General features: G+C 44.0%; 10 protein-coding genes and 1 long non-coding RNA gene across 28 annotated transcripts; 9 read left to right on the top strand and 2 right to left on the bottom strand.

Moving 5' to 3' along the window:
• Window positions 1-10,309: 10,309 nt before the first annotated feature.
• Window positions 10,310-40,166, top strand: LOC120786631 (homeobox protein Hox-A13a). 12 transcript variants are annotated; one of them, XM_040122179.1, is made up of 7 exons: window positions 10,310-10,408; window positions 14,067-14,185; window positions 14,296-14,518; window positions 17,232-17,300; window positions 26,270-26,329; window positions 26,411-27,227; window positions 27,784-28,841. In XM_040122179.1, exons 6-7 carry the CDS (start codon window positions 26,567-26,569, stop codon window positions 28,029-28,031), a joined length of 909 nt encoding a protein of 302 aa, XP_039978113.1. In that variant the 5' UTR covers window positions 10,310-10,408; window positions 14,067-14,185; window positions 14,296-14,518; window positions 17,232-17,300; window positions 26,270-26,329; window positions 26,411-26,566; the 3' UTR covers window positions 28,032-28,841. The 12 variants fall into 12 exon arrangements, with proteins under 12 accessions (XP_039978113.1, XP_039978112.1, XP_039978111.1 ...); XM_040122178.1 differs by lacking the exon at window positions 17,232-17,300 and adding an exon at window positions 25,890-26,104; XM_040122177.1 differs by lacking the exon at window positions 17,232-17,300.
• On the bottom strand, window positions 14,189-16,965 carry evx1 (even-skipped homeobox 1). 3 transcript variants are annotated; one of them, XM_040122174.1, is made up of 4 exons: window positions 16,911-16,965; window positions 16,587-16,874; window positions 15,335-15,570; window positions 14,189-14,779 (listed from the first exon to the last, which is right to left on the bottom strand). In XM_040122174.1, exons 1-4 carry the CDS (start codon window positions 16,948-16,950, stop codon window positions 14,252-14,254), a joined length of 1,092 nt encoding a protein of 363 aa, XP_039978108.1. In that variant the 5' UTR covers window positions 16,951-16,965; the 3' UTR covers window positions 14,189-14,251. The 3 variants fall into 3 exon arrangements, with proteins under 3 accessions (XP_039978108.1, XP_039978110.1, XP_039978109.1); XM_040122176.1 differs by having other exon boundaries at window positions 15,335-15,480; window positions 16,587-16,950; XM_040122175.1 differs by having other exon boundaries at window positions 16,587-16,950.
• A 5,897-nt stretch (window positions 40,167-46,063) lies between the features above and the next one.
• On the top strand, window positions 46,064-48,116 carry LOC120786348 (homeobox protein Hox-A10). Its single transcript, XM_040121775.1, has 2 exons — window positions 46,064-46,942; window positions 47,814-48,116. The coding sequence occupies exons 1-2, from the start codon at window positions 46,081-46,083 to the stop codon at window positions 48,086-48,088; spliced, it is 1,137 nt and encodes a 378-aa protein (XP_039977709.1). The 5' UTR covers window positions 46,064-46,080; the 3' UTR covers window positions 48,089-48,116.
• Window positions 48,117-51,054: 2,938 nt separating this feature from the next.
• On the top strand, window positions 51,055-54,718 carry hoxa9a (homeobox A9a). The gene is made up of 2 exons (XM_040121443.1): window positions 51,055-53,210; window positions 53,697-54,718. Exons 1-2 carry the CDS (start codon window positions 52,658-52,660, stop codon window positions 53,936-53,938), a joined length of 795 nt encoding a protein of 264 aa, XP_039977377.1. The 5' UTR covers window positions 51,055-52,657; the 3' UTR covers window positions 53,939-54,718.
• A 3,147-nt stretch (window positions 54,719-57,865) lies between these two features.
• On the top strand, window positions 57,866-59,813 carry LOC120786196 (homeobox protein Hox-A7-like). Its single transcript, XM_040121444.1, has 2 exons — window positions 57,866-58,322; window positions 59,253-59,813. Exons 1-2 carry the CDS (start codon window positions 57,938-57,940, stop codon window positions 59,564-59,566), a joined length of 699 nt encoding a protein of 232 aa, XP_039977378.1. The 5' UTR covers window positions 57,866-57,937; the 3' UTR covers window positions 59,567-59,813.
• A 5,084-nt stretch (window positions 59,814-64,897) lies between these two features.
• hoxa5a (homeobox A5a) lies at window positions 64,898-66,738 on the top strand. Its single transcript, XM_040121442.1, has 2 exons — window positions 64,898-65,622; window positions 66,244-66,738. Exons 1-2 carry the CDS (start codon window positions 64,950-64,952, stop codon window positions 66,492-66,494), a joined length of 924 nt encoding a protein of 307 aa, XP_039977376.1. The 5' UTR covers window positions 64,898-64,949; the 3' UTR covers window positions 66,495-66,738.
• Window positions 66,739-73,878: 7,140 nt separating this feature from the next.
• Window positions 73,879-93,425, top strand: hoxa3a (homeobox A3a). Of its 4 annotated transcripts, none has more exons than XM_040121210.1 (4): window positions 73,879-73,969; window positions 84,114-84,174; window positions 88,096-88,675; window positions 91,428-93,425. In XM_040121210.1, exons 3-4 carry the CDS (start codon window positions 88,213-88,215, stop codon window positions 92,225-92,227), a joined length of 1,263 nt encoding a protein of 420 aa, XP_039977144.1. In that variant the 5' UTR covers window positions 73,879-73,969; window positions 84,114-84,174; window positions 88,096-88,212; the 3' UTR covers window positions 92,228-93,425. The 4 variants fall into 4 exon arrangements, with proteins under 4 accessions (XP_039977144.1, XP_039977145.1, XP_039977141.1 ...); XM_040121211.1 differs by lacking the exon at window positions 73,879-73,969 and adding an exon at window positions 77,845-79,460; XM_040121207.1 differs by lacking the exon at window positions 73,879-73,969 and adding an exon at window positions 82,489-82,753.
• On the top strand, window positions 75,021-76,926 carry LOC120786096 (homeobox protein Hox-A4). The gene is made up of 2 exons (XM_040121212.1): window positions 75,021-75,939; window positions 76,485-76,926. The coding sequence occupies exons 1-2, from the start codon at window positions 75,522-75,524 to the stop codon at window positions 76,811-76,813; spliced, it is 747 nt and encodes a 248-aa protein (XP_039977146.1). The 5' UTR covers window positions 75,021-75,521; the 3' UTR covers window positions 76,814-76,926.
• On the bottom strand, window positions 80,483-81,713 carry LOC120786097. Its single transcript, XR_005706658.1, has 3 exons — window positions 81,294-81,713; window positions 80,897-81,080; window positions 80,483-80,745 (listed from the first exon to the last, which is right to left on the bottom strand). It is a non-coding gene; the product is annotated as an uncharacterized LOC120786097 (long non-coding RNA).
• A 3,089-nt stretch (window positions 93,426-96,514) lies between the features above and the next one.
• Window positions 96,515-99,049, top strand: LOC120786839 (homeobox protein Hox-A2a). 2 transcript variants are annotated; one of them, XM_040122551.1, is made up of 3 exons: window positions 96,515-96,627; window positions 97,136-97,337; window positions 97,987-99,049. In XM_040122551.1, the coding sequence occupies exons 2-3, from the start codon at window positions 97,247-97,249 to the stop codon at window positions 98,706-98,708; spliced, it is 813 nt and encodes a 270-aa protein (XP_039978485.1). In that variant the 5' UTR covers window positions 96,515-96,627; window positions 97,136-97,246; the 3' UTR covers window positions 98,709-99,049. The 2 variants fall into 2 exon arrangements, with proteins under 2 accessions (XP_039978485.1, XP_039978484.1); XM_040122550.1 differs by lacking the exon at window positions 96,515-96,627 and having other exon boundaries at window positions 96,759-97,337.
• Window positions 99,050-102,456: 3,407 nt separating this feature from the next.
• On the top strand, window positions 102,457-104,702 carry hoxa1a (homeobox A1a). The gene is made up of 2 exons (XM_040121762.1): window positions 102,457-103,232; window positions 103,618-104,702. Exons 1-2 carry the CDS (start codon window positions 102,626-102,628, stop codon window positions 103,995-103,997), a joined length of 987 nt encoding a protein of 328 aa, XP_039977696.1. The 5' UTR covers window positions 102,457-102,625; the 3' UTR covers window positions 103,998-104,702.
• Window positions 104,703-141,653: the final 36,951 nt, after the last annotated feature.

The following is a 141,653-nucleotide window of genomic DNA, read 5'->3' on the forward strand; positions in this document are numbered from 1 at the left end:
GAGAGAGAGAGAGAGAGCAAATGAAGGGGCCTGAGGAGGAAGGGGTGATGTGATAGAGGACAAGTGTGAGGAGAGAAGCGAGGGGTGGTGTAGCATGCAAGGCCTCATTGATTAGGTGGTGAGCAGTGCAATGTTTCTCTCCTGACGCTTACATGCATTAAAGCTACATAAACACCCATAATTGGTTCGTTAAGAGCAGAGTGGAGGAAAACAGCACACACACACACACACACACACACACACACACAGGCATCATTATCTGTGTGTGTGAGGAAAAGAGAGAGAGAAATAAGGAGCAAAATTTAATTCTCATAAAAAGACATCACAAGCCTGCAGAGTGGTTGGTGTGGGTGGAAAGATGCCTGCAAATGTGTGTGTGTATTATGTTTGTCTCATATGTGCCAGTGCTGTACTAAGCGGGAATGATAAAACCATCCTCAGAGGCTTGGGATGACAATGACGCTCACTTCTGGGATAGGAAAAAAATGGGAGGGACGCTGCTGACTGTGACAAATTAGCTCTCAAATATCGAGGTAGCTGATTGGCTGTTAGGGTCAGGAGGGAGAGATACGGTTGGCTGGCTGAGTTGATGGCTAGTTATCATGCCATTCTAATAAAAGAAGATGCAACTTTGGGGCTTTTCAGTTCAATGATAGTTGTGGAGAGCTGTCCGACGCTGTCATATGGGATCCAGTGTGCATGCCGTCCTGTTATGTACTGGAACATAGGGCACAATTGTAGCAAAACTAAAAGACACTGAAAACTAGACAGCTGTAAGACATGTGCGTTCTGCAGGACTAATGTCAGTGAGCCTATCTCTGAACTTGGATGACAGTGTGTGTGAGAGGCAATATTCAGGGTGTTCCCTGCATCCCGTAGCACCACATCCATCAGGTCATAAGACCCCCTGACAGGGTGTAACTGCCACCCCCACCTCTCTCTTGCCCCACCCCAGAGGGCAATGTCAGTGACTGAATGGAGCGCTCCCTGGACGTGGAATGATGGGATTCCTCGGTCTTGGCTGTCATCTCTAATGCAACACTCTCACCCACACAGCTGAATCTTCATCCCTCTCTCTCTCATGCTGTACCCCCCCCCCTCCCACACACACACACACACACCAGGTGAACTTCCTCCCCCAATCTACCCGCGATCTAGGCCACAAATAAATTTGCATTCACTGCCAAATCAGATGCTGTATCAACATCACTGAATCTACATATTGCTGACGTGTCCAGGTGCTAAGTCACCATTATTTCTCCCTCCAACACTCACGTGGACACACACTCGGACAGGCAGGTCACAATGGCCCCAGAGCAATGGACTGTGCTAAGCAGGTAAATATAGCGAGGACAGGCTTTATTGGAATAGAAAAAGCTCTGTTACTGTCACGGGTAAGCATGACCAATTGGGATTGGCCTCTACCTCCACGCCAGGTCCAACAGTCGTCCTCAGCTATTCTGAGAAACATTCACACCTCCTGGTTGTGTCTTTACTGTACTATTATCAAACTTCCAATTTATAAACAATTTATTTTATTGTAGTCATTTGATTTAGTTATACTATAGAAAAGAAGGTGTCTTGGGTGTTTGTGTGCACCTCTTTTAATTTACTTCTAATGTTCCTGGTCCATAAAATACAAGAAGGCTTGTGTATGTCATGACTTCCTAATGCAACTGCCCAGCAGATTACCGCCTTATTGCCTCCAAATCAATACGCTGGAGTGGGTGAAAAATAAGGCCGATGTTTCATCTCAAGTCACCAGCAAGAAAGGGTAGAAATAGAGAGATGATGAGCGAGATGTGGAGTCGGGGTTGTGTAATCTCTCTGGCCTTGTCACTGCTAACAGAGCCTACACGCATCCATTCTCGACCCTCTAAAGCTCATTGATCCGATCAACATTCCGACGGAGTAAGGACCCCTCCCCTCCCATCGCCCCACACTCACTCTATAACTGGGATCAATATTGATTATCATCTTTAAAACTGCCTGTCTTAGACCATGTGCTCCAGGAGCTCCTCTGATGGTATTGTGGAAGAGTGGAGGTTTTGAGGATACGAAGAAACAATAAAAGGGCTGCAAAGAGTTGTTTTGGGCTCATCGTTTGGGGGTTTTGTGACTCAGTGGGGACATGGACGTAGAAATGAAATAAAAAGGTGCTTGGGAAAGGGCCTGTTAAGGATATGGGGGGCAAATACAGTCTTGCAGATTGGTTTTCTAGTCTGTAAAATGAGCCCTGAATCACTCCGTTTTTGTGTTTTCTCTCCACATTGCTCTGAACTAGCTGTAATCTGACTGCTGCGCACCTCTGACACCAAAGGCGGGCACGTATCAGCATCAGCGTCCAGCTCCCTCCTGTCCTCTTTGATCCCACTCTCCCACCCCACAACGCTGACTCCGTCCCGTCAATCATGCCTCTCAGATAGCCCCATGATCGCAATCGACACTCATATGATGGAAGTGAATAAAACTCATTACTGACAGTCAGTGTGAGTCATGGTCGGGCATTAAAAGTTGCGTCTGGCCCACAGTCGCTCATCCTTCACCCGTGCTTTATGATGGGAGTCCTACTTAGGTTCTCAACGCCTTTCTGTGCCAATCTCCATCAATCCACCGTACCTACGGACACCCCCATCTCCCTCTGTAATGCACCTTGTGTTGTCAGACATCTAAGCACTTTTATCCAAGTGGTGGGAAAGTTTTTAGTTGTGGTATCTGGGCAAGTGGTGTCATAGAAGTCTTGGTGTCTGGGGTTGCAAATGTGGTTGTTGCAATAAAACAAATGAGCTACTGCTTTTATTCTCAATTAAGCATACTCTGGAAAGTGAGACAAATTATTCCCCACACTAGCACGGGCAGTGGTTGGACAAAAGACACCTCTGGACAGCTCCTCGCCTGCTTAACTGCACAGCCGTTAAGCTGTTACACTGCTGCTGTCCATGCTCTCTACCTGACTAACCTAACCACTGCCTAAACAAGTCACGACCTAATGTAAACTAAGCAAGACCAGTGACTCAAAATCGCCGTCTTACACCTCCTCCTAACTGGTCCTCTCCTCGTAAACCCAGTGCAGAGAGAGACAGCAGTGTTTACAATAACACAGGAGCGGCCCACCTCTGATCTGCCCTGCGATAGAGGGGGAAAAAAAGACAGCAAGAGAGTGCGAGAGAAGGACAGAGAGAGAGAGAAACAGGAAAGGAGACGCCAGGGGTTACATGATTGCAGGACAAACTCATAAAAGTTCCATTAACCCGCAAGGAGTTACAGAGGCCCTGTTTTCATCCAGCAGACAGCGCTCACAAACAGAGCATCACCATAAACCCTATCCTCCTTCCTTACCTCCATCTTTCTCTTGATCTCCACAGCCCTCGCTCCCACAATCTCTTTGTCTTGTTCTTCACTTACTTCTCTTCCTTTCTTCTTCTCTTTCCTGGTTTTTAATTTTGTACGCATGTGTTCCTTGCTAGGCACAGCGGACAAGCGCAGACATCACAAACAGGGATCTATAAAATAAGGATTCCCCATTGCCTCCTCTCCAAAAGCGTTTACACTCTTCCTCCCTCTCCTTCCCTCCCTCCTCCTCAGCTGACCAAAACAAGACTCCCTCGTTATGCCCTCTACCCCCTTAATCTGGGTTCCTGGTGAGTGAGTCACGACCTGAAGACGCCACAGGTCTGTCAGTCAGCGTCAGTCTGTCTGTTATATTAAACCGGCTTGCCATTCATCCACGTGTATTCATTAAACGGCTTTCGGGTGGATCTAACGAGAAACCTGAACAGAAATTTGGTTATAGTCTGTTTACAGAGTATAAGCAATTGTGCTCAGCCTGCACATAAACAGCATACAATTTAATTAGTTAGAAAAAAAAAGTCAGTGTATACATTGAAACACACAAGAGATTTGTAGATTTAATAGTGGTAATCTAAAATTGCATTGTTTTCATTTTGTCTCCATGTGTGTTAATGAGCTCATCTTTGCACTTCACAGGGTGCACTGTAAATTCACTGTTTTTTCGGCGCTTTCAGTCCTCTCTATCATTGCAATATGCTGACTAAGCAGCTTTTCTTAGATTGATTCCGAGCAAACCCCCGTGGCTTCTGCCAGAAAGAACACATCCCTTCCTGTTCGCCAGGGGAACACTAGCTTTTCACAGAGTGACGTAGGAAATGTAGAAGTTTTCCTGAACAGGGTAAGAGCTGAAACATACAGTAACTGGGTTATATCGAGTCAGTAATTGGCAAAAGTAATAAACAGAAACTGGTCATATAGTAGAAACCGGCGGAGTATGACTTCAAATTCAGTTTCTAAATTCTAACAGTTATTTTAAATAATAGTCTTCACTACATGATGAATTAAATGTTATGGTAGTTTTTAAATCGGGAGAGAGAATATTTCCCAATTTAGTAAAGCTTTACTCAGGAAATCTGATATCAAAATCTTTTTCTAAAGAGAAAATACATTCCCTGTTTTTACACCGCAGCTCGGCAATTAAACACCATCCAGATCAACACAAAGAGGGGATTTCATACTAAAATTATTTACTTTGGGAGATACTGATTTGATTTGAGTATTTGAGACTGATGAAGCTTCATATTAGCTCTAGCTGAACTTTACAGTGCATTTTGACAGAAGGTCCCTCATCTCATACATTGGAACTGCATTGGGAAGGGCTCTCTCTCCACAGCAAGTACAGACAGGAGGAATCGTGGCGACCAATAGCTCTTTCAGTGAATATGTGGGTATTGAATTAAGATATCAAGTTATTCATGCAACCTGATCTTTATACAAGATTCTGACATAAAACAGATGCAGTAAATTCTGATCATGGTACGTCGTATGGTCAAGATAAATATTCATGCACCTAGGGACAAATCGTGATCATCATTTTAACCTTGATCCTGCAACCATACAAATAATATTACACTATCTTCAGCCTAACTTCAATGGATGCTTTCCTCCTAGAGATTTTGTTTCTTTTTCCATGGAATTGTCCTCTGAAAAAAAAAAAAAAACATTCCTGGCAGCCGTGTTTGTGGAGATATTTTTAGTACCCCCCCACACACACACACGCACACAGGCTTTCAAGTTTTATAGTTTTGTGGAGGTCTACACCCGACAAAACAGTGTGTTATTTCAAATCATCCATTAAAGCGCTAAGCACAGGCTCTTAGCTCCTGCTCTGATCCCATCACTATCTGGTACCCCTATCTCCACTGCTCCGTTTCCCATGGTGTAACCTCACCTTCCAAACCTATCTTGCCTCATGACACGCATTCAGACACACTGTTACTCATGGGTTCCTGCAAGGTTGGCACTTGTTTCAAAATGCACATCTTTAGTATAAGCTGCTCCATTGGGAATTGACCATCTGCTAGGCCCTGATCCCTTAGTTGCCGTTGCTATGCCTGTGAAGCTTTACATTCTTCCACAATGTAGTTTACAGTAATAACAGGAGCAGTCCTACCACACAAAATTTGAGGTAATTTACTTAAACAATGGGTCCTTGATTGTGAAATGAAGGACCCATTGGCCGACTTTTTAATGTCTCCAGCTGTCCTGTTTTAGAACAAACATCTTGCAAAAGAGGTCTTAAAAATGCACTTGAGGGCTACATATATTATACAGCGGTAAAAGACTGAGGCCAAAGCTAACAGGTCCCAGGAAAAATGTCAGTATCCTCACCAGTTGGTGATCCATGTACATTGAAATAAAAAGCATTTTTCTTGCAGCTTATGTTACAGCAGATAAATACACTGTTTAATCCATTCCTTACACTTTTGCTTTTTGGAAAGGTTTGAAAAAAAAAAAAAAAATTACAGCACCCTCCAGACGCTTTAAATACAGAGTAATGCTCTTATAGAACCCCGTGTATACTGCTTCACTGTGAAGAAATCCAAAGTTTGACAAACTTACTGTGCCCCGTTTGCTAAGCTATGATTTTTGAAAATTGCTGTTCTGAGAGGGGTTTGGTGAACAGTCAGTTGGACCACTTGCCTCAGACTTTCTTCTTGTTCTTTAGTGTAAAGTCATTACAGCTGACCCTCAGTTCAGCTCACAGTACTTTGGAAGTTAGGCTTTTCATGTTCAGTTAAAATCACTGAACGACTTGCCATTAGTCAGCAGCAGTCAGAGGTCAGCAGAATGACTCAGCACGTCACACTGAGTGCAGGTTGGGGAATGGAGGGGGTTGGAGTCAGAAGGACAGGGGATTGGGAGATGGAGGAGTGGATAGAAGGGGAACCCCAGACACCCCGATACCCCAGGAGAGGACCAGCAGGCAGGGTGATCCGGTCATGGGATGGGGACATAATGAGGATACATCACTGCAGCAATGAGATGCTCTATCACAGACACACACATGCAGACCCACACCTAATGTGCAGCCACATCACCAGTGGCCCACACAGACATCACATTGCCGTCAAACTTCTGCTCTAATCATGGCAGAACACATCAAATGAGCTTCAGTTGGAGCGCATTACCCCTGTAAAAGACAACATGTGGCATTTTGAGTGATGCAAATCCAGTGAGACTGTGGTAGCGGGCTTTTTCTTATACTCTGCTCTGGAGTCTGTTGGATTCTCTGGGAAAGAAGGGGCGCAACTTTTCCTGTCGCCTTTAGCCACCGCTGTTGCAGAGCAGTAAAGCGGCCAGCGTGCAGTAAAATAAAATGAGGTGTGGAGAGAACTGGAGTGATCTGCAAAGCCATTGGCTGCCGAGAGGGTCGTAAAATAATAACACTCCGTCGTAAAACAAAGTGCTTATTAAATCATTTTAAACAATATCGCACGATGTGGTGTGCTCTCTGTGAGCGGTGCCGCAAAACAAAAAAGACCTCATGGGGAAAGCAGCTGAACAATCACATGAAATTTTATAAGTTGATCATCATCACATCGCTGAGTAAGACTTTTGGGAGACCTTGGTGGCTTAGCTCCTACCAACACTATCAAAGTGAAACTTGGCCATTATGTGGCCATTACTTGCACTTTAAGTGACAATTGCACATCAGAGGAGCGGAGGCATACAGTCTCTCGTGCCTTTCTGAACTAAGCCTATGGTACTTTTTTTTTCCTGTGTTGCTGGGAGCTCTATATACAAGTAAAAGCACTGACCGGTGCACATGTACACCAAATGTGTAAATTATATTATACAATATGTCATACTGAACCTAAAGTTCAACCTAAAGTACTGACACTTTTCTCCTGGTTAGCGGCGTAGCGGGCATGGACACGCAAACACGCGTCCTAATGCCTATACTATCTACAGTCATATTTTCACACTTGCAGGCTCGTGAACTAAAGCTCTTGCTGCACTGATCTGAAGTGAACAGATTTCTACCACTACCAATGCAATGGAGGGCTGATAAAGGCGTGGGACCTCATGAGTATTGTCACTCTGACCGTTGTTTCCACATGGATGTGAGCGTCGGCACCAGTAGAGTGAGAGTGGTAGAGTTCAGGAAGACAGATAATATGAGCTGCAGTATAGTTAGCAAAGCAGCATTGTCGACTACGGTACATGACGGAGTCTAGCATACAATAAGCTCGTGATGGATGAACATTGTCCTGGGACATTTTCTGCTTTCCCCTGCTCTCGCTTTGGTCACTGGACCCATTATTTTCTTGCACATCTCAATTTCCCATTAGTCCCTGTGCCCTCACATCTAAAAATTCAAATGGTTTAATACTTTATGAAAGCATCTCTTTGAATAAAGATGCATTACATTAGTTATGTGAATGACTTAGACTGCCCAGTTAGCAGTCAGCTCAGATATTTAAGACCGCCATAGCTTTGAACTGAATATTACTCTAAGCCACTCATCGTCAGTATACTTGAAAACTTATGAATTTCATTGGACTATTACAAAGGGAATCGGTATCAGAAGTGTGAGGCACACAGACTAGTGAGGAGGTAGGATGATTTTGTAATGTATGGTAGAGGTGAAAGTACTGGGCTCACTATTCCAAAAGTGTTCACTACTCCCTAATGATTTCTAGTGTAAGATTGTGTTGGGCGTCCATGTGGCTCCGCTTACTGCAGCACATGTCAGTGGATTGTGGTAGCCCAGGTTTGAATCTGCTGTGAAGCTTTTGCTGCATGCCCGTTGTTTCCCATCTGTAATCTTAATGTAGGAAAAATTACCTAAATCTTACATTTGAAATAATAGGACCTTTTTGCTCATTGCTCCCTGGGCGCAGTGACCTCTATTTCACAACCAAAACCGGTGTTTTCAGCAGGATTCATTTTTCACATCTGCAGATTTTAGTGTTTATTACCACAAGATCATGCAACATAGTTTATTAGTTGATTACTGATGGTAGCAAAATTCCTCTATGTAGCTTAGTGAGATTGGACTTGCAAAAAAAACATGGAGATGAACAATTTGTAGAAATAAATTGGGAAAAATCTAAAATTTTACCCCGCCAGTCCTAAACTTGCACTTGCAGCATCTTCTCTCGACACACATGAACATATTTACACCCATTTTCGTTGAAGAATGAGCCCATATACAAAGGAGAAGTGCTGAGCACAATTTCAATCCTTTGAAAGTACACCCTTGTGCTACAACAGAGGGAGTCCAACCTTGCCTAGTTTTTAAAAACGACAAAAACATCCCCTGGCCTGAAATGGCTCCAAGTCCTATAACTTAAATGATGGCAAAGAGGATAAAAATTAGGTGGTATCAAAACCCCAACAGCTGTTGGGGTTTTTGAAAATGACATTAACCAGCCCCATCCACAACTTAAACATTTAAATTCCGTATAATCAACAGATAATCAAACTATTTTCTATTATATATTCATGATCATCCTTACTTGTCTGCACAAAGCCTTATAACCATGTCTACCTGACACTTCTATGCCTACAAGATATTTTCCTCTACGTGCGTTTGAAATCTCATTGTACTCTGTGTTCTGTCTTTAGGTTTTCTTGGTGCAGCGGTTTAGTGCCCTTCCTGACACATATTTATGTCCAGTAAATACAAGATGGCAATCTGGAATAGCTCTATTTCTGCTCAGACACAGAGGGAAAATGAAAAGGAGTTGAAAAGCTCCAGTCATTTTCACAACACTTCATATCCGGAAATGTTAAACTAGCGCGTGAGGTCAAGGTACAGCAATTCAGAAAAATCAAAACCGTCCATTAAACCTGTTCTGAATTGGTTACACTTAGAAAAAAAAAAAAAAAAAGTATAATTTCAATAGACCACAACTCATCGTACAAATTTTAGTCAAACTGCAAGACTACTATGGTAAAGGAAAAGTTCAGTGTGGGCCTCTGGACAGGCTTCATTTGAGTGTAAAATAAATCGTGACCATGCAAGTGGTGCAAAAAGAAACAAAGAAAATCATCTCATTAGTGCAGACAGGTGATTGCATGTCAACAACAGCCATGTTGCTGTCCAACACGCTTTAATGTGGACAGTATGTTCTTGAAAGGTAGGACTCGCCATTTCCCCCAGCTTTCAGACTGTAATTAATGCTACACTATTACTTCAGACCCCTTCGTCAGCTACACATCCAGTACGTTCAGTGCACAATAGGAATCTGAGTACATTCAAGCTCCCACACGTTCGAAATGAGTAAAATTTGTGATCATCTGTCACAGCATTAGCTTAAGGTTGACGAAGAGCACAGTAGTTTTCAGGCAGCCGAGTGTTGCTGCACGACCTGGGCTTCTTGCCGTGGAAACGGCAGGTTCATAACTTCCGTTGTTTGTTCAGCGGAGTTTTCTCCATCCAAGAGAGAGAAACCATAACACTTCAATGTAGAATAAAGTGTGACTCCACGCAATATGTGTTGTGGAGCTATATAAGGAGTAACTGTACAAAGAGATGGATTATTTTACGGTTTGATGTTGCACGCGGTAACTAGCTCGTCGTTTTGAGAAATGAACAAAAGGCCTGCCACTCGTATTGCGAGCAAAGTGACCGTGTGGAGAAAAACACACAAACCGTTGTCGCATTACGCGCGCTCCTGTTCCGGGTAGCGCGACGCGGGGGCAAAAGGCTGGAGAACGGCCGCGCACCTGGTTAAAAGCTCCAGGAGCAGACCATATGAATGAGGAGGGGAGCACGGGGCAGGAACAGCATCGATTTGTGTTATTATTTTCGTTACGGTGTGTCACTGCATCACTTAAATGAATTTCTCTTTCCGTAACTATTTATTTTGACGTAAAACATGCGTATTTGGAGCTGGTTTCGCGGTAATATTTATTCTTTTAGTGCTTTCTGTTCCACCTGCGTGGTATTTCCCAATTTCTCACCTGCAGCAGGGAGCTATAAAAACCAGCCAGGCGCTTTGTTCCACGGAAGTCTCGTTCCGTGTCTCCTCGGAGAATTTCAAAAAAAAAGTTGCTATCATGTGAAGTTGCAGCCGCCAATGGGCAATCGACAGCCTCTGCCTGTGTAAGCACATATTTCTCTTTATTATGTTCTTTTTCCCCTCCTAACTCCCGATTTACATCAATGCATTGAAATGAGGTAAAGGTTCCTTCTTGTGGAGGAGCTAAGGCCTGGTCTGGCCTCCCAAGGAACGGTTTTAGGGTGTAGGCCTACCAAATAAACTAACGCGTTGCCACATAGTGTTGAACATAGATGGATGTCCACGGAGGATGTGGTTGGTCTTCGTTAGCGCACTACCTATGAAAATGAACCACTTTGTGCTAATGGGGGGACATTTCAAACCCGGTGTGTAGCTACCGTATCTGCTCTGCGTGAAGTCCGGTGCGGTCGGATAAATGATTGAATTCCCCGCAGTAAATGAACCATAACACAAACCAGATATGCTGGATTTTGTCGTTGGTAACAACACCAATATGCGTAGAGTCCTGAATGCCTTAAGTTTTTCTCACTGTTTGTTTGTTTTGCCTTTTTCCCCCCCTTCAAATCCTGCCCTTCCTTCAACGGGCGGCCATTTTATACAGAACCTCTGTTTCAAAAAACCCAACATTGTGAGTTTATCTGGATTAAACCTTCTATCCTCAGTCCACAGGGTATTTTTTTTTCTTTGGGTTTTCTTTGGGTTTTGTCTTTTTTAAAGCATGGCTGTGTACAGCGACCTCGAGAAGCATCTCCCCATCCCGAACCCATCCTGCTCCGTTTTTGTTGCTCTCGTATACAAGCACGTAGCAGCCGGTCCATTTCCCTGCCGCATATAGCCGCCTCCGGTGCACCGTAAATAATGTTGATAAAGACGCAGCCGAAAACGACTTTCACGCGCCCCCCAATTGATTTAACGTGACCTCCGTTACCAAATGATATTGGAAGGCCATTTAAACAGATGAAGGCTTAAATTGTCTTTCTTGTATGCGCATTAATCTCCCATTCATCATCATTACTGTGTGATTGGTCCGTGCACGCCTCCGCCAGCCCCTTGCGTTACGACAAGGGCCTGTAAATTAGGATGTAATCCAATTTAAGCAGCAGTAGCAGCAGCAGCCACAGATCCATTTGGTTTTTTTTTTTTTTTTTTTTGAATTTGCTGCCGGTGGACAGCTGCACAGCACCGCCCCTATGAAAATGCTTTGTGCTAGATGTGGGAGCTGGGGAGCCCTGAGCCAATTCGCACTAATAGGATCTTATAAGGCTGATGTAATTGCTGTTATGCGCGCAGTCTATGAGCCCATCATATCTTGAGGCTCAGTCATACCCAATCTTCCGGCGATTAAATGGCACGTTGATGCCGGATTAGGCCGCCGAGGATTCAGCCGTAGAGTTTATGCCGTGAGGGGAGATGGAGACCCATATGCGTGGCTGGGTAAACGTGGCTGTAATTTGCCTCACTTTAATGTGTCATTCTGGCACAGTTGTGACGCGGGGTTTAGAGGATGATCGTATAGCGCTGCTCCTCCCGTGTTGTAACCAAGTGAAAATCAAGCTCCGAGTTTTCCAGCCTGTTTCAAAAATAATCCGCGGTGAAAACCGACTTTTGGAGCGACTGCGCCTTCTGAATGCGCAGCTACCCTTTGATCAGTTCATCTTTGTTTTATGGCGCGATTTTATCATGCATAAACCAAAGCCATTTTCCTGCATGACCCGTGTCCCTATCAGGCTTAAAGACACTGGCTGATAGTTTACATAAATCTGCCTCGTGGTTTCGCCCCGACCCGGGCGGCTTAAACGGTGCATTATTCCAAACATATGCATTTTAATCAGCTCGGTCACACTTACAAGAACTCCAGTTAATAAGGCCATCAATCAAACGCCAGTACTGGAGGGGGGGGGGGCTCACCGGTACGGTGTATGAGCGCAGCCCTGTCTGATTATGAACGTTTTGCCTCGCACCAAAGGAGAATGAAAATCTACCGACTTTGTCGGACATTTTTGGTGTCTGGTTTTCCATGTTGTGTCCTCGTGGAAAGGGTAACTTGCGAAGATGAATGTGCTGTGGCAGTTATTCGTTAGTGTACAGGCTGGAGGACAGTATTCCATCTAAGATCTTATTTTATTTATTTATTTTTGCAGCCGTGCTTGTTACATTATAGCCACAATCACGCAACTCGCCTTCGGGCTAAATGCCAGGCATCAGAGCAATAACTTCTTATCTATCCCATCTAGGACATAAACCCCCTTTTTAAAACGTGATTTGTGTGTGTGTGTGTGTGTGTGTCTCTGCGGGCCACAGCAGCTCACCAATCCTATTACACTCACAAAACTCTTTTAATTTCCGCCAATTAAGATCCCGCTGGCGGGTGGCGGAGCCCCCTCTGAATCATCGATCTCTTCGCATTTCTAATATCTTCGGACAACTAACTCTGTCGTTTCTATTAAATGGTCGACGAGAAAATATGAGTGGCGTTAACGGAGCCCGGGGACCATTTAACTGTCACGGTCAATCTAGCGGTCCCATCAGGAGGGATGGGGGCGCACTCTGGTGTTTTGACAGCGGCCCAATTGAGAACAAAATTAGTGTATTGGCGGGGAATGGTGGGGGTGTTAGACCGATCGTGATTATAGAAAATCCTTAACAGGCTACTTGTGCTAAACCAAGTAACAACAACAACAAAAAAAAGATGACCTGAATGGAGGGGTTTGTTTGTGTCTGAATTTATTTCCTTGTCTCGGATTAAAGTCACATTTAGATTTTAGAAAAATCCACATTCGGACCCTTGGCCGTTTAAAACAAATCACAAAGGTGTTCAGAAGACAGACACTCCATGGGCTCCATTGATTCTTTGACAGTGTTTATTGCAAATCAGACGTTGATGACAACCCAGCCAAAAACCAAAACAAAACTAAAGAACCACCAAAAAAAAAAAAAAAAGAATAAACTAGATCATAATCAGTCACTTGTTAGTCCGCTCTCTCCACGAAATGCCACTAAACTGGTGCCACGGTAGCAGTGCAAAGCGAGGGAAAATATTTTAAGAGGCCTATTTAAGAGGCAGAAATTGATCACATTTTTCATCAGATCTAAAAACTGGCTCTTTATATGTCGTAAAGGGAAAAAACTGGAGGAGGAAGTGTTTAATGGCAGCAAATGTTCACTTTTATCATGATTTTTTTCCCCATTTTGATTGTCCTCTTTCTCTCTCTCTCTCCATCCTCTTCTGCCCCCCCTCTAGTCAGACCGTGCGGGCTGTAGTAATCCGTTCCCCTGGCGCCTTGTTACCTTTTGGCTGCACCGATCCCTCCCTGGTACTTTCATTAATTCGGAATTCACCGGGTCGTACATATACATCACTTACTCATTTTACTAGCATTTGCACATTTCGGCCCGGGCCGCCGTGGAGAGAGGGCCCCGGTGTGGAGAGCTGCCTTATAATGAGACGGCGGCAGCCTGTTAACAAAATCTCCTTGTCAAAAAGAGAGATGGAGAGCGTCATTCTCGCGTAACTAACAATACATGTAGGTCGATCCGGACGCGTAAAGGGACAAGTCGTGATAAAAACCTCAGCGCCGTCCACCACGGAGATTTAAACGTTTCACTGCTTCCCCTCCTCTCTCTCGCATCAACTTAATCTTCTAAGAACCAAATCTGGTTTGTGTCCATGCCGTCCTATTTCAGCCCACTTTCCTGGCTCTGCAATGGGATTATTATTATTGTTTGTTTATTTCTTTTCAGTTATTGAAGATCTGTTGTGCGTCACATAGCTGAAGATCTGACTAATTATCTCTGCCCAAGTTTAAGCTGGCGTTCACTGCTTACAGGCTACCTCCTCATGCTGTTTCAGTCCTGATCAGGTAATATGTTAGGTTAAAAAGCTTATGGTAAAGGTTTATCTAGAACAAGAGTTGCTCGTTTTGGTCTTATCTGGTCAGAGGCACTTCTTCCCTCTGGTCTAATGTTACAGATGAGGATTTGCTGAGCACCGAAGGCGTGAAAGTGACAAAAGCGTCAGTCCTGCTAGTTGGGGAGCAAGCGAAGTCCGAGCCGGAGGGCCTGGTTGAGATGCCGTTGGATTGACTGGAGTGACAGGCCAGGCAGGAGCAGGGGCTTCCACCGGGACCGAGGCCGTGGGTCGGGCCCGGGTACAGGGAGGGGTGTCTGAAGGCGCACAGGAGCTCCGGCCTCTGGTAAGGGTGAGACAGCATCCGGAAACTGTCGAGGGAGCGCAGGGGGTTGGAGAAAGCGGTGGCGGCCGGAGCCGTGCCGCCTCCGACGCCCAGGTGGGAGTAGTAAGGCAGCGGCAGGTGGGATGGGAAGGGGTAGGGCAGGTTCCCCGTGGCCGCCGCGTGGCTCATCATGTAGGTGTAGAAGGCCGGGTCGGCGGGGTGAGGCCAAGTCATGGCCAGACGCTGGCGCTTGTCTTTCATCCTGCGGTTTTGAAACCACACCTGGGACAGAGACACACCGGGTCAAATATCAACCACAACCCCGGTTTATAGAGAGACAAACCAGTTTTAAAAAAGAGCAGCTCGTGCTGTAGTTCCGCTTTTACGCACAAATTTGGATTTGGGTTGCAGTGAGGTTTTGTTTCGTTACAGTCAAATTTCCCTAAATTCCCTCGGCGAAATGAATTGCAGTTTGTATTTGTTCTTGGACCGTTTGAAAAAAATAAAATAAAATTAAGCTTCAGGCCTCTGCTACCAGTAGACGGTCAGTCTGGAGGGTTTAGTCTCTTTTCAGCATTTGATTTAGAATATTCTTCGCCTTTATCTTACTTTATGCTGTATGGTGTTTTTTTTTTTTTTTTGTATGTCTGTATTTTTGTTTTTTGGAATTAATTTTCCATAAAAAAATGACTTTTGGGAATCAGTTATTTAAACACAACAGTTTGCAGCTCTCCAGTTTTAGTAAATAAGTATAGATACCGAGGCACATAATGAGCATGTATTCACCCCACAGAGGCCTGATTCCAGCTCTGCTCCCTCGGGGTCAAGTTCTCTTACCTTGATGGTGGTTTCAGGTAGATTTAAGGCGGCCGCCAGTTCGCACCTCCGCGGCCTGGACACGTAGTTCTCCCGGTAAAACTCCTTCTCCAGCCGCGCGATCTGCTCCCGGGTGAACGCCGTCCGGTACCGGCGAATCTGGTCCGCTGCGTAGGACAGAGAGCCCGGACCTGGGATGGTCTTGCTCGGGTCAGCACCGGTATCGCTGGGGTGACCCGGAGAATCTCCATTTCTGCCTGCGTCAGTATGCAGAATAATTTAGATAGAATTAATATACAGAGCAAAACCCATTTTGCAGAGTGATTTTAAATGGAACAAAGACGCATCGAGACGTTTCATTTTTCATTCGTTTCATGTTTAATAAGCTGTTTTCCTAAGAGTTGGCATTTGAAGCCTGGCAGCCTATTTTCCGATATTTCACCGGCACCGGGTCTCTTTCAATATTAAGGGCCTTCCTGACATTTAACTCAGGAGGCTCAGGATCTCATCTTGTTAAGTTTTAACACCTACCTGCTGATGATTTTTATTTTTACCATCGTATTCCAGAGTGTATTTATACGTCGAACCATCATTTTAGTTCACTAAAATGGTGAATAATTAATTTACGTGGGTTTCCTTGGATAGTCTTCTTGCCATCCCTTTTGGTTTGTGGCAAACAGCAACTACAAATTACTCCAGATATTTACACGCGCATTAATAATATTTGTACATATAATTTCGTTATAGGCTGTAACACATTTGCTGCAAACGGTCTCAAGAGTTTGCACCTTAGACGTTGAAAGAAATTTCCCAGAAATTTTTGTTAGTGGCCTCCCTCCACGTTTTAGCTTGGGGTTTACGTAAAACCCCGCATTCTTCCTCACGCAGTATATACACATATAGGCGGATTCGCTGTACTACTGACACCTTGTCCGGCTCAGAGGGGGAAATGCCCGCTGAGACTGTGGGGGCCACCCTCCAGCGTGTTTCCAGCCACACTGATCATCTGACAGAACAGCTGTGCAGCAATCGGCTGCAGTTCTACTGTATTTTACTGCGTTATTGGGGCTAAACTGTGTTTCCTTGAGCACAGATTCACATTTTCGATTCCACTTCAAATTTCCGTGTAGGATAAACGTCATTTTTGAATACGTCCTGGCTACATGTGACATATTTGACTGGCGTAATTCAGCCGTTGGCGTTCAACCAGTTTCCTTTAACACCACCGTGCAATGACAGAAAACCTGCAGCGCCATGAAGCTCCCAGACCTACCTTTAGCGGTTGGGTAGTCCATGCTTTCAGGCGTGCAGCTGACATCGATTTCCTCGTAGAAGTCCGACTCCGTGTCCGAGCTGCTGCCGTCTTTGTGGGGATGATCAGTCCGGTGCCTCTCTCCGGAGGAGGACGTGCCAACGGGTCTCATGTCGGCGCACATACTCCTCCGTGCGCTCTCCTCCACCAGCAGCTCGGTCCTGTCCCGGGAGTAGGGCGCAGCGCCGGGGCTCAGACAGCTCCTGCGGCTCGGCTTCCCCTGCGGTTCTCGCGCGGGGTTCCCGACGGCTTCCGACAAATTGGAACCGCTCTTGCCGAGCTGGCCTCCCTCCGCCAGCATCACCATCTCCTCTCTGCTTTCCATCACAAGCGCGACTTGGAGAATCCTCGACTTCGCGGGAGAGTGCGAGCCGTCAAAGCCAAGGCGATGATTTTCAGGTTGGAGGGGGGGGGGTGCGTGTGTTGTTGTTGTGGCGGTGGGCGGGTGGGGAAGGGGGGGTTGGTGAGTCCCAAGGAGGAGAGTCTTCTGGAAAAGAGGGGATGCAATTCGGTCTGACCCCGAGAGAAGAGCGCCCCAGAGTGCGGAGAGGGAGCTCTGGGAGGGATCACCATTTACCCTCTCTCTCTCTTTCTTTCTTTCCCCAGAGCTGTCATTCTTAATAGGCCGGTCGTCATGATGGTCCCCCCCGATGACGACACGCATTGATTGCATATGTGGGTAAACAGAAGGAGCAATGGCAGCGTCGAGTTGGAGGTGGGGGGGTTGTCAGAGGGTACAACAAACACCATCTATCTGTAGCTGTCTGTCTATCGGGGTTTTTTTGAAGCTCTTCCATATATTTAATTATTCTTTGAGAATATAAAATTCACCAAAAATTAAGGCGGGGGGGGGTCGCTAATAATATTCCAATGCCGATTTTTCAGGTCAAATTTTTAAATACACTTTAAATGGGGCTCATATTACGTGATTACGAGTACTGTGGCACGGAATTGTTATATTTTTTGCAAAAAAAAAAATTACTCAAAAAGAATTATTTACTCGCATTTGGCGAGCCCCTCCTCCTTCCACCCCCCTCATCTGTCGCGCCTCTTTCTCACCTTAAGTGGAGTCAAGTTAAGTCCTCAAAGGTCAAGCCCAAGTGGTCAGTTTAGATAAAAAGCCATTTGACATGAAGTCTTAAAAGTCAGCAGAGCATGGAACAGAGACAGCCAGGCAGAAATCTTTGAAGTGTTTTATTTCTGCCTCTTAAACAGCTATAAAGCCTAATATTACCATGTATGTCCATATAATATATATGAATGTAAGTGTGGTATATTTTGAGTAAATATAGAATTTCGAAGAAATTCATAGATACCGGTTTCACTTATTCACATTTAGTCAGGAAATATAAAACAGGGACTGGTGTCGTGACAGTGCTTCAGCGAAGAGCAGTGTCGGGTGTTGCTCTACAGTCGTTCGGGGTGGTGTCCGTTTTTCGGCTCTCTGGTGCAGTTGTATGCAGTCTTTAAGTGAAAAGTCAATGGGCAATGATGAAGCAAGGCCTAATGCCAGAGAGGGCTGGTGTTTTCTCCCGGGGCCGTGGACGGGATGACTGACTTACTACTACCACATCTGAACTTCCTGTGCCTGCGGGGGGAGCACGGGCCTAATGCGGACTGAACACGGTTGCAGCAAAATCAGTTGCCTTCTACGCTGGACGTTTAACCGTGAAGGGCGCAGTTTACAGACTCTCCACTGGATGTTTTCTGATGTGGATGCCTCTTCGCGACGTGGGCAAGTTCACGTCGTCAGTATTCCCACTTGGCAAGCCATACAACAACGATGTGGGGGCCACTGACTATGACAGAGGTTCTCTTTTCGGTCTAAGTGACTCTAGATTACATCCCATATGCTTCAGCGATGTAAACGGAAGCGCACATTAGAACATAAACAATACAAAGTGTATTTTGGAGCTAGAATTCGAAACTAGTGAGATTACGACCACACTGTTCCCTTTTATTGGTAATATTTTGAAGATCTGCACCTGATGACACTAACTTATTTTACTAATTATGGGGACATTGCACCACTCTGTCCCCAGATATTTCTGTTTCAGCAAGGTTGCCAGTTCTGCTGTAAATGACATTACAGGGACCTGACCACACCTGACGCCCCGACAAAGACGTTTAAAAAAAAAAAAATCTGTTTTATTTATTCATTTATTTTAGCGTTTTTGATCTGACCTGAGATCTGCAGCTGCAGGGCATGTCGCCAGGGTAGTGTGCTTGGATTGCGATGATATTGTCTGAAGAGGTGGAGTCACATGTGGTCTCACCGGAGGGAAAGGGAGGTAGGCTGCAGAGCACGGAGCTTCAGTAGCCTCCGTTGTCCTTGTGCGCCCTCGCCTGTCCGAAAGAGGGAAAAGGCCCCGAGCGGCGGCCGCCCCCTCCCCCAGCCCGGCAGCAGAGGAGTGAGGGAAATTCCTTTGGCTTTCTCCCCCGACTCTTTCATCTGGCCTGGCAAGGGAAAAAAGTTAACCTCTCTCTCTCTCTCTCCTCCCCCACTCTGAATACTCTGCTTTTGACAGTTTGAAAAACTAACCAAACTATAACATCCGAGTATGTTAGTATAACAATCAAAAAAAAAAAAAAAATCGAATATCTATGTCGATCTCTATCTTTAACCCTCTGTCTGTCTATATCTATCTATCTATCTATCTATCTATCTATCTATCTATCTATCTATCTATCTATCTATCGCTATCTATAAGCCTCTATCTGTGCCAGACTGAAGGAACTTCTCAGTTGAACTATAAATATCTCCTTGAGTCAGAAAGAAAAGGCAATTTTGATTCGTTTCGTTTGAGTCTTGTGGCACAGAGACAAAACTTCTCACTTATGGACCTGGTGACTCATAATGCCTCCACTGGGTTTAGTTAAAATTATGTATACACAAACTGATGCATTAGTTAATCCTGCGCATTTTTCTGTTCTATCTGTTTTCTTTCTCTTGTATAGTCGGGGTTTGTTTGTGTATTGAAATGTAGGCTGCACAAGGCGGCTATTAGTTAATCTGGTCACATGCGAGGCTTCGTTCAGATGCAGACTCTTTGGTCGACTGAAAATTCTCCTTGGTTTTAGAGACGCGGTTGGTTTACGTCTACTTTCTTCTAAAACCGTAAGGATGGGATACCATGTAGTGTTTTAGTGGACCCGAAGGTGGCAAAGATCCCATTGTTGTGCTACTTTCCAGGAGTTATGCAATGGGTCTTGGCCAGGGCAGATGAGATCTTGTGATCATCCGGAGATAAGACTTAGAAAAGGGTTTTGCGCAACAGATGAATGACCTTGCGGGTTTACAGTAGTGCCACTTAAGACTGTGTGTTTTAGATAGCGGAAGACAGTGGATGGGTTTGGAGAGTTTGCTGATCGCGGAACCGTTTTCCCTCGTTCACGCGAAGAAAATGACCACGCAGTGCCTCCGCGGCTCATCTTTAGAGCATACCTGGGCCTTCCTGGTGGCAGAAGAATAGAGAACTGGCCTGCAGTCTCAGCTCCGCGTCAGTGTCTAGTTTTGCAAGGGGAGATCAAAGAGGGGGAGCGCCCCCCGCGGCAGACACTGCAGAATGCGCCCCTCAGTTTTACTAGCCAGCCCAACTTGAACTTGACCATGGAGCCTGCGCAGTACGCATGTAATCCAATCCATGGCCCTGGCAGAGCAGACCTGCCAGAATAGTTGCTTTTAACACGCGCACGCGCGCACACACACACACACACACACACACACACACACACACACACACACACACACACACACACACACACACACAAAAGAAGTGTTTCGGAGTGTGAGAGAATAGCGCACGAATGGGTTTGGTAGATGTTCAGTCTGCCGCTGGCTGAGGTGCACCGCGTTCTGCAGAAGGAGTCAGGACCTGGAGGAAATTAAATTCTAGCCTCTCCTTCATTATCGTGGCCCCTCCCGTCTCCCTTGCTTCGACTTGGCCTTGGAACAGAGTGACGCAGCTACCAGAGAGTTAACTCGCTGACCTTGGAGCGAAACATGCCCCGATGACTATCCAGCTGTAAGCGCTGTGAGACCCGCTTTTTAATCGCTCTTCCCCGCTTCATCCTGCAAACCCTGTGCAGTTACACCAAGGGATTAGCGGGCCACTGAGATGAGGCCTGTATTACCCCATTAAAGGGGGGGGGGGCATCATGGGGTCTGGCTTACCACCATACAGCAGTAGCAAGGCAACACACCAGGTGCAAAGCCCTGATGTTTCACAAGAGTGCATGTAGTTCTTCAGGCCAGTCTGTGCCTCTCTGGCATCTTTGAGAGAGGTGATATTTACAAGTCCGCCTGGTTGCAAATGGGCTTTTATTTTTAGTGTGTTGCTGTCATCAGTTCCAGTTGGAGGTAGATGCCTCCATTACCGTGCGCCTTATGTTGTCCAGCAGTGTTTAGCTGGTAATAATGGACACTCTGGCGTTTCTCTTCGGATTTCTGGGACTACCCTCTGCAGTTTCACGGGCGCCGCTGTTGTGTGGGCGCGGTGCAACGTTCAGATGGCACCCAGCTGATTTGCATGAGACTGAAGGTGTGTTGCAGATAGCCCCGACCGTCAACTGCGCTCCGGGTTTCTGAATCGTAGCTTTTCAATCTCTCCCACAGACCTGCGGGTTACAGCATTTGCCACACCACAGTTGACTATTGTAAACGGGATTTTACGGGAAATGGAGGTTACTGCCGTGAAAATGTAGATTTTTTTTTTTTTCACCGAGTTTGTCTAAATCAGTTCAGGGTGTTTTTTTTTGTTTGTTTGTTTGTTTTTTGTTTTTTGTTTTTTTTGCGTGTCCATTAATTCGGATGGACTCCGTTAGACTACAAGGGGTTGGCAAACACGTTTGAATCTTGAACACACCGTTGCCGGCTATGAGCCCGTTGCGTTATGAATAAATAAATCAGAGTACAGCAATAATTTAACGAAGAATATTTTTATGAAAATTATCAACCGCAAAACATAAATCATAAATGCGTTTTGTGAAGATAAAAAACACAACTTATGAGACCATAGACTGCATATTCATAAGTACATTAAGCCTTTTTTTTTTTTTAAATAAAAAGGTAATTAATTCAAATCACGCAAAAATCTTCATTTAGGCGATCTTTGTTTAATTGTGCCAACTTCGACAGGGAGTTTCAAAATAAACACAAATGTTTCCAAATGAGTTGCTTGGACTGATCAGAGCTGGCTTTTTTTTTTTTTTCTTCCTTACATATTTTGACTATTGGTTGATCTTTAAAGGTTGAGCAGCTAAACTGAGCTCATTACAATATGTAATGAGCTCATATAAATGCAAGCGGCGCCACGAGTTCGCAGTATTCGTATTCTTTTTCCAACAGGGAAACAAAAACAATATCTGAAACAGCACAGGTTTAAAGCGTTTAACCCCACCGCACTGGCTTATTTGACGCACGAAGTAATAAAGTTTAACGTAGTTTATTTGCAGCTTATATTTGTGGTGCAAACGGCTACTAAAGCTCAAATGTTTTTTTTTTTTCTTTTTCATTTCGGCTTTATATTAAAAATGCTGAATGCATAAAGTCAGAGGCCCAAAATAGTGGTTTGTATCTTGATGGCGACGAAGGTAATTACCAAAAACATTACAAACGGCAATAATACTTATACTAATAGTCAGTTATACTAATACTAATGAGGCGACGATTGCGCCAATAGTACCACTCTCTCGAGAGAATAAAGAAAAGTGCTTATCTTATGTTAATATGAATATAAAAGTCTCTTGACAGCCTGGTTATTCTCAGGCAGACTATTGCCTGAATGATGGCATTTAAAAAGTAGCTACAATTTTTTCCCCCACTTGTTGGAGGGGATGCTCCATTAAAGGCCATCGCCCTGCAGCTGCCAGCCAAAATACAACATATGTGGAACCGAGCACCGGCTAAACGTTCAGTGGAACAAACTGCAGACCTTTTATATTTACTGAGATTCCTGGATGCCAATAAAGGATTTCACGTGCGGCTCACAGGCCATAGCTTTAGCAGGCAGTTAACGCAACTTTTAAGACTTCTGCCGGAGAAACTGAAACAGACCGAAACTTGCGGCAAACATGTCAGTCAAAGGCGCACACACCAGGAACACCTTGGGAGTGAAGCCTCCCACTTTAAATGCAGACCCATAGGTGGCTTCCAGCGGGCGTCCGAAAACGGAGGGGGGAGCCGTTTTTCCTTGTTTTTCATGCAATCCCTCATAATCACACCGCGGGCGACCGTCCAGAAAAATAAGGAAAAGTCAAGTGTGTGACCGCCCTGCGGTTCACTGCTTTGGCCGCAAAAACATACTGGCTGTTATGTTTTGACAACGTTTTGACAGCCGTCTACTTCAAGCACGTGTCATCAACGAGACTGAAATCTGACTGTACGTCCTTCGTATTACCAGCTCCGTTTAGTAACATTCATTTATGCTATAAACGGTAGAAATTTATAGCTGAGCGTAAATGTTTTATTTAGACCCGTCCCTGCTTTACCCGGGCTTCAGGCGCCGAGGCCCTTGGAATAAAAGTGCTCTTTCTCTACCCGGGCTGCGTTTATTTGTATACCAGCACAAACAAAGGGGGTTGGACCTTGATCATGACCTCGGAGAAAAAGCCTCCAGGCAGTGCTGCTAAGTCCCACAGAGGAGTCCTGGTCCCTCCAAGGATCCCTCAGAGGGATCAGAGGGTTCCATACCCAAATCAGGATTTTTTTCTTCAAGGTAACCAAGGGATCTCCACCTGAACTTACTCGAAATAGTATTGAAATCGTGCTTCAGGCTGGTCACTGCCATTTTCTGTGTGCTTCCCACAGATGGTTTAACACGAATTTAATGCTAAATTAGCAACGAATCAGTGATTTCAACGGGAGTTCCTCGTCACACAATGTTGAAGTGGAAGTCCGTGGCGGAATGTGCGTCTATTTGGAGGGACAATGTGTGCGCCCCTCCTGTAGAGTGCGTGCTCATTGTACTTTTGGGATGTTTCATGTCCGGAATGACCACGTGTGCGCGCCGGCGGCCACCCTGGCGAGGACGCAGGGCTGCTGTGCCTGCTAAAACGTGCCACAAAGAATCAAAGGGCAAAGATAAACACAAATGATCCACAATTTAAAAAAACCAAAAAAAAACCCCCCAGAAAACACCAGCTCGCTGCAGCATATTCACAGACAAAAGTGCTGATATGATGGCTGCCAGATCCAGCCAGATGTGAAATGTAACTTGACATATAACGTGACCGCCGCAGCGTTTGGGACGGTTACAGATGAACGCCAACTATAGTTGGTGTTGAAGCTGGATTTGCCTACGCTGAAGAGACCGTCACAGGCCAGCGCGCAACAGACTAGGCCTTGTTGGCCAGTCACTCCATGACTCGTGGCTGTTGCGACATGTTGCGACTGAATGATTCAATTAACCTTTCTTATGACAACGTCAGGACGGATCCAGACTACCCTCCATGTTCCCCACGAGGCCCTTCCCACGTCCGCCACGTGAAACTGTGGAAACAGTGCAGCAACTCACTCATTTTATTGAGACTATTGCATATGATCTCTCTTGATTTGATTGCGCGTGAAGGAGGGAATTGTGCCTGTCAAATCCTCTAAAGCCTTTAAATAAGAAGACCATTTGAACGGGCGGAGGCCCTGTGATTCAAATGCAGAAAGGAATTTCTCATTTTAATTGACGAACTGTGGCCTATTTGTTTTCTATTCTTGCATTTTCGCTTGATTATCATTCACTAGTTACAAAAAACGAGCAATGCTAAAGCGTACAAGCCCATGTTGAATGGATTTTATTTGAAAAAGCATTCTTTTTTTAAATAACCACTTTAATCCGTCTTTCGATACGATTAAAACTCTTATTTTCTCTTATTGGAATCAGAGGCCGCACATTGTCAATCAAATAACAAAAAAAATCCAAACAATGAACTCCACGTAGTTCCATTTTAAGTGCACAGTATTGTTCCACAGTATTGTCTCCTTCTTTCAGTGCCGTCAGGCCTACAACAGCAAAGCCACAATGTTTCAGAATATTATAAAACTGAGTTGCCTATATCACTATCAGTTAGTTTGTGACATTGAAATCGTTTATTTTGTAATATTTGTATATTGTTTTACCAAGCGCGCTGTGTAAATTAAAAATATTTTATTCAACTTCCTGCTGACATTTACAGCGTGGAAGTTTAGCTGCTGATGTATCAGAGGAGGCGGATGAGGCCAAATAAGCTTTTTTAGACTTTGCACGAACCATTGCACGTGTAAAGGCTGGAAATCAAACGTCTGCGTCCGTGTTTTACGTCCCCTTGAGTGGCAGCTTCTGTTTACTTGATTTTTACCCTCTTATTGCAGATAACAGACCGGCACGAATGCGCCCAATTAGGTCAAGGCTCATGCTGGAGTTTGAAACTCTGGTAACCAATCTAGTGAAAGCTCCACCAGGTCCATTTCCTCCAACACAGAATAGAGAAGGAGCCATTGGTCGTAAACACAAAGCAGCAGACCAGACACACACACACACACACACACACACACGACACGTCTATCCCGTCCCTTTTCAGAGATCAACATCATTTTCACACTTATCTGCCAAAAACACCCCCAGGAGATCTGCAAAAAAAAAAACAAGAAAAAAAAACCCAAACAAACAGACCAACATTCCTCTTTATATTTCCAGCGCCGGGGACGTACCCACCCAAGTGAAGCGGGTACAGACTAGTTCGTGAGACTAAACGGTGGAGAACACAAAATGATAGTAAAAGTTAATGTCCTCCAATAGCTTTCAATGGGACAGGAATTCTCACCCTTCTTCCGCTCTTTTCAAGAGCTCAGACGGTTCCTTCAAAGCCCGAATAGCCCGACGGGCTGCGTGGCTAGACAGCAACTTTCAACTTGACCTTGGCCTCCAGCCGCGTCTGCCTCCTATGTAACAACAACGCTCGCACTGCCGAGTCGAGAGCTTTATTCTGTCTTTGCATATTGTTAACATGTCGGAAGTCGAGTGTCTGCAATATTCCCCTTTAAACGTGACGGTACGCTCGATTGTCCTTTTTTTTAATACCCAAAACTGCTTGAGAGCGATTTTAAGGAGGCCCCTTTTTCTATGAATGTGTTGCCCAGAACTATGTGCGTGCATAACTTGAAACACTTGGAAATATGCGGACTCCCTATACTTTTCTATAGTAATTCTGAATCCCGTAGGGAATGCTCTGTTTGTGCACACCACGGACAGACAAGTATATAACATACTACACGGTGTCTCTGTCTATCAACAGGGGTGTGTTTTTAATCCCTTGTGGGATCGTGTGCAACATCGGAATACAACACACTGCAGCATTCTGGTTTTATAAATGGGGGATCTCCCCTGGTCAGCGGCTGTGTAATGACACCCAGGTCCTCCTGCAACGCAGACAAAGGCTGCTCGGTGCGAGTCCGTGAAGGCCACAGGCTACGCAAATCGGTCACGTGTGTTGAATCATAGCCGTCCTCGGTAATTCCCGACCACTGTTAAATGATCAATTCCTTTAAAAGTTCATATAAAAAGCGGCCTTGTAAAGCAAATAGGATCACATTTATAAGCACCAGGGATTCCGAAATGTAACCTATCATTATGGATAAAAAACCTGCACTAACGTGGATCTTACTTTTTTAACAGTTATTGCACAATCGCCATCTGAAATGAAGCAGACAGGACAAAAGCGCAATCCCTTCATAGGTACGGTCACCTTACTTCGCCGCATTTTTCTCCATTTAATTATCCGTACCGACGGTGATGTTTACCGTCCTCTTTGCATAGCCCGCTCACGTGACAACATCTGGACCAATGGGGGCGCCGCCTCGGCGCTCTTGTGCGCGTCAGAGTGGCTTTACTCTCTGGGAACCAGTATCTCCTTTTTTCAGTCTCTGGGCTTTTTAAAAAAGAGCCAGAAGCTTCAATGTTGGATGCCGTGCTATGACAACGTCACTGCTTCTCCGTCCGCGCTGGGTCGACCCGTCGGTGATGTTCCTCTACGACAACGGCGGAGGTTCCGATGAAGTGAGCAAGAACATGGAGGGTTTCGCTGGTGGCAACTTTGCTGCGAACCAGTGCAGGAATCTGATGGCGCACCCCGCGTCCCTGGCACCCAGCACGGCGTACTCCTCCAGCGACGTGCCCACCTCCGGTATGGGCGAGCCGGTCAAACAGTGCAGCCCGTGCTCTGCAGCTCCGAATTCGTCCAGCGCCTCCCTGCCATATGGGTACTTCGGCAGCAGTTATTACCCGTGCAGAATGTCGCATCACAGCAGCATAAAATCGTGCGGAGCGCAGCCTCCCTCCGCGTATGGAGAGAAATACATGGACACATCCGCGTCGGGCGACGACTTCACCTCTCGGGCAAAGGAATTCGCTTTTTATCCGACCTACCCTTCAGGCCCATACCAACCTGTACCGAGTTACCTGGACGTCCCCGTGGTGCCAACTATCAGTGCGCCGTCAGAGGCCAGACATGAGTCCCTGCTACCTATGGAGAGCTACCAACCGTGGACTCTCGCCGCCAACGGCTGGAACGGCCAGGTTTACTGCGCCAAGGAGCAGCCCCAGCCCGGACACATGTGGAAGTCCTCCATACCAGGTAGGATACATCCCTGGGAGTCCAGCCTTTACATGGCAGAGCTCTTTGACAGGCTAGTGAGTTACTACACAGCCAACAGGGATACCCATTGTAGGGAATGGAGTGTGTGTAATGCCAGTTACTGTGTCTAGCTGCAAAACAAGCAGCACAACAGAATGAGAATGTGTTTACAATTAAAAAAAAAAGTGAAATCGTGTATGGAGTCAGCCTTAAAATATTTGGTTTACACAACAAAAGTGAAAAAACCACTACCCGCTGAGATGATTCCTTATGTTACAATAAAATATTCTAACACATTTCCTGGTAAATATTATCAGCTGTTGTCATCATACAATAGCCAACACCTTTCCAATTGTTTTAGGGATTTAACTCTTAATTCTACACAGCAAATCCTAAAGTATTTAATTTTATTTGAGGTCGAGCGGAAAGTTGGGGCCTCAGTTCAGAACAGAATTTTATTTCTTGGAGTTCCGATATCACGGTGAGAGGGACTGTGGGGCAGAACCACTTGTTGAGAGGCAGCTCATGACAGCTCCTTCTGTCTCTTTCCCCTCAGACGCAGTGTCCCACGCCGGGGGAGACTCTGGCTCTTATCGACGTGGAAGAAAGAAACGCGTGCCATACACCAAGGTGCAACTGAAGGAACTCGAGCGCGAGTACGCCGCCAATAAATTTATCACGAAGGACAAAAGGAGGAGGATATCAGCCCAGACCAACCTGTCTGAGAGACAGGTCACAATATGGTTTCAGAACAGACGCGTAAAGGAGAAGAAAATTGTCAACAAATTGAAAACCATCAGCTAGTTGGTTTTTTTTATATATATATATATTTTTTTTTATTACGGACAGTATCAGTGGGAGATCAACTACTACCACACACACACACACACACACACACACACACACACACACACACTTGGACTCATGGATTGGAATAACAAAACTCCTTCCTAACTGAACATGATTTTATTTTATTTGTATGTTGCCAAATGATTTCCCGGAGCCTCTGGAACCAAATTTCGGGTGGCCATGAATGCTGGACCCTCCATTCCCTGCCACTTGTTGTTTAATATTGTTTAAGGAGTCAAGTGGAAGGAAAAGAGAAAATATGTAGCTGCAGTATATGTGACTTTTTTTTTCCTTTTTTTGTTTTTGTTTTCTGGCATGCTCACTTTCAACGCAGGAAAACTGACCCCAGCTCAGAAAGGTGTGCGCCACCGAGCTACGCCTTTTATCTGCAAGTTTAACGAGAGCGATAAAAGGCAAAGATTCACAGGAAGTGACGGTGTAACGGATTTGGACCTTGGGGATGTTAAATATTAATCTCTCCTGCCTTCCTTTTAAAACCTACTCACATGCTTAGCTTGTATGAAGTTTAGTCTTATCATACGAATCCGTGCTCTCATTCATTATCCAATCCATGGTGCAATTCTTATTATAATGCTTAGATAATCGTTCGGGGTATGTGTTCATATCAATCATAACTTTTATAATGTGTGCGTATTCATGTGGTTGTATATAAAGTAAATTCCGGCATGATATCCAGGTTATTTGTGTGTGCGTCCATTATGTCGGTGTTTAAAGTCCGTTCCAATAAAATATGGACTTTGTTGATTTTTATGTGGAAGTTATGTTGAAAATTAGCTCAGTTTTAACGTTTGCATTCAGCCACTTCATCTTTTGGAAGAAACGACCCCTCCATTGTTGCTTCACATGAATTTAAAATCCTCTTTAAGGCCCGTACTCTCGCTCCATTTGACAAATTAGGTTAGGTTAAAACAGTCAAGGTGTCTAATAGTGGCTCTTTCCCGGATTTGTCGCGATTATCTTTAAGCAGAAATGCCTTTTACCATTTTTATTTTTGAAATTCAACTATTTTGACAATGTGTTGTAGACCCCTGTTTGCCTCTGGGAAAAGAGGGAATCAGTCGGTTGAGGCTGGTCTGTGCTGAAATATAGGCGGACATCGCCATCTAGCGACGACTTCGGGACTCACTCAAGTGGACATAGTGTAATAATACACTAATAATAGTCATCATAATAATAGTAATAACAATGTTACAATGCCATTGTATGATTATCTAAATATTTTGTCTTTGACTCTAGTCAGCCGTAATAAACACGACAGGTGCAAAGTGTGGAAAACCTCCTTTTATTTTATTAAACATGCAAAACTCTCAAATTCCACCTTTTACTCAAACAATCTTGCTGCGACCGTGCATCGAAAACAGGATCATAAATATTACAACGATCACAGGAACATTTAATTTTGGAGGACACCCGGATTAACTTTTTTTTTTCCCTCCTCCAAATGTATTTGGAGCTTTTGTTTCATCTTATCTTGTCTTATTTGATCTTTTATCCATAATTAGATGTGAAACGTGAAATCCATACGGTCCCGAGATGCGTTTTAATGCGACTCACCCTTTCAGTAAAGCGCTCTAATATTTACGTTGCCTGAATATGTTGCGGTTACGGAGATGCTGCTGTTGTACGCGTAAAACGTAAATATACGAAAGAGGAGAAGGGACAATCGGTTTGGTCAACGTGACTCCCTAAATGTTTATACTTGTCGGTTGGGGCTGGTTGGTTTTAACGGCGACGGTCGAGCATCGGTCTGTTTTGTGCTACTAATGTTTCTCTCAATTTTTTATTCTTTGAAAAAAAAAAGTTTGCATACATGACAAAATCTGGAATCCCAGTGGGAATCGCTGTATGTCTTTGATTACAGCTCTACCGTTTCTGAACGCTTTCCGCGAAAATGAAGAATTATCAAACTAATATATTAAAACAGTTATCGGGAAGTTAATACGTTATTACTTTAAGGTGCATTGTGGTTTTGACTTAAGAGATTTTAATATTAATTCTAACTTTCGCTGCAAGTTCTGTTCTGGTAAAAAAAAAAAAAAAAAAATGTAGTGCGTGCCCGAGAAAATGTCGCTCCGTCCCCGGTTTGTCACTTCGTTTAGTGTCGATGAATATGTGATAGCAGAGTGCGAATACTGTTGTTGTTTTTTTTTCTTTTTCAGAAGGTTTTCTTTTTGAGTGGCTAAGCCCCAAACCCCCATCACCCCAGCACGCTTGCTTTGGCTGCATTTATTAAATATGGTTCAGTCTTACTGGCTTTTTCTGTCATACGTGAGACCAAATCAGTCCTTATCCAGAGCTCCAGCTCCCGCAGCTGTAGCCGGCTTCCCCAGCTGAGTTAGCCGGTCATATGACTATTTCTATCCTGTTTTTGGTTCAGTGTGCCAGCTTGATGCATTGTGTCTTATCCCATTAATGCCAAGCAAATAGACTAATATACTGTAGGTTACTCTCGCACATAGGGATTTCACCTATACATATATATTTTCTCCTCCTAATTCAAAGCGCAGAGGCTTATAGGTTATACAGAATGTTGTTTGCCTGCGCCAACGAGAATAAACGTGAACGGTTTTGGTCACTCAGAGATGATGAAGACTGATTTTCCGCGTCGTTTCGACTCAAATAAGTTTTAATAATTCATTTCTAAAAATCCAGAGCCGGGGCTCTAAATTATTATTATCATTATTATTGTTGTCATTGTTATTATTTGTGGTTGTGGTAGGAGTGTGAATTAATATTGCTGTTGTAGTTGCCAGCCATATATAATTAATTTCCAACTGAACTATTGATTTAATTTATTGGACTTTTACTTTTACTTGTTTGTTTGTTTTTTTTAAACATTTCAAAGCATATTTATAGTGTTGGCTCATTAACGTTGGACTTGCCTTGACAACGGGATTATTTACACACACTCACAGCTAAAGGCTTGACTGTGGAGTATTTTTAAATAGTGCGTAGTCAGACATGTTGTGCTTTTGACACGCACGTGGCCAGGTGTTTGATTCAGAGAAATGTGAGACAGTATGTCCGCGAGCACGGAACGCGGCGTTGCCTCGCTCCCACTTCCCCCGACGTAGGCACTGCAGAGCGCGCACGTGTTACACAACCGGGCTCAGAGATGGGAGAAAAGTGCGATGCGTGACTGCTCAGTGCATCACGGAGCCCAGAAAAACACAGAGGAGCGGAAGGGCCGACGCTTTGGAGCGGAAGTTCGCGGCAGCGACGTGACCCGAGCGGCAGCTCGTTGGCCTCGAGAGCGCACGGCAGCCTCCCATTGGTCCGCCGAGGACCAAAACAAGCCTGAAAGTCCCGCCTCCAGGCCGAGACATGACGTGAGTCCAAAGCTCACGGCACATCGCCCCGCCTATCCCTCGCTCCTATCGCGAGCCATCTTCGATGGGCCAGCCCAGCGACGAGGGCAGGAAAACACGAGAGGCTGAGCTGGATCCCCGTTCAAGACCTGAGTTCTGCTGCCACACTAAGGGCCAGCGGCGAATTACAGTTAATTTAGTGTTTAGAAAAAACAAGAGAAATGAACCTTTTTTAGTGCGAAAAGCCACACCTGTGGTTCCTTGCGTCATCCAAACTGAATGAAATCACAAATAGCTGAAGAAAGTGAAGTAAGAAGGGAATATTCTGCCTGTTATTTAAGGTGCGCTTTCAAACAAAAATATTTTAGTCTGTCATGTCCGTCAGATCCTGAATTCTTCTCCAATCCAATTTCATTGAAAAGATTCGGCTATTTTGCTTCCATTGTACAACCCCCAGACACAGTCTGTTATATGACCCCGGCGGGCACTCCGAATCACTGGATGAACTGATCCCTTGGCTTCTATCGCGTATGTGGGCTACCTCGTAGACCTTATAGACCACCAAACCTGGTATTGTGGCCTCGTGCGGTCTTGTGCGACCCCTCGGCCGCCAGTCGGACGCGGCTGAACACCGGCCGGGCCAGCAGCGGGCACTGCGCTTTACATTGACCTTCGCCGTCGCCGTGCGTAATCGAGGCGAGGCCTGCAACCTTCGGTCACTCGACAGTATAGCTCTGGTCAAGCTCCAAAGCATGAATTTGTTTTGGGAGTTAATCTCGTCATACGCCACAAGGACCTCAGCAGACATAAACTTATCCGAGACCGTGACAGCGGTCAAATAGAAGCACTTGACCGAGATTACGCGGGGAGCCTCCTGTGTGTCCCAGCCGGCGCCGTATTCCCCCGCAGACGGACTTGTCCTGTCCTGATACCCCAGTAGATCATCTCATTGGGTTTCAAATATAAATGCCACATGATTTACTGTGTTCGTCCATGAGGGGTGTACAGACTAGGTATGTTTTTAAAGGGGAAAATACACAGCGCGGATGTGGGCGTCGGATGCGTGGCCTGTCCGTTTTTCGTATAAACACATTAGATTCATTTTAACACAAAAAATACACGTCTCACGTCAATAAAACTCAAAGAACAAACGAACTTGCCCATCATATAATCGGGCAAATTTGTGCTGCATACCGTCGCTAAATAGGTTGCATGTGGCACGTTTTTGTTTTTTTTTGTGTTTAAAAAAAATCCTTTTCCTATAAAAAAGCAACATGGGAGACCACCGAGATGTCTGCATCTTTTGAAAATGTTTTAAAAGCCGCTTCAGATGCTTCGTATTCCCGTCCACCTCAAACAATAGTCCGTTATGATAGGATTACTGTTTGGACCAGGAATAACCCAGTCTAAAGGCTGATGCCAATAATCTCACGCTTGGGTCCTTTCAAATAACAGTTGCTGTATGGTGATCTTTTGGCCATCCGCTCTAAAAACCCGAGTCAATGAAGATCTGTGAAAGAAACTAAAATCTGCCCAGCCGTGAGATTCGCCCACCGTCGTTATTGTTGTATAATATTGATTATAGAATATCATAGGCTGTTCATAAGGTGTCGATGAGAGCGAGGAATTCGATTCAGTGGCGATGTTTTCAGGTTAAATTTCGTCGTTCAATCGAATAAACCTGTTCATGGTGAGTCCGAATATATCTGATCTAAATGCTGTAGCTGAGGCTGTCTATACGGCAGTTAACGGAAATGTCCACAGCCGGAAAAACACCATCTTTTTCGGGAGATTTAAAAAAAAAAAAAAAAAAAAAAAAAAGGCGATGTGACTAAATTTTAAACGTTCGTATCAAAATAGTCTGCAGGCGTTGCGCGGGTTCGACTTGAACCTTTTCCAAATCCCAGGTTATCATATAGGACTGTTAAACTCGTTTTGGCGGATCACATCTAAAGAGATGCTGAAAACCAACCAAAGATCTAAAAGTATAAAGGCTTTTCTTAATCTACATGTCCAATGGACAGACACGCCCTGTAAACAGGGTCTATTATTCACTATAGGCTCAATCCAGTTCTTTTCTTTGTTAGCCGTATTAGAAATCTAGTTTGTTGGAGCATACGCACACAATCCGAGTACTGCCATTTAAGTGGCGCTTCAGTTTCTAAACCTCTGAATGTCTCTTTGCTCGCTTAATAGCCCAGTTTGTTTATTGTGAGTTCCTTTTTTCAAATTCAATTGAAACCCTTTCACTCGAAACGCGATTTCTTTCTGTCTAATTGTTTTGCCCTTCTTGTCTTCTCCTCTTTTTTTTTTTTTTTTTAATTTTCGTTTATTCCCCCACTGAAGTCTATTTTCTGTCCTTCTGTCCAGGCTCGCTCCTCCTGACGCCTCGCTCCCAAGGATACCCTCTACAGGCTAATCCAGCACCGTGAGTCTCCACTGGTCTTGTCTGAGGTGCTCCAGTTGACCGTGGAGTTGGTCAGTTTCCCTGCATGGCCCCTGTGTGGTCCGCCCGGCCCCCTCTGTCGTCGCCGTCGCCGTCGGCCCACGTTTGTCACCTGTGGATAAATCAACAGTTGTTCGCCGAATCAGGTTCAAATTTATTGAGACATTCCTGCTCGTTCATTTGTACCCAACTAAGCACACGCGCTGATTGTTTCATGTTTCAGCCTGATGGTTTTATAATCCTGCCGAGACTCCGGGCTCATATCGGTGTAGCCAGCAACAAGATAACGGCTGAGCCAAGACCGTGTACCATTCAAGTTCAAAAACACTGTATAAAAAAACAAAAAAAACTCATCATCCAGAAATGTGCAGTGGAAAAAAACCAAATCAAACACGTAGATGGACGTGTATATTTTTTTAACTGGATGGGTTTTGGCTGAAAATGATACATTGAAGAATTAGCTCAGCCACAAGTCTTCTCATTCGACAGTCAGACTACCTGTTTATCTTTCGGCCTCCTGCTCGGCGCTATAATAAAGACAGTGTCTGCATTTTGGGACTAAGAATATGGCCCATAGACGCTTTGAGGCGCAGGTGTGGTGGCTGCTTTTTCTCCACCATAAAATGAAAACAAAACCTCCTGTGCTAAAACTCTGGGCTTTTATTCCACTTAGTCTCAAGCTACAGGAGGTTTCTTTGCAAGGCCCTGAATGCGACTATTTAGCCTCCTTCCTAGCCTATAGGGCCTACCTGACGTGGCGTTGAACTGTACTCTCGGATCCTCCCCACGCTTGATTGTTGACTTGCTCTCGAACAAGGTTTTATGGCGCAAGGATTGGGCGATCTATATGTGGCATTCTCTCCCTGAGACAACCACTGCACCTCTATCACTCTAGGTTCGCAGTTCCTCTTAATGTAAATTGTCAGTGTGTTAATATATGTCAGTTCATATCATTGTCTGATTCAAGTGTTTAATTTAATCCAAAAACGTTAATGTGTGTGTGTGTGTGTGTGTGTGTGTGTGTGTGTGTGTTTGTATGTGTGTGTGTGTGTGTGTGTGTGTGTGTGTGCGCGCGCGCGTGCGCTCGCGCGTAAAGGGACGAAAACATTAAGATTTTAATGGAATCAAAAGTGTCCCTCCCTGAGTACATACACTGCTTTGTCCATCTCCGTGTCAAATCCTCTCCAGTCGCTCATGACTCCTCAGTATCAAAAGTCATTTATCTTTTAGGCCACGTCTTTCTTTTGGATCTAGAATCTGATAATATAAAAAGTGAACGTTGGCTTTGCGTTTAAGATGAATGTCGTTATCAAACGAGGAGGTTTGATAACAAATCTCCGATGTAACACCATGAGTCTGCTAGTATCAGTGTTCTACTATTTAGACTTAGATCCTGACCTACATCAGAGAGTATGTTGAGGGCCCACGTCTCTTATGAGACACTGCTAACGCGAAGGTGAAGTCCATTTGACTTTTCCTTGGCCTCGACTTACAGGCTCACGCTATCGACCAATCTTGTAACCCAAAGCCTGAGTAAATGCAACGGCAATTAAATGAACTCCATCCGGGGCACAGTGTGGGCCCTTTGCTCCCCGTGAAGGACTCGCTCCCTCCCCCGAACTTGAAGTCGACCGTACAGACAAAGCTTTGGCTTTGAGAGCTTTTACGCAGCGCCAGACGGAGGTTTTTGATGAAGGGAAAACCCGCAAAAGAAAGATGGTCAGAGGATCAGCTGACTGACGTCATTTTCATACAGACACATTCGACTTAAAATGGGTTTTCAATTTTTAATGCTTGACTCTATATTTAGGACAATTATTCGAAAAATTAACCAGGTTGAAAATGATTTTTAGTCGAAGGGTTAGAGATTGGCTTATTTATTGTAAGTAGCAATCTTACCTTAGTTGTGTACAGACATATGTTTCTGTGTTATTGAAAATCCTCAGCTGCTGACTTTGAGTCCGTGTAGGTGGCGACTTCCTATCACGCTTGGGCAGTTTTGTGGTGTCTGTCTGGCCAGGGAGGGAAAAAAAACGCAGCACAGTACTATAGCCGCTATAAAAACGCAGGTCTGTGCAGAGCTGGCTTTGGTTTTCCTGGGCATCCTGTGCTCAATTACAGCTTAAAAGCTTCAGCACAACTCATAGAATTTGTCTGGATTGACTGAGAGGCGGAGCGTGTGGTCGCAAAGACACTGGAGTTGTTTGCGTTCCTGCAGTTTATCCAAATAAAATGACCTGTAAGCGTAACAGTGGATAGCACACAGACTGCAAGGTTTTTCCCTGTTTTGATACACTCACGGTGCGTTAGTTGGTGCTTGCACCGTCTTAGTGTGTGTGATATTTTAAGGTTGTGTTTCACATGTGCCATCAGGAGCCCCCTGGGTCCCCATGTGCACATCGGGCTGTTGGCCAGGCCGGCCGCGGCGGTCTTAATCCGAGCTCAGGTCTCTCATTCACAGCACATTAGAGTCAGGTTGCAGCCTCTCCGAAACACGCTCCACGGTGGCCTCAGAGCAGAGAGCCAGGGAATGTGCACTATGACATGTTTACAAAATCAAATAGAAGAAATCTCTGCAAAGGATTTTGCGTAATTGTCATCTTAATTTACTCTAGCATCTATGGAAAGTAAACCTTCAAACCACAATTATCTGCGTTTTCCTATACGCCAATTTACGGCCTCACAATACTTGGGATATTCACTTTTTAGGATTTAGAATGGATTTCTGGAGAAGGTGTTGCTAATATATGTGGCCTCACAAATGCAAAATACAGCTGCAGATATTTCAAAAATCCTGCACAACATTAAGCCTTTAAAACAAGGATTGCCCTTTGATTTAGTGTGTACGTAGATGGATTTCACAAATGCACGTATACAGTATATGCGTCATGGGAAGAAACAGAAAAAAAAAAACAGGGCACAGATGGAAATTATTATTCTACTGAACATAAAAATGCCTGTAACTCTCTGGAAGCTGTCTTCTTTCTGAACGACACACATTTGAATGAATATTTTCACCAAAAAGTGAAGGAATAGCCGTGCGTAAAAGTAGAGCGGGCTTGAACGCTGCGACTTTTGGAGATGTTAGTGGAGCCATTAAATGTTAATATGTGGAAAAACAAAGCAATAAGACAAGGATAATTGAAAATAGAATAACTTTATTTTTCTAAAGAGCTCATAATATTTTACTGTTGAGCAGACTGTTTTAATGATTGTAGGCGTCAGACTAGAACCCTCAATTCATGCGCTTTTTCCTCAGCAAAGCTGTGGTCTTCTTTGTTGGTTTCTGCTGTTGCTGTGACTGACGACGCAATATTACAATCATAGGAAATGTCTCAAATATCTTAAAATTGCGATTTAAGTTACAGTACTTGTTTACTGATGCGAGGTTCTAAAGGCAGCCAGAGGTCCACTGACTGCTTACCTTAAACGTGCACTTCTATTTACTATAATGTTTTCTCCACTATTTGTTTTGTCAAAATGTCAGTTTGGTCTTTTCTAATACTGGTACTAAACACAGGGGCTGTGGCCACTTGAAACATTAGCCGCTACTTTGAACATGACCCTGATAACCAAATGCCCACTTGGCCAAATGCTATGCTGTAAAACCACCAGATGATGATGACTAAGACCTTTCTAAAGGGATGGAACAACCAGTTAAGCTGGTTGTTTCATTCCTCCAAATTGAGTCTGTGTTATTTGTCCACAATATCGCTAGTTCAGTTAATGGCTTTGTCTGGTAGGGTTAGGGCAAGTTACTATGCAGAATTTATACCACCTTTGTTTTTCATGCACTATAGACATAATTTAAAAACAAGGAAAAACTAGAAAAAGCTTAAAATACGCGCACATACTTTTTCCAGGACAGACTGAATGTGGAAGCGCACAGAGCAGGCGAAATTGTAACAGATATTTTGGCTAAAGCTTCAATTGTGATCCCTCTTCTCTATTTTAATCAGTACCCAATTGTAGCTCTCTCTTCTTCTGACTTAGCTGCATGTTAAGGAATTCATTTTTAAGCCTACATGGCGATAAACCACCAATGTCAAGCTTTAGGACAAACAGCAGTCATGTCTCTTACACTCCTACACACACACACACTCTTTCTCTTTCCAACGCACGCACGCGCGGGGCGCGCGCGCGCGCACGCACATACACACACATACGCAGGCACGCACCCACACACACCCTGAAAATCTGTCAATTTCTGCTGCGTGGTCACGTGACCTCCTCCTCCGTGGAGTGGATGGAGATGGCTCTCCACGTCAGCTTACGTCTCCAAATTTCTGTTTAGCGAACCTGCTTCAAAGAGGCAAGAAGCACGGCGCTTCAGAGCCATGTTCAGGGCGGTTATAGAGGAATCAAACCCCAACATAGAGTTATAGTAGAGGGTGAACTACGATGATGGATTTTGACGAGAGGGTCCCCGTCGGATCGAACATGTATTTGCCCAGTTGCACTTATTACGTGTCGGCGGGGGCTGATTTCTCCGGTCTTCCCTCGTTTTTATCCCAGACCCCGTCCACCCGCCCCATGACATACTCCTACTCCTCTAACCTGCCGCAGGTCCAACCCGTAAGAGAGGTGACGTTCAGGGACTATGCAGCCATTGACGCTACCGGTAAATGGCCGCACCGGGGGAACTTGCCTCAGTGCTACCCCAGCGCCGAGGACATGGTGCACCGGGATTGTCTGTCGGCGCAAAGCGCCGTCGTAGGGGACATGTTCGGTAAAAACAGCCCCGCCGCCGCCGCCGCCGCCGCGTACCACCACCACCACCACCACCACCATGCAAGCGCCGGGTCCACTGCCTCCAATTTCTACGGGAACGTGGGCAGAAATGGCGTGCTGCCACAAGCCTTCGACCAGTTTTACGAGACGGCGTACGGGAACGCGTCGGAGAGCTCTTCCACAAATGGCTACTCAGGGGACAAAACAGCGACCAAGCAGCCCAGCTCTGCGCCGGAGGAAGTGCCGTCGTGCCGGGACACCGAAGCGAAGGATCCCCGGGATGAGACGAGCAGCCCGGAGTTATCTTCCGGCAACAATGAGGAGAAATCCAGCAGCAGCAGTACGTATTAAAGTCAGCGCCTTGGTTATGAGAGAAAGTTTGCAATCTTGCGCGCTGCTGTTAAAAATTTTATATGCTGTTTTATAAGCATATAAGGTTTATAGAGGGCCTGTAGACCCCCCACCCCCAACAAAACTTTGTTATAAACTGCAGGATCACGTGTTTGGAATTGAAATTGGCCGTGAAAGACAACAGCCTAGTGATTTTTCTGTAACACTTCCTGACGTTCCCAAACAGCTCCCGGCTATGAATATGAATTCCTACACGTTAATTCCATGTATCATACGCGTGCTTGTTTCACGGTTTCGTAGCGTTAAGGGCATTTGCATGTAATGAGGGTGCTGCCTCTGGTTTTCGGTCTAGCACACACGAGCTCTTGTGTTAAAGCTATCACGGAGTTTGTGTTCCCACTTGTATACCCCCCCCCCCCCCCCCCCCTTTGTGTTCTATAAAACCGATATTTTCATATAAACCGACTAATGCAACGCATCCTCCTGTTCCTGTAGCTATTAGTAGCTTATATTTGAAAGTGAGCTCGTTGTTTTCATTTGCTGCAAAAGGTCAAAGCCCAAGTGTATTGTCTAGTGAACCGGCAGCGAATGGTTTGCTAATCTTTTCAGTGTAATATAATATCAGTATATATGACACATGAAATGTAGAATTGGGAGTTATGTTGTTAATGCTTTATGTAGTGGAAATCCGCTCATGCGTAATCTGGGCAACCTCCAGAGCGTATAAATCTTTTTGCAACATAGTCATGGCTAATTTGAAATGTTTATATTTTCTGTGACCGATGTACTCTTTCTTTTTGTGGCTTCCAGGTGGACAGAGGACCCGCAAGAAAAGGTGCCCCTACTCCAAATATCAGATCAGAGAACTTGAGAGAGAATTCTTTTTCAGTGTGTACATTAACAAGGAGAAACGCCTGCAACTGTCTCGGATGCTCAACCTCACCGACCGACAAGTGAAGATTTGGTTTCAGAATCGCCGCATGAAGGAGAAGAAACTGAACAGGGACAGATTACAGTATTACACGTCCAATCCCCTGCTTTAGGGGTCGAAACAGCATCGTCACAGCCCGAACAGTCCTGTGCTGTGGGGACCGGCCGCGCTTACGGACTGACTCTCCGGTGACTCACCCAGTGTACATTGTGTACCACAATGGCCGCAGCGGCGGCGGCAGCAGCAGCAGCAGCAGCCGCAGCAGCAGCAGCAGCAGCAGCAGCACTGCTCAGTGGTTAATTTCAAGTTCGAGGACAACAGTATCCTGTGATCTGAATAACCTTAAAGAGTGGGCATGTATTGAGACAGTCTGTGGACTCTGATATCGCTCCCCAGACTCTGTTTGGGGAAAATGTAGAAACGGATTTCTTTTTTTTTTTTTTTTTGTCCTCACCAGGTCTGTGTGCGTGCGGAGGCCCATGTTAGTGTTGTTGAGACTCACAGGCGGCTTGTTTATATTCCTTTCGCGCGGGCAAAAAAATAAATAAATAAAAAAATAAATAAAAAATAAAAAACAGCAGTCAGTAATTGACGGACCCAGTGTATTTTGTAATCAAAAGATTTATTTTATTTTTTTTCTGTTTTTAAAATCAGAAAAGTGGTGGCGTTATGATAACGGTGAATATTTGACTTTAATATCTGAATCTATATTGGTGTGACCAAATAATGAGTCCGAACGGACGAGAATGTAATGTGTTTCTGTTTCGTCTGCTTATTTATTATGTAGCCCCTCGTTTACTATCTCCTTTTAATAACCAAGTCAAAGTCCATTATTACAGACAGGCTACTTGGGTTCGTGTTGACTCTGGGCTGACCTCAAAACAAGCTCTTGTCTTTCCAGTAACCTGCAGAATGAGGGCTGAGTATTTATATTTTGAGTATCCTTCAATACCCAAACCCGTGTTGTCCTTTTTGATTTTTGGAGACTATCAGTCGAGTATTGATAATGCAGGACAAACCAGACAGATAAGCTTGTCCACTGGATCCGCGTGGAGTTGCACTGAGGTACAAGCCCAACATATTCACACACAGGTATATACAGTATGCAGCGGGTCTCTTCGGTCTAATTGATGCGCATATCAGACTTTTTTTTTTTTTTCATGACTCGTGATCCTTTGGTACTTGCAGTCTGAAGAAGATTTAAAGAGCTACATTTTCAAATGTGCTTTCAGGGCAAGGCTGGTCAGGGTCATCGCATTGAATCAACTGCTTGGTATGCCCAAACTATTGTGTATTATACTATATTTCCAAATAATAAATAAATAAAAAAAAAACAAAAACAAATGAAAAGACTATTGAAAAACAAATCATTTTCTGCGTGGTCATTTTCTTTTTCAAACGCTTTTCTCTTTCAAAATCGTAGGCCTGGTGAAGAGGAACGCGCACCTGGCAATCATTTCATCACACAAGCCAAATCAACAGGATCCACTCAAGCTCACAGCAGAATCGTCCCGTGTACGTGCCCCAGCATGTACTAAACAATTAGGGGAAAAAAATTAAAGTGCAGCAGATATGACTGCTCGCATGCAAATTCTGAACAGTTCAACCTTACAGAGGCGCGCACACTCGCTACCTCATGCAAATTAAACGTGTTGAACGTGTTTTTATTTTTTATTCTATCCTTGAAAAAAAAAATCTAAAGTAACACATTAATTTAGAAAACTATCAGTTCTTTTAAACTGTCACTTAATCCTAAATTTTTAATTTTGGAACATAGACACATGAGTTAGTCACTTTGGCTAAAAGCGTCTGCCAAATGAGTAAATGTAAATAAAGTGGATATAAATATACAAAATATAAAAAAAAGTTTTATCCTCATGCTGTATTCTTGTGCTGCTGTTTTCCAACTATTCTGAAGCGTATTTTATATTGAGCCATATCAGATATTTTACAACTCGTGCCTTCCACCTGAAGGAAGTCTTTCTTACTGAACCAATGTGGTTAACTTAGAGTTCCACACATAGCCCACCTAGCTCCATAACATTTATTGTTGCCAAACATTCAGCATTGCACCACCTACACGTTGTTCTCTCTTCCTTTCTCTCCCTGTCTCTTTGTGTGTGTGTGTGTGTGTGTGTGTGTGTGTGTGTGTGTGTGTGTGTGTGTGTGTGTGTGTGTAAAAGATGTCATTTCGCTGATTGGCTTTGGAAACACTGCTCCAACAGCCTTCTCCTTTGACGGGGGTCGCCATATTTGCTGCTGTTATCGCTGTTTATGGGAGCTAGCCGCAGCGCATTGGCGTTCATATATGACAGTCAAAAGGGCCATAAACGCGGGGAGAGAGGCTGAAGTTTATGGTTGCATCTCTAAGCCATAGTCCGGCCTTGCCTTTGCGCATCCTTTACTGCGCGCTGGAATTCCGTCCCTAATTACGGGACATCCTCCCCGTTGCCGCAGCAACGCGGCCATAAAAGCTGTCTGAGAGTCTGGAGCATTTGTACAATTGGAGTGCAGTGCAATAAACCGTCTGAGACCCAAGGTTATTAACTGTGTTACCAAGGAGGCGAGAGCAGCGGCAGGGAGAAGACGTATAGGAAAAGCCTCTGCTTGTTGGCTGCGTCGACTTCATTCGAAAGTCTTTTCCCCCTCGTGTGGTTTTATCCACCTCGAGTCAGTGTAGTGGCAACAGCTGCACCCGGGGTCAGACGGTCCCCCACCACCGGGCGGCGCTATTGGGACCAATGTCATGGCCGTGGATCTTTTTGTCTCCGAGCTCACCTCCAATGCACACAGGTAGGCCTGTAAGTTGTCAGCACAGCCCGGAGCCCGAATCGTTTGCTCTGCTGCAAGAACGAGCCTTCTGTAGGTCGCTCCCTTCACAACGCTTCTCTTGCACGCGATGCCAGCTGCTTGGAGACAGGAGCCGATTTGTGTTGAGTTTCCACATTTCTGTCTTGTGCTCGTGCGGTAGAGAAGGTCTCGCTGGGGGCCCTAATAAGGCAACACATCTGTGCCAAGCCTTCATGCTGCATGTGCTATTCATTTTGCTGAGCTTGAGCTTTTTAATGGGAGAAGTACAGCATGGCCGGCTTGTACCTGGAGGGATCCGCAACCCCGTCCAGCCTAAGCACAAATGTTTTGGATTTGGGAAACTCTGCTTTAATTATTATAAAAATGGATGTAGTTAATATCTTAACTATACAACAGGACACGCAGCCGATGATTTTATTTTTCAGCTGGCTCCCATGCTAATGCAGCTCATCTGAAATCAGAGCAGCTGGCCTGTATGCCCAGTCTTCTTTGTCTTCCTCCTCTTCAAAGAATCCACTGACAACATTTGACGTCCTTCCAAAACACATTATTCTCTGTACGTGCCAAGTGTATAAAAGCAGTTGTTTGAAAAGTCGATTTGTTTGCGATAGGGCAGCAATCGCTTCTCCCCTTTCCTTCCTGTCATGGACGTAGATCTGCACTACGAGGCTATTCGATGTCAGTCCTGCTATTCTGGACCTTGCAGCGTGCGGACCGAGCTTGTTTCCCCCCCCCCCCTTTGTCTCTTGTGCAAAATAAACGCTTCCGCTGGATGTAATAAAACGCCGCATTATTGTTCATAACTGCACTCGGGACGAACATGATACGACTCAAACGGCCTCTTCGGCCACGATTATATGGGCCTGATCAAAGCCAGTGGTCAGAGTAAACTGTTTTGAGGGTAGAACAGCCAGGCAGCTGTGAAAATGAAGATTTAATAGCCACAATTAATAACTACAACACACAGATATCGATAGGCCCCCATGCCAGTACAACACCATGAAATGTGCAGGCCTAAACAATTTAATACTGGGAGCACATAATTAATTGATGTATTTAGTTTCCTCACTGGCTCATATGTCCCACGAGGAACAGGCCACTGTGGGGAAAAGTACATAGACTTTGGACTTAGTGCTGTTAGTCAGTTTTTAGAGGGCTGACACTGCAGTGAATTTCTTTATGGTTTTGGGGACTCTGCTAAAAAGGCGCAACTGCTCGACGCACGGCGTTCTCTCTTTAAAGCCCCCACACTTAAGAAAATGCTCTTTATTTCATACCTTCCTATAATATATCATTTTTCTTTTGAAACAGGTTATTTTATGATATTCATATAAACATAAATAACCTACAAGCAACTTCCAGCCATTTAAGTCATTTGAAATATGTGCGCTTTGAGCGGCGGCGATTGACAAATGTCCACCGTCGACTCGCTACAATCTAAGCCAGTGTACATAAATGAGCTGTCAATGACAGAGCGTTTGAAAACCTAAATGGGCTCGATTTATGAATTTCTCCCAAATTTGCTCATTTCAGTACAACAGGGTGCAAACAAGCCCGGGGGGCTAGCGGCCACCTGGGCCTGGTAATGGCAAAGCTGGACGAGATTAACTTCAACCTGGAGAGAGCAATAGAGTGCACATGGCCAAGGACACTGCGAGATGGAAGGAGAGTTTTATTGTGGCCCTTATTGCCCCAAATTGGACGGACAGGGTGACTCGTATGTGCGAGCCAGAGGTCCGCTTTGCTCTGGCGCACTGTGACTGTTTCCTCACGTGGCGCGTGATCAACATTTTAGCAGCTTCACAAATTTAAATGTGTATACCGAGCCCGGTTACTGTTACCTGATGCTTATATGAAATACAGATCACTACTGCAGCAAAACCAAATTCTAATTTAGCTCCAATAGCCTTTGAACAAAAGGACATGCAGGTTTAACCTGTTGTTGTGTTGTGCGTAATGACTTCGGGTACAGAACTCATTTCCAAAAATATTGTTCCTCCCTTCACTTAGTGAAAACACGCGGAAATACAACCACTACTAATACAAGTCATAATTTAGGATAGATAGAAGAGAATAACGAGTGAAACAATATTTTCAAAATGATCTGCGCATACATTTTTTATAGCAAAGAGAAAACCACTACATAATACAGGCTCAAATAAAGTATGAATTTGCTCCCAGGAAGTGACTGTATATTCTATTATTATTATTTATTATTATTATATTAGGAATTTCAGGAAGGTTAGGAAGGGAAGGGTGCCAGAATCCGTCAAATATTGAATGAATTATTTTTGTATGAACTTTAATTGATTTTTACTTGGGACAGTGAAATGCTTTGCCTTTGTTTACGCACGGGCATAGTTTTGCTAATCCTGAATGACTCAATATGAGTCCAAACTATTAGATTAAAAGAGATTATGTTTGACGTGTAACAGCAAATTTAGCCGTGCAAAAAGACAGCTAAACGATGAAGACTGGATATTAGGAATGACAGTCCCTGTGGAAAATAAATGACCGAAAATATGGGAGGGGAAAAAAAAAAAGAAATGATCAAAGCAGTATTTTCGATATTACTCACTCTACCTCCAGGCAACGTTAGTCTCAACATTTTTACTTTTAGTGCGGGGGAACTCAAGACTGTCATCGGGCTAAAAGATGCACCATATAAAACGGCTTTTTACCAAAGGCGAAATCTCCCTACAGTTTGAAACACTTTATTACCACTAAGTCCCATTGCTTTGTGATTTTATGTCTTTGTTGATGGGTTTCAGCAGCCCTATACTTTTAAACTCGATTTGCCGGCTTTGGGCCACATGTTCCTGAAGTAAAGTAGTAGTTTTATTTGTATTTCATTTAATTTATTTATTTATTATTTTTGTAATGAAAAGGAATTGTTTTGCTTAGCTTTGTTTTTTCACCTAAATGACAGCCACTCACATCAGCCCATGGGTTCGAGGTTTTATCAACCTGCTGCTTCTGGCTGTGCTACATTCATCGTTGAGCTTCGTGTTTAACACTGGATTTGCACATAGGAAAGGGGGCAATCAGTGCTTCAGACATCATTTGGCGGGTTGTACACTTGGGCAGTGTTTCGAAAGCTTGCTCAGGGCATGCCTCCGCGCAACTTGAGGTTTTTCATAAAAATGTGTTCCTAAACTTTGCATCGTGTTGGACCTCGCCCCTTCTCCGGGCTAATGGTGGTGCATTAAGGCGAGGAGAGGGAACACACTGATTGCTGTGCTGTCTCCTTTCTCTGCCTCAGCTCCATGATGGATATCGCTCCGGCTGCTACGTAGCCTCGGAGTGGGAGGGACTGCCCATCTTCCAGCATTTCCATTGGTTTTACAGTCCGCACGGCTGAGAGGGGGGTGCCTCTAATCATATCCAGCATGTTTTGTACAAGAAATGTCAGCCAGAAAGGGCTATCTGCTCCCTACGCCAAAATACACCACAATAATGTCATGTTCGGACAGCCCGTCAGGAAATGCCTTTTTAGTGGATTCTCTGATCAGTGGTCGCACCGAGAGCGGCGGAGGTCACTACGCAGGGAGCGCGGTGTGCTTACCTCATAGCACCGCTGCAGAAGTGCCTTACGGACTACACAACTATGGATACTTCCCAGGTATGGGCAAGCGGAGCGAGGTGGGTCCCCAAAACATGGTTTCCGCTTCAGGGACGTACATGCCCAGCATGGAGATGTGGATGGACGCGCAGAGGTCATGCCGAATGGACCAAGAGCACCCGGTAGGTCCCCAGGTCGCGCCCTGCTCCTTCCCGCAGAACATTAAGGAAGAGAGCACCTACTGCCTGTATGAGCAGCCGAAGTGCCCTAAAGCCTCCACGGCCGAAGATCTTACATATTCGAGATTAACTGCAGCCGGCCTCGGGTCGAGTTCTTGTACAGTTACCGATGGCGGCGGCGGGGGCTCAGTGCCTGTGCCGGGCTACTTCCGCTTGTCTCAGACGCACGCACATTCTCATAAACTTTACAACACCAACGGCCCCCAGCCGAACCCTTCCCATTCTCATTTTGGCCTACACCCCACTGCTCCCGCGCGCTTCCACACGCCACCAACCTCGACTTCTGCTCCGGCCACGGCGCAGGAGGGAAGGAACACCGCGGAGCCCGTGTCCTCGGCAAAAGCAGACGCGCAGCCTCACGCTGCACCGGGGACCGAGGAGGCACGAGAGTCCTCGGATGCAGAAGCCTCCTCAGCTGACGAAGCGGAGGAGCACGACAAAGACACCCAAGCAAAGACCCCCAAAGGTAATCACCGTTCATTCCTTGCTGTGGTCCTGCACTGTTGTTTCCCTTGCATGCAGGTAGAGTGAGGCTTTTTAATGGCACCTGTCAAGTTTTATTTTTACTCGTTAGGCTACAGTGACAAGTCACGACACGGGTCTGAATACTTTTCATTTGCATATCAGTGTTTTTCACTCTAATAATACAAATGTCTATAGTATTAATGCATTAAAATCGCGTGTCTGTGCATGAACACGTCCGAACGTGTTAAGCGTAAAATGTAAAAAGCTAGAAATAATTTTAGTTATGCAGTCCTACAGTGTGATATGCCACCAAGGACTTATTTTTAAATAACAAAATATAATGTATTTTAAATACATATAGCCATAGCCAGTGTTTCCATTGACCGCTGCGTAAAATATACTAGTCCTAAGGCCTACATGTGTTAGTGTAGGCGTACATGTTTTTTTTTTCCCTCTGCCATAATGTTTCTATAATCTTGCTCCTTCTGATACTAAAATGTTTCTGCTTCACTGAACTATCGGTGTAAAACGTTTTATACAGTGTCATGTAATATTTTGTAATTGGTATTGGCACGTTTCAGTAACAGGTCTGGCGAGTCTAACAAAGAAGGCATACTTTACGCATTACACACACACAAACTCTCTCTCTCTCAGTCTCTGTCTGTCTCTCTCTCTCTCTGTCTCTCTCTCTCCCTCTCTCTCTGTCTCTCTCTCTCTGTCTCTCTCTCGTCACTGTAATATCTGCATAATACAAAAATACTCACTCACTCACTCCCTCCCAGATGCTTTCTGTCTGTCCCCACATACACGAGTACACACCGCAGTGCTTCATGTTGCAGTGCGTAAAACCATCTATCTGCCATTTTCTCTAGGAGACACAAAAAGTGAAAACACGGCCAACTGGCTGACAGCAAAGAGTGGCCGGAAGAAACGCTGCCCGTACACCAAGCACCAGACTCTGGAGCTGGAGAAGGAGTTTCTCTTCAACATGTATCTGACCCGAGAGCGCCGCCTAGAGATCAGTAAAAGCGTCCACCTGACGGACAGGCAGGTTAAAATCTGGTTCCAGAACCGCAGGATGAAACTGAAGAAAATGACGCGGGAAAACAGGATCCGGGAGCTCACTTCCAACTACGGATTTTCGTGATGAACGAGGTGATCACATTGAAATAGAAGAAAATTGGTGAAATTAATTACACCCCGTCCTCTCCTCCACCCCCCCCACCCCCACCCCCCACCCTCACCACTTTGTCCACATGACTCGTTTCACTGTGGGGTACAACTTTCTTTTATTTCCTGACACGCTCAATGTCAATGCACCGTCCTCTGTGAGCTACTGAGGAAAGAAACGGGGGGTGGGGGGGGCGCACTAGAGGTCCTATTAAATTGTTTTGTGATGTTGTTTTTGTATTGTCGACACGTTTCTGTCACTTCTGTCGTATGGTAGGATAGTGTCGTCAGTGGAGTTAAATCACTGCAGTTTAAAAAAAACACATCGTGTCCTGGGAGGTTTAAACTGTCCACTTTTCCTCGAAAGCTGGAAAATCATCTTTTTCCAAATTTAGTCAAACAAATAGGAATTTATTTAATTTTAATTGGAATTGCATGTTATAAATTTTTCCTGCCCCCCCCCCGACCAGCAATTTTAAACCACTCTGGAATATAATACCCATGTATCACCAAGGGAAGAATAATTCATCTATGGCCATTAGATGTAGTCCACCATGATATAGATCTATTCTATGTATGAGCTAAATGTATAAATTGAATCTTTATTCACGATGAGGACGTTTACACGAAAACGGTGCGCAACAGTGAAGGAGGAATGTTTTTATTGTATATTTCTCTGTATATATGACATTGTGTTTTTGTGTAATGCTTAATAAATTATCAGCTCGCATTAAGGAGTAGCTCTTTGTATTTTTGTAACGTGGGTTTATATTTTCAGTCAAAGTGTGTTATACAGAAGTAGAAAAGGCTTCTCTTGAAAATCAAAGTCCAAAATAATACGTGCTCCTCAATTGGGGATTAACTTTTTATTTGTTTTTGTTTTTGTTTTTTGTTAGAACCAGCTTAGAAAATGTTTCTGGGGGCTAATGTATAATGGCCTTCGGAAATAATTAAGATATTAGGCTGTAAGCCGTCTAGCTGCATACCCAGCCGGCTATTGTAGAGTTTTATGACTGGCTGGTATATGAGGTTTCTCCCTCTCCTCTAAGAGCAGCTTCAGTCGTGGGAGAGCCTTTCAGACGGAGAGGAGGCCCGGCTCTCAGCTAGAAATCTGAACTGTGCAGACACTTTTGTGGATAAAACATGATCTCGGGCTTTAGTTTGGAATACTAGGATTAACATTTCGGGCATCGGGTAAGTCCATTCATCGCTGTGAATTTGTCCATTTTGCGCCCTGTTGCGGCGGCTTCACTACAGTGTGTACAATACACTTGTACTTGCTCAGCGCAGACGAATTCGTGGACACTTGATGAAGGGAACCGACGACCACGGCGCATTATGAATTGGCTGACCGTGTTTCACGCGAGGCCCGGATCGACTGTCGAGTGGTTTAGGTAGTTTCATGTTGTTGGGGTCCATTTCTAACTCTGCAACATGAAACTGTCTTAATTGCCCCAGTTACATACATCGAAACCAAACGGAAAGCACAGCAGGGACGTAAAGATGATGTCCCTGATTTCTCGCAAATTGTGGAGAGGTGATTTGGAGGCATGTTACAGACCTCCCCGGTTTCTAAATCGGGCAGGGGTGGCTAGCTGGCTGCTGTGTATATTGTCAACCTGTCTCTTGTAATGTTTTCTATAGAATCCCCCACGTGTGTTGTCGTGGGAGCCCGAGCGGGCATGTGTGCTGAACTGAAACTTGATCAAAGCCGAGCTGCAGTATGCGTCGTGGACTTGGGATTAAGGGGTACAGCCGTGAGTGTTTTCCGTGAGTAGTAGTGACGCAGACACGCCAGACAAGGCCTCGGTTACGACCACTGCAGTGGAGGGGAAGGGGAAGGTGAATGGGACAACAGCGACCTCCGTGGGCAATGAGACCGGATGCTTCCGCTGCGCAATAGTGGCTCAGACAAAAGGAGGGGAAGGGCTTTATGGCGATATTTAGATCCGCCAGACAGGCTGTTATCTGCAGAGGCAAAAAGAAGTGAATAGCCCCTGCGGTAAACTGGGTGAAAAAACGCCCTGATTGAGGTTTACAGCCTGAGAGCCATTGGCACGGCGGCGTCTTTTCCTGCTCTGAAGGTGTTTTGTCTATTCTAACTTTTAGTGCACAAATAGGCGCACAGCCGCCCCTTTCCCCCTCTCGGCTCGTTTGATGTCCGTTGGCCAAATAATGCGCAAGTACCAGTTAGGTGATAGGCCCGCGACTAGAAAGCGCACGATGGACACTTTGTCTCCTTCCCTGCCCCTCGGCTAAATGCAACAGTAACAGCAGAGTGCAGAGGCTTCACGCGTGTTGAATTGCCTATGGCCTTGTGGGGTGTTGGCCAAGCTCTACGGTTATTTGTTGGTAATAAATGAGAGGCGTAGGGCAATATGTGGAATCCCGAGGTTTCTGCCTTGTACATCTGCAATGTGAGCCTATGTTTAGGATGTAGTGTACATATAAAGGCACACAGCCACCCCCCCCTTTTTCGTAAAATTCACGTCGAGTTTAAGTTATTGGTGTTTCTCTGTGATATATCCCACCTTCAGTCTCGTTAGAGTGTGAATATTATCTTACACGTCTTTGGCAGAATAGGTTACAATATATTTTCGTTTAAGTGCATTTTGTGACAACTCTGCTTCAGTTAAAAGTTAATAGCATGTATGTATTTATAAAAAGAAATTATATATATAAATTCTATAATTTATTTTAATATTATACCATATCAGCGGGCAATTTGTGTCTCCTCGTGTCTTCATACTTTTATTTAATTTATTTCAGGCATTTTCTAATCTAAACCACCACTGCATGCAGTATGTTTTAAAATGTGCTGCTGTGTCCTGGTGTTTACCACTCCTCGCACCATTTAATTTTAAACGGAGGAAACCACAAGCACCACATTGCGCTTATTTTTAGCTGCCGCGTTTAGGCGTAGCGTTGCACCAAATAGCACCGTCTGCCAGCGGGCATTGGAGTTAATCTGTTAGTGGCAGAGATGGTGCCAGCATGTATGGGCCCAGGCGAGCGGCAAACGGCGGGTCAAATCGTAAAAGGGTTACACGGGCAGGTTGAGCAACGAGAAACGTGGACCCGCCACCGCATTTTATTCAGAAAAGATTTCATCTTCGGCTGTGATGCCTCAGTCCAATGGGTCAGTAACACACACAGAGCGATTTATTCAGTTTTCTCTGGCCGTTTTAAATTCTGATATTCTACATTTTTATTTAGTATTGTTGGGGCCATTTTGTATCACGCACATGCTTGATGTTTTATATCATGCACTCATAGGGATTTCAGTAAATGCTCGTTTTTATTTATCATATCGACCCAGGGGTTTTACACCGTCGTTGAAGCCAAACTAATACGCCTGAAAACCGCAGCGACGAGACAAATTGGAAATATAAATAAAATAGACCCTCCCATTTTTTGTTGTTGTAAATCTGATTGAAATTTTCACAATAAAAAAAAATTCAATTCTGAAGAAATTACCTCAAGTTTATGGGTTTCTTTTTCAGATATGGGATATGCACACAGTCCTGCATTGTTTTTGCTAGATCAGTATATATGCTGTGATGTGGCTTTTGTGCTCTTAGAGATGTAGTCCCGGTTTATACGATGACGTGTAATATCTTTGTCTAAATCCCGAGATGCGGTTATTGTAGGAAAATACGCCCATATGATGAGCATGAGCAGGCGCTTTGTTTTCAGCACAGTTTGCACACTTCTACGTATAAATATCTTATCTAGTTAAATGCCGAACAGAAGATAACTATTTTAGCCTAATATTAAATATAACCTTTGTGGTTTTTCTTCTGTAAATTATGTTGGATATTTGAAGCTGAAAAATGGAAAAGGTACAGGCGATTGGAAGATGTCTCGTACAGCCGAAATACAACAAAATAAATGAACATGTAACTTGTATTGACGTGAGTCGAGATCCAGACATAGTTTGAGCTTTATGTTGCAAAGTTTTGTAGTTTCTTTTTGTCTTTTTTGGTGTCTTTTTTTTAATATAGTGGTGTTTAAAATGTGTTTTGGTGAGCAGCAGTGGTAGGGTGCTTACGTGTCCTATAAAGCACCTCGTAAAGTAAAGCTTCCAAAAGCCTACTGTATCGTTTTGGATAGCCTAGACAGGGACTTGAACAGCAACAACTGCCTTGAGATACTGTAAAAGATTATTAATTTTTTTAAGACCTGCACATTTTCCATCTCACAAATAGCAGATCTTGCTCATATCTTGATAATTCTTAATGTTAAAACTGGAGGTTGTTATAGGAGAGCGGGTGAGTATTTAATGACCAAAGGGATTGATTTATCCTTTATTGTTCAGCCTTTATGATCACGTGTGCCTGCTACCCAATGGCATAGCAGCCTGTCTCCCCATTACTAGCCCACTGTAGTTCTCTGTGGGGCCAAGTTGCTACTTGATTTCTCCACATTGTTATTTTGTGAGGCTGGGTTTACTGCGTGTGTATGTGTGTGCGGTGTGTGTGCGCGTTCTACTTTTGCATGTATCTGTTGAATGACTGCGTACATGTGAAAGTGTAATTTTTCTGCCATGTCGACATCCGGAACACTGACTAGTTACTACGTTGATTCCCTCATTCTGCCCGAGAGCGAGGAGGTCTCTGTGCCGAGGTACTCCTCTGGTCCTGGGCTCCAGTATGCCAGACAGCCCGCCTCCATCAGCGACCACAGCGAGCTTGGGACTTGCACCTTCCCGTCCAAACCTCCGGTATTCGGACCGTCATGGAGCCACGTCCCGGCTCAGTTCCCAGGCACCGTCTCCTCTGTTTATCATCACCACTATGGGCATCCCCAAGGCCCGGTTGGTGCAGACACAGATGGGCGCTATCAGTCGTGGCTGCTGGAGCCCATGTCCGGGTCTCTGCCCATGACCGGATTACCGACGACCCATCACCACGGAATCAAGCCGGAGGGTCAGGGGACGCGTGTTGACGGAGCGTTGCCGGGCTCCCACACGGCGCTGCTGCTCTCAGATTACGCCAACGGCACGGTGGCGACGACATCCCCGATGGAAAAGGACGCGCTGTCCGGCCAAGCAGGCGACACGAGCGGGGAGGGTGAGGAGAAACCGGGCCTGGATCCAAGTAAGTCGCTGCAGAGTCCTTTATGTTCATGCTATTTATTCCGCGTAAAGCTTTGAGGATTGGGGTGTGCGATGGCGGCTCGCGTCTGAACAGATGCCATTTACGTTCCATGAACGTGTCATTTCCTTATGGGGACTGTTAATAGCCCGGCTCTGCCATAGCAATATAAGATAGCCTTTTGAAGCTTTTAAAGTGAACTCGAACACACACACACACACACACACAGAGCGAGAGAGAGAGAGAGAGAGAGAGAGAAAGAAATAGTAGGAAGTTTTGTTTGGATGTAGCTGCGTTCACTCATCTTAGCATCAGTACAGGAATTTTATTTTTTTGATATATTTTATTTTTTTGTCTGAGCTAAATTTTGAGTGATGTGTGTGTGTGTGTGTGTGTGTGTGTGTGTGTTTTTTTTTCCTTTTTTTTTTTTTTACATTTGGCCACTGAGCACCGGGCCCTCACACCAGTGTCGCACCCCACTCTTTTCAGATAACCCAGTGTCCAACTGGCTCCATGCGAGTGCCACGAGAAAAAAGCGCTGTCCGTACACCAAGCACCAGATCCTGGAGCTGGAGAAAGAGTTCCTCTTTAACACCTACCTGACCAGGGACCGTAGGTACGAGGTGGCGAGGCTGTTAAACCTCACCGAGAGACAGGTTAAAATCTGGTTCCAGAACCGCAGGATGAAGATGAAGAAGTTTAATAAAGACGGCGCACCGAAAGACGAGTGACTGAACCGTAGATAAACAGTATTTAGACTGATGGCGAGCTTTGTGTGTGAAAGCTCTTAACTCTGCTGGACCTTGTTTTTAAACTTATTGTCTTATTGTTCTATATAACAGAAGCTATTAGGCTCATTTTGTCTTGTTAAAAAAAAAGCATGTTGGGCTTCAGTTTGATGCGACTACCTTTTAATATTGCACAATTTTAACAGTGCCCTCTCGTTTTTGTTTTTTGTTTTTTAAATTTGTTCTTGTGTTTTTAATTAATACCTCGTTAAAGTGTATCAGTTGGCCTGGTCCCTGTGCTTGTTTATGTATGGATGTTTCTATCTGTGTGTGTCTTTCTGGTTTGTAGCTATTTGTTGTCTATCTCTGAGTCACCTGAGCGTATAGTTTGTAAACTGTGTTAATTTTAATTTCTTTCTCCCTTACTGTTAAAACTATGGTTGAGCACCATGAGTTTGAATCTAACATCGGAAGCGTAGAAAAACAGACGGATCGCATTTTGAAGTAGGTACATAAACCTCACAAACCTCTTGAAAATGCTTACTGAATTAAAAATATATTATAGAAGCTATATTACATGACATTGTTGACTACCTATATGTCTTTCAACTACCTACAATAACGTTTTGCTCCGATGGCGGATTATAGTAGATTTGCTTGCATTAGATACTGAACTAAGGCTGGATTTCAGGGAGTAACATTTTGAAAGAACATAATGTTTGTTAGTGAGAGAAAATGAATTAAAACACTGTAGGCTACTTATTGAATACCTCACGGTCTGCCGACCGTCTGACTTTTGGTTCACAAATGTAATTTGTACTTTATTTATTAAATAAAACAAATTATATCTGCGAATGCATGCACGTTACATTTTTATTTCATTTTGGCCTCGTATGGAAATTAATTATGCTTCTTAAATATCTTAATTCCCGAATTCTTGCTGCACGAAAAGTCTTTTTCTGCTGCTAATTTGAGTTGCAAAAAATATCAAGGTTACTGCTGTTAACTAGATCCAACACACACACGAAAATACCTAAAGAAAAAATATAGGATCTTTGGACACTTGGATATATGGTGCAAATTAACATTTTTTTACGCCTGCGTATGTCTATATAAATATAGATAGATATGGATATATAGATATATATATTTAGATATAGAGGCATTTAAATTTGCAAGGAAGACACACACACACACACACACACACAACCACACGCGCACACACACACACAAGCACGCATACACACACGCATACACATGCAAATCAAAATGCACACATCTATAAGTGAATATTCGCGTGTATGTTTTGTGTTTTTGAGTTGGGGACGGAGCTGCGTCTTGGCAGAGGATGTTGTTAGCTGTATACAGCCATAAAAGACAATTACCGCTATAACCTTTTATGGTGTGCAAAGCGCTGCGAGCCGAGAGGACACAAAACAAAAAAAAACGAAAAAAGACATCGAGGGCTTCGACAGCTGAAACCCAAAATAATGCAGCTGATGTGTTTCTGTTCGGCTCAGATATGACGAGGCCTTTCAGGCGAACGCTCCGCCATTAGCGCCGTCTCCACACAATTAACGATATGAACAAGCCCCTTGTGACAGAATGTGATGAAATACGAAAAGGCTTTTAGAGAAGAGGTCTGGGTTTATCTTTTAAAAAAGGGCATCCCCGTTTAAGACGGGGTCAAGTCTCTGCATGTAGGAGAAAGTATTTTGCAGACAGATATGGGTCAGACGAAAGGCAGCAAATCCGATGCGAGCCAACTTCAGAGCTGAAAACTCCCCCGTTCATTCAGACAGCCACAGCGCTGTGAGATAGTCATTCAGCTCACATTAACTGCTTGCACAGAGACGGATAGATTGTTTTAGTTAGAGGGTAAGTCGGACTTCAGTCCAACTGGAGTGCTGTTGTGACGCGTTTAGGGGACGCAGATGGACCCAAACTTCAAAGACTCGTCCAGAGACAGTGCAATAAAACGCCTGGTCTGCTATACTGTCTGGCATTCCAGTTTTAATGGCTTTATGGCCGCCCAGACACAATTAGGCCGTTTCCAGAATGGCACCCATTTGTTTTTTTTTCCTTCTTTCTGTGGGACTGTGCTCTGGACAAAAGGCCGGGCGGAAATGACCAGCTTTATTGGACTCTCCCCCGACGGGGACGCGCAGGACTCATGGTCATTTGGGTCCTTTGTTCCTACCTGGGAACCTTCCGCCCTCTGCTCCTTTGCAGGGCCCGTCCTAAAGGAGGAGGAGCAATAAAGCCAGCAGCTAGTTTCAAACACAGTAGTGGGCCTCATATAGATGCTTACATCAAAATACATCTGGACACGTCAGTGAAGACCCCAGCGCTATGCTTGAAATAACAACAGAAGAAACGAAAGTCCCTTTCATCGTCATTTCTCTCTCCTTTATCTTGGATTCTCAACCGGATTCTTGCAGCAGAAGAAAGACGAAACGCCTGCGCACTGCTGCCTCCCCACCCTGCAGTCCCTGGCAGTCACCAGAGAGTGGCGGCACTGTTCCACAACATCGCACACATTACATTTAAATCTCCTCCCTAACGAACCTGCACTGGGGAGCTAACTGTAGTAACGTTTTAAGAGTCCAGCAAAAAAAACAAAAAACAAAAAAAAAACAGTTTCACACCTTTTTTTACAGTCTCGGTGCAGAAGCCGCTCCTTCGGCCTGCGGGCCCTGCAGGGATGGATGTGAGAGCCAGCACACCGTGACTGCTGGAGCACTGCCTTTGCCCTCAAATAGTCGCGCTCTGCTTTGGGATCTCTATGCGGTTCTATAGACCTAAATGATTTCAAAGTAAATGAGTTTGTCGAATAAGAGCTAATAAGGCTAAAAGGAAAAATGGGAGCATTTTCCCCTCTGCATTTATTGGTGTAGATTATGTAGCTAGTCTATGTCCTATCGAAACTATATTTTGCAACAAACCATAATCGGCTGCCTGATCCGTGACTGTATCAGTCACTGATCAATATTATTTTTCCATGTTCACGAATAATTTAACGAATTAAGGGAATAATATTAGTTATTTATATTGTTATTGCTGTTATTGTTATTGCTATTATTATTATTATTTCTATTATTGTTATTATTATTAATAATAATAATAATACATCGTTTTCTCAATGTAATTCTGACCAATCACTTTATTTTATGGTGCGTGTGTATGTATATGTTCGTTTTGCAGGCATGCTTTCCACTAAATTATTTCCACTAAATTATTTACCATTTATGCAGGTATTATTATTAATGTTAGTATTAGTAGTAGGAGTAATATTTGCTAGAATAATTTACAAACGCTTTATTAAATTACTCCCCAATACTCAACTCAACAATCGTATGTTAGTGCAAATAATATTCAAAATGATCCTGTCAAAACCTATTAGGAAATAAGCAGTGTTTCTATACTGCCCGGATTATTCTCGCTGTTGATACTTGTAATGAATTCTTATATAATCAAAGTGTGTGTGTGTGTGTGTGTGTGTGTGTGTGTGTGTGTGTGTGTGTGTGTGTGTGTGTGTGTGTGTGTGTGTGTGTGTGTTATTTATGATAGTAACTAACTGTGTAAGTGTAGATGATCATTATCATGTAGGTAAAAAATAATTCCACAAAGGTACATGCAATGCAGAGTAAAGCTTTGAAATCGATCATTATCTGTAAAGCAGTGGTTAAAAAAAAGTAATATTGAACCATGACTTCAGATTAAACTAAATACCTTTTGATCAGAAGGACCGTGTGAATTTCTCTCGTGTGTGTTTATGTTTGTGAAGCGTTAATCCCACTATGGAGCCCCGCGCCATAATGGAATTCGTGTCTGCCCGCTGATTGGACGACAGCGGCCAGGCCTTAGTCACGTGGTGAGTTCTTCGGTCCAGAGTAAAATGGGATTTGGTGTAAATCTAGGGTGTATTGCTGTCATATATCACACTGCCTCGTAAAAACGACACCGAGGATTCTGGGCCAACAAATCGGAAAGAAAAAAAAAATGAGTTCTTATTATGTGGATGGTCTCCTTAGCACATATACGGCGGGTAGTTCTCTGTTCCCAAGTGTAGAGCGGGCTCCTTGCCGTATTGGACCCGGTGGAGAGGACGATGACTCGGCTCGGACCGCTGCGGCCATCGCGTTTGCGCCGTCCCTGTCTGGACTTTACAGCGTCAGTAGTGCCGTGTACCAGAGCCGCCCCGTGTTTACCTCGGGCTTCGGCCAGGTACAGGACGCGCGCCAGCCGCGTAGCGCGCGCGCGCTGCAGTCTAGCCCGTTTGACCAGAGCCGCCTGTTCACCGACAGCTGCTGCCATCCGGGGCCGGGGCCCCTCACCTCGTCGCCGGACAAACAATACCGGATGTACCCCTGGATGAGAGGATCAGGTATGTGCTGATTGTGTCTTCTTGTGTGCCATTTCTGAGCCCCCAGGTCAGTGCGTTTACAAAACCCTGGGACACCTACACTGACCGTTAGTGGTTCAGTTAATTTCATGAAGCCACTGGTGTTGCATGGAAAGAATCGTAAAACTTTTATTGTGCAACTAATGAGTTCTGCAGCCATAAATTCATTTGGCCGGCGCTTCTGTGTACGCAGAGACCTTGCCGCTGGGGGGTTTCTCTGCACTCCTATTACTCCTTTAGCCTCTTCTCCCCTTTGTGGTTGTAAAAAAGAACCGGCCTGTTGTGTAAATCAGCTGTGTTGCTCTCTGCAGCTCCTTTCTAATTGGGCCTGCGCTGCAGAGGCCCTGGTGTTTTCCTGAAACCCGTTCGTACACAGTGCTGGATCAATATGCACTCGTGTTGTCGGCTACATAAAGAAGTCAGGTGGATTTAGAATGCAGGCAATTTGAACCGTAGACATCCGTTATCATTTTGAAGCAGAGGATGTTGGGGCTGTAATCTAATTACTTGTGGCTCCTAAGGTGCGCGGCGTACTGCTGGCTTTTAATTGGAAAGGCATGCAGAGTATCAAAGGAGACATGAGCCAAACACCCCAGCAGGACTACTTTAAATAGATACAGAGAAATTCTATTCCCTACTGATTGGTGTTTGTGTGTGTGTGTGGGGTAGGGGATCATGTAAAAATATAAACCGCAATTAATTGCACAACCACAAATGAATGAATGAGACCCAAGCTTTTTCCTACCAGAAGTTTTTATTGTCGGCACCAGTTTAAACACCATTTTAATTGACGTTTTACACATGCACATTTTCAAATGCATTGTTTTTTTAATTCATATCATGAAGGGGAAAAAAACAATGGGTTTTCTGCAAGTTATACAGAGCTCACGCATCTTATCATATCTCCCATAGATTCAAATCGAAAGCGGGGGCGGCAGACCTACTCCCGGTACCAGACCCTGGAGCTGGAGAAGGAGTTCCACTTCAACCGCTACCTGAGCCGCAGGCGGAGGATCGAGATAGCCCATGCCCTCTGCCTCTCAGAGAGACAGATCAAAATCTGGTTTCAGAACCGCAGGATGAAGTGGAAGAAGGACCACAAGGACGAACCGGTGTCAAACCCCGGGGGAAATGACGTTGTTATGCAGGCGGTGTCCCAGGTCAGGGGGCCCAAAGCCGGTGACACCGGAGGCTCCAGCTTGGAGCCAGAAACGGCTGCAAAGTAACGAAAGAGACGGACAGAGAATTAAACCGTTAATGAAAGGAAGGCACTGTTAAGAAAGGCTTAGGAATAGGACTGAAAATAGTATTCATGCACTGCAGCTTCGTAGCCCGATTAACTGAACGGCAGCAGGCTAACAGTAGACTCTAAGACCTGCATTTCAAGTTTAAAGCCGAAATGCTTTTTTTTTTTATTAAAAAGCCTCTGCATGAAAAAGCGATAATAATTACTTATCCTAACTCTATTTTTATATATACAATACGATATGTAATTTAACCCTATTATACAGCTGAATCAACAGTTCTTTAACGGAAAACTACCTAATTTTAAGTTGCTGACATAAAAAAAAACGGACGCAACGAAATCATCATGTGTTGAAATTGATTGTAAATTAATCTATTCGAGTATATATATATTTTTTTTTTTTTCTCCACAGACCGTTGTATTTCTAAATGGAACAATTAGCCTACAACATTCCGCATAAATGTGCCTTATTTTGACAACAGACTTAGTAAAAGTGAGTGTTTAGTTAGTGAAATGCCTCCAACTGTGACGTGGGTGCTGTCATATATAGGCTTAGTAAGTGTATCGCTCTATTTCCTTCTCCGATCGCCTTATGCATCGGAATAGCAGCATGCCTGGTTTGACCCTGTCCTGGGCCACCAGAATGAGCCGAGATGTGTGTTTAGTTTCTGATGAACTTCTGTTATCTACCTCAGCTTGCCAGAAAAGTCCAGAGGCTTGTTATACTGTAAACAGGAATGGCCCTCGTGTAAATCTTCTGAGGTCTTAGCTTGTGTACTGTGAAATGTTGGTGTCGAAGAGCTTCGGGCTCAGCATTTTCATACGTGTTCGTGAGGGACCAACAGGCTGATAAATGCATGCTGTTCTCATGTAGGCAGCGTCAGGCTCTCTCTCCCTTCACGGTGTCAATTAAGTAGGCTGTTCTAACCCCCAACGTGCAAAAACAGCGTTCAATCGAGATTCAGTTGACACGTTTTCAATGTGAAGTATAAGTAATATGTGAAAAATGAATATAATTTTTTTTAAAACCCCTGGGAATGTTTGCAACCTGTAAATGAACATATAATAATGGAATAAAATAGCTTTCACCTGCTGATTTGTCTGCATTTAATATTTGCATTCGGGATTTGCGCACCCTCCGCAATCCCGAGGATGATCACCGCAGCCCGGCGCCGGCCGAGCGGTACCGTCTTGCGCACCGTCGGCAGCGGGCGCCGATCGCGGTGTCCGGCATCGGGCTGCTTGCGACGAAACACGCCGCAGTCCATTGTGAGGGGTTAGGTAAACGGTGGAGCTGGGGAATGTGAAGTATGAGAATGCGAGATGGGGCAGGCTGCAGATGAAGGGGAAATTACTGTTGAACTCTGCATTCCCTCTTCCCTCGGTAAGATGGCGCCCGACGGTGACCTGCCCCCTCCCCTGCCTCCCAGCGCTGGGTCATAAATCCGTTGTTGTTTATGAAAATTTACAACATGGCAATACAACTTTACGACGCGACTCGGCCTCCCATTGGCCCCGGCTCGTCACGTGGCAGGAGCCGTGAACATGAACTTTTTATATATAATTTTCAATAGCAGAATAGAGCAGCCTCTCATTTAACGGTCTCGGGCTTCCACGCGGCTGTTTTCTCCAGCGACCGTCTACATTTTTATACCCTTCACGTCTCCCGGTTTGTTTGTTTGTTTGTTTTGGGGGAGTTTGGAGGTTTTTTTTGTTTTGTTTTTTTTTTTGTTTTGTTTTTTTTCTTGGTCGACACGCAGGATCTCGTCTTATATGACTGGATCGTTGAGATGCCTGGTTGTCGCTCTCCTGACACGTTTGGGCAGGATGAGTGGAAGGAGGCTCGGCGCCTCACTGACCCCCGGGAGTCCCAGTTTCCGTCCTGGGACTCAGCTGCAGACTTTCCTCCGTCACTGCCCGTCTGCACCTGCCAATTCCCTCCCCTTACCTCCCCTGTTTACAAGCAGAAACCTTCTCAAGGTAAGACATTTGAAACTTGCCATTTAATTGCATGCGTCTGCGCTTTTATCAATGTCCATGCAAACAACAAGGAGCTCATTATTTAAAGGTTGCGCCTCGTTATTTTTTCAGTTTAAATATACCGAGGTTGACATCCTGTGGAGGAATTGGTTTCATGTTACCATTTAAATTGCCGTGGTTTCAATGGCAGAGGCTGCCTGGTGAACCTAGCCAATCAGAGTTATAGAAGCTATCAGTTTTCCTACGCATCGTTATCAAATTCACGTCGGACTTACTGTTGGTTTTTGCATGCCGTCAACACTTTATTTGTTTGTTGTTGGATTTAAATGGGGATGGACTTTGGGCAGCAGAATTCATTGGGTGGATATGGTGGCCTAATGATGTGCTCTCTGACGCCCTCCTGTGGAGACACTGGGGGCATTGTGGTTGCGGCGCTGCCTGTTTTGCAGCAAAAAATGTCTGTGGCGCAGGACATCAGACATCTCTGTTTTTCCCCTGTGTGTCCATGCATAATGCTTTTGTGCCTCAGATGCGTGACTCCCTGTACATTGCGCTGATGAACAAGCTCGTTTTAGCGATTGAATGACCTTTAATTGACACACAGGAATGTCCCTGTCAGTGGAATTTAAGATTTCCGAATTTTCCTGTTTGTCCCCCAGCGAGCCAAACATACTGTATTGTGACACTGCAGTGATTTTAGTTAATTATATTATTTTGTCGCTAAAGCAAGTTCTGTCAGGAGCTTGAATGAAAAGTATGACGAGCTTTCTTTTGCAAGATATTAATGATGCAAAATTCAATGTATAGTTAAATGCAGCCAGTGTAATGTTCATTCCCCATTTTTTTGCTTATCCCATATCATCACATCATAACATTTCTTACTTTTCCGTTTTTTGCCTTTGCAAAAAATATTAGCTACACATGAATGTGTCGTGCGAAAACGTGGCTGTCTGTCTATATAAGCTTTGAACGCAGTTGCCCAGAATATCCTATTCTCTGCGTCTGGAGGGAGTACGACTTGTTGTTAGGTCGAAAATCGCTCTGCTCGTTGTGTTACATACAAATATCATAACTATCCTGGATGTGAGCGCTGTGCGCCTAAGTCGGGCACGCATCCGTGCGTAATGATATTTAGCCGGCAACTGAACAAAAGCATTGAGACTTTATTTGCACTCTCTCCGACACACGAGCACTTGTGTGCGGAGATGCCTGCAGAGTGCACTGCCCTCCCTTTTCCTGCAGCAGTGACCCCCGCGCTCCCAGCCCGACACGTTTGACACCAGTGCGCACTCCTTTCCTCTCCATTCTTTGGGTCCTTATTTAGTTCCTGGGTGTGTCCTTGCCAAGGCCCGGGGAAATAATTTTCGTGGGAACTTTGTTGCCATTGGCCAGTCATAAATCAGCTGTTGGAGCCAGGCTGTAAAGCCAACAGACACTTCGTATAGGTCCACTCTTGCTGTGGGCCCACTGGATGTGGGTGGATGTGCCTTCTGGGGGTCTGTCACCGCAGAGGGCACACATACCTGGAACAGAATAAATAATCTATATCTCGCTGTCTTTGTCAGTGACACAGCATTGGGCTTGGGCTGGGAAAAGTAGCTGCTCTGGGGAAAGTGCATGTGGGGGGGAAACCAGACGAGAAGTAACTTCCTTCGAGAGACGAAGGTGCCATAAAAATTCCACAAGAAGAAAAGCAGAGGGAGAGCGCTGGAGGAAGCGACTATTTTAAGCTCTGTTTTTCTGAATTCGCATGGAGATTCTCACATGGAGAATAGCCGAGAGCTGACCTACCCTTGTCAGTGAGTGTATTGGTCAGGTTACAAAATTACGCAAAGTTCGGCAGATGCCTGTCAAGGTTTCTGAGTGTAGAAACGATGTGACTACTGCCGAAACGGGTTGCCTTTAACACTTCTTTAGTAAAATCAATTTTCACTGTTTTCTTCTTTGCTTTGTTGCTATGTACATGTCCGATTATACAATTTTTTTTAGAATCCTACTTTATTATCACACATAATGTATAATGGAGAGGTGGAGTAGAAAATCACAGGGAAGCTACTTCTTTGCAATGTTAAATACACATAGCAAATGGCAAAATACAGATGTATATTGCTACATTTGCCCCCCCTCCCCTCAAAAAAAATGAAACTGGTTATGTGAATATTGTGGTTTTTTAACATTAGGCATTTCATATACACTGGCCTCATTTTAACCAGTAATCGTTCCTAATATTTTCCTTTTCAACAATTTTTAATTTCTTTTTTTTATTTTCTTTTTCTTTCTCTCTCTCTCTCTCTTTTTTTTTTTAATATTCCAAAGCGATTTTTAAAAAGCTCCAGGCTGTATAGCTGCCTATAAAACGTAATTACTTGGTATTCTCGATCTTGCGTTGGCTTCTCGCTAACACACACGGTGCTAGAACTGCAACTTGTTAAGAGTAGCTGTTTAAAAGTCAGCATGACAGAAGACTCGCCGTTAAAATAAAGACCGAAATAACGTCGGGTTACGTGCAAAAGGCCTTTCACACATGGCTAAATGGCTGGGGTTTGGCAGCGCTAAATTTTAACCATCTTATACAGGCAGTAAAGTCGTGTACGTATGTTCATATACGGCCTATATTCACAGTTGTTCATCTTTGAAAGTGGCACAGAGGGCAGGCCTTGAATGGCAGACTCCGTGGCATCATTCGATAACGTCCAGCGTTTCACTTTTATATTTCCCCCAAACATTTCCTCATTAGACCTTTTCCCACACGTCTGGTTGTTCAGTGGTTTTATGATTGTATGAAAAATGTGAAGAAACGGAGCCCTCTTCTGAACGGGCTTTTATTCTATTAGCTGCGCGGGCTATTTGCACTCATCGCCTGTCGTAACACGCACAACAGACTCGGATCGAATTATTTCTGTACACTACTCTCGCGGAGATTGCGCTCTCAGCGTGTCACTTGTTGTATTGTTTAGGAGCCCGTTGGTTTTTTGCCGCAATGGTCGTTAACCTCCGAATGACCCCGTGTGGGAGCCCACGCCTCCGAGAGCGCCGCAGACACGCAGTGCAGCGGTTGAGCCAGAGGATGGCGCACCACGACAATTCAAAACGCCCGAGCCCCGGCTCGGAGTTTGTCCCAGCCACGAGCGCACGGAGGCGCGCGCCCTTCACATCCCACCCAGTATTTCCTGCGTGCACGAGTTTACCTCTGGAGGTCACCAAGCAGGATTTACGACTGGTCAACAAAAGCACGTGATTCTCCGCCGTACCCCATATTTGGGTGCCTACGTAAGAGAGAATCAAGTCCATGTCCCACTCATTTCCATAATTCATCATAAATTGTGCAAGGGTGCTATAGGACGCGCTAAACCATAAGAGCCACAAATCAAGCACACAGGTTTATGCTATTTTACCTCCAAAATAATAAAACAACAACAACAACAACACCTACAACGAGCAAACGCTGGAATTGTCAACAAATGAGCTCCTATTTTGTGAACTCATTCTGCGGTCGCTATCCCAATGGCGCGGACTTCCAGTTACATAATTATGGAGACCATAGTACGGCAAACGAGCAATACAGAGACTCCACAGCCATGCATTCCAGCAGGTACGGCTATGGCTACAACGGGATGGACCTAACAGTCGGGCGGGCCGGCACCGGACACTTTGTGGGCAGCGAGCGCACGGCGGGCTACTCCCCGAGTCACTCAGCGGCGACAACACCCTCCGTTGAGCCGGTCAGGTACGCCCAGTCCGCCGGCAGCACCGGGACCTCGTCTCTATCGCCTCCGCCTGACCCGCTACCGTGCTCCTCGGTCGCCAGCTCGTCCCCGGTCGCCGAGACGCATTCGCAACAGAGAGCCGTGAAAAACTCCATAACGACCCCGTGCTCAACCCCGTGCTCGAGCTCGAACGGAAGCACGCTGCTGCTCAGCCGGGACTGTGTGTCCAAAGCTTCCCCCCTGGAGGAAGAGAAGCCTGCGGGAAGTACACCGACAACCCCTCAAAATCTCACCGACTCAGCACAGCCTCAGATCTATCCGTGGATGAGAAAACTACATATAAGTCACGGTAAACTGCCTTTTTAACGATCTTCTATTGATTTTAGAGACCTGGCACTGTGTTGTTATGGGGGAGAGGAGTAAGCTCGCTGGGATCTTATTCTGGGACTTTTGTGCCTACAAGCAAAACAGGCCTAAATTTCACAATTTTGCCTTCTACATTACAAAGCACTAAATACATTTCCCTGAGACACATGTGGCGCAACATGCGCCTCTCACCTGCTTGTATGTTCACTACTGTCAGCATAGACCAGGTACGGGATAATTTAACATATGATGTTAAAGTCAGGTCAAATGTATTGGCTATCTACGGGATGTATGCATTTGTTCGTTTATGAGACTATATTTTTTTAACAGTCAAATAGCCCACATTGTACTCCCTTTATTGTGTAATTCGTTTTCGCAAGATGCATTTGATAAAGTGTGTATTTAACTTTTCTACTTGTTTTGAATGATTTTCTAATTCAGTTAAGCACCATTTAAATCTTGGTAGTGTGCCAGCCTTTAAGGCTTTTCTACCTGCATAAATCATACAAGCAATATTTTTTTTTAAAATGCAAAATGTGGTCTTAAAAGTTTCTAAACTATTTTATTTATTTTTTTAAACATATCCCCTCTCTTCTTGTACAAGATTTGTCAGGACCAGAGGGCAAGAGAGCCAGGACTGCATACACTCGGTACCAGACCCTGGAGCTGGAGAAGGAGTTCCACTTCAACCGCTACCTGACCCGCAGGCGGAGGATCGAGATAGCCCATGCCCTCTGCCTCTCAGAGAGACAGATCAAAATCTGGTTTCAGAACCGCAGGATGAAGTGGAAGAAGGACAACAAGCTGAAGAGCATGAGCATGGCGGCCGCAGGCGGGGGAGGCTACAGGCCTTGATATTCACTCCTCAACCCTTGATGACGAGCCCCATAAAAAAATAAAAACAAAGATTGTCATATCAACTTCTCCTCCTCCTATTTCAGAAAGCGCAGAGACTTGGTAAAGGCTGTGTGCGGGACAAGGGGGACGCCCCATCTAGCCCACTGTATGTCCAACAACCGTCCCATTATATTCCTTAATATTATTTCCTTTTTATTTCCACCGTGGTTAATGCTTATGTGAGTAAAAAAAAATAAAATAAAAAATGTACAGTTCTGTCTAGATTTAGAGGAAAAAGAAATGAAAATAAATGGTTGTTTAAATTATTTCTTGTTAAGACGAAAAAAAATAACAATTAAAAAAAAACGTCGAAGCTTGAGATGCTACCTACCTACCGCAAATAAATCCAGTAAAAGTTGTGTAATGCACTCAGAACAATAACAGCCTAATACATAGAGGGTTGAGGTTGAGCTGCCTTTGTGTTTAGCCCTCGTTTTCTATGTATGTACTGTATACAGTATGTATGTATGTATTTATTTGTTTGATGTATTGTACCAACTTGTCAGATAACTTGCTTCCAAAAGTAGAGCCAGCCGAGTACGTAAGCCTTGTGTGGTGATTGTGTGCGTTGTGAACACATGTATGGACCGAGGCGCCGACTCAGTCTTGTATGTGCAGTAGCTGTGCCTTGTATCTTTGTTTTTGCAGGAGCTGCTGTTTGCGTTGTTCACCTGGGCGCAACATCTTAGTAAAAAAAAACCAACAACGTGTTTTTGTCTTTGTTTTCTAGCTGTTTCTATGTGGAAGCACCCACGGTAAATTTCATTGCCTATGTGTATAACTCCATCGTGATAAGCTTTTTGTAAATGTTTTTCAAAGACTGGAAGTCAAGAATATACTATAATAATAATAATAATAATGATGACGAGGATGATAATGATGACGATGATGGCCATTATAATAAACTTTCTACTGGAACGGCAACATTACCGTTGAGTGTACGTTTTTGTAAAACATCAAAGATTCATTTGCGCTCCTGTCGCGACTGCTGTGCGGAGAAGAGTCGGAGTTTGCTGTTATCTCCAAAAAACCCCTAAGACACGTCTCCGAGCTGCCGAAAATGGTCAAAGTTCCCTCAAGTTAAACCTCCTTTGAATTCAACAGGTCCCCTCGAATGAAAGCTTCCAGTTTTACTCACCTTTCTGTGGAGCCTGGGGGCTTTGGGGTCCTTGGCCACCAACGGGCTCCAGGGGCCGGGCGTCCCCCTTGCGCACAGACTCCCGGGCTATTCCCGGAGAATCAGCTCGACTTTTCAAGCTGTAAACTTTATTAGGGCCGATTCTGTCTCTCTGACATTTGGGTGCTAAATGAATGGGGGGTTTTGTCTATGAATTAGATCGTAAAAATCATCCGGAGCGCGGCCAGATAGGCTCACTGGCCATAAACGGTCACGTGGTAGCCATTAAAGTAAGTTTTATGGTTTTGGGGAGTTGACAGTATATTGCACATAACATATAATCGCACTGACGGCGAGGCTTCGTCTGACTCTCTCCTAACAGGCTGTAAGTGTTACTTGACCGGTGCAGACCGTCTCTATTGCTCAGTCTGGCTCAGTGTGGACCGGACGCTCTCCAGGATGAGGACCGCGTCTCTGGGTGAGTTTCTGCAGTCTAGCCGGTAGCCTGAGAACAGTCAGCCTGTGTTAAACAGCCTTATTATTGTATTCTCTCCCTCTATCCGTCCCTATTAGTCCATTACACTAATTTGTCAGTTGTGCAGTGCTGAATACTGGTCTCGGCAGATGTTGCGCAGGGTTGGGTCCGGCTCATGGCTATTTAATTGCTTCCTTCCCCGTGTAACTTGTTTCCCTCCATCTGTGGTGTAACTCATAATCCATTTTTACATGTTGGATAATTATCTCTGTGTCCATTTCCACCCCCACAAACTTCTAGTTGTTGTCGTTTTATTACATTGGAGAATTCGCAGACCGTGAGCCAGAAAGTTTCCGAGGGGTGTGTGGAGTGTGTAGATTTCCTTGATAAAGTTAAGCGCTACTGCAGGCCTACAGATCTACAACTAGCCCCTTCTGATTGGATTCTGTGTGTGCTGATGACTTTTGGAAGTTGTAGGTCCATCCTTGGGAAAGTTGCAGTTGTTGTTCTGCTGAGCGCCGCTGATGCGCCTCCACATGTTGGCAGCATGTAAGGTTTTAGGACAGGCTGTAAACACTGTCAAGTAAACACCACATGGGAACAAACAGCAGCAGGGAGACATCTGAAAAGGAATTCCGTTTTGTGTCAGCCAAGTAGTTTTGTGTTCGGGGTTGAAAAGTTCAGGTGACCTCCCAAAAGTCACTCTCGCTTTGCGGTGACCTCTTGTCCGGCCAGAGCCGTGGCAAGCCCGGTCACCACCGCCACTGGGAACTGATCCCAAAAAACAGGAGCTGAAAATGGGGGGGGGAATAGAAAACTCTGTCTTTTGATAGGACGCTGCGGGCCGTATCTTTTTGTTTTCCTGACCTTTTGCAATCTGTTTTCATGACAAGGATTTGACTTCCCAATTTGAAATGTCCAGACTAAATATGTTTTAAAATAACCAAATAATTTGACAGGGGACGAATATTTGTGTCTCTCGCGTTTTAGCAGACAATAATCAGGAAAACTGAAACCCCGCTTTTTGTAAACCTGTTGTTAAATTGTCGGGCTTGCAACAGCGAACGCTGTCCGCCAGCCATTTGGACCTATAGGTGAATCTTTCATTTTTCGGCGCAAAGGCCCACACACAGAAAATATCCCGCAAAGAACCATTTCACTATAAAATATTTTTTTCAAAAGTGCTTATTGCGAACAAAATTTTTTTCTAATCTGCCGAACTTTAGAGAACTTCTCAAGCCTTTTCCAAGGAAACCGGAGAGAAAAATGCATTTGAAACCTGGCCACCTTTGAGAAGAAATTCTAGGAAAGTGAGGCGAAAGTTTCTCATAGTATTTTTTGAAATCAGACAGAAAAGGAAGTTTGGCGGTTGCATTGATTGTCTCACGATTTGGAGCAACCCAAGCCATACTGCTGAAACCCTTCGGTGTTACTGCTTGACACGTATTGTGCATTGTTATGGAAAGAACATACTCTTTCCAGTTTGATTTTGGACTCATTAAAAACAAAAGAAGACACGCTGAGAATGCGGCTATTTGGACATTAAAACCCTTGCCAATATTTCAAAAGGAGAAATTTCGACAGGGCCCCATGTGCGGCATACTGCCAGGCAGAGCGAGGAGGAGAGGAGCGCTGTAGGTTCATCTGGAGGTCAGCCACAGCGCCAAGATAAATCTGCATCCTCTCAGAGCCACCAGCAGAGCTCGCTTTAGGCCAAGTTCACTGTCACCCTGCTGTATGGAGGGAGGAAAGCCGCTCACACATCCACGGCGACGCGCGCGCACACGCCCTCGCGTTAATGGCACGTTTGCTTGGCGTTGCCTATAAGCATAATGCGTATAAATTAATTTACCGGAGGACGGAGCGCCTGTGGCAGCCTCCTACACCGGAGGCAAAGACTGCAGTGAAGAGAGCGGGGGAGTCGAACTTTAAGTGTTGTCTCCAACAAAGACTTTTGGCTGCTTCGGTTGCTCTCTAACGCTAATGAATGATTTGCATATTTTACGGCCCTATTAGTCGTGAGTGGGAGCCCATTGGATTTATCTTTTCATTCCCTCGTTGGAAACATCACAAAGCTGCAATTGCATTCGAAGTCTTGTGTTGGCATGTTTTCTAATTATGAAATTTGTGAAAACGATCGCGTCGACGGCAAGAGGCAGACAGATTGGTAAAATGAATTTTTCGTTTCAAGAGACCCAGATATCTCACTGGGCCGCGGCTGATGAGAGCGAGGTAGCCGGAGAAGAGGAGGAAAAATTGGGGTCAAAAGTTTACGCGCTGAACAAGTCTCCGTCATCTGTTCACTCGGAGCTTGATGCCAGCCTTATAATAGCGATCTTGACTCTCCACACAAAAGAGAGAATAGCTTTGAATTACATATGTTGCACGGTGCACTCCAGGTGAACCCTGGAAGCACGGTGACCTCGCGCTTGGAACCGGGGGAGGGGACCCCCCACCCGTCCCCGGCAACAAGATTGAGTGGCTGGCGTTTTATTAGGGCGGTTGATTGGTGAATTTCTTTTGAATAAATTGCATTTGATATGTTTAGGGACGAGGGCGAAATTTGCATTTTGAGGATTGATACTCTCGACCCGGTCACAGGGTAATGGGAATGCCCACAGCCCCCCGATTGCGCCCCCGGACCCCTTAAAAAACATTTAGCCCCGCTCTTCCTGATAAGCTGAATAGAAGCCTATTAAGAAAACAGAAATGGCACAGATGGTTTTGTGACTCATAAAGATAAAGTTTAAATATATACATTTTTGTGTCAAAATGTAGCCTATGTATTTTTTTTTATTTTTTTCCACAAGGCCTATCAAAGCCCAGTTGAAAAATAGAGTTACGCCTTAAAGGAAGGTCAAATGTTGAACCTTTGGTTGTAGGTGTAAAGGCTAAATGGCAAAAATAAGATTTAAATTGAAAATATGGCTGATAACACAAAACGACACCAGGCACAAAGGAAGTTTGTCGGCATTTCGCTTAAAAAAGATAAAGAAAGACTGTCTTCCCCCAAATCGCCAACCTTATAAAACGACAAACGACGACACGGCAGAAAAGATCCTAACAAGTTCTTGTTTAAGAAATTCAGTGAAATATGTTTTACTTACAACCCGAATAATAAAACTTGCCAACTACAACCCCTCCGATGAAAAGGACCAATACATTCAGAATTTACGGCCACTTTCGATCTCAGAAAACTTTTTTTTTTTATTGTCATGTTAACATAAAGTTGTTAGAAGAGAAACACTTTATTTCCCGAACCATCAAAATCGAGGCTGTTTTCCTGTAGAAATTCAACACACACAGCGCGGCGTCCTTGTGGTAGAATTTTTTCCGCGCTCTGCAAAGACGACACAAGTGTTAAAATAACCAATCGATGTTCAAAAATTGAAGGACCATAAATCACACACTGGCTCAGTCACATGTTTGTTTATTGAATTAAAAATAAAAGCTCTAAGGAAGATGAGAAGCGGCATGCTATCTATATACAGGTTTTGACCCCCCACCCCCACCCCCCACCCCCCACCCCCCAACCATTGACCAATATTTCAGATGTTCTAAGTTCTTTTAATGCAAATATTCACGGCGATCCGGTTGCATATCTCCTCTTAAAACTAAATTAACTTTCAAAATGTGTCCCTGGTCGTCTAAAGGCAGGTCCCGCGGCAGTCAGACGCACAGTTTTTTAGGCTTTGGGAGCCCCAGTTGTCTACCTATTGTCTGAAAATCCCAGATTCGGGCTCAGCGCTTTCAGTCGCAGCAGCCTCTCCCCTTAGGGGGATAACGAAGTTGTCCATAAGTCCCTGCACCATACGTAGCTTCTTTCGTTCACCTCTTCACTGTTCTGGCAGCCTTGAAGATCAGTGTATTGTAAGTCTAATCAAAGCACAACGCTGGTGACCACTCTTGGCTGGTCCACTTCTCTCTGTGACAGCCCTGCAGCAATAACCGAGTGGTGCAATTGACACTCACACTCGACACACTGTAAAAGGGAAAAATATTTTATTACCGGTGTTTACCTAGATCCAAAACATTCCAGCGGAGGCATTAAAATGTGTTTTCTTGCCCAAAATCCTTGGCACATCTTGGCTGTGGGGATCATTTTTTATTCCGCCCGTCATGCAGGGCTCCGTATAGACAAGAGACCTTGCGAGAGCCATCTGCAATCTGTCACCATCGTCACAGCACTTCTCTGATAATCTAAATTTACAGTAAACTGTCAGCATGATGTATATTGGTTAAATAGACCTTCACTTCACAGTATATGCTCTGAAAGGGAACACCGGGGTCTGGCTGTTAGCTTATTTTGTCCAGGAATGAAATCTCCAACAGGAGCCTGTAACGGTTTTTCTCCACATCAAGAGGAAAATGGGTATTTAAATTTTGTGGAAAATTGACTGAGATAGAGCAAACTCGTTAAGCATGGTTTCCAGATGCTGCCTTTTCGTCCAACGGTCAGCTGGATGATGATTATCCCATTATATTTGGGTGTAAACCGCAGTGTTGGAGAGATTTCCAAATGCTTTATTGCATTCAAACAATGCAGCAGCACCTCGCAGGCCTGTGTTAGATAACTTAGGTATTGGGCTCGTTATCTAAAATGCCTCCTTTGCATTTCTGAATCGTAGTCTTGTGTCCTCGTGATAATATGTTTTAATCAAGTTATTCACGGCCGAGCATTAAAGAAAAACACGAGCAACAAGTAGACTGGCTCGTAAAAACAGACCCGTTTTTCACGCAAGGACAACTTACAGTAAGTGGATAATAGCCGAGGTGACCTGGCCCATATTTATACAGGAACTATATATAATAAAAATGGCAGCAGGCTGTAAATATAGATAACATGTGAAGTCGTCTTACCGCTGACATTATGTTGACATATTGCCTCTCAGGTGGTCTCTTGGTCATGCGGATACAGTGGATATATGGTAGAAAGTACATCAGCTGCCATTTACAATGAGTTAGGTGCGAGATGGCCTGTAAGATACAGAAGACAGCTGCAGCTCTGCCTCACAGCAACGCTGTGCTGCTAACCTGAGAAGAACCATGAGCAAAAACGGAGGCCTCCCTGCGGTTGCTGAGCAAAAAAGAAGAATTCACCTGTTTTAGGTCGCCTGCATCAGCATGTCCAGAAGAAGAAAAAAACAAAACCCAAATAAACAACAAAAAAAAACCCCAAACAAAACAGAATTTCAGAGACGTAGCTCGGCATTGTGAAAGAAAAATGAAATGTACTTAGTATGAAATATATACCTCTGCAGCTGGGAAGACCACCCTTTTGTGCATTTTCACTCATAGTTCCAGGTGAGATTTTCTAGAAAGTTGTGCGTCTTTTTGCACGTTTTTTAAAATGCTCTGGGGACCTTCCTGGGTGCTGACCCCGCGCTAAGTGCTCCCCAGCAGACCCTGCAAGACTGAAGTCCAAGTCCGGGGTGAATCCCAGGTCACCGCGTCTAACAGATATGAAAATGTCGCCTCTTTGGAAAAAGGGGCACGCCTTGTTGTTTAACAAAGACTGTCAATGGGCAAGATTAATCAGAAACAAAATGGAAACGGTGTCACTTTGGGGTCAGGCAGAAGTTATCTCTGTTTGGGGGAGCGAATGGAATAGAGGTGGAGGGGAAAAAAAAAAAAGAAAAAAAAAAGGGAGAGAAAAGAAAGCTTTCAATATTTCCGAAGTTTGGCCTCTTGTTTCTCCACGCAGAGGCCTTGTTGACGTGGACAGTGTGGACCAGCTTTGGGAAGAGCGGCTGCATCTTCGAGGGACACAGATACAGTGTGCCACCTCGGACATGGCGAGGCAACAGGACCTGGACGTGATGGCTGATGGCGAGGAGCACGGTCAGAGACTTCTCTATTTATTTTCCGCCCTACAAATATGTACTTTCAAAAATGCGCTTTCTTTTTTAATTTTATATATATCTAGATTTATAGATATATATAAAATATATATATAGTGTGTGCGTGTGTGTGTGTGTGTGTGTGTGTGTGAATGTGACAAGGGGTGATCCGGATTTTATATAGCTATTTTTTTTTCCCTAAAGCAATTGCAGTTATTAGAGTCATTATTCTTATTATTTTTACATCAAAGTGTTTGTGCCCCTTATCTCCAAAACCCATATCCACTGTTATGACAAGCCCACGACAATGTTTCTGCCTAGCCTTTGCTTTTTACACTACAGTGGTGTTGCAGGAAGCGCGGGAGAGACTCTCTCCACCAACATGTTGCAGATTTGTATTGAAATGTTGGATAGAAATGCTCGTGGAAAAGGTTTTCGTATATTTCCAAATGTATTCAGATTTTGGAACATTGTGTTAGATATGAGGTCATCTGTGCTGTGCAGAGTAATTGTGGCTGACATCTCTTACTGTAAATGATCTGCTCTGGTTTAAAGTCTCACGGTTTGTTTTGGCATCTGGCTTTAATGAAAGATACGTGTGTTTGTCCAGGGAGCTTTTCAATGGCAGTTAACGCGGGAGAGCGGCTAATACCGTGATGACCGTGCGATCAGTGTCAGACAAGTTTAATGTGATATTAGAGGATAAACAGAGGCCACAAAAAAGGAAAAAATAGCTTGAAATGGTTGGTGTGTCCCGGCACATTGCAGAAACAGACGTTCTGGCATTTATAACCATGAAGTGAAACAAAAATAGGGCCTAGTTCACGAGCGCAGTCGTGCAGATGGGAGGAGATGGCTATGTTTCTGTTTATGTGTGTGTCGCAACCTGCTTTTATTGACACACAGGTCATATGCTTTATATGCAGCCCTGGACGTCCGCAGAGCAGCGGCTCGTCCGTGCTTGGTCCGGAAGCCCGTGCACTTGCATTGTTTTCTTTTTTCGATCATTGGAATGGGTCTATGTACAACCTCACACCTTGTGCTGTCGTATTAACCCCTTTTTTGTTTGCTTCTTCGCCCTTCTATCACACACAACACAAATTAAACTAAAAAAAAAAAACACATTTATGCCCCCGACTGTCAGAAATAGTCTTTTGTTTGTGAACAAGCTGCGTTTTTCTCGGGGCTGGATTTTCGTATTCACTTTCTACTTCGGAGGAAGTGTGTTTTTCTCTTTTTTCACATGCAGGAAAGCCTCACCCACATAAGTTTGGCCTCATGCAGTAAACAAGTTAGTTGATTGGGTTTGCTTTATATACTGTGATTTAATAAGGAAAACACCAACGTAAGCCAGTCCGACCAGTGTTGGTGGTACCAGTGCCATGCTTTCCATTGGTTCCTGTTTACATGATGCCCACAGGACACGCGGTGATTGGTGGCGCTTCACACGTGACCAGGCAACTTTGTACATTTGACAGGGAGTAGGAGGGTTTTGTGGAGATCAGAAAAACGACAGCGCGATAAAAATTAGTATTGTTGCACTTCACAAATTAATGACCATGAGTTCCTACTTGATAAACTCCAACTATATCGAGCCTTCCTTTCCTCCATGCGACGAATATCAGCAGAGCGGATACATCCCCAACCACGGTGATTACTACGAGCGGCCAAAAGATACGGGCTTCCCCCATCATGAAGAGCCATCCTATCCGAGGTCCAACTACACAGAATCGGGCTACGATTACGGTAACGTCCCCGCCGCCGGACTCGATGATTTCGGCGACGGGCATCACGCACAGCCGCAGCCGGTTCCACAGAGCCACGGTCCGCGCCTCACCGCGGCCCCAGACGGTGGCGCAGGGGCAAATGCCAGCAAAGACTGCAGCCTTGCCAGTGAGGTATATCCCGGCGTAGCGAAGGGCAAGGAGCCGGTGGTCTATCCTTGGATGAAAAAGGTCCACGTTAGCTCCGGTGAGTTATCGTCACGGTTAAATAGCAGAACCACCGAGACACAACCACTGGAACACACGCAAGCCTATTGAGGCAGTACTAGTATCAGCCCTTACAACAGCAATTTACGACTATCGAGCAGCAGGGTCGGTAATTAAGGACCCTCGTAAATTTTATTGCCTATGTTCGTCTGTCGGGGCCATGTGCCTTTGTTGCTTTTTAGCCCAAACTACCTCCACCACTGGAGCCGAGCCAAACTGTAATATCCAACCCCGCTGTTTTGTTAATCATTTCTAAGCTTGATCTGTCCCTGGACGCGAGTGCTTGTACACTCGGCATCTCCACATTAAGGTCATGTCCGTAGACCGAATCAATACAGACAATAAAACAAACAGAGCGGCTGCAATTCCCCACCAAATCCCGAAATGTTTTTACAGTTTTTCAACCTTGTAATGCGTCCAGTGGAGGGACTATATTGGTTTGGAATAAACGCTATCAGTCTGCATGTAACACCTGCTTGCATGCCTGTGTATGGCTTTTTTTTTTTTTTTTTTCCCCCCCTCCAGTCAATGCCAGTTACAATGGAGGAGTGCCCAAGAGGTCCCGCACTGCCTACACCCGCCAGCAGGCTCTGGAGCTGGAGAAGGAGTTCCACTTCAACCGATACCTGACCCGGCGCAGGCGGGTGGAGATTGCGCACACCATGTGCCTGTCCGAGCGCCAGGTCAAGATTTGGTTTCAGAACCGGAGGATGAAGTGGAAGAAGGAGCACAAGCTTCCCAACACCAAGATCCGCTCCTCGAGCTCGGCCTCGTCCTCAGCCTCGGGGGCCCAGCAGCAGCAGATCAAAACAGGCCAGCAGCTTGTCCCCACGCCGTGCACCGCAGGTCTATAGTGCATGAACGAACCCGACCCCATAAAAACCCAATTCAGACTGAGATGGCAAATAACACAAGTGGAATTTGTTGGACCGATTCTCAGTATTTTACACACATGGTGTTATCTCTTTCACCTTGCCTCTGCCATTGGGCCCCTGTCACGTCCTTTGTACCCTTCCCCTCTCCGGTCGTCCTCGCCCCCTTCATATAAGCTTGAAATTCACCTTTAATTGCCACGGTGGCAACTGAAGTGTTTATATATTTGTTTATTATTATGAAAGAAGGATTACGCACACTCAAACGTAGGACTTGGATCAAAATGTACCATTACAGTTAAAAATTGAGTGAGGTCAAAGTAAGTTTGAATTCATTTTTCTATGTTCTGTTTGATCGTTGTTTTTCTGTTTTGTATTATTGCTCATGGAAAGTTCTAATATACTTGAAAGATATTTAGCGAGACTCTATAGATGCCTGTTTAGAAAACCAGACGGCTGTTTTAGAGGTATGGCATCAGTCAGAGTAACAGTGTAGTTTGTGTGTTTGAGTGGGTTGGTTTACTGTTGAATGTAGTCCAGGCGACTTTCACATTTAATGTACATAGACAAATCATAATGAAGGCACAATAAGGAAAGCATTTCGTCACGTAGAATTATCTTTGTTGCTGTTTGTAAGGTCGAGTTTTATTTGTGCTAGTGCGTCCCATGTTGTGCTGTGTTCTAAACTGTGAATATTTGTATGTGTTGTCTCAGTAATGACCGCTGTGATGTAGGCTAGTGTAGGATCAAATTGTCCCTGTGAAATAAATATGTACTTCACTTACGAGGCTGACATGGCTTTTGATGTTTTGTCACTGCAAATACAGACTTGACTTTTGAGCGCCACACGCTTTGCTAAAGCCGCGCGTATCACCGTGACATGTAGGTGCCTCCTTTTTTTAATGAATTCCTATTTGTGGGAATTTCAATTCCTAACTCAAACATTGTATTTTCGTGCTGTTTAGTTTCATTTCAGTGCGTGGACTTGGAATTTATTTATTTTTTTTAGAACTTTGATTTGAAGCATGTGAATCAGTTGCCCAGTGTTTGGGGATTCGTGCGTAAAACCGATTGCGTATCTGAGCGTTGGATAATTTACTGCGCTACACTTTTAAAAAATGGTTAATAGATATTTTTGACTTTATTTGAGCAGAATAAAAGACAGTTTGCAATATTTTATGGGAACTGCAGAGGGCATTGACTCGTTAACAAGGGCGCAAAGTTGCGCAGGCGCTCTTTAAGTAAGATTTATAGTGAGGGGAAAAACTTTAAACATTTTTAGGGTATGAATATGTGCCATCTTTTCAGAATTAAGTCCCCTAAGACGTGTATCTCCATGTACAATACACTGTATAAAAACTGTTCATGTGCCGGATTCCATTTTGTATTCCAACGCTCAACTGGCTTAAATTCTAATCCGTAAAATGTGTAATGAATGCCATGCGTATTTTCATGGACTTAAATTAGAAATGGTAGAAATATTCGAGGCAGTTATGTACTGTTGTCTCTAAGTGTTACAGGCTTTGCTACTGACACGGGAATTAGACCAAACCCAAATTGTTAAATGTATCCGGCCACGCATATTGTTCTTACTTGCCATTATAAGGAGATCTCAGCCAGCCTCAGTGCACCAGAGTGTGAGTGTTGGTCACTACCTGCTACATCCAAACAATAGAGAGTTCAGCCAGGGGACACGGCCGGCTCTGACCAATCACCGGCTCAGAGCACTTCTTCTGACCCCTGACCTCTCGACACACACAATGTTCAGATCATACATCAGCGTGGAGACCTCCGCGAGCTTTTTCTTCTCATTTAAGATTCGCCCAGAGACAACACGGAAACAAAAACGGCGTTTTGAGTGTGAATCCGAGCCATGAATTTTCCCAAAATTATTCTTAGAGACAGCTCTCCTGCAATTCATCACAGAAACACCCCTGTCAGGCCGTGTGGAGAGGGGAGATCTGAGCACAAACATGCTGTTGTTGTGCATGTAACTTAGTGGGGTTTTCGATATCTTTTGGCACTGGCGGTTTATTCTCAACATATACGCCAGTAATTGCACAAAGAACGGGCTTGCAATGCTTCAAATTATTACTTAGATCAAAGGGACGTTCACCAGAATTCCCAAAGTAGCCTAAAATCCACAAAGTGACATGTGCCACATCTCGTAGCTTTGTGGTATTTTTTTTGTTTTGTTTCGCATGTCATCCATGTATTAACTGCATATGTGTGCCTACAGAAAATGAAAGTGACAGAATTTGCTGCAGAAATGTGAAATCGTGCCTCTGCACAAGCTCCCCAGCTCTGTGCAGCGCTTGCTGCAAACATGGAAGCTGTGCGGAAGATGGCGTTGAGGCTGATTGGCACCGATTTTGCGCAGACTCCAAGAAGTCTACTTGTTAAATTACAAATTTCAAGTCATTTGCCTCGCGAATAGAGGTCACTTCCAATGTACTGAAATTTTAATTCGCCGGTTCACGTGACTCGTTGAATAATGAATGCCCCGGGGTCAGAAATAGATCTGAAAATCTGCCTTATTTTCATTTGAAGTGATTCTCTGCAGGGTGCAAGTCAGATCTCTTCTCCCCTGACAAAACTCTTGTCTGCTGGACACAGACCGTCATGACTTGTGAGTAGATTTGGCTGATTTTTCCTTTAGTTTTGTGGGGGCCTTAAAATTTTTTATAAAATGTCCCAAAAGTGGAGTTCTTTCATAATCTCGCGGCACATATTAATGGAAATTGTAGTATGTATCGTAATATGATCCGTTTATTCGTGTTTCTTAGGTTGCTGGAATTATATTGAGCTTATTATTAAACTCAGATAATCAAATTCCTCTGTGTTATTGCCAAACATTTTAACTGACATTTTTATTACACAATAAGTGGATGTATTTTGTGCTAAAAAAAAAACTTGTGCATGACAGTAATTTATCATAAGTTCTTAAATCTTTGAACGAAGACAACAATTAAGATGACAAAAGTCAACCTGCACTTTGCCGTTAAACATGTTAGGAGACAAAATGAGCGTGCAAATGTGTTTAGAATGAAGGATACTACAGATGTGGCTGCAGTGTTAAAATGTAGTGTGGCCGTAGCTGGATGTGAAATAATGCAGTCACTTAAAAATGACTGAATAGTGATAAAAAGAAACCGCCCGCGTTGATGTTGGCAAGGTTTGCTTCAAAACGCTAAATAGCTGTCTCCAAGAATTTCCAAGAATGGCAACGTGATTTACCACTTAATATATTTATAAAGGGCAGAAAATGTATTTAAACAACAGCAACAGTGCAAAGGGCTTATCTTTTGCTTCTAAAAGTTGCCAGGACAGCTCAGAATAAAGGAGCCTTTCACTGAGAGGCAACACAATGGTCAATTTAGACAGAGGTTAAACTTTAACAAAGTCCTTAGGCTACGTGAAAATGTGTATTATTGTTGTTTTTGATATTATTCAAAGAATAATAATAATAATAATAATAATAATAATAATAATAATAATAATGATGCCCTATTTTGCACTTACCTCCAAAATTAGGCTAACTGACAGCTATTTCACAGAAGCCAATTCTATATGATCTGGGAACGTTTTCAGTCACAAAGAGCCAGTAAGTTCAACATTAAAATTCAAATTGTTTTATTACAACCACCTACATAAGCACAAATCCGCGGTTCTAGTCCGCCCCAGTGCTGCTCTGCGTCCATGAGGGATTGCCCCAGTCAGCTTAAGGCGTTGAATTTCGCATTAGCCTTGATGTTGGCCGGCGTAAACCTCGCAGAAAGAGCTGTCTTCGGCTGAGTCTCTCGGTAACCCAAGCCCTGGCTGTTAGGAGCTCCGAGTGTCAACATTGTGGGGAAGATATGGACCGCCGTCTGGCCAACATCCAGGGGTCTCTTCGCTGACAATGATAAGGAGCCCTGATTTGTGTAAATAACTCTGGAAGATTAGTTTTATGCTAAAACAGATGAGATTTAAAACATAATCAATCAAGTTCTACTTTTGTGCAAAGGGCAAGTCTGCAAAAACAGCAGTAAAAAAGTGTGAGAAAAAGAAAAAAAAGTCGGCTACCAGCTGAGGGCCTTTGGTTTACATCTTCTCCTTGTTTTTGTACCCTAAAATGACTTCCCATTCGACTCGACATGCCTCTGCCCGGGTCAGGGAAAAGTTCAGGTGCGGTGGCGAAAGGCGAGGGTGGATTTGCCTCCAGCGCACGGTCACGTCGAGCCTTATAATCCGAGTGACAGCTTCTCATCTGTAGAAGAACAAAGAGAGAACAAAATAACATATTACAAGACTCAAGAACGATTCTGCTCGACAGAGGAGAAACAGCCCTCTTTTCACAACCATGCGCCTAGACGTTCAGTTTTAACCCTCAACATTAATATTCCTCCTCTTCGGTTTTAGAAGTGTTGAAGGTGGATTAATAAGAGCTTGTCTGCTTCTGTTCCTGTCTTTAAAAGTTTACCGCTCAAGTTGTAGTTTGAGAAGACAAAGGCTGGTGTGGGAGTGGGATGCTGTCCATGTCCGCCCCGAGTGATTAATAGTTGTGGGGGATTTTTCCACGCCCGCAGCTCGGTGTTGATGGAAAACGAGCGCCAAAACGGCCCCGAGAAAAGAGCGGCTCTTCCGGGCTAAGACTTTTGGCAATATCTGGAGTCGCTGAAGCCAAACGTCTTCCATGGCGCACGAGTGGCACACTCTTTAGCTGGGGATAGGTTTATATTTTGGTGGTAAACCACAGCAGGATTGTGGCTCAGTCGGCACTTTTGCCATCCATTCCGGCCCCTCCCCTCCCAAAACGCTCCAAAACTCTTCCTTTGCACAAACCTGTAATTTCTACCATCACTCAGTTTGTCATAGGAAACGCGTAAGCGCATGTAGGTCGGATGGGGGTCCGTGTACTGATCAGCGGGGTCGAGCAGCCACTCTTTGGTTACCTCGCCTCCACTTTTCCGCTCCCCGCTGACTGACACGCACCCCTCACGACCACCTGGACACACACCCTCCTCATGTAGGACAGGTAAACGTGTGACGTTTTGTTTCGGTTTAGCCGGCAGCAATGCAGGCTTTTGCTGATGGAGAACCAGGGGGGCTGACTAAGTGGTACTACAGCCGACGTCTGGCAACGAGGACGGGGGGGGCGATATTGAGTTGAGCTCTCCGCGATGCACTCTCCAACCCCGGGTGTGCTGTGGAGAGAAAGGAGAAGAGGCTTATTGGTGTGATGAGTGATCATTATGCCGCCCTTAAATGGTATTTTATAGGAAAAGCTCTCTCGTTCTCACATAGTGCGAATTGTCACGCTGCAGTGCAAAACCCACCAGTCATAGCCCGTGGCTGCACTTGAAACTCGGCATAACGCAGCAGGATTAGCCCTTTCAGCCGCTAACAGGCACCAAATATATGGCACTTTAAAAGTGACAGAACAGTCTTTCCCTCTGAATGGGCGACACGTGGAAAAGCTGCTTCCCTGCGAGAGACTCGCTCCTCTGCCAGATACATCGCAGTGTCACATACTCCTCTTTTTCTTTTTTTTCTTCTCCCTCCAAACTGATCCATTTCTCCTCGGGGGCAATGACTGCCTCCATTAATGATTCACGGGCTCAAATAAAAGGGATTTAAGTTGACGTTGCGTCACGTGAGCGGGGCGCATAATACTGCGCGATGTAATGGCACGGGGAAGAAAACCGGAGCCCCGGTCTGGCCATATGATGCTGATTACATGCGGGTTACCCCCACTTTCCGTGAGGGGAGTTCGGGCTGTGTAGTTTGTTTATCGAGGGGAGAAAAAAGAAAAGAGAGGCAGACTGAAAAAGAGAGGATCCCGGGTGTGTGGATGTATTATACTGCTGTCACGGACGGATATGTTTTTCCACGCGGACAGAGTCAGAGTCCGAGCTTTGGGAGGATGGATTTTATTTTGAGGTATTTCCGCCGATTGTTCATTACTGTCGTGAGTTATTGCTGCGCGAGGCAGAGGTCAGTAAAAAAAGGGTCCGGGGTTTTTTTTTTTTCTTCGCAGGGCTAGAAAACAGACAGGTTGCAAGAAGCTATCGATATTCACCTTTCTGTTATCAGCCCAGCTTCGTAACAGTTAATCAAGCGAAACACAAATAGGCCTACAGAATCCACACACATCATATATCGGTTACCAATTTCAGGATTTGTCGGGGCCAATAAGACGGCGGCATGGTTCCATTTTAACGCTTCTACGCTAAACATTATAATGAATCAGTTGTTAGTTCATTTTATTTCATTTATTGGTAGTTTCATATTTATCCTCTATTCACATATTTAATATCACGACCAGCCATTTGGACAAAGAGGCCTGTATTACCATTTGTAAATAAAGCAGCCATTTAAATATCAGCTTCCTAAAAAAAAAAAAAAAAAAACACAAACCCACACAGCCGCTCCAAGGTGCAACCTGCCCTATAAAATACTCATCTTGTGTCTTTACGTGGGCTTTTTGTGCTCAGACGGGTACATCGGGATGAGCTCCATAAAAAGCAGGGGAGAGCGGTGGGGTTGCGTCGCTCCGCCGGGGAAACGAGGATATAATGGAAGACAGAGTGCCATCCAGGACCGCGTCGGCCGCGCTGAGGTCACGGCGCTTCTGCGTGATTTATGGGCACGGGGACTCGGGGAAGATGGTGCTCGGGAGCTAATGACTGTTCGATCCGTTTGCGGAGAAAACGCTCACCGGCCAGCGGGGAGACAACAAAAGCGTTATTTGCATAGGCTGATTTTTATAGTTTTAGTGCCGGATAGGCAGTAATATTAGGCCGTGGTGTTGTTTTTGCCCCAGAATAATCTGAGAACTATGGCCTTAATTCATGCATTTGATTTATTATTATTTTGTGACAGGCTTGAGTTTTCTACGGATTAACTGAATTTGGGTGATGTTTTGTGGCAAAATCTTAAACGGAATCTAGATTCTACGCCTCCTTGAAGCTGTAAAGATATCCCCATTTTAATACGTGGACTTGCAGCCTGTTTCTAAATCTAAATTTCTACACGAACAATTGTTTTAAATCCTTGCATCGATTTTGACCTGACTTGGATTTGCCTATTTTCCAGACGTTTCTTTCTGCGCCATTTTAAACCCAGGGCCCGAGCAATTACGCATAAGAGCAATCGCTTTATTATTTATAATCACATTTCTGACGATGTAGGGAGCTCCTACTTGAAAATAAAATTCACACTATCAGAATTCACAGAACGCGTGAAAATGTTGTACCATCGTCAGAGTATTTGAAAATCTCTCTTCCGCTCCTCATTGCAGAAATCCAGCCAAGTAAATTCAGGCCATCGCAAGGTCTCCGGGACACCTTGAACTGCCTCCGGTAAGTCCATATATCTTTATTGATTTGTGTTATGAATGCTTGATTGTGATATCCTTATCCAATTTCTAATAAGTACCAAGCACGCCCACCGCAGCACTCGCAGGGACAGAGAGGCAGCCCGTGGCTTGGACATTTCCTCGTAGCTGCAATATGACCAACCCGTGAGCAATAACTCCATCTCTTCCACTTGTCTTTGTGGTGTAATTTGTCACTATAAAAGTGACGAGGGGAATCGCAGCTCTTGGAGCGGTGCCTTACTCCTCTCAAAAACTGCTCCCTGTGAAAGCCATCTGCTTGTAGCCGCCATAGCTTACTGCACTTAGGTTTTAAAAATGTTTTTTTTTTTTTTTTTTTTGGTCTTTCATCAACGTTTAAGATTATTTTCACTCCCACGTCAGTTTTATCCCGCACGGCAGCGCCGCCACAAGCTCGCTGACATTTAACCCTCTGCTCAGGGCCACATTAAAGGAGAGAGACGAATCAGCGTTTTAGCAACACACAAAGAAGTAAATAATTATACAATGTGACTACTCGGGTTTGGAAAAGAAAAAGCCGAGTTGGCTAAAAAAAAAAAAAAATCCTCACGCGTGAATTTTTGTCCCACTCACCCTCCCACGCCGTCCGTGCGCGCTACCTTTTTTAACTGTGTCATTGGATTTTGGGCCAGAGCCTGGAACCGGCAGAGAAGCTGCAGCTCTGGACGTGTTTACAGCCCGAGGAAGCCGAGAGGACATAAATCTATTTATTTTTTTTTTCATACTTTCTCTTTGGCTGCAAAAGACAGCAGTACCCTGCAGAGGGATTCCCCCTGCTGCCGGCTCTCTTCTGCTCTGCTCCTCGATGCATGTCCTCCGCTTTGCCTTTTTGGTGATGAAACTTCTTCCCATATTTCACACCCTACTCCTGGTGGGGTTTTTCCCACCATATACTTCCAACACGGCTTTGATCTGAGGTTGTTGTGCTTTCAGATCTTAAAAATAAATAAATAAATTAAAAAGAAAATACATGAATAAAATCAAGTTGTATTCTTCATAAAAGAAGCCATGCAGGCAGTGGAATACCTGGCTTGGAAATGAAAACGAACTGCGCGTCCTTGTGCCGAGAGATTGAGAATTATATGCCAAAAATGCGGGTTAATGATTAAGCTGTGGATAGAAGCCCTTTATGTCCCATGGAAATGCAGCATGGTCAGCGCCTAAATTATTCCTTTGTATTCTCCCTTCTCTCCAACATCTCATCCACCGGGCTCATAATTCCACTGCAGGACGTGGAGTAAATAATAACAAAAAGATTTAAACCACTTCAGGGATGGACTTCCACGCTATTTGTAACGATGTATTATTTTTTTTTTTTCTAGACACTCTACCTCATTCGGTTGGGGGAGGAGGAGAGGCAGCCACTTGATTTGAACTGGCTTTCCAAGGCGCTACTTCATTTGCATAATTTTTCTTGTCTATGGTGACGCTCTGGTTCGGGGCAGTTCACTGGTGTCTGCATGGTACTGGTGGAGGATCACATAGTCCAGCATAGCCCGGGCCGAGTTTAATATTGGTATGAAGCCCTGGCCATTGCTCTGTAGCATGACGATACATTCACTCGTGGTGCCAGATAACTCTTATCACGCTGACCCGACGGCTCGCGCCTGCTTTCGTAACCTCGGTGTACCCATCCACGTCGAGTAGGAGAGAAAAAAAAAAAAGAGAAGGAAAAAAGGAAAGGGGTTTCTCTCTGCTCTTCCTTTTTTTTTTGTTGTGGCTGCTAATGCCTGGTGTATGGCAGGGCGCAGTCTGCTGCTGCTGCTGCTGCTGCTGCTGCTGCTGCTTCACCCAGCCAGCCCTGCCTTTAAACTTTTCCCTGGATTACTGCTTTGATCGATTTCGTCGCTGAATGAGAAAACATTGCTCGGTGCTCTGCATTCGTCGTCAGAGGATAAGGTAAGCAGGCCAGAAATAGGCTCCCCTCGGTTGTAAATGGCGGAGTTTGTGTGTCGCGCGGTGATTTATCACCGTATGACTTAGATCTCGGTTCAGGAAGAGTTCACACACACAGTCAGGCAGCCAGATTTCTCTAACGCGGAGCAGAGGGCTGTGCAGGGAGATCAAGTCTGTCTTTTGTCTATCTTTCTCTGCCATTTATGACTGTCGCAATGGCTCGCCTGGAGATATATTCACCACAACGATTTCTGGTATCTTTTCCAGGTCAACATGAGCAGATACAGTGAAGACACCTTCTTTCAGTCTGTGGTCATGCTGCGTGGAGGGCAAGCTGAGGGCTCATTTTATACTGATTTGCTTCTTGTTTTGCAACGCTGCACAAACTCAAGTGTCGTTCGACACTTTGATTCCACGTCTTTGTGCTAATTTTATGAAAATGCACTCTGGTCAAATGACTGCTCTTCCACTTTCCTATACTTACGGACTGTGAGATATACGAGTAATATTTGTATTGCAGCCTACAGCCAAACATTGTTACTGTTGGGCTCAGGTTTTTACAACACAACACCAGGGCCTATTCGTTTCGGCAGTCAAAACGTGAAGCAATCACTTAAGTTGCACCAGTTTGGAGTTTATTCAATTCTAAACTGATGCAACTTTCTTGTTTTTCTTTTTAAAATATTTATTTCCCCAGATTATCTGCTCCCTTGATTGGGGCGACGGGCAATAGATAGTGCAAACAAAAGAACTTCATGTTTTTAGAACCAGAAAGCAAATGAATAGGACGGATTTAATTTTGATTTGCATTGAAAATGAATGAATTTTATTTTAAAGTATATTATTATTACTATTATCATTATTATTATTATTATATTAATAGTAATCATGATAATAATGTGCATTGTACTTTGCTATTTTTTAAAAGGCTTTGCTTAAAACACAGGGATCCCACATTAAATATTCCACTATTTCATTAGTAACGTCATATTATAAAATCTTTCCCCAAATCGACCTGTGGATCTGTGTCTACGATGGTTTAGGTTTCCCCCAATAATCTTTTAGGGGCAGATCCTCACGGTTACCTGCGTGAATTACGATGCTTTAGCAGCACGCTCTGCGGTAGGCCATCCCCGGGTCTATGTCCGCCCGAGTACCGGGCTTGGCTGCTCACCGGGTCGCTCATTCCGCGCGAGCCGTACCAGCCCGATGACCCCCTACATATCACTGCGACGGGCCGCCGCGCAGACAGCACCGACAGCAGCCATTATTATAGGCCTGCGAGGAGAAGTTCACGTCGTGGTCACGGAGATGCACGGATGCCCGCCCGGTTTTTCAGGTTTCCCCGTAGCCCTCCCATTTATCTCGCGGCACGTAAAGAAAGAAAGTGGGGGGAAATAGGAAGAAAAAGAGGTGAATGCGATTGTTTAGGCTTTGCGCCGGGTCTCTGTTACTGAAGGAGGATATTTTTGTAACTAATAATGATAAAACAAGAATGGGGTTAAACGTTTGTGGGCCACTGGGAATGTTTTCACCTGCTAGAAGGAAATGAGATACACTGTTGACAGCCCCGTTGGTAGAATAACAATGTAACAGAAATATTATTTTCCTGTGTGGTAGCCCGCTAATAAGCTTTTCCTTCAGCCTCCTTTCACCTACGGCGTTTGCTCCATAAGTTCTACTGCAACTCTAATTTCACTTTCATTGTTAATAGGCTCAGAGGTTTAAAATGTCAGGCCGTGTCTTGTTAGGTCCCTAAAACCGATCTGGCCTGAATAAATGCTGAAATGTTTTGATGTTGTTTGGCACAGATGGTAATACAAGGTTAGTGCGTGCCTTTGTGCCCTGTGTCAGCCATAAGGTAAACGGTAATAGTCTACAGAACTGTTGGCCCTATCTTGCCTCCATAGTCTCCAATGTCAGGCCTGTATTGAAAAGTAAGATGGATCGCCACCATTTCTTCTCCTCACAGTGCTTCTTGTAACCCTAGGTTCACCCGAGGAGGCCATTGGCGGAGAGGCGTCACGTGACCACGGGGTGCCAATGTTATTCTACAAGGGTGTCAAGACCCTGTCAGTTTCTGAAATAAATATTGGGAAACGGCGAGATGCAAAAGGCAACCTACTACGACAGCTCTGCAATTTACAGTGGCTACCCATATCAAAGCGCAAATGGCTTCGGTTATGATGCCAATCAGGTCCAATATCCCCGGGCCTCTCATGTGGAAAGTGAGTACCATCGACCTGCCTGCTCCCTGCAGTCTCCTGACGGCTCCGTGGCTCTGCAGAAGCCGGGGGAGATGGCGGAGAGCTGCGACAGGACCACAGCCATTCAGGCGGCGCAGTCCAAGGTTCATTCCGAAAGCAATCAACCGCAGGTGCCAGTGTCAGGCCCACCCCCTCCGTCACAATCCCCCGGTGCTATCAGCCAAAACACAAGCAACGGGTCCAACCAGCCCAATGCCAAGAGCGGCTCCCCGACCTCTGCTGCTCGCAGCAAACAGATCTTCCCCTGGATGAAGGAATCCCGTCAGAACACCAAGCAGAAGCCCACCAGTAGCTCCAGCTCAGGTACTTCCACCATAAACACTGCCGCTGAAGACACACACAACTTGATAGCCTCTGACCACAAAGTTACATAAGTTTTGTTGAGGGAGGACACAATACATAGAGGTTTAGGGTGGGTGGGAGAGTAAGGGGTTAGCAGGGAGGGGCGGGCAAAGCGCAAAAGGGGCTATGGAGTAGCTTATTTTTCTTTACCAGAGTCAGAGGGGTGTTAATTTGAGGTGTTGTAATTTTAAATCAGTGCTTTGTGGTATTGTGTTGCATTGTTTTTATACCCTTTGTTCCCTCTGTGCGTACCTCAAGGTACTCAGATAAAAAAAAAAAAACCAAAAGCTCCAGAGAGTGTAATCAACACCTTCATCACACATCCCCCGAGCATATGGACAAGTGTTGCTTTTCTTGTAGGCACATTCTGTATGCGAAGGGAATGGTTTTGTCAAATCTCATCGACAGTCCCCCAGAATGATACCCCAAACATTGTCTACTATAAATATAGCGTAAGGTTGTAGACTGTAGAAGAACCACGTGACTCAACTCTGGAAGTCGAGTCCCACCATTTGTTGTCCCTGTGCCCTGCAGCTGACCTACCCCTACTGTAAACACGCATCTCCACTGATCACATAATGTTCCCAGAGAGACAACAAAGAAACACGCACAACAGTTGTTCAGTTTGTCCGGCTGTTTTTATTAAGGGGGGGTCGGAGTGTGGGGGCAGGGTGGTCGTGGAGTGTTGGTGTGTTCTATTTTCTATTTACATAGAACCAAGATAAAGAATTAGAGATGCTCATTTCCCATGGCCTTCTTGTTTCCTACATGTTGTGGGTAATATTTCAATTAGGGTACAGGTCGTGAGGCATCACTGTGATTTATGTTTGTCAACGCGTTTTCCTTTTTCTATTTATTTATTTTTTTTAACAGCTCGTAAAAGTGCTAAAATTTATGGGAGGCCCTTTATGCACGTTTCCCACACGCATGAAAGCCAGATCCTCCTGTCTGGAAGAGAGGAAAACTTGGTGGATGAGGGTGGGGGGGTTTGTGCTTTGGGGGTCTTTATTTACACAGAGACAACTTAAAGTTTAAGAGATGCTCATCTTCAAATGACCTTTTTTTTTTTTTGTAATTTCAGTGGGTATATTTTCTAATTCGTCCATTAAGCTTTAGGTACTTTCCTACAGTTGAAACTGTGTTTATGGAAGGTTTTTGACGTTGAGGTCGCAACATCTACGGAAACCCTATTACACACGTTCGATAGTCACATCCTGTTGTTTAATTGGAGGAAAACTTGGTGGGTCAACGTGGTCTGTGGGGTATTTACTCATACAGAGCTAACCTAAAAAAAACAGAGTTGTTCATTTTCTTTTTAGGTTTATATTTTGTAAATGTATTGAGTATGATTCTAATTACGTTAAAGGTAGTCGCCTACATTTAGATCTACAAATGTGAAGCAATGTGGAGCCATTCGTCGTGATTTATGTTTGGGAAGGCGTTTTAGATCGTTTTTAACAACCCGTAGAAGTGCTACCATTTAAGGAAGGCACTTCACGCACGTTTTACGCACGCAGGCAGGATTCTGTTATTTTGATTAGGTGAAAACCTGGTAGGTCAGGATGGGGGGTTTGTGTTTGGGGGTGTTTATTTACAAAGAGCCAACACAAAGATTCAGAGAGGCTCGCTTCTCATGGCTCTCTCGTTTTGTTAGCCATTGGTCATTTTCTATAAAAAGGCTTGGGAATGCACAGCAGTGTCAGTGTGATTTATTCCTGGGAAAGGGTTTTCATTAGTTTTAAAAACACGTTGAGGTGCTATCATTTATGAAAAGCCTTCCACGCACATACCAATAATCCTGCGCTGTACACGCGTTTCCCCAATCAGTCTCTTTTACAAATCAAGCCACCTAGCCCTCAAAATTAACCCATTAATAATATCGCAATAATTATCGTTATCAAAAGTGATTGCCCTACATACGTGGGTGTTCCTCCTATGCCACGTGCTAACTCTTTCATCTCTGCATTAACCTAATGGGTCAGGACATGTCATGCTGCATTCCTTTTGCTCCAGGTTGGGGCGACAGGTAGTGAAATGTATTGAGTGTTGGCCGCCTGCCACAACGGTAAGTAGACCAGCACCTTGCTATAAAGCCAAGCTTTAGCCTCCTGGAAAGGGAGCCTTATCAGCGAGGGCAAGGGGGGCTGCCTTATGCACCCCGAGGAATACATAACGCTCGTGTTTGCATTACCCGCGCACCACCGTGTGACTACGGGGCAAGATGAGGGACAAAATGTTTTAGTAGGAAATCTTGAGGTTACCCGGTTTGCTTTGTGGTTAGTGTGGCGCACAGACAGTGCGCGGTGTCCATACATTGATTGCCAATTGTCTCGTGGAGCCCTGATGACAGCCCCCGAGCTTTGCAGTAGGGAGCAGATTTATCAGAAACGCTGAGATGTTTGCAACACATCCCTGCGCGCGCGCATGCACACGCACACACGCGCGCGCACGCTAGGAAAAGAGGAGGAGGGGAAGGAGAGAGAGAGTCATGAAAAAAACCTCTTTAAGTAGTGGAGCAAGGCATATTTATCAAGTAAACTGTTCCCCACCCCCTCCTCGTTGCGGAGAGGTTGTTATCAGCTATGTGCGTGTTGTCACACGGTTTTGCTTTCACTCTCACTTTCCTGTCTCTGCCTCTGTACCTCTCTCTATCTCTCTTTATGTGCCTTTAATGGATTACTGATTGACGTCCTCTTCTCCTCCTCCCTGACAGTGGAGAGTTGCCCCGGAGACAAGAGTCCTCCGGGGTCAGCAGCATCAAAGAGGGCCCGGACAGCTTACACCAGCGCCCAGCTAGTGGAGCTGGAGAAGGAGTTCCACTTTAACCGGTACCTCTGCAGACCCCGGAGGGTGGAGATGGCTAACCTGCTCAACCTCACCGAGAGACAGATCAAAATCTGGTTCCAGAACCGCAGGATGAAGTACAAGAAGGATCAGAAAGGCGTCGGAATGATGCCTTCCCCTGGCGGACAGTCCCCGCGGAGTCCCGTGGGCCCGGCCTCCGGTGGTGGCGGCGGTGGGGGAGGCGGAGGATACCTCAACTCTATGCATTCTCTCGTAAACAGTGTACCTTATGAGTCCCAGTCGCCCACGTCTTACAATAAACCTCATCAAAATGCATACGGTATGGCCACGTCATATCCCCCCGCTCTGAACAGCTCCCTCAACAACTGCCCGCCCTCCCAGAAGAGGTATCCCGGGACCGACTCGGCCACGCCCGATTATGACGCGCATCCTCTGCAAGGCAATGGCAACTACGGGACACACATGCAGGGCAGCCCCGTTTATGTCGGCGGAGGCTACATCGACTCACTGCCCAATTCTGGGGCCTCCGTGTTCGGTCTGACCCACCTCCCGCACCCGCCGTCCGCAAACATGGACTACAATGGAGCAATCACAATGGGCAACAGTCAGCATCACGGAGTGTGTGATCCCACACCGACGTACACAGACCTAACGCCGCACTACTCTCAGGGAAGAATCCAGGAAGCGCCCAAACTGACGCATCTGTAGCGGTGGCGCTGCCCGGATCACTCCGCCCATTGTCTTACCCACCTCCAGACACATTACCGCTTTGTTTCTGCGCCTCCTCACGGCTTCTCTCTGCTTTTGTTTATGTTTTCTATAGTTTGATGTGTGAAGTAGCGTAGGATAAATAATCACGACTTGCTTGAATTTTTCTCTATTTGCTTGTGTCATTGTCTCACGAAGACCTTTATCTGGGCTGTAGGACGTCTAGAGCGGGAGGGAGGGGGGCACAGTATATGCATAGGCCTATTTAATCTTTTGGTTGTTTTGTTTTTTTTTAATCTTTTTTTTTTTAATTGAAACTCAAACAGGGTATTATGAACGTATGTTATTCATTTTAATGTGAATTTGTCCGTCTTTTATTTATCCGCAGTTGAAGAATTGTGTTTTGCAGTTTGTTGCACTTGTGAAAAGATCCCTCGAGAGCCACGAGCTTGGATTACGAGGGAAATACATTTTCAAAAAACAAGGGTCATAGGCTCACACGCAACCTCCCTTGCTTGTGTTTTGTTCTATTGGACTTTCTAATGTTATTTATTTTGTTCGGTGTAAAGATAAAAGAGTCCTTTAGTATTACCTGACCGCCCTGCGATCATTGTGTGGGGTGAAGGTTGGCGGATATAAGAGTCTCAGCCCTTTTCCAGCCCATACGTGTAGTCTGCAGAAGCTCCCCAGTAGCAGCAGCAGCAGCAGCAGCAGCAGCAGCAGCAGCAGCAGCAGCAGCAGCAGCAGCAGCAGCAGCAGCACACCGTGTTGCTATTATAGCCTAAGTTTCCATTTTTTTCTTCTTCTTCGAGGAGGTGTTTTATTTTCTCAGCGAATGTAAAATCAATCAGTCATGCAATAAGGGTGGAAAGAAGGACACACGTTAGCAGTTTCTTTATTGAAGAAAAATGAAACAGACATCATCATTTTTTTTTTCGATGTCATACATTCCATGCTGCTCCAGTTCGAAGAAATAAATAAAAGAATTGAAATATAATTGTAGCATATCCTTCAGTTTTAATCTAGGCACATCAGAGGAATTTCACATGATCACAAAATTAAATAAATAGCCATTTCTTAAATAAAAAACAAATATTTACTTCTAGTTTTGCCATTATTACATTTTATTATCATTATAAATTTCGTGGCATAAAATTGTCGAGGTAATAAAAGCAAAAATGCATTTTTAGACAATTGGCAGTTTATTAGAAGCAAAATAAAATAATAATGAACCATGGATGATAATTGGTAAATCTGTTTACTGTTTCTACATACAACATAATGTGGAATCATTGGCCATAATTAATATTTAATAACATAAAAAGAAATGGCCGCAGATTAAATCAAATACTGAATAAAAGCTACTTCAATATTTTGCTCGCACTTCTGATTCGACGTGAAGAAAACTCTCCGGTGGCTTCTTCCCCTCCTCATCTGCGTGGGCACATCCATAATAATAAAAATGTCACCGGGGCCTTTCTGGAGATTCTGCAAGAAGACAATAAGCTAAATGAGAAATCGTTTGAAAAATAATTCCCCGATATGTTCGGTCAGTCAAACACGGTCAGAGAGGATACAGGCTTAACAGGAATCATAACGGGGCTTATTTGTCTCATTATTCTTCAGATTTGCAGATGCCATCTTAAAGCCAGTTCAACACGAAGTACCTCGGTTGTGAGGATGGTTCCAGCAAAGGAAATTATCAGTGGGAAGCTGAAAAAAACGACGATGCATTTCTCTGTGTATTTGCCAAAATGAAAGGGTTGTATAGGTTTTATCATACTTTTTTTTTTTTCAAAATCTGTATTTCTTTTTATTATTTGCAGTAGTTCCGTAGTATTTATGAATTTTCAAAAATATAATTCAGACACACATGAAGCTAAAATGTTTATATTGTTTTTTGTAATTTACTAAAATTCTCTGGAAAGAAAACGCCGTTTTATTTTTATTTAAGCATGCTCAGAGAGTTTTCTACCTTTTCTACCTTCTGCAATTAGAAAAACCTTTTGTGCCACGTTCCGTCTTTGATTATGTTATGCCTTTGTGCGGACTGCAGTATTATTTGTTCTCACTGATTTTAAAGCAAGAATTCATTTTCAGCCCAATCTGATTGATATAAGGGGACACTGACATTACTAGCCCTGACATATGGTTAGCAGGGAAACCTAGAACAATTGAACCATGGTGTGTCAAATCAAAAAAAAAAAAAAGCTGATGCACGGAGTATTTCTGCATCCAACACAGACAGACACGCACGCACACACTCAGAGAAATACACGCACACACATGCACACGCCAACCCAGCAGGGCACTGATTTGACCCATATGCGCCATGCACAGGTAGCACACAAATAATGTTTTAACCGAAAGAGGGATTTGTATTTCTGTCGTTGCATTTCCGTCCGTGGGAAAGTGCTCCTAAATCAATCCTGCTGTAAAGACAAGTGTGTAGGAGAGGCCGGGGTCCACTAAATGCCGCCACCCACTCCTTTCCTTGCACACAAAGCCTGTGCGTAATTCCAAAAAAGCCATCCATCTCTTCCCCTAGCAACTCTGTCCTTCACCACACAGTCTGCTCTGCGCACAACCCTGCATGGCCACCAAAAACGGCAAATGCATGTAGTTGCGTAAATCGCACTCACGGTTCACAAGAGAAAAGCCAGGTGGAGAAGCTGCTTCGCCCTACTCACCGGTGGCGCATTACCGCCTCCTCAGAAAGGAAATGGTCGCATCTCGTGTAGCTCGATTCTTATTTATCTTTTAAAACATCCCTCCAGCGACAGCCCGGGTATAACTGCGAGCAGAAACTGGTCCTAATCTGAGTGGCCAGTGTTTCTCGCCGCTTCCTGGCTGCATTTGATCCGGGGGAGAGTTAGAAGCCTTAAATGTGTTGTGAGGGCACCAAGCTGTCAGACCTTTTGGCGAGTAAGATTGATCGCGCACAGGCTTCCAGGACTCTTTGTTTGGTATATAAGCAACAAACCGAGAGAGGCCTACCACTTCTCTTCTTCCTGTCTCTTACTCACTAAGCCATATATATATGTCTTATATATATATACTTATATGTGTATATACGTGTGTATGTATGTATGTATGTATATACATACATATATATATGTGTGTATATATATATATATATATATAGAATGAAAATACAACATGTAATGACGAAAAATATCCCAAATGGTGCTTTCACTGATTATTCTGGAAGAGCTACAAAACCAAACACTCCAGGGATGAGCCATTCAATAACATTTCCATCTACATAATAACACTGCAAATGGATTCGTTGTGAGAGGTCGATCATAACAGTGTTGGTGTTTGCTCCATTGCAATTGCAGGTAGAATTGATACTGGAAATACAGTGGGAAGCCTTTCTCAGCACTGTCGCTACTGACCTCCCAGCAAACCCTGCTCTTGCCTGGGGATTTTCCACTTTTAACATGAACATGAGGCCATCCCAAACATTAGGATAATATCTTAAAGAAGGTAATAATTATGACAACTTTCGGTTATCGAAAATTGTGACTATTAGCAATCGCAAAACGGAGAGTGCGTTTGTGTTTAATCTAGTATTTTAGGGTATGTGCAAGCCCATGGGCGCGCACGACCTCTTTATGAAATCGACCTTTTTGGAATAAACGAAAAACATGTTTTAATATCACATCCATCCAGCACGCACATATAACCTATACTAAAACAACAGTGATTGTGAGCGCGCATGTAAACGAGCGTGTGTATCTGTTTGTAAGTTTCTGCACTGTGGCTATAAATGTTAAACTGCTGTTACGGGATGAAGTGTCTGAACATGTCATATCCGTCAGTATTAACTTAATGGATTGGCTTTTTATTGCAACACATGTCAATGGATGCCCTGCATGTTTCATGATTATGCACCTTTGAAGAATCACATCTATTCCGGAGTCCACAGTCACCGCCCTCACTGAGCGGGCGGGATTGTTGGGGTTTGTGTCTGTCGAGAAGTCTCAATATCAGTTTCTGGGGTGTGTGGCTTTTTTTTTTCACCTCTGAAGCCTGGCTCTTGCCTATATGAATAGAGCTACTGGCGTGAAGTGTGTGTGTGTGTGTGTGTGTGTGTGTGTGTGTGTGTGTGTGTGTGTGTGTGTGTGTGTGTGTCTGTGTGTGTGTGTGTGTGTGTGTGTGTGTGTGTGTGTGTGTGTGTGTGTGTGTGTGTGTGTGTGTGTGTGTGTCTGTGGTGGGGGGCGTTCTCTACTGACATCCTCAAACAATACGAGAAAGAGGAGTGCACGAATCCGCGCACCCTAGGCTGGGCTCCTTCCCTGTAATAGTGAGCGTCAGCCATTCTTAAAAAACACATTTTGTGTCTTAGTGGACCGGACTGGAAGGGCGAGAGGAGGATAAACTGAGCGGACAAAGATGTAAATAAAAACAGTCGTCCCCCAGCTGAGCGAGGCGTTCTTCATCTGAGTTTTTGGATCAATCAGGCAGACAGTGGCTTCTTTTGATTAAACCCCAAATTGTCATTGGGCAGAGGTAATCATGTGACAGGCAATTCGGTCCAATTTCAACCTTGTCTCCATGAATTCAATAGTTTAATAGTAGCTCGGTCCCCATACGGCCGTAATCAGTGAAATAGAAAAAAAAAAAAAAAAAACACCACCACGAGAATTTTTTTTAAATGATTTTTTCTTTCTCGTCCTCACTGAGCCGCAACATTTATAAAAAATACGCCTGCAAACTTTCCTCGGCTCTCAGGGAGCGGAGATGAATTACGAATTCGAGCGAGAGAGCGGTTTTATCAATAGTCAGCCGTCGCTTGCTGAGTGCCTGACATCTTTCCCCCCTGTCGCTGATTCATTTCAAAGTTCATCAATCAAGAGCTCGACGCTTTCACGCCCGACACTGATTCCTCCTCCCTTTGAGCAGACCATCCCCAGCCTGAATCCGGGCAGCCATCCGCGACACGGCCGGCCCAGACACAGCCCCGACGGATGCAGCCAGCTCCCCACCGCCTCCTTACCCCCGGAGTACCCCTGGATGCGGGAGAAGAAAGCCTCCAAGAGGAACCACCTGCCAACCTCCACCGCTACCACCATCTCCAATGGACCCGTGTGCTTCTCTCCGAAAGGTGGGTTGATTTCTGCAGTGGTTTCTACAAAAAGTGCTCACTATCTGTTGCTAAATTTGAGCCCGGTACACAGGCCTTTCCTAGAAAAAAAAAAAATATATATATATACACAAATAGCCTAGAGGCTTATTGTCCTGACTGATTTATGATCATTGTTTTGTTGTGGTTGTGTTTGAAGCCACACACACACAAAAAGAAAAAAAGTTTGGGTAAAGTTTGGTGATGTAAGATGATTTATTCCCCTAGCCGTGGCAGAGTTTTGATGTGTGACAGTAATGAAGAGTGATGGAGTGCCGATGCCGAGGAGGGCAGCTGGAGCATTCATTAGTATCCCACACCACGCTGGATCTCACTGCTTTTTTAATGCATCGTGTTTGCTTCACGTCCACGCTGAACATTCTTTCTTTTTTTTTTTTTATGTGTAACACAATCTGATGGGTATCTGTATGCAGCAATGATCTTGGAGATAAAGGGTGCACGAGCTATGAGCCTGGGTCAGTAGCACCAGCGGCCATTTTGCTGCAGTGTGCCGTGAGCCACTCTCTAGTGGTTTGTGATGGCCTTAATGTTAGATCCACGGGCGGCGGGGTTATGTAACTGCTGTGTCCTGCGTTTTTAATCCCACGCTACCGTTGTGCCTATTTTCCAGGCTCGCCTGAGATCGTGGAGAGCGGTGGGGGAGGAGGGAGCTCTCGTCGGCTGAGGACGGCGTACACCAACACACAGCTGCTGGAGCTGGAGAAGGAGTTCCACTTCAACAAGTATCTGTGCCGGCCGAGGAGGGTGGAAATAGCGGCTCTGCTGGACCTAACCGAGAGGCAGGTCAAGGTCTGGTTCCAGAACCGGCGCATGAAGCACAAGCGGCAGACCCAGAGCAAGGAGAACCACAACGGGGAGGGGAAAGGGCCGGACGCCGAGGACGGCGTCCACAGCGACGAGGAGGACGAGGGCCCCCTGTACGAGCGGAGCGGAGCCCTGCTGGAGAGAGATACCTGCTCCTTTCAGAACAACTCTCTGAGCTCCGCACAGCAGCTCCACAATGCAGAGTCCATGAGCTTTGCTGCTGCGCCGCTGAGCAGCAATGACAAAAATCTGAAACATTTTCCCAACCCGTCACCCACTGTTCCGGGCTGCATGACAACAATAGGCCCCGGCTCGGCATCTGGCCCGGACAATGGCGACAGTCCCCCGGCCCTGGATGTTTCTATACACGATTTTCAGCCCTTCTCGGATTCCTGCCTACAGCTCTCCGATGCGGCCTCGCCGAGCTTGTCAGAGTCTCTGGACAGCCCCGTGGACATTTCTACGGACAGTTTCTATTTTTTCTCGGAGTCCCTCACTACAATCGACCTGCAGCATCTGAACTATTAACTGAAATCAGTCACAATCATTTCTTTTCTTTTTTTTGGTACAATAAATATCGGGCTACGATGGTATTAACTCTGATGTTATTTGTATATTCGGCACATTTATTCTGTTGATCTTTCACTTGACGATTAATTCAAGGTAAGGATGAAATTAAATCACTGACGTAGCTCAACTCAAACGTGGCTTGTAATTACCATAACAAAATTGATCACTCTCGGAATGGAAATTATGAGTGTATGTGAATAATTATACAATATTAGGCCTATGGAACCTGGTCGTTTTTATTTTTGTATAGCTTCCAGCGTCTTGGATATTTTTGTTAGAATACAATTAACTTGCTACAATCTTTTTTTCTGGTGTTTCGAGTCGTTTCTTTTTCTGTTTACAGACTGAATTTCTGTTTCTTTGTTTGAATTATTCATGTAGAAAACATGCAAAATAAAAGAAGCAGGACATAGGAAGATAGAGACATTATGCAAATTTTGCCAACAGGTTGGCAATGAATAGAAATAGTCTAGCCCGCACCGAGTTGTGAAGGCACACACATGTTTGAATTGCACTTTTATCATATAATTTTATTTGCACATAATTCTTATTACTTTAACATTTTTACTGAGAGATAAAATAGCCCGATTCTTTATCAAATGAATGCAAAGGCAGTCTTTTTTTTATTATTTGGAGTTTTGGTGAAGAACTTTTTTATTCTTACCAGTTAAATGACCATAAAATATCTGTAAATTAGCAGTTAATTTACAAACTAGTGATGCCAATAATTTAGTGAAATGACTTTTGAAAACTTTTACATTTGCACAGCAACGTTAGGACTATTTTATGCTGCCCACAGAAACACTAATATAAATTATTTCTGCGTCCACCTTCAGACTTCACACTTAGTAGAGGAGAGAAAAAAAAAAAAAAGAAGAAGTAGCAAATACGCCAGCACGGATCTTTGCATGACAGGCCTCTTAACATTGTGTGCATGTTGCAGGCAAACACCCGAGCCGTGTTTGCCTTCAGGAGCTCATAAATCACTCCGTGGCATGAATGAGACGGACATTAAGGAGACCAATTGTGGCGTAATGTGCACAAATAAAACCCCACTTACATTTTCATATGGGACTCCCCAATTCTTGGGCGAAAAAGGGGCTGAGTCTCTGCATGCGTTTAGTAATAATTCATTTTTATAGCTTGTTTAAACACATGGCTCGACGACAGCGGCAGCAGTAGCAGCCTGCTCAAGGTTTTTGAGGCTGCACTCTTTCCCCGCGTGTTAAAAGTAGCCCGGACTCAAAACAGACGACTTGCGCACTGCATTTCATTTTACTCAGACATAGATTTACTAAGAATAGCTCGCTTGTGCTGCAGAGAGAGGATCGTTATGCAACATTTGGCTGGATTTATCAGGAGTTTTTCTGTGTTTTTGGGGGGGGGGGGATTTTACCACATGATTGGAGCAGCAGTTAGTGTTGCACTAGAACGTCTTGGAGTTCAATATAGGGATTATGAGTGGTCTTGCCCCATTGTATTGCGCTTGAGTTGATTTATAGGAATCAGTTATTAGCTCATACACAGTTTGACTCAGTAGGGGATTTCACATTGACAGCTTTGTGTACGAGGAACAGTAAAAACCACCGGTTGCGACACCGGCCTGTGCGGATCGATTCAGAAGCTCATCTACACGTGCAAAATTCATAAGCTCGAGCCTTTCGGCGGTTTATCGAATAATCTGGAAGCCATAAGCAGCCCATCGACTGGCTGAGCATTAGTCTTCTGGGAAACTGGAGTCTGTGTGTCACTGTGAGTGCGTGTGTGTTTAAGGAATGGGGTATGGGGGTAGAAAGGAGGGGCCGCTCCCGCACTCCAGACTAACCACGGGGCCAGTGTAACCAAATCATTCCGAGACAGCGCGCCTTTTCTGCGCACATGTGTTCACACAAAGAGCAAAGAAAACTCCAAGGCCTGGCGAAGTTTCCACAGGCAAGCAAGGCCGGGTCCACTGCGCCCACTCACTACTGTTGCAGAGGCATCTGGGAAGACAGGATAGGAGGGTGGGGGGGGGCTAGTATTGACCCCACTGCGCTTTTTTTTCACTGGTGGGAACTTTGCTCCACCTCTTCAATTTCTGCAAGTTCCCATGAGCTTGCAAAGATGAAACCTTTACGTATCAGGACAGTCCTGTCTATATATTTTCCCATGTACTTTTTAAAAAAATATATATTTACATCTCAACCTAAAAGCAGTGGTGGAAGAAGCACTCAGATCCTTTCCTTAAGTAAAAGTAGCGATACCTCAAAATCTAAAATCTTGATCTGAAAAGTAAAGTAACTAAAGCTAAAGTATGAAGTGGCGTGAAATGGAAACACTCAAATACCTCAAACGTCTCGGACTATCTATCTAGCAATATAATAATATGTCAATACACACAATGAACATTTTGCGTGTTTGACCATATACCGCCAGCGGGGGCGCTCACCTCTCGATGCTATCCTCTCTTCCTTCCTCCCTCCCTCTCCCCTCCCCTCTCTTTTCCTTCCTCAGTGAGAGGTTGGCCCTGGACTCTCGCTATCGCCGCAGCGAGTCTCCCACGCACACTCTCCCCCCTGTCTTCACCTTCCCGGCGCTGCTCTCCGTGGCCATTCACTTTTCCAGCAGCTTTATTTGATGAGCCTAACAGGATAATCGGGCACCACTCGCACCCCGGGCGATATGCGCGCATTAGGCCTCGAATTATCAGATCATGTGATCACCATGCGTGCATAATGGATGCACGTGGGGATGAAATCCGAGTAGATAGCAGACCCCATGACCCTGGGAGAGGAAAAAATTAATACCGCATCATCTTAGTGTTTAATATGATGTCTTGTCGTTACATCGCCTGTGACCTCCCAGCAAGCACGGAAAAGCAGCCAAACATTTCTAATGCGACCTTGACGGGGGAAAAAAGTTATAAAGGAGCTCTTTGACCGACCTGAAATACTTTTTCCTCTGTGTCACGAGTGAAGCGTTCCTGCCTCTCCCTCACTGTCAAACTGTGACAATATTTGCTGAGCAAATCCTTCACAGTGTTAAAGCGTGAAACACTTCGCATCGGAATGGGACGCCTATAGCCCACAGATAGCCTGTGGCAGTGGCACCACGCACACGCACACGCACACACACACATAAACTGAGCTATCCATCCATCCAGGAGAGAATGACACTATTGTACATATGACAGCACGGCTGTTGTGCGCGGACGAATACAGGCACACACGGAGGGCACAAGCACAACCGCGTACACACACACACACACACACACACACACACACACACACACACACACACACGCACACACACAAAAACACGCACACACACACACACACACACACACAAACACGCACACGCACATACACGCACACACACGCACACACACACCTATTCTTCCCTCTAGTCAAAAAACGGGGTACCTGAGGTCAGAGTGCTAGGCCGTCGTCATGGAGAGGTCGCCCAGGGTGAAACGTTAGTCTGTCCCCGGGCGGGAGAGCGCCCAGCGGGGGTTAGAAGACGCCGTGTTTGCCGTTCCCCGCTCTTCGTGCGACCCCGGAGCTGTCCACCGCCGTCTGCCTCCCAGCTCATTGTTTGCTCGGCCAATACATTAGTGGCGACGCGCGTCACCTTGATCGACGAGCGCCTGGAATTTAAATAGCCACTCAAACAGCAATCTGTCACCGGCTACGGGGATAAGGACAAGTGCCTCACTGGCTGACCCGGGCCCACGTGACAGCACCCGTTCATTGATATCGGCCCGTGCGCCCCCCTCCCTCCTCTGATAAGGACAGAGTGTAGGTAAAGGTTGGCACGGTCACTCAGGGTAAGAGGGGAGAGAGGAAGAGATCAGAGGGTGTCTGTAGAGCGGACGGTCCCGGTAGAACAATGCTACAATGAGCAGCTTGCTAGACTACTCGGTGATGAGCGGTGAAGGTGGCTCATGCTCTGTCAGGGCTTTCCACTCTGACCACGGGATAACAACTTTCCAGTCCTGCGCGGTTACTGTCAATAACTGCGGGGCGGATGACCGTTTCATGGCGAGCAGGGCTTCCCCTGACGGCATTCCTCACCAGCCGGGGTCATACCAGTCTCCAGCGAGCTCCCTGGGTCTCGCCTACGGGGCCCACCCGGCCTGCAGCTCCGGCTACGGACCCCAAAGTTTCTGTGCTACGTATAACAATTACGCGCTCAACCAGGAAGTAGACTCCACAGCTGGATTTCCCCAGTGCGGCCCACTGATGTACTCCGGTAACATTTCCTCCTCCGTGGTCTCCCAGCATCGCCAAGGTTACAGTGCCGCCCCCCTGGGCCAGCTGCAGTATGCCCACGCTGCCTACGGCGGCGGGCACGAGCAAGCAGCCCCCTTTTCAGGGTGCTCAAACCCGCTGTCACCCCTGCACGCAGCTCACCTGGAGGCTTGCTGTTCACCTCTGTCTGAGGGTGCATCCTCTGCACAGACCTTCGACTGGATGAAAGTCAAGAGGAACCCACCAAAAACAGGTGGGTGCCAAGTGGCGCCTATGGCAACGGCGCAAAGTTTAATGTCTGTAAACTGGCTTATAAGTGATCCAAGCTCTCAGGTGAGCACGAGTGCAGCCAAAGCCAAGTTATTGAGTTCAGATTTGACACTTTAAGTCTGACACTTTTTATTTTTTAGTGTTATTTTAAACCTATGACACACACACACACACACACATATATATACACCATACATAGACTATATTACACGATGTTTCAAAGTAGCTGACATATATTGACTGCTACCAGCCAAAAGTTTTCTAATAGTGTGTGTCCTGAGTAGAGAACATGCAGAATATCGCCTTTCTTTTTTCTTTTCTTTTCTTTTTTTTTGCAAGTTCACAGTGATTGGTTTCTCTGTCTGCAGGCAGGTCAGGGGAGTACGGTTATGGGGGTCAGCCGAACACGGTGCGGACCAACTTCACCACCAAGCAGCTAACGGAGTTGGAGAAGGAGTTTCACTTCAATAAGTACCTGACCCGGGCGCGGCGCGTAGAGATTGCCGCTGCGCTGCAGCTGAACGAGACTCAGGTGAAAATCTGGTTCCAGAACCGGAGGATGAAGCAGAAGAAGCGGGAGAAGGAGGGGCTGCTGCCGGCCAAAGCTCCAGCCTGCGACAAGGGAGAGAGAATTCAAGAGAAGATGGATGATGCAACATCTGAGAAGTCTATCTCAGCCCCCTCTACTCCTTCTCCCACGTCCTCCACGGTGTCTTCCACGGGGGCTGATCCTTACTCCTCCAGTTAAGAATCAACTGCCTCTTTACCTCTTTGGGCCTCAGGCGTCCTCAATATACCAAAGCTCATGCCCAGTGTATCAAAGCCAAAACTCTGGTTGATGGGTAACTTATGTGAACATTAAGAACGGGTTAATGCACTATTAGGAACTTTGGACAATAATATGGACCATTGTGGGTTATAGATTTGTTTTATATTGTATATTGTGTTTGGAGGAACCAGAGAATTGCTGTCCAAACAAATGTAGGTCATGGTTGAAAATGTGCCCACTTCCTGTTGAAATTTGACGTTAAATAAGCGTTGGTCTACGACTATGATGGTGCAAAAGATATCCAGTACTTTCCTTACTCCTGCCCCTGACTAGTGCTGCTGAATGTGCCAGTGTAAAGTCGCAAAGATGCACACACACAAACAAATACCTCAAATGTGCCAAAGTTGTGCGTCAGGGCCACGGCCAGGCTGATTGCACTGGATGTCGTCAATTAGACATCACACAATCAACGAGATGACCTCGTTAGTTAGTCGTTATAGAGTGCATTGTTACAGTAGCTCCTTAATCACTGTCACCTCTGTGTTTCAGGCCTGTGAGGCTGCGTGTCGCGACTGTCTGAGTGTCTATTGTGTGAGATTTGCATGATGCGTAATGCTTTCATGTATTATTAGCGGGGCGCTGAGTTTTATCAGTGGGAGAACCGGTCATTGATGGCAATGTATGTTCCAGGCTTTTATCTGTTGTCTATTTAATCCAGTGGAGCACATATAAAATGTTTTGTCCAGAGAGACGTTTACGGGTCAAACATGTGTATTAAAGTGCGTTTACCTCTAAAAACTCTTCCTGTGTCATTGCTGAGGGGACAGTCTTGGGAGAGACAGGATTAGAGACTTTTCAGATTATTTTAACGCAAATCTTCCACTCAAATCCACCCATCAGGCCTTCATTTGAAGCTCTAGGGGGAGAAAAGCAAAGCTCTGTCCATTTTCCCACCGTTTGAGAAGCCGCACGTGTCGCTTTGACGCATCGCAGAGTCTCCAAATGTATGCGGCCGTGCGCGCTCCCCTCCCTGGGGTGAAGAGTTATTGGCATTATAAAGGCATGTTTATCCACGGAGGAGATGAGCTCGCGGACGCCCGCGTCTTTTGTGTTGACAACCTCATCGAGCCCTCGGCTTACCGAGGGGGACACAAAAGGGAAACTCTTATTGATCAAAACATCGAGGTCTGGCTAGCGACAGGACTGGGGCCCCACTGGCCCTGTCAGCCTTAAACACCTCAGTTCCCCGGGTTACGTGGAGGTGTCATCATCCCCACCTGAAGACGAGACGAGCAGTGAAAACTTGCAGCAGCGCAGGTCATGCAGTCGACCACACCGACCATTGCTTTACCGAGAGCTACTATTTGAAGCCACGCCGGATTTTTTTAAATCTGCTCTTTAAAAAATAATGAGTTTTAAGAAAATGTCAATCACACTGCGTTTGAAACAATTTGCATTAAAAATAAGACAATGTGTATCAACACCGCTCCATAAAATAATAGAATGGTGTCTAAACTGGAAGTGTTGTGTTTGTTTTGTTGTTCTGTCGTTTTCAGTGTAGCCTATATCATCCGCCCCGTTTTCAAACTAAAGAAAAGGTGTCTCCTGATTCGGCTGCTATTTTAGTTCCCGGTGTGCGGGATGCGAGTCCATCCTACCATGAAAGGGCAGAAAAAACGACGGAAGAGCCACGGTTAATGAGCGACGCTCACCTTTACCTTGGATCCACCCGAAGGAGCTGCTCTATTGGAGCTGCGGAGACCTGAGGCTGCAGCCCAGGCTGCTCTGTCTGATTCAGTGGAAAAGGAGAGTAAGTTCTGTAGACAGCCTGTCTTTTACTCATCTCCCTTCTAGTCAGTTTATTTTCGATGTCGTGGATGTGTTGTATCAGGTTTTGTTTTTCTACGTCCAGGACAAAGGTCGTTTTGTATGAAGCCTGTAACTGCAGACACCCCCATTCTGTTGATAGGGGAGTTGTTTCGGTATAAATAGTGAAGAATGTCCATAGACTTGTTGCTCAGGAGCCTGTTTGTGTTTTTCAGGCCAATCTGGATGAGAATGAGGTGAACGAGTATCTTTTATTTTCGCAACAATGAAGACAGGGGATTTTTATATCCTCTATCTATATGAAAAAAAATAGTAAAGATATTAAGCCTTCTATAATCTTGACTTTCAAAAGGTTGGCAGTAATTTATATCAATGCTAATGTAGTATATATATATTTAAATTTTCACAATTTTAATAGGGGATTGTAAATACTGGTTTGAACATTTTAAGGGACAAAGAAAAGTTAATTGCTGTTCTGGATTAGATCAGTATTTCTGCTTTTTTTGTTAAATGATTTAACACATTTTAAAATGATTATTCTACAGGGCTATTGATAAAGTTTAGACTAACAGGTCGAGGACATCATACACGGATTAGATTTTTTTTACATGGATTAGAAGGCTGCATCAAAATAATGTAATTATTATTATAACTAACATTATTTCGAACAAAGGAATACATATTTTAAAATGCTACTATTAGACTGATTTAAAAGTCAAAGAAAGGATTTAAAAACATTTTGCTTAAGTTTTAACAACTTTGTAACAACTTGTTATTTCATGGCGAGAACTCATCAAATTTTTTTTTAACATGCCAGTGGCTTTGGAACATATTCACCTCACTGTCCAATATGCATATTTATTTGGGATAATACGTTTTTTAAAAGTCATTTGGATTTTGTTTAAGACTCTCGACAAAATTTTAATCAGCACCTCAACTTATATCATACTTCCACAGATGTCACTCTAAACGTACACATCTGGTGTCCTTCCATTTTGCTCGTAATTACAAATTTCCCCAAACTCGGCCGGAGATTCCAGTTCTCAGTTTTGTTTTTTTGTTTTTTTCGTGTGTGTCAAAACCTGATAAAAGCTTTAAATCTCGTTAAATTTAGATAAAATAGAAGTTGTATTAGAGAGTTCGGAGTAACCCGATGATAAAGGTTGCCTTCCTCTTACACATTTTAATCAGTCACTAGTCCATTTGTGTTTATTATTGGATAAAGTAAATACTAGCAAAATTAAAAGATTTATCTGTGTTTCTGGAGAGCCCCTTAAAGAACCTCAAGGACCCCATCTTTGGGAAGTTTAAGCCCTACGATTCTTCCTCCAGGCCCCCGTGCGCTTTGCAGGAGCCACACAGACTGGATTAGAAACGCAGCTGATCTTCAGAAGAAACCCCGGGGGTCAACCCTAGGTCAGCTCGAGCTTTCTGTCGCAGCACCACCCAAACCTGAATAGCAGTTTACGGACTGGGCAAACAAGCATCTCAACAAACGCAGTCACAGTCCAGCCCCGACGGGCTGTTCGACCAAAACACATTCACACAGGGTGCTAAATGCTAAAATGACCTCAGTCTTGTGAAATTAGGACGTTACCGGTCCCACTGCCAGAATCTGGTCCCGCGCGGCTGATGGTTCCCATTAAGGCCCTCAGATAAACACATGGACGATGACAGATGTTTGACACAAACCATTAAAGCTTTGCGAAAAGAGGGACAGACGTTCAAAGCTTTTGACTTAAGAAGGTGACACAGAAATGAGATGCGCGTCCTTGATGTGGCCTAAAATAGACGCGCGCCTTGTGCCAAGCAGACATTTGTGCCATGATAGTGACTGGAATACTACATATGAAAAAAAAAAAACGACCCAAATGCTTAAGCTTTTATAATAGTTACAGCCTGTGGAAGAATTTTTACCCCTTTCTTCAGAAATGAAGGTAAACAGTGAACGTCTATTTCAAATACATTTATCTATATTTTAATTTGAATATTCCCCTGAAAAACTGGGGAAATACATAACAACAGCTTTTTTTTAATTTTAAAATTATGCATAGAGTTTACTTAAAATTAAATGTATTGTCGTGTTAAAATATTTAAATCAATTGAAGATTTGAGCTCAGTCATTAATATATTTACATATTTAGCAAAAACTAATTTCGGATAAAGCATTGAAAGACAGAACGCCTCATTAAAAAAACATATTTTTCTGAATTACAATTTTTCTGAAGTTTTTTTTATAATTAGTATTTCTTCGCATATTTTTTAGATTTGTGCACAAATGCGACCTAATTTTGATATTGAGAAAGGGTAATGCATTTTGCAAGCATTACAATAGTTACAAAATAATAATTATAATAATATTCCCAAGTATCTAACATTACATTTAAATCGTATTTTGATACATTTTTTTATTTTTAGGTTTTTCTGCTAAAACACAGCAATAATCTTAATGAACTTCTATTAGTGCTAAGGAATATATCATAATAGTAAAATTGTGATTATGAATTTTGTATTTTGGAGGGTGTCAGAAACCATTTCACCTCCTCTGATCTTTTTGCTCTGAGCCGGCATCCATGCTGTAAAAGAGACACTTTTAACAAGGTGCTTCACTTGGGTAAAGCTAAAGTTTCTGTCTTAGGCAAAATGAAATGCCAATCCTTCACCGAGATGGGACACGATGCATGTGCTGCTTAAGACTGACTCAAAGCATTTAAGGGAATAAGCAGCTTGCAATAATGTGACTTATTTTCTCCAACAGTATCAGTGGATGCAGAAAGAGGATTTTTGAGACAGGGAAAAGGAAGCAGAGTTGACAGTAGGATTTACAGGCCACCACCTGAGAGGGTACAGGTATTTATATCAGAACCACATTCACACACTGTCACACACAGAAATGCTGCAGTAATATATACAGAACAAGATATTTGTACTGAGGTTGTTAGTAAACAAATGCAAATACATATACTTGAGGATATTAAGGTCAGGGACAAGTTTGCACATGCGTGCACTTCCCACACACACACACACACACACACACACACACACACACACACACAAAGACAGAGAAACATAAAGAGAGGGTGAGAGGGAGAAACAGAGAGGAAATACATTTCAAAAGCTGTCACCCCTGCAATGTCAAACTGAGGTCTCAGCCTCTGAAGTCTAACCTTGATTTCATTTGCTCATTTCTCTCTGTTTATTTGTCTGTGTGCAAAAGACAAAGGAAAGGACCATAACGTTCTAACAGAATTATCTAGTATGAGGAAAATAGAGGGATTTAAAAGCACACAAGAATGCTTTTACAGAGAGCTGTAATTACAGGAGCCCCCATCATTGTACCACCCGGGGTAAATATCCATTTGGCATCAAATCTTATTGACCAAAGCTTTTATGGCTAAGCCTCATTGCTCCATTATAATAGAGAAATCCTAGGTGTCCTAGGACATTATGCAAATGAAAGGTGCAGAGATATGAACACAAATATAGTCAGTTTGTCCTCGAGGCCTCCGGAGTGACACCTGCACTGATCAAGCTGTGCCTTTGCACATAAATCTTAGCTGTGGTTTGTTTATGGTCAGCTGTGCTACTCCGCCTTAGATACACACACTTGGCCACAGTAAAAATCAAAAGAAAATAGTGAGACAAACAGTTTCTGCTCCCACTCAGACTGACTTTCCGTCTATTAGTGAACCCACAACAGATAGACCGAAAGTGCTAGAAGCCCAGAGAGACAGAGAGGCAGACGGACAGAAGTCACTCATCAGGGTAGTCAAGGTATTGGCACGTCTGCACTCATTGACCACTCCCCTGTCGTGATTGGCAGCCAAAATGAATTCCTCCATCGACAGATGTGCGTCTCCATGTGCCGATAAAGGGACAGTGCCAATGGAGGGATTGACAGTATGATGGAGGAAGAGAAGGAGGGGAAGGAGAGGAGAGATGACATCATGTGGTTAGTGGCAGTCTGTCCTGTTGCTTCTATTTATGTCTGTGATGTTGGTTAGACGATGGTAGCTGTGATTTAAGAGAGTTAACCAAAGAAGAAGCAGGGATCAAGTGGTAGGTTAAACGCTGACTGGAGCGCTGTTCGTCAACAGCCACGCAGCAGAACTCACCTCGCAGTGTTGTCTCCAGTTTTCTGTCGAGCTCCTTTTTGTCTGTCAGAGCCGTCCGTCTTGGCCAAATGGAGCAACACAAGGAGATTTGAAAAGAGGAGAGCGCAGCCAGGACGCTTCAGCAGGTCTGAGGCCCAGAGGAGAGAGGACAGGGAGACGGGTAGTGGTCTAGAGACAGAGGTCCATCCATCACACACGTCCTGACCTCAGCTTGACCCAAGCATGGGAGCCAATGAGGCGCCCTCACCCCCCTAAAGAAAGAAGCCCCCCACCGCACGCACAGACACCCACACACACTTATCTACACACACACACATAAAAGAGATCGGGTGACGCTGAGTGGAGTCTGGATGCTCTTTGTGTTGGCCATTGTCGCTTCCCAGAATCCTTTGTTTTTTACGTGACTAATGTGAGTACCAACACCTGACAGACAGGCTGTTCATCCTCTTGCTCTCTCTCTTTCTCTCTCTCACACACACACACACACACACACACACACACCCCAGACAGGAATAACCACTGGGAACATCCTGGCTCAAAATGCATAGGTCAGAATAGCTTTAAACGAATAAGTTAGAGCTGTACTGGGGACACTGAATGTACCAGATATTTATGATTACTGGACATGAACAATAAAACTCAGCATCTTTTATTTCATTTAATCATTAACATTAACTAGAAATGACAATAATTTCGTAAAGATAAGTGGAAGACATTTGTGAAATTAAGATTTTGGAACAGAACTGTCACAACTCAATATTCAAATTGATCGAAAGAGAAATTCAGTCATGTTTAACGTGTTTTAACTACATGTGGGCTCTTTTGGTGCTTATTTTAGGACTGAGGTATGTCTTAGAGTACTACCTACTTTCATTACAAAACAGTCGATCTATTACTCTTCCAATTCCAAGTCATGTCTTCCCTTTATTCCATGTGGGAAAATATACAAATTTTTTCTACAAAAGTGATCAAGGTATTAAAACACACTTTTCTGCAATTCTACAATTATTTACAAATACAGGGTTCTGGCTTCTCAGTATTTTGGGGGGTGCAGATATCACGTCACATTTTCTGTATTTAACGTGTAGGAAAAAAAACAAAACAAGATATTATTGTTTAGCAAGCAGACAGCCTACAGGAGGAGATATTTACTGACCATAAAAGACTGTCTTTAGCTTAGCCACTGTGACTTACTGCATGTAGCCGTCCAGGGTAGTGTTGTCTTCAACTGAATAGCCACCAACCAAATGTAGGCTAAGCTACTGGTGCCCCTGCGCCATGCAAACATGTCCTGCATTAGTGTGTCCTCTGAACGCACAGAGAAGAAACTTGGATCAACCTTCCATTGAACTTCTGGTAAGACAGCGGACAAGTTGACCCTGCAATTGTCTGTGTAACTAAGCATTACTTGAATAAGTAACTGTAAACTAATTAGTAAATTTCAAAAGGTAATCCCGTGAGCTACCCATTGCTGAGAAAAGTAATTAGATTTCTGTAATGCTGCCCAACACTGATCTACAGTATGTATGTTAGCCATCCAGATGGCTGGTTTGTCCCTATGCGTCAATCTAGAACACAGATACTGAAGTCACAAATTGAATGATTGAGTATAATGATTTGCAGATGTACAATAACTTATTTTACTTTGGCAAATACAAGTACACAATGTGCATTTACCTCTCATGTTCTCATATTTTGTAACAGGGATTCAGATAATATATATGTTTGTCTTCAGTATGCCAGTGTGCCTTAAATCATCATGACTATCTTCAAAAATAGGTTCCAAACAGGCTCTATAGTTGTACATTTTGTTATGCTTGCTGTAGTTTTCTTATTGAGCCAGAGATGTAAGATAAACACACAAAGTCAAAAAATAAACCCAAACCCCCTAAACTGCAAAGCAAGCAACACACCCAGCAGCCTCTCCTGAGTGCTTGTCAATGTTCGAGTAGGGCCTGAGCCAAACCTTTGATATCAAGAACCTGAGCCTTTGGTCTCACGAATAACTAGACAGGTGATGTAGCAATTGTTAAAATGGCCTCAAGGAGATAATTGCTAACATGTCACAAAAAAGAAACACAGAACCACAGTCCCTACTTTCACACAAAGATACATACAGCAACAGCTCCAGGGCAGAGGAGAGGTTTTGGCACTTCAGATTAAACGTCTCCACCTACAGGGAGAGTTCGGAGACGTGTGAGCGGGGGATTCTGCTGTGGGCGACATGCAACAATTGTCAGGATGTTTGAGCTCACCTGACAGCATTTTACCTGAGAACCACCTGTCAGTCCTCCCCATAGGAGGAGCAATGGCACTCCCAGGCGTTGTGACAGAAGACCAACTGAAACGCAATCTGAAGGGATTAGGGAACAATTTGTGGTTTAATTGACACAAAATGGAGCGCTCGACCTCTTTCGTGGCTGCTGACATGAGTTAGCAGACCAGGTCAAGAAATTAGGATAATTTTCTGCAAAGTCTGACAGTTTTTGCACTTTTCTAGATTTCTTGTTGTTCAAGTAGTTCGACTGATGTGTTAGAAGATTTCTGACGTTAATAATGCTAATTGAAATCAACATATTTACACATTTTTGAGCCAGCCCGCTCAGAAGCAAAGCCAAGTTTACTGATGCCACATACGTGACTGCTTCAGTGCATTCTTGATACTAGAAAATTACACACAGCTGTAAAGCCAGCATGGATGTTAAAACAGGCAGTGTTAATACAGCAGCTTGTTATTGTAAAGAATGACAGAGATGTTTCAGTGACAGATGTAAGGCTTAGTGTAACTCTAAGCCTCTCGTTTGTTCTCGCCCTGAAGCACACCACACGGTGGGAGTCTGAGAGGCAGAGTGAAAATATGCAGTGATAGGCTGCCTGTCCCCTTTAGGCAAAGAGCAGTCTAGATTTGAATCTCCAACACTCGTAAAAGTAAGCTTAGCGAGACAAATTGATTCTAAGTTAAATCTGTGTGATACTGTGTGTTTATGGCTGTGTAAACAGATAGATAAAAGCTTCTTATCACACTGTTGGAGTTGAGAAGCTGACAGAGCAGCAGTAGCCATCAGAAAACATTATCCTACATAAATCATGATCTTGTGAAAGTGGAGGTCTTGATGCATTTGAAGATTTTGCCTTTGTTCATGTACCTTTTATACTTTTAATGTGGCTCCAGATAGCCACTATTATGGAGCATTGGCAAGCACTGCAACTTAAGAAAACACAAACGGCAGACACCGTCAGCACATTAAAAACACATAAGTTGCATTGAGAATTAATGTGACGACTACCTAAAACAAAGACAAATTAACAAACACATACAGAAATGCTGCAAGTTGCGCACAACTTAAGAAAACTGATGAACATGCAAGTAATTAGTAAAGGCCAGGATTATGTGTGGCATATATTTCCAGTAATATTGGAATTGCGCAATCATGATGTTAAAACTAAAATAATCATTAGCTCAACGTCATTGACCAACTTTAAAGATTTGCAGAATCAAAGTTTTTCAAGTGCTCTTGATATTTCTGGATGTTGTAACTCACTTATGTTGTGCAGGACCTGAACTATCCCTGTATTTGCTTGTGGTTTCTATGTTTGCGTTGTGTTTCCTTGGCCCATCTAGTCTGTGTGTTTCTGACTGGTGTGTGACTGGTGAATGTGTTTCTCACGAAGCTTATGTTTTATATATATAATCATTTGCAGCATTTTTTTTTTTTTTTTTTTGCGTAGTAGAATGTTTTCGTCATTTACTTGTTTTGTCTATTTGCATGTGTACACTGAAGTTGAGCCGTTGCTATACGCTGAGGTGCACTGTGAATTAAAGCGGAGCTTGATGCAACATGGGCAATGAACTTTAAATTATAAAACTGAAGTTGCAATTGAAAACAATAAACAAATGAGCAAAACACCCCCTCATGTTAAGAGACCTTCAATAACTTGTTTACATGCTCTTAAATTAGCCACAATTTATGCACCCCTGTCTCGCTCACATCTGATAATGTCCTACCATCGCTCTCTGCTTCCTCCTCCTTCAGCTGCCTTAGTCAACTATGCCAGAAAGCATGTTATGTAGCACAGCCATGATGACTGCACGGTACTTTGACGGAGAGACAATCACTGCAGGTATTTTGTTGGCAATATCATCCTTACCTGAGAGTGCACCCTCGAATCTAGTAGGCTAAACAGCAGGCTAATTTCTCTTATGACTTTAAGTTCTCTGGGGTCATCTGTCTGAAACAACTTTTGGCTTTTAGTTTCCATAACCTTTTTAACAGAGCACAGTTTGGATAAGGGTACATACTGTATACAGGAGTGTTAAAATGATGACACAGACAACACCTGCATGAAATGCTGATGCCACTCACTTATTTAAGAAGCTAATGGGAACTGCTGGCACTGGATCTGAGGCTAGTTCTTACTTGTGCTCAAGGGTAACGTCTGTGTCAAGTAGCAGCAAAACTGATCAAAGCAAAACACCTTTACTTTCCCACACCCACTTTCACACGGTAACGTGGAAGAAAGTGCAGGAAACTCTGTCTATGCTGGTATCTAATGCTTTTGTTGGTGGTAGCTGGAATGCATTATTGAATGGTTCGGTCCAAGGGTTTTTTTGAAGACAGTTAACTACCTGCAAGGTCCCACTTGGAAAGTCCCCTGTGCCGTTGTCATTTCTTCTTGACAGGAAGAAAGATTTCTGAATCCAATATGATTCAATAATTTTAATAATAAAATTGAAAAAAAAAAAATTACAGAAATTGTGATGAGTAGTTTTAATTTATCTAGACATCAGTCTTTTTTTTGACTATGGTTAAGAAATTTAAATTCTTAAACTCTCAAGAAACCAAAATAGTCTTCTAACATCGGCCGGTAAAAGAAAAGAAATCGCAAAACAGAGTGTGTGCCATGGGTCCATTGTATGTGGGAGTGCTCTGTCTGTGTGTGTGTGTGTGTGTGTGTGTTAACGCAAGCTGACCTCTCCAGCAGCACATGCTCACCTGTAGACAGCTGGACAGTCACCCTCGTCAAAACCCCCCTCCTCTTCCTCCCCCTCGCTCGTTATCATTTGAGCTCCGCCGAGACTCTTCTAATGACAGCGCTTGTCTATAACATCGTCGTCACGGCTCCTGTTCGTGTGTGTGTGTGTGTGTGTGTGTGTGTGTGTGTGTTACCCTGTATGTGTGTGTGTGTGTGTGTGTGTGTGTGTGTGTGTGTGTGTGTGTGTGTGTGTGCGCGCGCGCCCTCGTGCACGCACACTAGTGCACGTTTGCCTTGTAATGACAGCGGCTGTCTATAGCGGCTCGTCCTGGCAGGGATCATTCGGTCCTCCCTCTCCGCCACGTACGCTGTCTGGTGTCACCCGTGTCCGGGTGGACGATGATGTGATCTTTAGTCCCCTCTGCGATCTATAGACTGGCATTTGGCTCGGGGAGCGTCCCCCGGCCCTGACATGCATGCTAAAGCCTGCCAATATCCCCTCCCCTTCCCCCCTCCCCCAACAGGAAGTTAACGCCAGCCAGCGCAATATTCCGACAGACGGCGTTAGATAGTTTATAGACGGTTTGTGTTCATGCATGGACCTGTGGTGCGGTGTGTCTTTTGTCAACAGTAGCAGTAGCAGTTGGATGTCAAAAGTCATTCGTTTTCATTCGTACTCATATTAAAGAGCCGTTTCACTTTCATTAGTGGCTGGATGTTACAGTATTTGTATTAGGTCAAACGTTTAAAGGACAATTTCCCTATATTTGAAACTGGGCCCTATTTCCCATCTTTTTGGGTCTAAATGATTCATAGGTACAAAAATGTTTGGAATAGATCCAATATTGAGCGAGACCACCATAACCGGCAACCGCGAAAGGGGCTGGAGAGTAATCCAAAGGGGCATGTGTCCGCATCAATATACGTCCAGTAAAAGTGCTTGTTTTTGCTACTGACAGGCTCAGATTGTCATAAATGTCCAACAAAATCCTGGACAGGATACCTACAGAGGTAGAAGTGTGTCTAATATGTAACAGAAGTCTCGCTCACGGAGAAGTCTCGCTCTGAAATCTCGCGGGAGGTAAGCTGTTGCATGAAGACAACAGTGTTAACATGAGTGAGGTTAAGAAAAGGCCGTCTGGGGAAGAGTAGAGTAATGTTACAGAGTTGGAGTACAGAGAGCGTAGCCTACAGTTATCTAAAAGATTTTTTTTTTTTTTTAACGGTTCGTGTTTGCGCATTTCCGAATTGTTAAACAAAATGAAGTGCCATGCTTCGCAAAGCTTTCAAAGACCTTTGGGGGACAGGGACGGGGTTGGTAGAACAGAGAGAAGCGAAAAGTAAACAAAAAGGTTATGTCTTTAGGGATCTTTTCCATAATGTTGTCAGACACTTATAATAACAGTCTGAGCCTGTCAGTGGCAAAAATTAGCACCTTTATAGGACGTACTTTTTCTCGCTGGGACCAATTCCAAACATTTTTGTCCCTGTGAATCATTTAGACCCAAAATAGGGCCCAGATTTGAAAATACTGGAATTATCCTTTAAAAGTAGCCTAATTCCAATTAGCCTCATCAGAGTAGGCTTGTGAGAAACACAAACAGCACATGCTGACAAGTCAAAGTTCTTGGGTCCCCACTTTGTATCTCTGTAGCTGCTGCTGCCCCGACGTGTTGTTACATTTCTGAAGAGGCGAACATCAGTCGAGTATAGCCTAGGGCTAATGCTGTAACTAAACGTTTACTTGACAAGTACACAAATTATAGCCATTGTTTGGATATTTTAATCCAAAATTAAGTCAAAGAATGTGCTTTTGTCACCGGCTGTTTCGGAACTATGTCAGCTTCAAGATGGCAACAAGGTGGAAATATACTGTATGTGTCTGCTTGGTTCTGGTGTATGTACCTCTGATGTTATTTTCCTCCTGATGAAACCCCTGTTCTGATTGTAATTAGCAAACACACCCGGGAACTGGACCTTTTTCTGCCACATAAAACTGTGAATCCAGTTGTGCAATAAAAGCTCCAGCACCTTCTGAGGTGTCTCTGGCGAGGGAAATAACAGACTGCAGCTCAAGGCAACTTATCGTCATCCAGTAGTCTAGCAGAGACACAAGGGGATGTTGGAGTGAGAGTGGGCTCATCAGGTGTGGCCAGTGCTAAAGTACTAATCTACTTATCTTTTATGTAAATAACGTGTCTAGGGCTATGTACCTCTGAAGCTGGGTCCTATCCCGGCATGCCCTGGGTGTAAGACAAGGGATACAAGTCACCAGATTATACAAGTGCAAAAACAACACATCACTCAACAATTAGCAGTAAAGATAATGCAGTTTAAATGAAAAAACCAATGTAGATTATCACTTTAATGTTAACTTGTTCTTCTAAATGTGCTCATCAGGTTTTCCTTTAGCTTCATATGTGTTTGACCAGAGCTGGACTCTATCTCAACCCTTATTAGCTTATCGTATTGACATGTGTTCTGTTTATGCGTTCGTGTTTTCTGTCTCAAATGTAGGCTTATATGCTCTTTAGACTGCCATCCGGTGTGTGTTCTGGCTTGAGTCTGTGGTCCTGAGGGACTGGCTGTGTCCACTCCTGCACTGATGCCATCACACCGTCATCTACATACCTGACAGCAAAGACCATCCTCTTCCTTCTTCCAACCACCTCTCCTCCATCTCTCTCTTTCTTCACGCTTCCTCCAGCGCAAAATTTTACTGTAATTTCCTCATATTTCACGCTGACTTTTTGCTTTTCTTTGTTCACTTTTCTTGGTTGTCCTGTCCTAGCGTGTCACTGTCTTTTGCCTTCTCCCCCCCTTGCTATTTTTCTCTCTGGGTCAATACTGTGTGTGTTAGGGATTCAGTGGTTGCAGTTTCTAGATAAACACCCTGTTAGCAGGATTATCCCTGTTGTCCTAACAATGTAAACCTGGGATTAGACCTGACTTTCCAGGGATATATATGTGTGTGCATGTTCGTGTGTGTGTTGTCCTAACTGAGTAAGCTCAGCATCTCAAAAAGCTGCATGTTAGACTGTGTAAGGTCCAAGTAGTTCACTGCACATACAGTAGGAACAAGTCAGTGGACAGTTATTCGGAAACATAATTAATGTATATATGTGTGTTTTAAATGTCAAAATGTGTTTGTATATATTATATTTTGTAAGTATTCTTACTTCATAAAATTTATGTTGTGGAAACTCCTGTGCTCTGCTCCTTGAAATAGCTGTAGAACAGGCTGGACTAAGTGGTGTTCAGACTGAAAATGCAAGGGTGTCTTTCTTCGGATACTGGTGAGATGATGAAATACCATCTAGGAGGCTAGTGTAAGAAATAGATCCATTAGTTATAAAGCTTATCAGACACCAAAACACTACACAGCAGTTTATAATACTATCAGGGGGAACTTTACAATGTTTAAAAGGTTGCAACAACCTCGAAATGGTCATGCATTTGTTAGAGCCAATTAGGTCTCTCAGTAATTTCATACAGTGATGTGAAACCACTGAGTGGTCAACAGAACCACATCTTGTGGTTTTTTTGTGGGGGGGTCATGCGCCAGACTATTTCTTGGCCTGGTGCAGTAAATTCCTGGAGTCTTGTTGTCTCGGTGAGGTTGCCAGGCAGTGCAGATGTGACGAAGTCAATACTCCCAGCCAAGAAATAGTCCAGAGGTGCTTTGGACAAAGCCAGGCTAGCATTTTACCGACTATTTCCAGTGTTTGTGCTAAATTAAGCTAACGGGCTGCTGGCTGTAGCTTCGCTTTTACCGTACAGACATAAGAATGATCGTGATCTTCTTATCTAACTCTTGGCAAGGACGCAAATAAGCATATTTCCCAAAATATCGAAAGATTCTTTTAAAGCTCTGCTTTGCCTATGCTCTGCTATGGTCACCTGGTTACCCTGTGGGTAATCACAATTGCCTGTGGTTGCCCGAGCTCCCTAACATCCATGAAATCAATGCCTATGGGGCCTATGTCTGTCTGGACATGGTCTTAGGCTTCCCTAACGTAAAATCGTATCATGTGAATACAGGTTTTTTTTTTCAAAGAAAGAATATATTTTGAAAAATGTATTCAATATGTCACTGGAAATTGCCTTTAAATTCTGTTTTGATTGTAAAGACCAGAGTCAAACTGTGCCATCACATTAGAAACAGGTCAACAAGTGAACGGCAAAGCGCTGTGCTTTGAGTAACCAAACTGCTGGCAAAAGGGCGGAGGAGAAAGAGCTGAAAAGAAATAAAGGCGGGGAAGCGAGTAAGACAGTACTTAAGAAAGCGTGGCGAGGGCTGTGGTGGTGATGAGGAGGTGAGAGGTCAAAGGTCAGCCCCCCTAGTGATATCTCCTGTGCCAGAGAGGCAGTCACGACCCGGTCAGCAGAGGTTCAGGTGTCAGAGAAAGAGACGACTGACTGACGAGACCAAGCGGGACCTCGCCTACGCTCTGTCCCGGTTGGACCTTTCATCCTTCCTTCCCTCTCCTCTCCCCATCAGTCCCCCGTGACCCATCCATGCCTTCCTTCAACCGCTACCCTCTTCGCTCTCTACCCACGGCACCCCAACCCTGTCAGCCTCTCATCCTTCCCTCCTTCCTTTCCCCCCACTCACCTTCTTTTTCACCCCTTAAGCTAAACAATACCACAGGGTTTCACTCAGCAGGCCGGGCTGACTGGGGCAGCTCTCTGTGGAGCTACATGTCTTCAGTCCACCATCATATGTTCACACGTGCACATACCGGACATATATGCACACAGGTTGCTGCCAGGGACACGTGTATGCCTATGTGGCGTTGCCAGTCTTACACAGGAATAGTTTCAGTATTTGAGTCTGAAGGAAGTTTCCAGTTTTCTACATAGTGGGTCTTATTTTTCCAGTTGTTGCTATCGTGCCTGTCGGTTATGAAAAAAACTTTATTCACTGACTTCATTGAAGAGATTTTGCACATATGGACACCACTAGACAAAGACGTCTACTTCAGGGAGAGAACATGACCCTGGATGTGGAAAAAAATGTGCAATATAATGGTCTGTTTTATTGCTGAGCTTCTTTTCCTACCGTAAGTCCCCTTGTTTGGAGAGTGGACTGGTTTACACCTGTGTAAGGCTCAAGTTCTGCTGTCACGGTACGCAATGTTAATAGCCAAATGAGCCTCCATGTTGTATAAAAACTGAGTTTTCCTTTTAATAAGTAAGTCACGGTCAAGTCATTGTCATTTTGTGTTGTGGGACAGTAAACACCTTATTTACTGCACATATAGGGTATTAATTTCAATCTTTTGTTGCATCAAATAAAGCAGTTTAATACAACTATTACTGTGGGTGGATGGCATTATAGATTTGTTACCTAACATTAAATCGTGAAGGATTGAGTACAGCAGATTATATTACCAAGAATTAAAATTACATATTAGAGAAGCAACGTATGCATTTCAGTATACTTTTAGAATAGGATATGCAGTGTCATAACAGTGCGTAGTCATAAGTTATTGACTCACCCTGACCTGGCCAGAACCGAGTAACCACAGCTGACCACAGGTCAAAGTGATGGTGTCATCTCATCAACAGCTGGTGATGGATGAACACAATGTAGCTATTAGCAATTGAGAGAGTAAGTATGATGCCTGTTTCTTTGTTCCATACTTAAATATTATGCAGAGACTGTGTGTGGCAATATAGCACTTGATAGAACAATTACCTTTTGATGAACAAAGGGTAATTCTGGACCCCAAACCCCAGTGCAAAGAAACAATCCTATTGCCTGCAAGACCATCAGTTATGGATGTTTGTGCAAAACCCTGGAATAAATTAATAAATATGTCCAAAGCCAAAGTTTATAAAAGTCTTACTTTCTACAATATCCGGCATGTCGACTACAGAATTAAATGTTAGGGAAAGACCACAAATAATCACAATAATGGGTTAAAAAAAACTGTTAATCAGTATTTCGGGTTTGTTAAGGGACATTGACTCCATAAATACCTGCATGAAAGTCAGATATACGGTAGTCCACACCAATCCTTTCTGCCTCGCCACATTAAAGGCAAACTCCTTCCTGGCACTGGATGTAAATCATGAGGCTGTGGAATTTTCCAATATGGATGCAATTCCTAGGGATACTTTGCTGGTCCCTAAGCATATATCATGCACAAGTATGCATGAAACCACATACTGTAAGTTGCCTTATTTTGACTCCCTGTTTCTTAGATCCCTTTGAGGCAGTCTGCATATATTTCATTTGCTACATAGGAATGCTGGCTGATGACATGTAATGCACCTGCAGCTTTATCAAATGGACAGATAGTTTCAACTTTGTTGAAGTTGCTGCTTTGCTAAATTTTGACACATTGGGCTTAGTCATTAGTGTAATTCAGCAAGTCTCTTTAAAATTCATATTGTATTGTCACTTTGTTTTACTGGGGTTCATCATAATGGGGTCTCAAAATAAAAACAATGTTTTTATTTATTTAAATATTATTCCCCCCCCGAGCTTTCATACTACATGTAGTGTCAGTATATTCATATCCATTTCATGTCTGCAGAACAGACCTCACCCTGAAGCTATGGATGAGCTTCTCATCACTCTCTTACTGTCTCATCATCGTGTTGACTGGCTGGCACGCCTGAGGACATGAGACAGCCAGACACAGACAACGACAGGTATGCACACACAGACATACGCTCTGGCAGGTGCAGGCTGCACGAAGGGCTGCCAGTCGTTTCTTCTGTGTTGCTTTTCATTAACTTGTCTAATACAATCAAAGACTGTCAGCAAGAGTGACAGAAGGGGAAAGAAAGGGAAGAAAAGAAGAAGAGAGTTTCTTCACAGATACGACTCCATTCTTGCAGCTACATCTAAAATTAAACTTCCTTTTTCTTTCTGATAACATTGTGTCTGGCCTTTTGTGGCTCTTGGAATGTCCTTGGGCGTTTTATGCACGCAGATGCATCACATACACACAAACACAAGTGAGAAAATGTAGCGATAAAAGCTCGATTGCTCTGGGCGGCATACATTCTACACTGTCAGGTCATCATATAGTATATCGCACACCTGCATGTTCCAAAAAAAAAAGGCAATTGTTATTGTTGAAAAGCAACATTTTCCGCAATGCACTTAGGATGTTTAGTGAAATGCCACAGCTTAATGAAATAACGACAGAGTACATTTACCTCCCTGCATAAACCGATGGCTTATTTCTTTGATTTCGAGAGGCGCGTCACTCTGCTAAAGGTTAAAGGGAAGATATTCTAATCAGGGACTCTTTACACAACAGCAGCTCAATAAGGTCAACTGGTGTCACAACATTCAGGTTGGAAGGAATGTGTGTGTGTACAAGCGCGTGTATGGCTACTTTGCAGTCATCCTCTGTTTACCTTTCTGTTGCTTGTGCCATCACTACAAATCCTGTCTCTTTTTCTATCTTTGGTTGGTTTTTTCTTGCTCTATCCCAGTTTCCCATGAAATTGCCATCACTGTGTCACACTAACACACACATACACACACACACACACACACACATATGCATACACTGAGTCACATGTAAAGCGCTGGCGTCTGATGGGGTGATCCGCCGGCCAATCGGCTGTATTGATTATTGGGCCTGGGGAGGTTGGTGGAGCGGCAGCAGTAATTAGGGCTTTTTGGTGTGGATTAGCCGAGAGAAAAGGTCACCCGCTCAACATCAGTGGCAGGACCACAGGCAGGGAGGGGAGGGTTGGCTGCATGATGGGACTGTCCTTAAACATGATCACATTGGCAGGGCCATGCACATATAAATAGTTAAGCACATGCAGAAATAGAGTGAAAGCTTAAAGGAAGATTTATTAAGACTTAGATCTTATTTTTGCCATTTTTGGCCACCATTTTTATTGGTTGTGATAACTTTTTACTCCCCAAAGAAACTCAAGAGATTTCTTCGCTAAGAAAAAAAAAAAAAAAAACTAACTGTGTAACATGCAAGAAACTTGATGTTTCAAGTTGTGAACAAGCCAGCATTTTAGCCAGATGATCTATCCACTATTCCGAAGGACATATCAAAGTGAGCCCATAAGTAATGTCAGTAATAATCCCCCATTGCTGTAGAGTTCCAAATCAATGGTCTAAGGATAGACCCCTCAGAATGTTTTTATGACAGTGTAAAAGAACCGGCTTTTAGCTATGGTGTCTGGTTCCTAGAGTTAGCAGTTCACTTGGTGAGTACATGAGCTATACTAAAACAGCTAAACCAACAAAAATAAGATCTAAGTGGTTTGAGGGGAATTATCCTCTAAAACACACCTCAGTAAAGGGTATATGTATAATACTGAATACACATGATTGTGTATATTCAGAACATGCAAAGACATACAAACATTATTTAGGTACATGAACATGGCTTTAAATGCAATCCCTCTCCAATTTTTACGTTATGTAGTGCTGCATGGACAGTTTTAATTCTCTTACACCTTTTCCTTCTCTCTCTCTCTCTCTCCAGACCTGCAGGTTGACTTCTCAGTGGTATGGCAGGTCTCGGTGTATCTTACGAGGTCGTGACCCTCCCAGACTGTGACCTGGACAAACAGGACCGAGGAGCTGCAACAGGACATGGAATTTCCCTTTTGTTTTTGTTTTGTTTCACTTTTTTTCGTTGAAAAGGTGGAAAATTCCTCGCTATGCACGTGCCGGAGAGATGAAAACATTTTCTTGGCAAGAAATAAGGCAGAGTTAAAATAAGAAACGTTATGTGACTGTTATAAAAATTATAAAAGCTCTGGCAGTTCTCTGTGTTATAACTGAGGATGCATTATTTTTTCTTTTCTCTTTGTGATTTTCATCTTCTAAGCCACTGAAAATGTGATTTATTTTAAGGGCAGCACTCTTTTCTTTGTGAACATATTTTTGGAGTTAGCACAGCCACTTGTCTGCATTATCTGTATGTCCCACGTTATATATGTTCACTATGCGTCTGGTACCATGTGGAACCAATTGTTTTTTAATAAAAAAAAAAGCCAGTGTGAGTGATTAAGAAGGTGTCTGCTTGTCTGCATTTACTGGGTGTCAGCTCCCCTTCTCCCCTCGACTCAGTGTGAGGGAGCAGCAGCTGTGGCAGTTTTGGGAGTGCTGGTTTTGTGCAAAGCTGCAGCACTCCTAGTGGTGGACACACAGATGAGGGGCTACATTTCTGTAAAACCAACCAGACAGGAGGAGACAAGTGCTGATTGAGAGAGCTTGTGTGCATGAGTATTGCTTTGTATTGCTTCGCCTTATTTTTGCATGTTGTGTTTATGCAATGGCAGTGGCATGTGTGTTTGTGTATATGTATAGCGGTGGGGGGTGGTGGGAGGGGCACGGATGCGTGACTTTTCTGTGTCTGTTTGTCTCATCACACAACAATGCACGTGTTCTTCAATGTGTGTATGTGCATCACTGGAAAAAACTATCTGTGGCACTCTGAGTTCACTTGCACATCCGGGCTCAGGCTGACTGCATTTGACCCTTTCTATGCATGAAACAGTGTGTATGATTTGTAAATGTCAGTGGAAATGGCATGCCAGCACAGGTTCTGAAAAAGTGTTGTGTGACAATAAAGGCCATACATAACTGACAGCCGAGTCGGAAAGGAGCACGTGAGGGCCAAACAAACCTTGAATCCTATTGCACTTCCAAAACAGACAGCCTTTACCCTTCTGATTAATGGGAAGAGTGGCAGATATTCGTCTGTATTTGACATCAAGATTTGGTGCCTTTTCTTGCTGAAATTAAATGTTTACTTTTTCATTTACAATAACCAAGAAAGATGAAAAGGATTGTCCAGTTATCAACAATACGATGCATTACATAACAAAACGAGACTGGTTAACATTCAACAAAGTAATATAGCATCTGCAGTTCATAACACTTACCACAAAGGATATAATCCCTATAATACCAGATTTTTCTGTTGTGACAGCAAACTGCTGTTGATTAAGACTTTGCTGAGATTTTATTTTATTTCCATGACAAAGGCATGCAACTCTGATCCTTTCTGGTTGGGTCAGAATCTGTTGTCATGGTGCCCTGTGCATATAAAACTAACAGGATCTATATGGTACACTATAGTGGCAGAATAGGCAGGGCAGCCAGGGTCTATACAGACTCTGCATGGGTCCTGCATTATAGAGTTCACCAGAGGGTCAAAAGTGTCACCACATACATCACATCTGTAGCAGAACGGCACACACCGTTGCCATGGTGATCGGCCATTTTTTTCCCCCTGCTGTGCTAAGCCAAACAGTGGTGGGTGGGTGCCGAGATACGAGAAAAGACAAAAAGGATTGTGTGCCCAGTCTTAAGTATGTTTCAGAGTGTATGTATGTAAAGTGAGTGTGTTTATTTGACCAGGCGTGTTTCAATTACTACAGAGAAGACACATGTGTGCCTTCCTTGTTTGGTCTGACTATCTATGTGGTCTCAGCTGTACTCATCAGGAACGCTGTGCAACAATAGCTAAGGTGCCCGCAGTGGGAGCTGCACAGCGTGATAAAACTGGCAAAATGACGGTGTCAGAAGCTCCATTGAACATAATCAGGCTGTGGTAGATGGGCTCGGCTGTTGGGTTTGGGACTATAAGTCTGGCGATTAAACATGCATGGGGAGAATCCTTCATCGCGGACGAAACAAAGCCGCCCTGCCCTTCCCACGTGTTCCAACATCGCAATGGAAAAAGCTTGTTTCCTTGGCAACAAAACTGGCTCTCTTTGTCACAGGAATGGGGAAGGAGGGGAATAAGGAGAAGGACGGAGGGGAGGGGATGGAGGGTGGGGGGTGGAATTGAGTGGAGGCATGAACCTCCACACTGACCTCCACCTGACCTCTAGGTGAACATGCCATATTGGTTTCCTGCTTTCCTGGCGAGAAAAATGTGATTGGTCATTTATGACGAAACAAAGATGAGTTCAATCGCCCGAGTTAAAAATCCTACAACTAGATTTCTCTTTTTTGAGTTTGACAACTACTCGGAGTTTACACAGTCATCAGAGACACTTAAAATGTTTCTGATAATATTTCAAAATATCATTCGGGTTCATCCAGTAAAGCGGACAAACAAACGTTCTGTCATTGTTCCATGCTTACAGACAGCACTGCCTAAATTCTTTTCTAAAAGCCGAAATCTTTTCTTCTACTGCCCCCAGTGGCAGAGTGTAGGGCCAGTGAAGGTGAAACAGGGAGAATGAAAGAAAGAGCTGAGTGAAAGAGAAATGACTCAAGGCAAGGAAATGGAGGATGCTGTTCAGAAAGCATAGTGGTGAGAAAAAGACAATGGCCTTTAAATTCAGGCAGCCAGACAAGGAGAGGAAGGGAGAGGAAAGGGAGACAAAGTGAGACGCCGCTTTTATGTCGACCCATGGCGGCTCCCATTGCAAAGGCTGGTACTCTGGCTGTAATGCTAACCTAGTATTTCCCTAATGGCCTTAATGACATATGGAGCACAGATTGTAGGAGGAGCGGGCTCACTTTGAAACCACTGTCGCCTCCCTCAGGGCTTTGCAAGCAGTACATTATAAAGACATGGCAACTAAGGACACAGGTCAAATCTGGTGAACTTTAATGGTTTTCAGATGATAGCGGAAAGGATCTTTTCATGACCTGAAATATATTTACATCTGACTATAAAAGGCTCTCAACAGGTGTAATACTTTCTTTTTCAATTCCCAGCATAAATAAAATTCTGAGGATCACTTCTTAAAAGATTATTATCTATTACACCACATGATGATATGCCTTCTTTTGGAAATTCTCACCACTGGCCCGTATGACATCTCCCTAAGGATCTCTCAGCAGCCTATCACCCGCCATTTTGTTTCAATTTGTTCCCATCACCGATATCTCTTCCTCCTCTCAGCTCCTTTAGTCTGTCGACATCTCACTTGTCGTCTGGACGTCATCTTCTCGTGGACTGTTACTGATGATATCGGATTGCTGTTGGCTTTACAGCGCTGGAAAGTGGACCTAATGGGCTTTCAAATGCTTTCTTGTGAATGCAACCTGTCAAGAGGGGAGAGATAGGATCGGATTTGATTAGCGGACAAAAGCAGCAGAAAAAACATATTTCAATAGAAACAAAATATTGCTTGTTTTTCCGCATGCCTGTGAGTTTTAGAGAGAGAGAAACAGAAACAGAAAAAACATTTAGTATATTTACTATAATTTACTGTTTTGCACCAGCCTTACTAGATGCCCTTGGATCATCCTGTGCCCAGTTTCCCTTTTGTCATTTACATCCGTCCACAGCAGAGGAGAGAGTAACACTGCCTCTTTTGGCTGGATATGGTAAATGTGTTCCTCTCTGGCAGATGAATGATGTCAAATAGACATATTTATATTAATTTAGGAATGAGGAGGAGGAGAACCCATCTGTAACGGATGTGATAGGAACCGCTATGTGTGAGCGTGCGTGCATTTAGGTGTGTGTCAATGTGTGGGTGTACACACATGCATGTTGGAGCATGTGTTCCAAGGTATCCATCGTTTGTGATAAATGAATCATTCTTTCGTGTGAGTTGATACCATGTTTGTGGATTTGTGTGTGCAGCTTTTGTGTGTATGCGTGTGTGTGTGTGTGTGTGGGAGGGTTGTGTGTGTGTGTGTGTGTGTGTGTGTGTGTGTGTGTGTGTGTGTGTGTGTGTGTGTGTGTGTGTGTGTGAGTGTGCGTCTGCATGCAAGCGAGGTCATACCCCGGTCACTTCTTCAGGCTGTGTGATGAATGAAGAGGAGAGGTGCCTGCAAAGCTGGAGAGATTTGGGAGAAACATTGTTCCACAGGGTTAAAAATGGTCTTGTGTTGTGCCAGAGGCTGAGGGAATGTTTCTAAAAAAAAACCGAAAGGCTGCAATTTAAGTGGATGTTCATCATATCCATTGTTTAATATCAACCTCGGCAAAGTAATAAACTAATAAAATATTAATATTAGCTATTTGATTGCGCAGATTTGCTCAGGGAGAGATTTTGCAAGTAAATGTGGTACCCAAAATTTGCTCTCCCATTTCTTCTTTCCTACAGGAGAAGAGAGGTGGAAGTGGCTGTGTTTGGTTTGGACAGCCTACCGGTGGGGTCAAAGACATCTGACTCAACTGGGACGTATCAGGTTGCAGTAGACAGGAAGTTAGTTTACCAAACAGGAAGGACTTTGCACAGAGGAGGCTACTGAAAGCCAGCAGCATTCACAACTTTCAGTGTTTGTCAGCACCCAGCAAAAAAATACATTATGTATGTGTGTGTGTGAGTATGTGTGAAAGTAGTATTTGTTTATTTTCTATCCTAATGATATATGTAATTGGTTTTTGAATCGTAACTCTTCTATGAATCTTGGATTTCCTTCTCTTTTTTTAAACAATGAAAAAATTCATCAAGTATGAAGACAAAAATAAATCAAAATCACTTCCTAATCCAAAATCCTAATATTCAGTCACTGATCAGCTTGGATCTGAGGAACTGCTGAGGTTGATTTGTTTGTGTGCATAGTACCAACTGTGTGCCTGTGTGCCTGAGACTATGTGCTTGGAACAGTGTGGTCAGGCAGAAGTGCATTGTGGGATCGATGTCCACACCTCATCCTAAATTATTCATCCTGTCAGCTGGCCTGTCCACCATCGCTGTGGAAACCGCTGACCAAGAGCTTTGCCCCCATCCCTACGGATTCACCTCTTCATCGCCTCCTCAGCCCTCACTTCCTCCTCTCTTTCTCTCATTATCTCTTCCCTGATTCATTCATTTACAGCCTCTCTCGCCTTCACTCCCACTTTCAAGTCTACCTTACTTCTCCAATCTTTTCATCTGTCTTTCTTCTACTCCCATTATTCAGTATATCTGTCTTCCTCATTAGTACTGAACTCCCACTGACTCTCTTTCTGTTTCTTTTTCTCTTCGTCTTTCTTTCCCTGTATTTCCCCATGCTGACATTCTCTCCTCTGCTGCGTCCGTGTTGCTGACTAAGATTATAATGTGTTGGCTTTGTAGGATGTTTATGTTTGTGTCTTTGAAGTCTGCCCCAGTGGCCTCTTGGATGATAGCCATAATCCCAGTGAGCTGCCAGAGGTTGTTCGGCATGCCGTGTGTGTGCCTATTCATCCTCATACATGTGTGAATGCATGTGTGCACATGATCAACTCTGAGTGCAGTGAGTGTGTGTGTGTGTGTGTGTGTGTGTGTGTGTGAGTGTGAGTCAGTAATTGTGACATGGCTCATACATCATGGGCAGAGCCTGTTTGATTACAAGCGGAGGGGCCCGGTGATTAATCGTTGGATTCAGCTTCCTGGCCTGAGTTGTGACACCCGGTCACAGAGCATCTGTACTGACACACCCCCCTAGCCCCACAGCCCTGCTCCAGCGTACCCCCCTACCGCCCTCACCCCTATACACACACCCACACACACCCAAGTACCCCCTGCCTCCATCTTACTTCCTCCCCAGCACTCCATTACCTTCTGCCTTTCTCTTACCTCCAACAACACACACCTTACCTTTTCCTTTCCTTCCTCACTAATCTTGACTCCCTTGTACTCCACTGCCTCCTGTTTTATCTTAGCCCTACCCTCCCACTCTATTCCCCCTCTCCAGTCCTTCTCATCCCCCTCCATATATCTTGTCTTTACTGCTTTTCACTCCCCACTTCTGTACTACCTCATCTTGCTTCTCTTCCCTGACCTTTCCTTTTTAAGCCATTCTGTGCAACTCACAGCTTCATATTAACCACAGCCACACTCTTTTGATTTTATCACCTTTTGCCTTGCAGCTTTTCCCCATTCCCCAGCTATGACCTCTCCATTCTCTCTTTATATATATATGTGTGTGTGTGTGTGTGTGTGTGTGTGTGTGTGTGTGTGTGTGTGTGTGTGTGTGTGTGTGTGTGTGTGTGTGTGTGTGTGTGTGTGTGTGTGTGTGTGAGTGTAACGCCCCTCATGCCCACGAGCAGTCACACATACAGTATATCCATCCTTACTCGAGTCCACATAACACACACACAGAGCTAAAAGCCTCCTCTGTACATCCATTTCAGCATCTAAAAGCATCTCCACCTGTCAGTTAAGGTCATGAAATTCAGGTCCCCGTGGCCTAAAGCGGCCCTTAATCCTAGAAGCAAGCAACCTTGAGGCCAAACAAAAGCCATTTTGTGCCTCAGACATGGAACCATCAACTAAAGTACCTGGAATTGTATTTACTAGTGGGCAGCCTGTTCAAAACATACTTGTTATCTCATTAATAGTTTAATATTTTATTCAATCATATGATGAGCATCATCTAATTTCCATATCACTGCTGTTTTATGATGATGATGATAATAAAAAACCCTATTTTTCAGATACCTGATCAGAAAATACTGGACCACAATTTCAAAAGGATTGTTGAGACACATGCACTCACTTGCCAATTTATTAGGTAAACCCGGATAAAAGTAATGCAGCATAATACAACAGGCCTGCAACCAACCCTCCCTTGATGAGGATTACAATGTTCAGTTTTTATTGAATCTGTTTGAAAGGGGTGTTGATTTATTTTACTGGTCATTTTGGAGGCTGTAATTTTTGGTACTGTTGATCTGAACTGAGTTATACTGAGAGGTGTTCCTAATATTTTGTCCATCCCATTTGAATTAAGGTTGACAAAATGATGATCTTGTGCGATGTCTTGTAGCTGTAGCTTGTTTTCCAGGGAATCCATGCTTTGACCAGGCGCAGCCATCTTTGCAACACGCTATTGTCTAATCGATGAATTTGGCTGTGTGGGAGAGACCCCCCCGTCCTAACTGACTGTCATTTAATATTTATCTTTCTATGTTTCTCAAGAACTGCCCATCCAGAAACCTTCACGGTCGACACCCCACTTCCTAGGGTCCTCAGCAACACGCACACTAAGTTTGAAATTGATCAGACGAGCAGTTGTCGAGAAAATTGAAGGACAGACAGACAGACAGAGATTTTGCCATTTATTAGTAGGATGAAAGTGTTTTTTTAACCGAGACTTTTGCTACCAGCTTGAGCCAAGTCAAACTGTAATTTTTTAAAATGAGGTTCATTCATTGCATAATTTGTATGCACATCATGAAGTCATGTTTTTTTTAATTATTATTAATTATTGTTAGTACTGTTATTGTAAAAGTATACAAGTAATAGTAAGAATCAGAATACGGATTAAACCAAACAATATTTTGATGATAAGCCTGGCATCATTCTTTTTATTTTTTTAATACTGTCAACAAATGCCATGAAAAGACCAAAAATTCTTTTAGTCCATCTCAAAATACCTTCTGACTCCATTAGCCTGCCTCCGTGTCTACTGGTTCCTGGAAAAAGATAAATCTTTAAATACAGTTATTGAACATATAGTTTCATTTTGAAGAAAATCAACTAAATAATTTCCTAAAACTTCCCGGCACTGTAGGTTTTAGCAAACCTCACTCAAACAGGAGTTAGTAGTGTATTTGTTGGGGACTATTTTCAGCTGCCAATTAATACATATTCAATGCACTAGCTTGTTACCTACGGTGGCATATGTGGGATTGACTTAAAACGAACTACAGGGTCCATGCTCATCATAATGGAGTAACATATCACCAAGTGCAATTGTGTTTGTTGACAACAATGGAGCTCTACAGCACAGAGGAATAAGCTATATAAAGCTTTAGCTACACAGATAATAATTGTTAGTGGGATCAGTTTACTGATAGTCTTTTCATGGGATTTGTTGACAAAAAGAAAGCATATATAAAATATGATCATACCCTACGCACAGCACTGATTTGAAAGAGATTTGAAATTGAGAGGAGAGGAAACAAGATATTTAGAATGAGAGTCAATAGGAAACAAAGGAAGAGAATCTGAGTGTGAGCAAGCAAGCTAGTGAGAAGTAGAGACAGTTTGTGTGTGAGCACGTCTGTGTGTGTATGAGTGTGCGTGTATGTGTGTGTATGTGTGTGTGTGTGTGTGTGTGTGTGTGTGTGTGTGTGTGTGTGTGTGTGTGTGTGTGTGTGTGTGTGTGTGTGTGTGTGTGTGCGCGCGCGTTCCCCTGGCCCGCACCTCCACACGGTATCAGGATGAGGGATGGTCCTGCCAGCAATCAGCCTAGGCCTGGACTCAAGCTCCGCACAAGGATTCCCTGCTGAAACCATTAGTCTACGCATTAAACACCATTAGACCACACACGCACACGCGTGCGCACACACACACACACACACACACACACACACACACACACACACACACACACACACACACACACACACGCTTTTCTTACATTAGTTGCTGACACACATTTACAAAATGCATTCCCTAGCCCCTTACCCTAACCATAAACATCATAAATAAATGCCTGACCCTAACCCTAATCTAAACCTAATAAAATGCCAAAATGTCCTCACAGCAATGGTTTCAAACCAAAATTTTTCCACACAACCATAGAAAGATATGTACTCTGTACACACACGCGCACACACACACACACACACACACACACACACACACACACACACACACATACGCAAACACACACACACACACATGCAGAGTGTAAGTGCTTTTCGACAAATACACACCCATGGTACGAGTGTGCAGCTGGATGCTCACACACACATCTTTACATACCCACAGGAGTTCCTGGAGGCACACAGACACACAGTATGAGAAGAGATAGTGGAGGGGAGTGACTGCCAGAAAGACTGGTTTAAGCTGAGGGGAAAAGAGCAATAGGATTGGAGAACTTCAAAGAGAAAGAACGATGAAAAACAGGAGGGATGGGAGATATAGAATGGAGAGTGCAAGGGCGTTGAAAATCCACTTTTCCTTTAATGTCTAATTTCTCTTGCTATCATCTACGCTATTTGCCTTTTCTATTGCATAATTAATTAACAACAAGTAAGAAATTAATTTCCTGGATGTCAGGGGTTTTTTTTCTAGGCTTACCTCATCTTTCCCTGACGCTGCACATGAATGCTTCTTTCATATCTGCATGTATTTATTACCTGTTTCTGTATGTATGTGTGTGGTTGTGTGTGTCTGTGCTCTCATGTTGAGTGCTGGAGTGAGTGTGTCCCCAATGACCCAGGTGTAATTGGGTTAGTGACAACCAGGACAATGTGACACCTGCAGGTCTCAGCTGTGCCTCTCCCTGCTGCACTGGCCTGGAGTCAGCTGGAGCTCTGTCATCTGGACAAGCCTCAGCTGAAATGGCCATTCTGGGACTGATCCAGGTTTAGAGGCTGGGCAAGACACGAATGTAATTCTAAATCCTGACCTATTGTCTTTAAGCTTGACAGAGGCAACAATAAAGGACAGATAGAGAGCTTATATGACATTCATTTTAGAGTATTAAAAAACTGTGGCTCAGTAAACATATATCTTAAGGAAAAAATCTTTGTAGCAATTAAGAACAGCTTCCTTTCAGAATCATAAGCTTTAAATAATATATAAAATGAGGCTGCAAAAGATTTTCATGTGTCCAATACAGTTTGGTGTTTTGCATTTATTGGTACTCATCCAATAAACACTTCACTTATTTTCAGTTGTTGAACCACCATTTGAGCGTAGGAAAAAAAAACTTTAGCAACCGACCCTTTGCATGCCCTGTCTGTCAGTAAGCTAGGCTCTTGTTGTTCTCTTTGCTAACGCAAAACGGCGAAAACTATCAAACTGTACAAAATACACATTACTGTATGACAGTAAGCCATCTGAGAAGTACTGTAGTGTGAGGAAGCATTTTGGATTCAACACCACAGATGGAAAAACTGTGGATAAAATATGGCTGTTCTGATATTGTTAAATGTAAATGGCTTACAGTTATGTTAGCTTGACACGAGTGAGGCTGCAGATGCAAAGCCAACGAACGGAACCATACTACCTTTCAACATAGTTCAGGATTAGGATATGTGGGTTGTGCATGAATGAATTTGAATGAAATAACGAGTTAGTTCAAATTAATTTGATCATTTTTTTAAATAGTGACAGCCTCGGTACATTCCAGCGTCATATTTTGTACTCATTTATTCTACACAAACTGTTGGTGTCCTACCGTAATCGCAAAATGTACAAATTCAAAAGATTTTTAACAGCTTTAAAAAGCTGGATAGTCTATAGGTTGAATTTGCACCACAGATTCAGCTTTGAGTGTCAACGTTAAAAACAGTATATTTAGCAGCAGCGAAAAACAGCACGTGTCATCTGATGTGTTGCCCATTTAAACGTTTGTTTTTTCATTGATATAGAGATTGATTTTACCAATGAATGTGAAACATCACTTCATGATCCTTTATCAAGATACTGTAGAACCATGTTCCCCCTTTTTATATGTTTCTTTTTAAATGTTATTTAAATGCATTAATACATCATCAATTGGAAAATAAAACCAGCTATTCCCAAGTGTGATTCTGAGAGAAGATGTATAGGATATTACTTCAAATCACACACAGGCAAAGATATTCATTGACAGCTCTGTGCTTTTCTCTGAAAGGCCCCCTTTGGCCTGAGCATTACTGACAAATATCACACACACTCACACGCAGCAAATAAACGCTGTTGGTGTGTGACAGTTTCCCGGATGCCCTCCTCCTCTCATCAGGCAGAACTTGTGATCACAGACTGATATTATCACACAAACGTCTCCCTGTCACATCAGATTTCTGCTGTTCATGTCTGAGAACTGTCTCTCTAGGCCCAAGTGGCGGTAGACCATGCTAACCAGCGCGACGCCATCGGAAGCTAATAAATCATCTGTGGTTTTATTTCAGATTTATTCAGACCGTAATGAAGACGCAACGGGCCCCAGGCCATAACCGACGGCGACAGGGTGACACTGATGAATGGCTAAAGGTGTGTTCTCTACAGTCGGAAGGAGAGGGAGGACTGTCAGGCTGCGACGGTGTGGTGTGTGTGTGTGTGTGTGTGTGTGTGTGTGTGTGTGTGTGTGTGTGTGTGTGTGTGTGTGTGTGTGTGTGTGTGTGTGTGTGTGTGTGTGTTTGTGTGTGTGTGTGAGAGATCAGTCACACTCCAAGAATCTGTTAGATCACAAAGTAGGCCTGTACTGTAGATAGCATTAGCGACCATTGTCATCGTCAAAATCATTTTTAAATTTATAATCATCATCATTCACGTCAATATCAGCATCATTACAGTCAGCTTCACCTCATGCCTGATTATCACATTATTGTCATCACCACATTTTCTACATTACTCACATGTCATTATCAGCACAAGTCAACAAAAACATTGTCATCGATTTTGTCATTATCATTATCAGTACTATTCAATATCATCTTCACCATCATTATTATCGTCATCTTAATAACAGTCCAAAACTTCAACATCTGTATCACCTAAACATCAACATTACTGTGATCGTGACCATTAACATCCAAATACTTGCCATTAAATTAATCATCTTTTTCATCATCATCATCACCGTTATCATCACTACCCCTCCTACCATTATCATTATTTTCAACATCACAATCCACATTCATTATCACAAGCATCACCATTGTTGCCAGTATCTTTAACAATATCAATGCGATTATCAATATTTTCATTATCATTATCACATCAACTGTCATTAACAGTTGAATCAAAGGCATCCTCAATTACCTTGTTATTAACATTACAGGTACCTCAACCATCACCATCACAAATTAAATCCAAATCAGTACCTTTATCATCTGTTACCATCAGATTCATCATCATCCTCATTGCCATTACCATTGTTATCATTATCATCACCAACATTATGAATTTATCTTCTGACCTTACACCACCATTACATACACACCATAATAAAAAAAAGTCCATTAACCATTGCCATTAACTTTATCTAGGGTTGATCCAACTTTTTCTTTCCCAATAGCTTAACTCAGGGTACGTGATACCTTGTATCAATCCAATACCAGTGCTCTCTTTTCGTCTAATATAAAATCTGTATACCTCACTGTGTGGATATTATTGCCCCACAATGAATGAATGAATCTAACTTAAAGCAAAAACACTTAATTTTTATAATGACATTAACAAAGCATCAAAGGTAATAAAATTATTGCTATTAACTTCATTACCACTGCGCTCATCATCAAACATCAAATCGCTCCTCTCGTCCTCCTCAATATGCTAGAATTCCCATCACTCTTTCTGTGTTGCTGTACTCTACCATGCTGACTCTGTGTTTTAATAGTATGCTCTTTCAATGTGTCATCACAGTCCTCTCAGTTGGCCAAGGACAAAATCGACTGAGCCAACTCAGTGCTTCAAGTCTGGCAGCTTCCAGTCATTTTGTCAATCAATGAATCCATACGAAGCTTGTCTCAGCCGGGCCTGACACAGTATGGCACAGCGTTTTGTGAAGAGCACGGAAAGACATGGATACATCATACACAATAATGTGGCAGCAATATGACTACAAGTTTGAAAAAGTTCTCAACACACATTACACCATACATTACAGCAAAGCAAATATAATTTCTATATATTTTGCGCTTTGAAAAAGTGATCCGTAATGTAAATGTAAGAATAAGCTTTTGCATATATATTGTCCTCACATTTCAGAGAAAATATAACTAAAAATCCACTGAACTGTCCATCCATCCATTTTCTGATGCTTATCCGAAGTTGGGTTATGCTGGCAGCAGGTTAAGATGCCCAAACCACTTCAAATGGCTCCTTTCGACGCAAAGGAGCAGTGGCTCTACTCTGCACTCCCTATGGATGTCATCTCTCTAAGGCGGAGCCCAGGCACCCCTCGGAGGAAACTCATTTCAGCCGCTTGTATCCATGATCTCATTCTTTCGCCATTAGCCAAAGCTCATACCCATAGGTCAGGGTCACAACGTAGATCAACTGGTAAATCGAAAGTCTTACCTTTCGGCTCAGCTCCCTCTTCACCAAAACACTCCAGTAAAATGGTTGCTTTACTTTTGATGCCACACTGATCTGCATCGTTCGATCCTACTCTCATTTGTTAACAAGATCCAGAGACTCCCTTCTGGCGGAGAACCCTGGTATCAGACTTAGAGGTGCTGACGCTCATCCCGGCCGCCTCACAGTCGGCTGCAAACCGCCCCAGTGCATGCAGAAGATCATGGTCTGATGAAGCCAACAGAACCACATCATCTGCAAACAGCAGAGATGCCATTCTGAGGCCCCAAAACCGGACATTCTCTCTCTGAAATCCTGTACATGAAGATCACAAACGGGATTGTGACAAGGGACAACCCTGGTGGAGGCCAACACCCAGCAAAAACGTGTTCACTTCCTGCCAAGAATACAGACACAATTTGGGAATGAATGGCTTGTAGCAATGGCCTTTGGAAGCCCATGTTCCTGCAGTATCCTCCATAAGATCCCTTGAGGGACCCAGTCCTAGGCCTTCTCAAAGTCCAGAAAGCACATGTAGACTGGTTGGGCAATCTCCCATGACCCCTCAAGTAGCCTTGCAAGGGTAAAGAGTTGGTCCACTATTCCATGGACAGGATGGAATCTGCATTGCTCTTCCTGAATCCAAAGTTCGGAGCCTCCTTTCCAGCACCCTGGCATTTGCTTTACCCAGGAGGCTGAGCAGTGTGATACCCCAATAAGTGGAGCACACCCTTTGACCCGCCATTCTAAAAATGGGAACCACCACTTCGGTCTGCCAGTCCACAAGCACTGTCCCTGACCTCCATGTGACACTAAAGAGGTGTGTCAGCCATGACAGCCCAACAATGTCCAAAGCCTTCAGCGTCTCCGGGCAAATCTTGTCCACTCCTCGTGACTTGCCACTAGGGAGCTTTTTAACTACCTCAGAGACCTCTGCGAGAGATAGGAGTGAGGCTTCCCCCAAGTCTTCAAACTCTGCCTCATCCTCAGAGGACACGTTGGTTGGGTTCAGGAGTTCCCCAAAGTGTTCCCCTTCTTCACCCAATTATATCCCCGGTTGAAGTCAGCAGTTCTCCTCCCCTGCTGAAAACAGCCTGGGCCAAGCCCTGCTTTCCCTTTCTGAGATGATGATTTGCCAGAATTTCCTTGGAGCCGACCAAAAGTCCTTCTCCATGGCCTCCCGAAACTCCTCCCACACCCGGGTTTTTACGTCTGCAACTGCCGCAGCCCCTCTGGCCTGATGGTACCTGTCTGCTGCTTCAGAAGACCCCTGGGCCAGCCAGGCCCAAAAGGCCTCCTTCTTCAGCTTATTAAAACACAGTATAGTTGATCATAGAGAAGGAGGGGATACAACAGAGTTTTAACCAGCTGAGACACAGTAGAGAAACCGGGCTTCACACACATTGTTTTCATGGTGCAGTGTAGGAATTCAGCCAACATCCTGCCAATTCCTTACCATGTGAGTTAAATGTAGAACACCAGAGGATGGCAGTTACTGCAGTGTTTTGTTTTTTTTATGGGATAAAGGAATGCTCTACCAGTTAGTTTAGTTTGCTTGTAAAAAGCAAGACCATAGGCCTTTTACAAATAAGACATTTTGACATGTCACAGTATGACAGTATGACACAACACAGGTGGTGTTAACAAAATTTATAATGGCTGAATTCCATTTAGCTGCTTTAGCTTCAGGGTCATGGTATTGCTCATGCTAGCTCACTGTTTACTGGAACAGCTAAATAGGATGGAGCCATCGTTATTGTTGTTATTAGTAACACCTATGCTATTCCTTCTATGACAAGTCAAAATGTCCGCTCTCAATTTGAAAGTTTTTGAAAATGTTTTCAGTTGTGAAATAAGTATTTTTGTGCAGATTTTACTCAGTGAATATTATTACAGTCAGAAACACAGGGATATGATGCATCTCACAGTCTATATAGTATTATGCACTGTAGTGCATATGAGTGTGTATTCACTCTACCTCTCTAATTGCTGCTGTTTGTCCATGGTGAGACAACATGAAGGCATTTGACCTTACTGGCTGTCAACCACGATGAAAGGACAGCTAACACACTCCTCCTTTACACAGGACTGGCACCATCTCTCTCCTTCCATCTTCATCACTCCCTCTCACACACTCTGTTACACTCCTTCACTCTGTTTCTCCATCCCCCTTCTACTCCTCTGCAAAGCTGTCACTCACTAACTGCAGAAATCTCTATCACAATCTCTTATCCAGTTATCTACCCTGTCTTTCACTACTCTCTCGCTCTTGTCCACATTTCTTATCCTCTGCCCTCCTTCTGGCTCTAAATGAAAAGTTTTGCTCTGTTTACCATATTTGCAGCACAGTTTAACAAGGTATTAGCATACCCTGTGGGTCTTTAAATTTTAGTATTCATATGGATTACAAACACGCTTTCATACACACATAACAAAAGCACACACACACGCCAATGCACACACACACCTATAAGTGCACAGAGCCAGTTAATTAGAGCTCGAGGCTCTCCTCTCCTAACGAACCTGGAGGTAATTAAAGAGCCCCTGGACACGGGAGTGTCTGCGAGCTGCTTATAATTAAGCCCCAGCGAGCTGATTTAGCTAATTAGCTAAAGGCTTGATGTCGGACCGCAAAGCATTCCAGCCCCCGGCAGAACACAGGAAGTTACAATGTCCCCACGTCGTGCCTGGCAACACTTTCATTTCCTGGGGCATTAATCACCAGAGTTGCAACTGTCGCCATAGTGACTGCCATGCAGCAATGGGAGGGTGGGGGAGTGCAACCCTGAGGGTGAAAGGTGTGGACCATTCATGTTAAAGCTCTGGGGCGATGGGACCAATCACATGCCGAGTTCACAGACAGCAGGTATGAAAGGGAGGGGCTGGAAACATTTTTGAAAATTGGAGTATCGTGACACATACATGTTTGTTATCAAACAGCTAGTGATTTAAGAAGTCATTATATGACAAACCCCTGCCTGATATGGACAAAAACTAGTCATCAATTGAACACTTAAATAAAGAAAAACCATGATTTAACAACTGGGACCATTTCTCTGTCCATTGGTTCTATTGGTTTAGATAAGATACATTGTACTCACCAAAGTAAATGCTGATATCTCCATATACTGCAACATTGCTAAAAATAGGTAAAACACAAGCAGTTAAATCTCCAGGTAATTCAAATTTATTTGGAAGAGAGCCAAATGGTACAGTTTTTACAGAAATTGTTTGTTGTAAACATACAGTACTTAACAGGTTACAGACTGACTTTCTGGTTCAATTTTCACTTGATGTACTGTACAACTGCTGTTATTGCATGCACTTCTATTTTTTCCTGTGCATTGACAATTTATTAGCAACATTTTGGGTGTGCTCACTTTCTACTTCTAAACAAATGGGAACAGTAGCTAATCTTGAACAAGTGTGGTTTTGTTTATAACTTGTCTGATTTGTTATGGTCTTGAAGGTGTATAAAAGCATCAGTGTGCTCCAGACAAACTGTGTTGTATGACATGTTATACAAACATGACTAAAGTGTTAACACCCGTTCCAAATTTCCACACTTGAAGGCGGGAATAGTGTGAGATGTGATGAAATCATAAAAACTGGGAAAATGGCACACTTTTGGACAGCATCGCCTTAGTGACCTGGTACATAACCACATAACTTTCTCTGTAGCACCTAACTGAACAGTCCACTTACTTTCTGTCATCTACACGCACAACAGGAAAGTTTTACTTAGATGACGTCCAGTAACAGTGACTGACTGTAGCGACTGACGCAGGGATTCCTAGAGCTCATCTGAGTCAATTGCTATGGCGATTAATTGGCTCATTAATGAGTGCACTGTCAGAGCCTTTTCTACTATTTTGCAATTAGTTTACATGCAAAAACTGACATAAAGTAGTTGTATGAAGAATGAAGAAACGAGAGCTTGAGCATTCGAGCCCTGCTTACTCTTCCAGACATTTGCCAATCTCTGTTTAAAGAGAGCATGAATGTCAGATTGTCTGTTTTGGAAAGTTGAAAAAATAGTTTGAAACGGCCGCATCAACTCCGCCTTCAGAAAGGGGCTCTCCCTCCTGTTAGATGATCCAGTAAGCACTTCATTTGAAGGCCTTAAATCTCATATCAATGAGGAATGCCAAAGCCCAGCTCATCCTGTTTTCAGCAAATAATAGTGGTCCATTGTACAGTAGTTGTCCTTTATGTTAAAAAAAAGATATAACAAGTAAATATTAATATATTATGCATAGGTGTAGGATTACTTGGACAAGGGATGTCAGTGATTAATCAGTTAATGATTAATTGCATTAATGATTTAATCGATTCAATATATATTAACTGATAATGCAGACGAAAAGGACATGAGATGTAACATGTACTGTAGTACCTGGTTGCACCACAAGTTGATGCCTTTTATTGTTTAATGACATGGAGTCACGTATGGGTTTGCTGACCGCCCGTAAATTATAAAACAAACACACCTCCTTACCACCCAAGAAGCAAATAACTTGCACCGTAAAGTGAAGTTTCTTTGCTTACTGTGCTGGTCGTGTTGATGAACACTGCAGCACAAAGTTGATTCTACAGAGTTGTTGTCTGGCAGCTTTCCGGTTTAGCTAGCTATCTGCGGCTCATGCTAATGCCAAACTGTACTGGATTAAAATTTGCATTACTGAAAAAGTTGGCGTAATAGTGTTCCCCAGGACATCCGTCGGAGCTGAGCAAGTGTTTCCAGCAGCTACACCAACGTTAGCTAAAGTGAAAAATGCACAAGTCACTCCAGGTAGATAAGGTATGCATTTACCTTATATAACACCAGTAAAACCTGTGGGGAGACTGGGGTAACTTGTTCAATGTTTAT

This window comes from Xiphias gladius, chromosome 24 (assembly GCF_016859285.1).
Source record: "Xiphias gladius isolate SHS-SW01 ecotype Sanya breed wild chromosome 24, ASM1685928v1, whole genome shotgun sequence".
Classification (NCBI taxonomy): domain Eukaryota; kingdom Metazoa; phylum Chordata; class Actinopteri; order Istiophoriformes; family Xiphiidae; genus Xiphias; species Xiphias gladius.

What these genes read in the sequence shown, in the direction of transcription:
- evx1 (XM_040122175.1), bottom strand. Translation starts at nt 16,950, where the DNA reads ATGGAAAGCAGAGAGGAGATGGTGATGCTGGCGGAGGGAGGCCAGCTC. An exon ending in GGACTACCCAACCGCTAAAG is followed by an intron (nt 15,571 to 16,586) that starts GTAGGTCTGGGA and finishes ATACTGACGCAG; the next exon opens with GCAGAAATGGAGATTCTCCG. An exon ending in TACCTGAAACCACCATCAAG is followed by an intron (nt 14,780 to 15,334) that starts GTAAGAGAACTT and finishes TCTCTGTCCCAG; the next exon opens with GTGTGGTTTCAAAACCGCAG.
- LOC120786631 (XM_040122179.1), top strand. Translation starts at nt 26,567, where the DNA reads ATGACAACGTCACTGCTTCTCCGTCCGCGCTGGGTCGACCCGTCGGTG. An exon ending in GTGGAAGTCCTCCATACCAG is followed by an intron (nt 27,228 to 27,783) that starts GTAGGATACATC and finishes CTTTCCCCTCAG; the next exon opens with ACGCAGTGTCCCACGCCGGG.
- LOC120786348 (XM_040121775.1), top strand. Translation starts at nt 46,081, where the DNA reads ATGTCAGCCAGAAAGGGCTATCTGCTCCCTACGCCAAAATACACCACA. An exon ending in CCAAGCAAAGACCCCCAAAG is followed by an intron (nt 46,943 to 47,813) that starts GTAATCACCGTT and finishes CATTTTCTCTAG; the next exon opens with GAGACACAAAAAGTGAAAAC.
- hoxa9a (XM_040121443.1), top strand. Translation starts at nt 52,658, where the DNA reads ATGTCGACATCCGGAACACTGACTAGTTACTACGTTGATTCCCTCATT. An exon ending in GAAACCGGGCCTGGATCCAA is followed by an intron (nt 53,211 to 53,696) that starts GTAAGTCGCTGC and finishes CACTCTTTTCAG; the next exon opens with ATAACCCAGTGTCCAACTGG.
- LOC120786196 (XM_040121444.1), top strand. Translation starts at nt 57,938, where the DNA reads ATGAGTTCTTATTATGTGGATGGTCTCCTTAGCACATATACGGCGGGT. An exon ending in CCCCTGGATGAGAGGATCAG is followed by an intron (nt 58,323 to 59,252) that starts GTATGTGCTGAT and finishes TATCTCCCATAG; the next exon opens with ATTCAAATCGAAAGCGGGGG.
- hoxa5a (XM_040121442.1), top strand. Translation starts at nt 64,950, where the DNA reads ATGCTATTTTACCTCCAAAATAATAAAACAACAACAACAACAACACCT. An exon ending in AAAACTACATATAAGTCACG is followed by an intron (nt 65,623 to 66,243) that starts GTAAACTGCCTT and finishes TTCTTGTACAAG; the next exon opens with ATTTGTCAGGACCAGAGGGC.
- LOC120786096 (XM_040121212.1), top strand. Translation starts at nt 75,522, where the DNA reads ATGACCATGAGTTCCTACTTGATAAACTCCAACTATATCGAGCCTTCC. An exon ending in AAAGGTCCACGTTAGCTCCG is followed by an intron (nt 75,940 to 76,484) that starts GTGAGTTATCGT and finishes CCCCCCCTCCAG; the next exon opens with TCAATGCCAGTTACAATGGA.
- hoxa3a (XM_040121210.1), top strand. Translation starts at nt 88,213, where the DNA reads ATGCAAAAGGCAACCTACTACGACAGCTCTGCAATTTACAGTGGCTAC. An exon ending in CACCAGTAGCTCCAGCTCAG is followed by an intron (nt 88,676 to 91,427) that starts GTACTTCCACCA and finishes CCTCCCTGACAG; the next exon opens with TGGAGAGTTGCCCCGGAGAC.
- LOC120786839 (XM_040122550.1), top strand. Translation starts at nt 96,974, where the DNA reads ATGAATTACGAATTCGAGCGAGAGAGCGGTTTTATCAATAGTCAGCCG. An exon ending in CGTGTGCTTCTCTCCGAAAG is followed by an intron (nt 97,338 to 97,986) that starts GTGGGTTGATTT and finishes CCTATTTTCCAG; the next exon opens with GCTCGCCTGAGATCGTGGAG.
- hoxa1a (XM_040121762.1), top strand. Translation starts at nt 102,626, where the DNA reads ATGAGCAGCTTGCTAGACTACTCGGTGATGAGCGGTGAAGGTGGCTCA. An exon ending in GAGGAACCCACCAAAAACAG is followed by an intron (nt 103,233 to 103,617) that starts GTGGGTGCCAAG and finishes CTCTGTCTGCAG; the next exon opens with GCAGGTCAGGGGAGTACGGT.